Source organism: Microcebus murinus, chromosome 4 (genome assembly GCF_040939455.1).
Source record: "Microcebus murinus isolate Inina chromosome 4, M.murinus_Inina_mat1.0, whole genome shotgun sequence".
Lineage (NCBI taxonomy): Eukaryota > Metazoa > Chordata > Mammalia > Primates > Cheirogaleidae > Microcebus > Microcebus murinus.
The window spans coordinates 8,791,117-8,904,542 of record NC_134107.1 but is presented as its reverse complement, the minus strand read 5'-3'; the positions used below and the strand labels follow the sequence as shown (position 1 = coordinate 8,904,542).

At 51.0% G+C, this 113,426-nt stretch overlaps 3 protein-coding genes across 14 annotated transcripts in view; 1 reads left to right on the top strand and 2 right to left on the bottom strand.

Moving 5' to 3' along the window:
* The first annotated feature begins 1,481 nt into the window (after positions 1-1,481).
* On the top strand, positions 1,482-44,355 carry TESMIN (testis expressed metallothionein like protein). 2 transcript variants are annotated; one of them, XM_076001710.1, is made up of 10 exons: positions 1,482-1,552; positions 1,722-2,240; positions 4,936-5,094; positions 8,025-8,145; positions 10,460-10,536; positions 14,169-14,260; positions 34,448-34,550; positions 39,401-39,538; positions 41,546-41,721; positions 43,330-44,355. In XM_076001710.1, exons 2-10 carry the CDS (start codon positions 1,776-1,778, stop codon positions 43,520-43,522), a joined length of 1,524 nt encoding a protein of 507 aa, XP_075857825.1. In that variant the 5' UTR covers positions 1,482-1,552; positions 1,722-1,775; the 3' UTR covers positions 43,523-44,355. The 2 variants fall into 2 exon arrangements, with proteins under 2 accessions (XP_075857825.1, XP_075857826.1); XM_076001711.1 differs by lacking the exons at positions 34,448-34,550; positions 39,401-39,538; positions 41,546-41,721; positions 43,330-44,355 and adding exons at positions 18,669-18,740; positions 19,488-19,582.
* Positions 44,356-50,460: 6,105 nt separating this feature from the next.
* On the bottom strand, positions 50,461-54,102 carry GAL (galanin and GMAP prepropeptide). The gene is made up of 5 exons (XM_012757393.2): positions 54,022-54,102; positions 53,218-53,272; positions 51,579-51,665; positions 51,059-51,136; positions 50,461-50,663 (listed from the first exon to the last, which is right to left on the bottom strand). The coding sequence occupies exons 1-5, from the start codon at positions 54,100-54,102 to the stop codon at positions 50,587-50,589; spliced, it is 378 nt and encodes a 125-aa protein (XP_012612847.1). The 3' UTR covers positions 50,461-50,586.
* Positions 54,103-107,997: 53,895 nt separating this feature from the next.
* PPP6R3 (protein phosphatase 6 regulatory subunit 3) overlaps positions 107,998-113,426 on the bottom strand; it is a 147,789-nt gene continuing 142,360 nt past the window's right edge. For all 11 annotated transcript variants that reach the window (XM_012757457.3, XM_012757460.3, XM_012757468.3 and 8 more), the window contains one exon: positions 107,998-110,202. In XM_012757457.3, the coding sequence (XP_012612911.1) occupies positions 110,151-110,202 (52 nt within the window). In that variant the 3' untranslated portion in view covers positions 107,998-110,150. The remainder of the gene's footprint in view (positions 110,203-113,426) is intronic.

The window sequence follows — 113,426 nt, the reverse complement described above, 5'->3', positions numbered from 1 at the left end:
AGATTGACTCAAGCTCTACATGATTTTTTACTTGGAATCATCAATGTATTAGCTGCTTCCTAGATCCCTGTAATTTGGTCAGACCAAGATGGGTTCGCAGTCCTGCTCCTGAACTCCACTGAGTTTAATGTGATGTGGTTATTCCAGCCACAAAATGGGAGTAAGATCTTCTGTTACACATGGACTCTGGCACCCGGAGAGCGGGCTGAAGTGTTACACAGCACACTTAAGTGTGAGGCTCCAGCTTCACCTGTAATAGTTAGGTGTTTTAGTAGGAGAGCCTGTGCAATCCTATCTTCGCCCTGACGGGGCCAGTACACCTTGCGCTCTGGAATCCTGCCCCGCAGATGCGGACGCGGCACAGGCACGTAGGAAGCGGTGCTGCTCCGTTCTGCTTGTGACGGTGAAGACGTGAACTTCAAGGTGTGTTTGTAATTAGCTAGTTGCCTGGAATATATTTCAGGCCGTTCATATGGCAGGGACATCTCAACAGTCAGTTTGATTACATTACATTCTTTTTTTTTTTTTTTTTTTTTTTTTGGAGACAGAGTCTCTGTTGCCTGGGCTAGAGTGCCGTGGCGTCAGCCTAGCTCACAGCAACCTCAAACTCCTGGGCTTAAGCAATCCTCCTGCCTCAGCCTCCAGAGTAGCTGGGACTACAGGCATGCGCCACCATGCCCGGATAATTTTTTCCATATATTAGTTGGCCAATTAATATATTTCTATTTATAGTAGAGACGGGGTCTCGCTCTTGCTCAGGCTGGTTTCGAACTCCTGACCTTCAGCAATCCGCCAGCCTCGGCCTCCCGGAGTGCTAGGATTACAGGCGTGAGCCACCACGCCCGGCCTGTTACTTCTTTTTTGACCAAGTCCCCTCAGCCCCACACACCTGTGGGCTACACGTTCAAGCTCTGGCACCCAGGTTGGGAAGTGCCTACAAGGTTGGGAATGCACACGTGCAAGCCCTTGTCCCTGGCTCTGTCTTGAGAGCAGAAAAACTATTTTAAGGATTACAGGCCTGTCATCCTAGCACTCTCGGAGGCCGAGGCGGAAGGATCGCTTGAGGCCAGGAGTTCGAGGCCAGCCTGAGCAACAGCGAGACCCCCGTCTCCAGTAAAACAGAAGAACCAGGCAGGCGTGGTGGCGCGGGCCTGCGGTCCCAGCTCCTCGGGAGGCTGAGGCGGGAGGATCCCTTGAGCCCGGGAGTTCGAGGCTGCAGTGAGCTGTGACGACGCCACTGCACTCTAGCCGGGGCGGCAGAGCGAGACCCCGGTCTCAAGAACAAAAGACTAGGGAGTCCCACCTAGCACCGCCCCAGACTCGTTGGGGGCCTCAGTTTCCCCACCTGTGCCTGGAGCAGCTGATCCCGGAATGGAGCGCCCGCCCCGCCCCCCACAGTGGCCGGACTTCGGGTTCCGTCCCGCGCGAAGCGTGGCCCCGCCCCCAGCGCCCTGGCCCCGCCCCCAGCGCCCTGGCCCCGCCCCCGCCCCAACCGTTAACGGTCGCCCGCACACAAGCCCCGCTTTCCGCCCGCGGCAGCCGAGCGGCCTAGGTGCGTACGGACCTCTGAGGCGGCCTGACGAGGCGCCCCGCCGGGTCTCCCCGCAGCCCCCGGCCGGGCCTCGGGTTGCGGGCGGGGAGGGGAAGGCGGGCCCAGCCAGCTCGCGGGGCGGCGGGGCGGCGGGGCGGCGGGGCGCCTCCTCACCTGGCCCGCCCTGCAGGTGCGCGGCCCGGCCGATCCCGCTGCGCAGCGCGCGGGCGATGCGGCCGCGGCCATGGAGGAGGCCCCTCTGCTCGGCGGGATGCCCGGCCCCGAGGACGAGATGGTGACGGAGCTCTTCAGCCCCGACAGCCCGTTCGCGCCCGAAGGCCTGGCGCTGAAGCCGCCGGCGGCGGTGAAGCAGGAGGAGGACGAGTTCCACGTGCTGAAGGACGCGTACCTGAGCGCGGCCGAGCCGCGGGAGCCGCTGCTGCGCGCGTTCAGCCCCGCGCTGGGCGCGGACTGCAAGGGCAAGGTCAAGGTGGAGCTGCTGGCGGACGCGGACGACGAGGAGCCGCTGCTCGGCGAGTACCCCGGGCTGCCCGAGCTCAACCCGCTGGACGACGCCGCGCTGCCCGCCGCGCCCGCCTACAACGTCCACTTCCTGTCCTCGCTGCTGCCGCCCCGCGGCCCCGCCGTCGTGCCCCTGGGCGCCTGGGCCAGGGAAGGAGCCGCCCACCCCGGCGTCCGCGTGATTCCAGTAAGAGCGCCCGGGAAGTAGGCCCAGGCCCCCGGCGCCCCTTTGCCGGAGACCTGGGACCCGCCGCGCTCTCCCAAGATTTCCCCCTGCGAGCGTGTCCCCTGGGCCAGCAGCAGCCCCGGTGACACAGCACACACACCCCCGGGCCAAGCCCTTCCACCTGCAGGGGAGTGGGCCCCGGTGACACAGTACCCCCCCCCCCCCCCCGGGCCAAGCCCTTCCACCTGCAGGGGAGTGGGCCCCCGCGCTGGTGGTGCACACCTGGCCTGACCGTGCAGACAGCATCCAGCAAAGGACGGGGGGGAAAGTCAGAGAGTTGGTCGCCTCCGGCTCTGTTGCTGCCCTGGGCTTTGGCAAAGAAGCCCTACACAATGTTAAGAGTAGCTAGTGTCAGTGAGAACAAGTGCAGTGCGATTGAGAGTTGGTCTGTGTGCATCTTGCGGCTTTTCCTTTCCGTTTATCAGGCTGGTGATTCATAGCAAGGACTCAGAGTTAATGCTTGTGTTTGCTGAACCCTGAAACCAAGATGTTAGTTAGATCTTCCCTTTGCTAACTAGTGATTGTTCTTCAAGCATATGTTATATAAATCAGAGGCTAAATAAATTCTTGCTGACTCTCAGCTAACGGCCCTCTTTAGCTATGTATAACCACTGGTAATTTCTACCGTGTTCTTGCTGAAACTAAACGGTTTTCAGAGGAAACAAAGGATCCCAAGAAAATATGTGCTGTACTCCCAAAAAGGATCCAGTTTGGGAAACTAGATTACTCATCCATTAAATCACTTTAGTAAGTGGGTTAAGCCTTTGTGGAACCTTTTTGAGTCAGCATTGAGATGGGGGAGCCTGACTTCATATAAGCCACTCCAGCAGGCGCTTGGATTCCTGCTTTTCTTGTGTCATAACCATGCTCCTTAGTGTAAAGGAACATGTGGGGCAGGGCTGGGCCTCCACCCACCTCTCAGTTTCCCCTTAGCTCAGGAGCAGTACAGGGCATCTGGTCCCTGCAGCCTTCTCCCTGCAGAGGTCTTCCTCAGTACCTTTTTCGGGTGGCTTGGGATGTTAGGGACTCCACTTTGCTACCAAGCCCAACATGTTAGTGAACATTAATCAGAACAGGGAAGGGAATTAGCTAATGTTAAAGGCAGTAAAATTCTCTTAATGTAACCCAGTTTTAACAGATTGGTGGTTTGACAAAAGAGAAGGTTGGCTTTGTGAATTTTTATGGACTATTTTCTGATTAATAACATGAGAAAGTCGCAGTATGGACATGTTCACCATTTAAACAGAATGGTTAATATCAAGGGTAATTGCTAATTTCCTTTTTCTGGAAATTCGTTCCCCCACATTGACTTTCATTTAAATGCATTCTGTAAAAATGGAATTTTACTGTAGTGCGTAAGTAGTTCAAATATTTAAAATTTTCTATATAACTATAAAATTTAAAATATCTAAATAAAGCTATAACTTGATATATAGCTACACTTTATCTCTTTTAAAATTTATACCTAGATGCTAGTGTGCTGTGCTAAGTAATTTGTCCATACATGGTAATTATTATTTGAGCCTCTCTGATTTTATTAGGTTAGACAATCGCCAACTTTGAGTCAATACCTACATTTTGAAAGATAGTTACCTGCTCTGTGATTTTATGTGAGCTCTTAAGAATGTTACCTTAGAATCACCATCTTTTTTAAAGGTAGGACTTTATGGCCTGCCCCTTGGCCTCTGCGGAGACTCACCTGTACTCTCCCAGGCAGCCTGGGAAGGTGGGGGGGAGGAGGACGAGAGGAGGACGGGAGGAATGATGCAAAGTGTGGGTTGTTCCCCAATCTTCCTTACGTTCTTATCAAATTTTAAAAAGAAGTGTCCTAATTTTGAAACACTCAATTCTGATAGTAATTTTTTTAAACTATCAGAATTTTTTAGTTTTTTAAATTCCATTGATGTTCAGTAGTATCGTATTTCTCCATATTTTTGGTAATTTTGCTAGTATGTCATTGGGTTAACAGTTTTTGCAGAAGATAGCTCAAAAACAAAACTGGCAGTTACTCCCTACTCTCACTGTTTCTTGTTGTCTTACTATTAAGTCAGGAAAGGGCTACTACTTAATTATAAATATTACTATAAATACATTATAAATGATAAATCACATTATATACACATTACTAAAACATCACCGAGAATTTTGAACTTCTTTTTTTTTTTTTTTAATTTTGAACTTCTTAAGGAAAAAACAAAACAATTAACTTGAACATTTACTATAAGCTAATGAATATCCTTGAAGAATGTGTGAAGGGGCAGCATTTCAGGTGACGTTGCAGGTTATTAGCTTAGGGGGCTGTGAAGCAGCAAGAGAGGCACGCTGCCAACTGGGGCTCTTCTCAGTTGCTTAGACCACATTTTTGAAACAGCACAAACACTGCATCAAACTCACATCTCCACACCTCATGGACAAATGGTTTGGTCCGCAGAGTCTTCCTCAGTCCCCAGGGGAGCTGGTCAGATGATTTGTCGCCCCAAAGGGAGAATATAGTTTTAGAAGCACCAGTGAGGAAAAAGAGGCATTAAGGATGAGGGTGCTCTTTCCTTTAAAATGTAACTTTTACACAGAACTCAGATTTAAATTTTGTGTATTATGCAACTGCAAGAGCCAATGTCTACCATGTGTGCCCTAAAATTATGATTGCTTTTTTTAGGTTGAAATAAAGGAAACAGGTGGTACTATTACAAGTAACAATCCGGAGGAAGCAACTCTTCAGAATGCTCTTGCTCAGGAGTCCTGTTGCAAGTTCCCATCATCTCAAGAACCAGAGGACGCCTCTGGTTGTTCTTATAAGAAAGACTTGAACCCAATGGTAATTATGCCAAAGAAAATGTGTATGATTAACATTAAATGTTGCACCTCTGTCATTACCAAGTCAATAGATTATTTCGGTCATTGTTTTTCATTGTTTACTTGTTGAAATCAGCATTTTTGGTTGTCTCATCTATCAAAAAAAAAGACATCAACTAGAGTCTTTCACATTTCACATCTAAGATTCTCATTTCTATCAGTCTTAGCAAACCGAACAAAGATTAGAGCATTGCTGTATTTGTTAAGTAAAGTAAGCACAAGTCCCATCAGTCAGTGCAGAGCTGGGGCCAGACCTGTGGTTTGGTGTATGAGCTCATCACAAGTTTTGGCTTAGTTGTGGCATGTATTAGTACTTGCCTCTCTGTCTGTGGTCCTTGTTGGGGCCACGGATTCTGAGAGGAGAGCTTTTATAGATCCCCCAAAGCAGGTCAGTAGGATTGCAAGTCTCTGGTTCCCCTAGGCTGCAGAGTGATGTTCACCTACTCTCCAGAAGGCAGGGCAGAGGCCCCTATGTGGGTGGGGCCCAGCAGTGTGCCACAGATAGAGATTCGGAGAGTCCACTCTGAGCCTCTCCCCCAGTTCTGGGTGTATGTGTGGCTGTAACTTTATCCATCACATTCAAATACAATTCCAGCTGAACACCAATACTAGCTTCTTATCACATGTCAGGGTGATGTGACGGTTTTGTTTGTTTGTTTTGAGACAGAGTCTCACTTTGTTGCCCAGGCTAGACTGAATGCTGTGGTGTCAGCCTAGCTCAGCAAACTCAATCTCCTGGACTCAAGCAATCCTCCTGCCTCAGGCTCCCAAGTAGCTGGGACTACAGGCATGTGCCACCATGCCCGGCTAATTTTTTTTTCTATATATATTAGTTGTCCAATTAATTTCTTTTTTTTTTTTTTTTTTTTTTTTTTTTTTTTTTGAGACAGAGTCTCACTTTGTTGCCTAGGCTAGAGTGAGTGCCGTGGCGTCAGCCTAGCTCACAGCAACCTCAGACTCCTGGGCTCAAGCGATCCTTCTGTCTCAGCCTCCCAAGTAGCTGGGACTACAGGCATGCGCCACCATGCCCGGCTAATTTTTTCTATATATATTAGTTGGCCAATTAGTTTCTTTCTATTTATAGTAGAGACGGGGTCTCGCTCTTGCTCAGGCTGGTTTTGAACTCCCGACCTCGAGCAATCCGCCCGCCTCGGCCTCCCAGAGAGCTAGGATTACAGGCGTGAGCCACCGCGCCCGGCCTTAATTTCTTTCTATTTATAGTAGAGACAGGGTCTCACTCTTGCTCAGGCTGGTTTCGAACTCCTGACCTTGAGCAATCCTCCTGCCTCAGCCTCCCAGAGTGCTAGGATTACAGGCGTGAGCCACTGCGCCCGGCCATGATGTGACGTTTTAACCCAGTGGTCTGAACCTTGCTATCATAGTAGGTTCTTTTTTTTTGTTTTTGAGACAAGAGCCTCGCTTTGTTGCCCAGGCTAGAGTGGGTGCCCGTGGCGTCAGCCTAGCTCACAGCAACCTCAAACTCCTGGGCTTAAGCAATCCTCCTGCCTCAGCCTCCCGAGTAGCTGGGACTATAGGCATGTGCCACCATGCTCGGCTGATTTTTTCTATATATATTAGTTGGCCAATTAATTTTTTTCTACTTGTAGTAGAGACGGGGATCTCGCTCTTGCTCAGGCTGGTTTCGAACTCCTGACCTTGAGCAATCTGCCCGCCTCGGCCTCCCAGAGTGCTAGGATTATAGGTGTGAGCCACCGTGCCCAGCCCATAGTAGGTTCTATGTGTGTTATTTTGATAACATTGGTTCTTTATGCTTATTTAGGTTTTCCCACCTAGATTATAAGCAACTTAAGTACAGAAACCACAGCTTTTGTGTAGTTGTGGTTCTGCCATTGGAATTCGAAGCTATATGCAGGCAGAAACCATAGCTTCTCTTGCCCTTGTATCCATGACATGGGCCTGGAACAGAGTTAGGCACACAGCCAGTTCCATCAATGCTTTTGCTTGACTGATGGACTCACCTGGCTCACTGAGGATTTATTTATGGTCAGAATCCAAATGGGGGGCCAGGTGCAGTGGCTCATGCCTGGAATCCAACACTTTGGGAGGCTAAGGTGGGAGGATCACTTAAGGCCAGGAGTTTGAGGCCAGCCTGGGCACCATAGTGAAACCCCATCTGCACAAAAAATTTAAAAATCAGCCAGGTTTGGTATGCGCCTGTAGTCCCAGCTACTCGGAGCTGAGGTGGGAGGATTGCTTGAGGCCATGAGTTTGAGGTGGCAGTGAGTTATGATTGTGCCACTATACTCCAGCCTGGGCAATGGAACGAGACCCTATCTCATACACACAAAAAAATTCTATATGGGGGATTTGACAGTGCTAGTCTGGCCCAGGAAGATTGACATGGCTTTAGAATTTTCCATTTCTTGGATTAACCTTTCTGAACTGTACTTATAGGAAATAAAATAAAAGGACATTTTAAAAGTCCCATGTATTAATAGTGTGTGTAGACCGTTCTAGGTATGTGCCCAGTTACAGAAAGGGAATAGGGGCTACAGTCTTTCTTAGCGTTAACCAGGTCTGAATGGGCCAGGGTCAGCAGAGCAGCATGCTTGCCGTGTAGACCATGGAGTGAGGACAGTGCAGAGGAAGCTCTGGCCCACAGTCACCTGATTCCTAAGATACCTGTGGAGAAAGACATGTGCAGGAACTTCACATTGAACACATCTTGGGAAACATTTCTGGGAAATGTTTTGCTCTTTGATACCCTTAGCATATTACTGTAGAGTAAGAAAACAGATCTATATTTTTTCATCTTCCATTAAAACTTGAATTCTGGAGTAAAGCTGTTTTTATCAGATTTAAGTTTATTTAGATTTATATTATTGGAGTTATCTTTTAAAAATCAAATCTGATCATTATTTTTCATTTTAGGTGATATGTCAGTTGAAAGGGGGCACACAAATGCTGTGTATAGACAATTCTGGCACAAGAGAACTAAAAGCACTTCATTTGGTTCCTCAGTATCAAGACCAAAACAATTATCTACAGTCAGGTACAAAATAAATTAATAAAACAATTATGTCATATATCATGTAAGTTGGTAAGTAATGTTTGGCTTATATATAGAATAAAAGTGAAATAGGTTATTAAGTAAGCTATTTGGCAAACCTCTTAGCCCATATTAATGAGGTAAGAATAGAATAAAATATATCTTTATAGACTAATTTATATGCCTTATATTGACTGTCTCAAATTCTTAGATAGCTCTCCTTCACGTCAGCTGGCTGCAGAAAGCTTTGTGATCCTCACCAACACTGTTAATAATTCCACAAGTGGGCCGGTAGCGGTGGCTCACGCCTGTAATCCTAGCACTCTGGGAGGCCGAGGTGGGCAGATTGCTCAAGGTCAGGAGTTCGAAACCAGCCTGAGCAAGAGCAAGACCCCGTCTCTACTATAAATAGAAAAACATTAATTGGCCAACTAATATATATAGAAAAAAATTAGCTGGGCATGGTGGCGCATGCTTATAGTCCCAGCTACTTGGGAGGCTGAGCAGAAGGATTGCTTGAGCCCAGGAGTTTGAGGTTGCTGTGAGCTAGGCTGACACCACGGCACTCACTCTAGCCTGAGCAACAAAGTGAGACTCTGTCTAAAAAAAAAATAATAATTCCACAAGTGGATGTGCCTAGATGTGCCCAGGTTGAAACATTAGCCTTTCCCAGATTGGCTGGCGGGTTGACTGTTCAGGTGTGGTGTAAATGATCTACATGTTAATGTAATCAATCACTATTACTAGAGAACTGTCACTCTGCTTAAATCACCATGAGTTCTAAAATAACCATCAAATGCTTTATCCGACATTCATTCACTAAAAACTTCTTTAAACTGTCACAGTAATAATAAATTTTACCTATAAGTACTTGATTATTCTGAAATACTTTAGGAATGATTGAAGAAAGATTAAATGACATATTTTAGGATTGTGTTTAACAAAAGTTAGATACTGATTTTTGAAAACTGGGCATGTCTGTGTGGACTGTACATAATCACATTACTCTAGATCTTGAGTTAACCAGAATATTTCATTATCAGATGACTCGCTGACATTGCCAAAAATTTAAAACCAATATTAAATCCAGATGTAGTTTTATTGACCTTTGGAGTCCAGGGCCAAAAGACAACCTGTGACTCCTTATCTCGCCACTCCATCCTGATCGTCTCCTTATCCAGGGACAGAGAAAATATATTCAATTTACATTTACATTTGCTTTTCCGCTTTGAAGAAGCTGGAGTTGGGGCTTTGGCCTTTGCTACAGACCAGCCATGGATTTTATAGTTCCGTTCCCTGTAGGTCAGTGTTGCGTCTGTGATCTCTGTGGGCAGGGAGATGTTCTTCTCTACTTTGTTTCCTCCTGGCACATACCAAATCCTAGTGCCTTAAGATGCTCAGAAGGAGAGGGTTTATACAATGTTTTTCAATTCGGTTTCCTCGTCACGTAATCATACCCCTAGTCTCCTTTGTTATGCTCTGTACATACTAGACATCACCATACATAAATGTGTCTTGTTGCCTAAATCTAGGTTTCCTCACTCAAAGGTTGCATAAATGCAGAGAAGGACACATGGTCAGCTGGTGGGTGCTGTAGGAGAGTAAGACACATTTCTCTCTCTGCCTAGACTCATGAGCATGGAGGTTCACCAAGGAGCACCCTTGGTGTCTCAAGAATGGTTTTCATGACACTCACAGGCCAAAGAAATGCGTATCAGTTCCAGTATTAAGTAGTTTTGTTTGGATAGCTTAATAAGTATTTATATCCTAACAACTTAGTAACCATTCAAAAAAAAGAATACACATTAATTGAAAGAAGTTCATGTGGTATCCAACAGATGTCACTGAGTTTTCTTTGAAAATATAAAACAGCCAGGTACCCACTACAAGCCTGTAGTCACTGCTACTTGGGAGGCTGAGGTGGGAGAATGGCTTGAGCCCAGGAGTTCAAGGCCAGCCTGGTCAACATAGCAAGACCCATTTCTAAAAAAATTAGTTTGCTGTGGCACCACTGAGTACCTTGACACAGTTTGGGAACCTGGGCACTAACAGCAATTTTTAGCATAGTAGACTATCCCTGGAGGCTCAGGTCAAGTAGCTTTATGACAAAAAAAAAAAAAAAAAAAGTAAGTATTAATAAAATATACTGACCTGAAAGGTTTTATAGAATTAAAAACATAGCTAGGATCAAGATAAGTTTCAATAACTTTGCATGTGATAAATCCATAATACATTTTTAGTTTTGTACTTTCTTCCAGGTATAAGTGGGAAAGGAACAATATATGCTATCAATTAATTTTAATTATCTTCCTTACAGATGTCCCTAAACCAATGACTACTTTAGTAGGAAGATTTTTGCCAGTACCAGCAAAATTAAACCTCATAACACAACAAGTGAGTCATTGTTTTAATAAAAAAAATACAATTGGGCATTATTATCTCTTGAAATTTTAATTGTTGCAGTTGGAATTACTAATTTATCCTTCATTTGAAAACCAACAGTGAAACATTTAGCAAGTATGCAGTCCTTCACCGTGTTAGACACTGGAGGGATGGAGTCCGTCCTAGACATATTTCTTTGCCAACCGTGAGAAACCATTTTGCCTTTCCTGCAGCCTCCAGACCGGCATTCTGCCCATTTGCTGAGCTTGTCCTTTGCAGCCCTGCCGTCAGCGCATACCACCTACCTGGTCCAGAACGTCCCTCAACTTCCTCAGTGTTATGGAAACGCCGTTTGAAAGTTTGATTTTATGATTACACCATAACAGGCATATATCACATATAAGTAGAAGACAAATATGCTCTTTTTCCCAAGTCTTGCTATAAAGTGTCACCTCCCCAGAAGAACCTTCCCTAACTCCCCAGTGTAGACAGCCAGTCACTATCTCAGCACTTGTCTCCCTCTCTGCACAACACTATCACTGTCTTATGTTTATTGAGTGGTTGGTTTGTCTGCATCCACCCGTGGGAATGCAAGCTCCACAGGGACAGAGGCCAGGTGTGTCTGTAAAGAGAACTGGAACAAAGCTTGGCACGTGCAGGGCACTCAATCCCCCATCAACAGGGCAGGGGCTCTTCTGAGCACTTGGGTTACATCAGTGAGCTAAGTGAAGCCCGGAAAACAAAAGACACAACACTACCCTCCTGCAACTTATATTTTAGTGCAAGAGACAATTAGCAAGTCTAGTAAGTCAATTGTATCCTATGTTGGGAGAGCAGAGGAGGGGGATTGGGATGATGGGAGTTTGGTGGGGAAGAAAGCAGTTTTCATGTTGAAACAGGGTGGTCACAGCTTCATTGAGAAGGTGACATTTGAGCAAAATCTTGAAAGAGATGAGGGAATGAGCCATGTGATTATCATGTGGAAGAACATTCTAGGCAGAGGAAGTAGCACAGGCCTCAGTAGGGTCATGCCTGCTGTGGTGGCAGCGAGGAGGCCAGTGAGGCTGGGATGGAGTGAGCCAGGAGAGGGTAGTAAAGGAGGAAGTCAAAGACAGTGGTAGGATCCACTTGCAAAGGGACTGGTTGGTGGGGAGGTGGGGGCGAGGTGAAAGCAGGCAAGCCTGATACTGCAGTAATCTCACTGAGAACTGATGCTGCCTCAGACCAGGCGGTAGCAGTGCAGGTGGCAGCGAGCAGCTTCTCAGGGTACGCTGAAGGTTGAGCCAACAGGATTTGTTGATGGATTGGATGTGGGAAAGAGATGTCAAGGATGCCCCCAAGTTTTTCAGTAGGAATAAATGGAAAGGTGGAGTTTCCATCCACACAGATGAGACAGTGCAGGTTTTGTGAAGGGGTCCAGGAGTTCCATTTGGACATATTAAATCTGAGATGTCTTGGACATGCAGATGGAGATGTGTAGGAGTGCAGAAAGGGAAGATGTGGGCTGGAGAGGTGAGGCTAGGAGTCCCCAGTGCAGAGCTGGCTTAAAGCCAGGTGAATAGATGAGGACTCTGAGGGAGTAAGTGTAAATAGAATTAAATATTTGTTGAATGAGTAAATTAAAGATTTCTCAAATAATATATTGGCCAGGAGAAAAGAGTGGTAAGCAGTGTGGTAGATGAACGAGTCTGAGCTGTGATGTGAGCACCTGGCGTGGAACCAGTGTTGGGACTGAATGGAAACCTCTGCCCCTGCTCTTCCTCACCACTGGCATTCTTCACTGTTCCAGCCACCTGTCGGGAAGGCACACGTGGCACTTACTCCTCCACCTCTAGGACCTTGCACTAGAAACACCTGATTGACCACAACCTCTTGTCTTTCCACCACCTCCCCGTCTTTCCTTGACTATCACTCTCCCCATTTTGGCTCCCCCAACTTCTTATCCAGTGTGGACCTCAGGGACGATCCTTGCAGCACAGTATTTGCTGCATCCCTTGAGGCTCTGTTTCCTAGGCAGACCCCCAATTCTGTCTACTCATTAGCACCTCGCCACTCAAAGTGGGCGCACGCACTAGGAGCATCCACGTTATCGGGAGCTGGTAAGAAACACAGAACCTCGGGTCCCACCCCAGCCCTGAGATTCAGACCCACAGAATCAGAATCTGCCCACTTCAGAGTTTATTATTTCTTTACTTCTGGGTGGCCACGCTTTGCTAAAGAAAACTCACGGATTCTAGCATAAAGTTGCCCTAGATTTATGACCTATGCAGTACTCAAAAGGCATCTCTTTTTCTCTGCTTTAAATAAGGAAAGGCGGGGGCAGGGCAGTAATTTTACCTGGTTTATGCAAATAATTGCCTCAACCCTGAGAACTATGAGATCCCTTCTCCAAGAGAATGCAGAATTCTTCAGACTGCCGCTTGGAGACATAGGCCTAGCAATTAGATGCCTGGGGGACTGCGAAAAAGACACCAGTCTCCGTACCTTGTGAACATCCCGCCGCACTCATTGAGAGAGTGAGGGGGAGCACTTGGGAGTGGTCCTGGGTGAGAAACTCCGGGGACTCAGGACTCTGACTTGTTCATAAGTGAGTTGGACCCAGGTCGGTTTCTCAATGTCTTCCAGCCCTAACAGGTGGGGATTGCACACAAGTTAAACAGAGGGCAGAAGAGAGAAAGTGAGGACAATGAATAAAATGTGTGTGTTTTTTCTAAGACTATACTTCTTAAATAAAGCTTATTATTGAATTTCCAATTTTGGAGGGCGGAGAAGGCAAGGATAGGATGTTTAACTGTGATACCTGCAAATCTCAAAACTTAATTTTATCCAATACTTTTAACTTCTTCAAGCTAATGACAAAGGAAAAAACAAGAACTGAGAGAGCAAAGGACATGGCTAATGCAGAGATTATAACATTGCTTTTGAATTTGTTCAAAACTGATTACAAAATATTTTTTTGAATAGATGAAAAATAGTAGTTTCCAGTGAGACTTCAAGTGTCAAGATCTCTTATGTTAAACTAAGAATAATAAGAACATTTTTAGTTTATGGAAATTTGTAATTGAATTTGTTTCACAATTGGTAGTTCATTAAATGAAAGTGTTCCATTACAATATCCCCGGGCAGCTGACCGACAGCCGTGTGTACTGCTTGCTGGCTTGTGGCTAGGGGCCTTGCATCCCCCTCACGCTTCCGTCTTTGCCCCCATGGTCTGGGGCTTCGGCACGCCCAGGACATCCTGTGGCCAGGCAGGTCTGTAAGATGATCTGGATCTAGAGCCTGCTCAACTGTTAGTAGATTCATTGTTGTAACAAGCCTGGACATGGCTGTCAAGGAATTGTGATGTAAACCACTAGAAGAAAAAGAGTCATTTTTATGTGTACCTAGGGGCTGGTGGGCTGGAACTTTTAAAACACATGCTAGGCCAGGCACGGTGGCTCATGCCTGTAATCCTAACACTCTGGGAGGCCGAGGCGGGCGGATTGCTCGAGGTAAGGAGTTCGAAACCAGCCTGAGCAAGAATGAGACCCCGTCTCTACTAAAAAAAAAATAGAAATTAATTGACCAACTAAAAATATGTATATAAAAAAGAAAAACAAAAACACATGCTGATTCAAAATATTCTTGCTTTTGGCTTTGTACAGCTTGATAATGGAGCCTTACCATCGGTAGTCAACGGATCGGCTTTCCCCCCGGGATCAACTCTTCCAGGACCGCCGAAAATAACTTTGGCTGGGTAAGGATTAAAAGCAATAAATTGCTACTTACTTTAACATAAGAGTTTAAGAGGCTTTTGGATACAACTGTGATTTTCTTTTGTTATAATATTAGTTTTACCTGCAAACCTTCATGACTTTTGAAAAATTATTTTTTACCTTAAGCAATGCCACTAACACTTGCCATACGTGTCCGGTTTTATTGTTGCTGGAAAGGCTGATCTGTAGTCTCCATTCTACTACCTGCTGTCCTGTGTCAGTAGCAGAGGCTTGTTGCCATTTATAGCTCGGTCTTGGTTTCTCATTGATTCAAACTGTGCTGTCATCAATATAAGTAATGAAGTGGCAGCCACTTAACGTTGACGGAGGTCTGCAGAGGGCCCTGTGAGCTGCCCCTGCCTACTGCCTCCCGTGCTAAGTCAGCTCCTGCTGTATGGCAGGTGCTCGTGAGTGAGTGTAGACTCACAATCTCCAAGTGGACGTGGGCTGCACTGGGACTTTGTCTTGTGATTTTAAAGTTGTGTTTATAATTGTAACTAATTGTAAACTAACCAAGCTGGTTGAAACTCTGCCATGTTAACACTGGTATACTAATGGTGGTCTGGGCAACTCTGTTCATTGAGCCCTGGAGTTGATTATGGATATCAGTCTGTTCCTGTCTCCAAGGGTTTTTCGGCCCACAATCTCATGCCTGAAAGACAGCAGGTAAAGCACTTCAGAAAAGTGGACTGCGGCCTCTGTGCTTGGCAGCCTGCTGCAGTGCTCTGCTGTGGGACAGGGCTTCCTGGTGGCCTTGGTAAGGGACAGGAGAGTGGTTTGGGGCAGGAATGAAGGCTGTGAGGTGAACCACTGGGAAGGGCTGTGGAGACACACTAGGATTGGATCAGCACTTTCGCCTCGGCACTGTCGCTGGAGGGTGGTAGTTGCTCACGTGATTTGCTGCTTTGGTTTTAGCAGCTGCTCTTTGAGCTGGTTGTAATACTGTGCCAGGTCAGCCGGTGACTTTCAGTTAATTTGGTGGAAGAAGACTGGGAGGAGCCAGTTCCCTTGCCTCACTGTCCTTGGGGGATGGATCGGTGAGGATGCAGCTAGTGTGAGTGTAATTGGTCATCTCATCCAGGCTGCCCACATTTCTGGACAAAACAAAAATGACTTAAGTAACTTCCGACTCTGCTGATAGCATCGCATCTTTGGTTACACAGGATGATATAAAATGTTACGATCCTGAAGATACTCACTTTATCTTTCTTGTAATCTGGGGGCTTCTGGTCAACAGTTCTGCATTGCTGGGTGCTTTATCGTACCTAGGACATTCGAGGGGATTTGACTTTCCCAGTACTTCAGGGACGTGCTCTCACAGTTACATTGCCACGGGAGGCTCCGCGTGGTCCAGCTGATGGACATTGCCCCCCAGGAGCAGTAATGAGGGCGTCTGCACTGCGGCGTATTTTTTCTTTTCCTTCTTTCCCCCTCCTCCTCCCCTCTTCCTCACCTCCTCCTCCTTCCCAGTCCATACTAGATTTTTCTCAGTCACATAGTTTTCTTTATTTTGAAGTAATTATGCAGGTTAAAAAAGAGTTCTATTATAAATGATGTGCCAGAAACAACATGAGCTTTGTGCTTGTATTTTTTGATGCAATTAATTACTTGATTTGATTTTGCCCCACTGAAGTGGCCCCATAATTTTCATCTCAACATCCATAGGACTGATGGTATACTGGAATCTACCAGTTTAGTTTTGTAGTAAGGGAGCATTCAGAGAACTGTTTCTGGTGGTTTCACTCTGCATGAGTTCCCAACTGAGAGTGTTCCCTTTTCACCTCTTAGAAAAGAAACTCTGTCGGCCCAGCATGGTTCAAAATACCTAACCTAGCAGAGACACAGCAGCAGGCCACGTGGGCCTCAAGGCTGGCAGTCCGCACGCATGAATTGGCCCAGTCATCATTCTTTATGGAGTTGGGTGGTGAACTGGCTAACTTATTAACTAGCTCATCATATTAATAAAAACCCTTTTAATAAAAGCTCATGTCCTGTCACTCTGTATAGCTTTAATAATCCGATTATCAATCAGTTAATTAATTTGAATTCTGATACATTGTTGATACTATTGTTTTTGGTAACATAATGAACATCATAATTTAAGGCTGGGCGCAGTGGCCCACACCTTTAATCCCAGCACTCTGAGAGGCTGAGGTGGGAAGCTTGCTTGAGACTAGGAGTTCATAATAAAGAATATTGAAGATTCTGTTTCTCTGGAAAATTTTTTTCTTAAAGATGAGGTTTATCTCATTGTGGTATATAATTTATTTATAATGCTTTCCTGAGGCAGAGTGGTCCAGATCTCTTCTAAATCTTCTAACTCTTTAATTCTTAGATTGGCACCAAGAGAATAGTCAAATACATCTGTAGCCGGGGAAGCTTTTTTCCCATTTAGTTGTGCTGCAGTCAGCTGGTCCCTCTCTATCCTTCACGCACTCTGCTCATTCCTACTGCAGTGTCTTTGCTCATGCTGTTATTTCAACTAAACATCCTTTTGACCAATAACAAAGAAACTTTACAACCTTAAAAGTTGATGTCAAGTTCTACTTCCTTCGAAAGTATTTTGTTTTAACTTCTTTCATCTGTATTGAACTATCCTGTCTCTGAATTTTTGTAGCATTAACAATCAGTATAAAAGCAATTTGACCGTTGATTATATACTAATCTTATGTTCTCTAATTTTTCAATTGTATATGTTTCATGTCCCCAGTTAGTTGGTGGATTCCTCCAGGACAGGCAGCATAAATTAAAAAGATAGTGACTTTTGGTGTCCTCTGAAGCACTTATCACTCCTGGCCAGCTCCGGACAGGGTGTGTCAGGCCACCTTGGGCCCCAGTTCAGGGAAGGTTTGAGAGGGCAAGAGCAGTTAAGTAGGTGTCAGAGCCCCTCCCCTGGACAGGCCCAGGTCTGACCCACCGGTAGAGAGATCGGGGGTGGGATAGCTAGACCTGCCACCTCCAGACACCCATGAAGGCAGAAAGCTGCAACTTTCCTATCTATGACGGAGAAACCAAACTATATGAATACTAAATTAATACTGTACTCAGTGACATAGTTTGGGGACATTATCTTAAAAATGGGAGAAATCTCAGAAGAAGTAACAATTAGCAGCTTGTCCATGTGTCCAGGCACCATGAGCTGTTTTCATTGAGGGGTGGGGATGAGTCCCTGAGCAGAAGCACAGATGGTGAGAACAGTGGTGGAAGAGCAACCGCTCAAGCACAGTGGAGCCCACGCCAGAGCAGAGAGGAGGGCAGGCCGAGCTAAGATGATTTAGGACTGGCGTCACTCCAGACAGTTAGCTGAGACAGCCGAGCACATGGGGGCACAGAGCACAGGGCAAGAGGGCTTGCTTCTCTTCGGGATATTTGTATTCATCATAACCAGACAGCAAACAGCACGGAGCGATTCCTGTGCTCTGTGTGGTGACACGAGACTGTCAGTAAGCCTTAGTCTTGTGCCACGCATGTTCTAGTTTCTGTAGGAAACCCAAGAGCAAGATGCGTCCTTGCTCAGAGGTGGCCAGTGCCTTGCAGGCGAGAAGCCGGCATGCACAGTCTCAGGAGCACATTGCCGAATGGGACAGGCACACGCCACGCCAGTGCCAGGAGAGCCCTCATCACAGCTGGGGTTTCTGTACGTGTGCTCCTCCTTCACCACAGTAACTAGTAAACTTATTGCCTTGCAAATGTTCTCTGTTCCCTCAGTGAGCATCACTTCTGAGCAAGGCTTGGGACCTTCTCCCACTGTTTAACCTACAGCGCCCTCACATTTAGCAACATCCAGAGACACCTTAGAGAAGGAGTTTGTTTCTCCTCCTCTGATGCCCCTGAAGATGACTTCTGCGCTAATCCCCACATGTAGTTAGGAGGGAATGGTAATAATCTCCTCTAAAAATGAGGAAGGTCCCTAATGATCACATGATACACTGGAACCTGCTTTGATATTGTTGGTAACATTATAGTGCGGACAGCTGTAACATTGGTAAAATAAAATATGAATGATGGTTTATCTGTTGTTCTTTAACACATACTTCCCATTACTGTTCAGATTTTAGGGGAAAAAAATAGCTGTTTGGTGGTGGAAGGGGCACACAAAATAGAGGTTTAAACAGGTCAGGGAAGAAACTCCAGGGAGATTTTTTGAGAAGTGCAGTAGGGTCCCACTCCCCACCCACCACTGAAGCCCTGGGTCTACACTGGCCAGATTTGGTGAGGCTAGCTCCATCACATGTAAACCTCCCATTGCATGGTCAGGCACCTATAAATAATACCTATAACTGTCTGGCGTTGAGATTCTCAGTATTTGTTCAAAAACACCAGATGCTTAGCTGATTCTCTTTTTAAAGAGTAACCATCTGAATACATTTTCTTTTTTAATCTTTATAGAGTAACTCTTAGTTCATGGGACACAAAGTCTAAAAAGCCATGTAACTGTACCAAATCCCAGTGTCTGAAATTGTAAGTAATCACAAATCCTTCATTATTAAATATGAAATAAGGTTGTTTAGAAGTCAGTCAGTAAGCGGAGCACAGTCTAGACAAACCAGAATGGCTAGCACTGTACATGTCATAGTTAATTCTCAACAACCATGTCCTAATGCTCACTGTACACCAGAACAGCAAGAAAAAAAGCCACTTATGCATGAACCCGGTTCAGATTTTTTGGTATTATCTTGGCCAACTAAGTGATACTGCCCACACTGCAAGTAGTGTAATTTTCTTGGGTTTTGGTTTACGTTCTCTAGCCCTGCAGACTAGTGCCAAACATGCCATTATTGTTGAGCATTAACTGTAACATTTCCAAATCCTATATTGTTAAAATTTGATGAATTGGTTTACTCTATGTTGAAATTTTCTCAGGAAAATTCTCCCCCAGGAGTGCCAACTCCCAGGAGGCCCGGTTAGGGGGGCGGTGGGGCAGATTGTTAAGCGGAATCTTGGGCGGGAAGTAGACAGTGTGGCTGAAACAGGAGGGGCCTGATCACCGTGCTTAGCGGCACTCTGAGCTCGTTTCCTCGTCCACACTGCCAGAGTTGGCGTCCGTTACTCGTGTGGCCTGCCTTGCTCACAGCTCTTGCTGTGGGCGGCTCACTTTCTGCCCCCATGTCTGCTTTACCTTAAGTTACGTGTGGAAGGGGAGAATGTGCCCTAGACCTGATGTCTAACGACCCTAACCACAGTCTCCACGTGATTTTTCCATTGCAGAGCTCCTGCTGAAGTCACTGAGAGCTCCATTGATGGGACAGTGATGTGGGGGTGCAGACGTGGGTAAAAATCCAGGAGTCCGTGAAACTTGGTTTACAAAACAAAACTGAAAAAACAAATTGATTTTTAAAAAAGTAATGCCGAAGTCTAGGGTTGACTGTCTGACTTGAGCTGCCATTGGTTTAGTCTGTGAATGCAGGCCACATACCTCTCTGAATGTTGGAAACGCCACGGGACAGCTGATGGCAGGATGGCCATTAATAGCTTCCGGTTCCTTTACCTTTTTACTCCCCACAACTAAGTCATGTTCACAAGGCAATGGAATATAACTTTCTTTTTTTTTGAGACAGAGTCTCACTTTGTTGCTCAGGCTAGAGTGAGTGCCGTGGCGTCAGCCTAGCTCACAGCAACCTCAATCTCCTGGGCTCAAGCGATCCTACTGCCTCAGCCTCCCGAGTAGCTGGGACTACAGGCATGCACCACCATGCCTGGCTAATTTTTTGTGTATATATTTTTAGTTGGTCAATTAATTTCTTTCTATTTTAAGTAGAGACGGGGTCTCGCTCAGGCTGGTTTCGAACTCCTGACCTGGAGCAATCCACCCGTCTTGGCCTCCCAGAGTGCTAGGATTACAGGCATGAGCCACCACGCCCGGCCTAGAATATAACTTTCTTAGAGTGCATTAGTCCTCCTTTAAGGGTGTCCCTGCTGGATAGAAGTCAAGAGGGAATAGTATTAATTGGCTTTCAACAGAGTGAAAAACACATTATTGTATTTTTTAAAAATCAAAGTGATACATACCCATGGGTAAAAACCAATTTCCCTAGTTGGGGTTATTATAACCCTGAAAGTGATATTAACCTGCTCTACTTCTTCCCAAAAGCTCTTCCCCCCCCCCCCCCCCCCCCGCCCGAAGCTTCCACTTTCACCGCCCTCTGTTTTCAGCCTCTTTGAGGACTGCCTCCACACCTGTAGAGACTGTCTGCGGCCTCGCGCTGCGGTAGATGAGGGTTTCACACCGTGTCTTCCTCCTCCAAGTACAGCTGAAACTGCCCTCTTGGTCCCTTACCCTTGAAACCTTAAATAATATACTTTAGCCTTGGGTGGTAGTTGTTCCATTAGCCATAAAGAGTTGGAAATTATTTTTAAATGGTAAAATTAATCTGTATGATTAAAATGGTGTTGTTGTAAACTTAATAAAAAGGTAGTTAACTGTTTTGTGATTATTTTATTGAATATTGATTATTAAAAATGATTTTAAGATTTTTAAAGTAGTTCATTTCTACCTTTCCTTCACTGTTGAATATCCCTTTCTCAATCATTTTTATATATTTAAACATTGATTTGCTTCATAATTAGTTTTTTAAAGCATCAACTATAAAACTCCCTTTTGTAAAAGGACATTTTTTACATAGGCGCACCTTGGAGATAGCGCAGGTTCCAGAGCACTGCCACAGAGCACTGTCACAGGAAAGCAAGTCACACAGCGTTCTTGGTTTCCCAGTGTGTAGTCTATTAAGTATTGTTTTAGACATAACAGCATTTTTATGTATAAAAATGCAAGGTACATACCTTAATTTAAAAATACTTTATTTCTAGAAAATGCTAACAGTCACCTGAGCCTTCAGTAAGTCGTAATCCTTTTGCTAGTGGAGGGTCTCGCCTGGATGTGACAACTGCTGACTGGTCAGGGTGGTGGTTGCTGAAGGTTGGGGCGACTGTGGCAATTTCTGAAAATAAGACAACAGTGAAGTTTGCCACATTGACTGACTCTTCCTTCCATGAAAGATTTCTCTGTAGCATGTGATGCTGTTTGGTAACATTTTACCCCTAGTAGAAATTTTTTAAAAATTGGAGTCAATCCTCTCAGACCCTGCCACTGCGTTATCAACTAAGTTTATATGATATTCTAAATTGTCTGTTGTCATTGCAACAGTTTCATGGCATCTCACCAGAAGTCTTTCTTTCTTTCTCTTTCTCTTTCCTTTCCTTTCCTTTCCTTTTCTTCTATAGCGTCTCACTCTGTCACCCGGGCTGGATTGCAGTGGCACAGTCATAGCTCACTATAACCGTGAATTCCTGGGCTTAAGCCATCCACCTGTCTCAGCCTCCCAACTAACTAGGACTACAGGCACATGCCACCACACCTGTTTAACAATTTAAAAAAATTTTTGTACAAATGGGGGTCTCGCTGTGTTGCCCAGGCTGGTCTTGAACTCCTGGCCTCAAGCAATCCTCCTGCTTTAGCCTCCTAGTGCTAGGATTATAGGTATGAGCCACCACACCTGGCCTCAGGAGTTGATTTCATTTCAAGTAAACACTTTCTTTGCTCATCCATAAGAAACACCTCTTGATCCATTAAAGTTTTATCATGAGATTTCAACAATTCAGCCACATCTTCAGGCTTCCTTTCTAATTCAAGGTCTCTTGCTATTTCGACCTCATCTTCAGTTACTTCCTCCACTGAAGTTTTGAACCCCTTAGTCATCCATGAAGGTTGGAATAAATTTCTTCCAAACTCCTGTTAATGTTGATATTTTGACCTCCTCCCATGAATCATGAATGTTTTTAATGGCATCTAGAATGTGAATCCTTTCCAGAAGGTTTTCAATTTACATTGCCCAGATCCATCAGAGGAATTGCCAACTATGGCAGCTATAGCCTTGCAAAATGAATTTCTTAAATAATAAGACTTAGAAGTTGAAATTAATCCTTGATCCATGGGCTACAGGATGGTTGTGTGTTAGCAGGCATGAAAACAGCATTAATCTCCTTGTACATATCCATCAGAGCTCTTGGGTGATGAGGAGCATTGTCAGCAGCAATATTTTGAAAGGAATCTTTTTTTCTGAGCAGTAGGTCTCAGCAGTGGGCTTAAAATATTCAGTCATGCTGTTAGCAGATGTGCTATCACCCAGGCTTTGTTGTACCATTTATAGAGCACAGGCAGAGTCAATTTAGCGTAATTCTTAAGGACCTAGGATTTTCAGAATGGCAAATGAGCATTGGCTTCAACTTAAAGTCACCAGCTACACTGTCCTCTAACAAGAGAATCAGCCTATTTTTTGAAGATTTGAAACCAGACATTGACTTTCTCTCTAGCTGTGAAAGTCCTAGGTTGCAGTGTTTCCTAATATAAGGCTGTTTTGTCTACATGGAGGATCTGTTGTTAGTGCCGCCACCTTCATCAATGATCTCAGCTAGATCTTCTGGGTAACTTCTGCAGCTTCTACAGCACTTGCTGCTGCACCTTGCACCTCTGCGATGGCTTCTTAAATGTCATGGGCCCACCTCTGCTAGCTCCAGACTTCTATTCTGCAGCTTCCTCATCTTTATCAGCCTTCACAGAATCGAAGAGAGTTAGGGCCTTGCTCTGGATTTGGCTTTGGTTTAAGGGAACGTTGTGGCTCGTTTGATCTTTTATCAAGACCACTTAAACTTTCTCTGCCTTGGCAATAAGGGTGTTTTGCCTTTTTAAAATTTGTGTATTCACTGGATTAACACTTTTAATTTCCTTCAGGAACTTTTCCTTTGCATTCACAACTTGGCTAACTGTTTGGCTCAAGAGGCCCAGTTTTTGGCCTGTCTCAGCTTTTGCCATGCCTTCCTCACCAAGCTTGATCATTTCTAGCTTTTGATTTAAAATGAGAGACAAGGGACTCTTCCTTTCTCTTAAATACTTAGAGGCCATTATTGGGTTATTATTTGGCCTAATTTCAATATTGTTGATCTCAAAAATTTTCAAGAATATTAAGAACAGGGAGGCCTGAGGAGAGGGAGAGAAATGGGGGAATACAAGGTCAGATTTGGATGATCAGTTTTTGTAGTCTCTTGTTGCTTACTCATACTTTTGATTTCTTTTATATTTAAAAATATTAATTATATTCTACAGCTTATAATTCTAATATTTGAAGTCTCTGCTTGTCTGACTCTAGTGTTTATTTCTTCTCTGGAGTGTTTGCTCTTCATGGTTTGTTGTTGCATGTGTGTTGTGATTTTCGTATCGTGAATGATAATCACTGGGACTTTGCATGTGGGAATTCTCTGAGGCTTGTCTTGAAGACGCGTTCCTTCAGAGAAAGTTTATTTGCTTCTAACTGGAGCTTGGTTGCACTTTCAACTTGGACAACTTTAAGTTTTTGGCTAAAAAAATTTTTTAGGCCATGTAGTGTGAATTCAGATATCAGACTGAAGTGAGCCCCCGCCTCCCTCTGGCCAGCACCCATAGGCACATGTCCTTGCCATTTGTTTGTGGGGCACCTGTTCCTAGGTCACTCTCTCCTGGAGGGTAGCCCCTGCACTTTTGTAGATTTCTGTGTAGATCCTGGAGCAGACTTCCCCCCTGAGTGTGCCCTCAGCTTTGGGTTAAGATGTGTAAAGCATTTAAGCCATTCATTGCCTGGCCCTTTGTAAATGTTCTTAATAGTGCTTGCGATGGTTACAGATGTAGTTCTGCTTCTTCCTCTGGGTGGCACTTATAGCCAAAGGTTTCAGTTATTGGGATCAGCAGATGCCCTAAGGCAGCGGCAGGCTAGCTTGCCCCTCTGAATTTTTGCTTCTCTTTTATAATATTTTTTGGCCTCTGAGGGGTTTCCTTAATTTTTTACCAGCTAAAGTATGCATCAAAAATGTTTTAAATATTTAATTCAACGTTTTTAAGTGTTTTATAGCAGGATGTTATTGTTTAAGTGTTTTATTGTCAGGATGGCCAATGAAGTAAGAATGAGTTTAGAATATATGTCATCTTAGGTCTTTCAACCACCAAGATGCTAAAATTCCAGGATACAATGTGCCTGGAAGTGGAGGCACAGCATATCACCTGTCTTTCCTTTTTTTTTTTTTTTTTAGACAGAGTCTTGCTTTGTTGCCCAGGCTAGAGTGAGTGCCGTGGCGTCAGCCTAGCTCACAGCAACCTCAAACTCCTGGGCTCAAGCAATCCTCCTGCCTCAGACTCCCAAGTAGCTGGGACTACGGGCATGCGCCACCATGCCCGGCTAATTTTTTCTATATATTTTTAGTTGGCCAATTAATTTCTTTCTATTTTTAGTAGAGATGGAGTCTCACTCTTGGTCAGGCAGGTTTCGAACTCCTGATTTTGAGCAATCCTCCTGCTTCGGCCTCCCAGAGTGCTAGGATTACAGGCGCTAGGATTATAGGTGTGAGCTACCGCACCCAGCCTAATCCACCCTTACATGCCAGGGATTAAGCCCAATTTGACTATGATGTGCTAGTCTTATCTTTTGTTTGCACTGTAGGATTTAGTTTTCTAGGATTTTTGCATCTTTGTTTATGAGTGAGACAGACCTGTAATTTTCCTTTCTCATATTTTCTTTATTTCATTTTGGTATTGGTGTTGTGTTGTCTAATGAAAATGTGTTAGCTAGGCTTCCCATCCCTACCCCACTGGCATCTTTCTTTTTCTCTAGTCTCTGAAAAAATTTGGGTAAGGTAGACTGTATTTGTTCATTGAAGGTTAGGTAAAACTTGCCTGAAAAACTCCCTGGGTCTGCTGTCTTTGGGGTTGGAGTGGGAAGGTGATGGATTACTCATTCACTTTCCTTAGCAGTTATTGTTTTCTTTGAGTCCCATATTTCTTCTTCCTCTTCTTCTTCCTCTTCTTCCTCCTCTTCTTCTTCTTCCTCCTCTTCTGCCTCCTCCTCTTCCTCTTCCTCCTCCTCTTCCTCCTCCTCTTCTTCTTCCTCCTCCTCTTCTTCCTCCTCCTCTTCTTCTTCTTCCTCCTCCTCCTCCTCTTCTTCCTCTTTCTCTTTTTCTTCCTCTTTCTCTTCTTCCTCTTCCTTATCTTCTTCTTCCTCTTCCTCTTTTTCCTCTTCCTCCTCCTCCTCCTCTTCTTCCTCTTCCTCTTCTTTTTCTTCTTCTTCCTCTCCTCTTCCTCTTCTTCTTCTTCTTCCTCTTTGTCTTCTTTGTCCTCGTCCTCGTCTTCGTCTTCTTCTTCTTCTTCTTGCTTAAAACAGCAGAAATGTATTCTTGTGGAGCCCACAAGTTTGAAATCTGTGTCACTGAGCAGAAAAGAGTGCTCACACTCCCTGCCGAGTCTCAGAGTCTCCGGGAAACATCCAATCCTTGTCTCTTGCAGCTTCCGGTAGCCATGGGATCCCTGGCCACATCTGTCTTGCCCTTAGGCCCACATCTTCGAATCCCTCTCTGCTCTGTTCGCATCGTCTATTTCTTTTTGCCTATATTTCTTCTTGAGTCAATTTTGATATTTTATATTTTTTCTTGAAAATCATTGAATTCTCAAAATTTTCAAATCTACTCATATGTTCCTATTTATATATTCTTATATTATTTTTAAATTACCTCTGTAGCTATAGTTATAGTTCCCTTTAAAATTTTCTTTTTTTACATAGCCCAAGTCACAGAAGCCTAAACATTGTATAAGTTTCTAATTTTAATTTCTACTGTTACTTATTTGCACCTTTCCTCTCTCTTGATCAGTTTCACAAGAGGTTGTCTAATTCATAGGTCTTCTCAAAGCACCAGCTTTTGGTTGTACTGATTTTCTTGCTTGTATTAATGTTTCTGTTCCCTTTTCCATGCCCTACATTAATTTCACTCTTTTCTATTTTCTCCCTGCTATCTTTACTATTTCACTCTCTTGTTTTGCTAGCTTTTTGTTAATTGCTTACTTTATTTATTTTCGATCTTTTTTTAGTTTTTGAGGAAATGTATTTAAAGCTATAAATTACATCTATGTACTACTTTATTGCATCCTACAAGAGTTGATAGGAGGTCCTTTCATTGTCATTCGCTCAAAATATTTTGTAATTTTATTGTAATGTTCTCTTTACCTCATGAGTTATTTAGATGTACATTTCAAAGTATCCAAATCTGTATGTATGCATATATGTGTATGTGTATATATATATTCAATGATAATTTTATTGTTAACTTTTAAATTTAATTATACTGTGGTCAGATAATGTGGTCTAAATGACATTGATTTCTTAAAATTAATGAAGACTTCCTTTATGACCTAATGCAATCACTTTTAAGAATATTCTATATTATTAATAATGTGAAAAAGTGTATCTTCTCTATTCATTGGGTACAGTTATTTATCCACTAGCTTAAGTTTGTTAATTTTGTTTAAATATGCTAATTGCTTATTAAATTTTATGTGATTTATCTGTTTTTGATAAATGTGTATGAAGATCTCTCACTCAAGATTGTGAATTTGTCTGTTTTTTCCTTATAATTCCATTTTGTTTTATATATTTTGAATCTATTGTATGACCGGCATACAAATTCATGATTGTTACATCTTTTCTGGTGAATTTTTCCATTAACTGATAATTATCGTACGTCTGTATCTTGATGCTTTTTGCCTTAAATTCTTTTTTTGTCTTACATTAATGTTGCTGCACTGTATTTTCTTTGATTAGTAGCAAGTTACACTCTATAACACCCCTTTATTTTTACACTTTATGTGTGATAGTTTTGTTGTAGGTGTGGCTTCTGTAAACTAAATACAGCTGGATTTTTTAAAAAGCAAATCTAATGATCCATGTATTTTAATAGATTTTTAAAATCCATTTGCATTCTTTGTCTGATTATTGATATATGTGGACTTATTTGTACCATCTTATTTTTTTGAAGTTTTAAATGTTATTTATTTAAGTTCTGTTTTTTCCACTCAGATGGCACCATTCCATACCTTCTGCTCTGCACTTGGCTTTTTAAAATTGTGGTAAAATATGCATAACATAAAATTTACTGTTTTAACCCTTTTTAGGTGTACAATTCAGTGGCATTAAATATATTCACAATGTTATGCACCTACTACCACTATCCATTTCCAGAACTTTTTCATCATCCCAAACAGAAATTCTGCACCCATTAAATAACTCTCCCTCACCCCTTCTCCTCAACCTCTGGTAACCCCTGTTCTACTTTCTGTCTCTGAGCTTGACTGTTCTGGGTACCTGATATAAGTGGGATCATACAATATTTGTTCTTTTGCACCTGGCTGACTTCACTTAGCAAATGTTTTTAAAGTGCCATGCATGTTGTAGCATGTATCAGTACTTCATTCGCTTTTCAGGCTGAATATAATATTCCACATTTTGTTTGTCCATTCATCCATCAATGAATACTTGGGTTGGTTCCATATTTTAACTATTGTGAATAATGGTTCAGTGAACATTAGTGTACAAGTACCTGTCTGAGTCACTGATTTTACTTCTTTTGATTATATACCTAGAAATGGAATTGCTGGCTCACATGGTGATTTTTTAAGGAAACTCCATAGTCTTCCACGGTGGTTGTGCCGTTTTATACTCCACCAGGAATGCACAGTACCACCTTATTTTGTGTTTTCTCATTACTGGTATTTATTTGCCGATAAATAACCTTGAAAATTAGCACTAATGGCAATGTGGAGGAAGTTGAACGTGAGGTTAGTTAGGAGGCTATCACGAGAGCATAGAAATAGAGCATATCACAAGAGATGATGAAGACCTGAACTAAGGCAAGAATTGTAACAGTGAAGGAAAAAAGCACAGATTTAAGAGACATTTCAAACATATGCATTGTAGCATTTTTCACTCGTTTATTCATTCATTCCACAAATATTTTTGAATACCATGATCTCAGGAACAGGGAAGATGGCGATGAGCAAGATAGTGATGGTCCCTGCCCTCCCAGCACATGCAGTCTCAGGGGGAGGCATACATGAATAAAATAATCACACAAATAAAGGTTAGGAGGAAATGTGGAAAATGTGGCAAAAGAGCAGTAACGGGCTGAGGGGTGGTGTGTGCTGACCACGCACGGCAGTCAGGGGAGCGTCCCTGGGAGGTGCGTCTGGGGGAGGAGGAGTTGATCAGGTGGAGGTGAGTGGAAAGTGGATGGCTCAGACTGTCCTAGGCAGGGAAGCAGCACGTGCAAAGGGCCCTGTGTGGCAAGAGAGGGACAGCGGAGGGTCCTAGGAACAGAAAGGAGAACAGTGCTGCTAACGTAGTACTGTTTATATTTCCAAGATGTATAAAACAATCTAAATGTTCAGGATGAGGGGAATTATTAAATAAAGATGTTGCTACAGAATGGGTACATGTAGCCATTATAATGGTTTAAATCTATTTACATAGGAAATATTGATAATATATTGACAAGTAATAAAAGCACATTGAAACAGAGTGTAGAAAATGGTCTTAGTTTTGTTTACATATGATGTGTAACCAAATAATATACATATATTTCAGTATATAGAAAAATACATTAAATAAAAATATGTTACAGAAAAATCTGAACTATATTCGCCAAATGATCATCTCTAGGGAGTGAGATTCTGAGTGATTGTAATTTGTTTCTTTTTGCTTATTTGTATTTTAAAACATTTCTACAATAAATGTAATTTACTTGGGTCAAAATAAAATTAATAAAAGACATTTCTGAGCCAGAATTAGTAGACTTGGTAACCCCTTGGCTGTGGGGAAGAGAGCAAGGCAGTTGTCAGAGCTGATGCAGGAGCATGTTCCTGGGTGGCCAGTGACACCAGGAACGGAGGGAAGGCACAGGAGGAAAGAGCAACTTGAGCAGGGTGAGGGACACCGGAGGGTCGTGAGTGAAAGCGTGGCACGTTGAGCTGGAGGTGGAGACTTCTGATGGGAAGCTGGGAATATGGTTCTGGAAGGGAATAGTGTCCAAAGCTGCTGAGCACTCAAGCTCAGTGAAGAGATCCTCGGGTTTTCCAGTAAGGAGATGGTTGATTGAGAGTCCATGGAAGGGAGAAGAAAATCCGAAAGCTGTAGATTAAGGAATGAATGGGAGATGAGGAATGATAAGGCCAAATATGGACAACCCACCCTTTCATGATGTTTGGGGAGGAAGAAAATGAGCATTTTAGGGTCTGCAGCTGGGGGAAAGAGCAGGTTTGGTGAAAATGGGCTTAAAAATCTTCAACATAAAGTTAAAGGGGTAAGAGTGAATAAAATACCCAGCAAAAGTGAGTAAAGCAAGAAAAGAAATGTGCTTAGCCCAGACCTTGGTGAGTAAACATAGTTTCACTGGGTATAAAATTCTAGATTGAGTTTTTCAACTCAGTGCTTTGGAGATATTTTGCTGTTTTTCATTATTTCTACCAAGAAATCAGCTGTCAATCTAGCTTTCTCTCTGGTGCTCTTAAGATTTTCTTTTAGTCTTCGGTTTTTCTTTTTATTTATCTTTCTTAGGGTTCATTAGGTTTTTTCAATCTGAGCTTCCACCACTTTCATCAGTTCTGGAAAACTTGTGGACACCATCACTCCAAAGAGGCCTCTCCCCTGTTTTCTCTTTTCTCCCTTTTCTGTAACACTTACCAGACATGCATTAGCCCCTCTAACTACTGACGGTTCCTCTTACTCTCTCTTGTGTGTTTTAAATCTCTTTGCCTGCTTGTGCTGCATCTGGGACTAATTTCTTTATCTTTTAGTTTATTCTCTCTCACACATTCAGTTTAGTTATTTTTATCCAAATGGCACACACACATAGTTTATTTATTTTTTATTTATTTATTTTTTAGAGACAGGGTCTCCTCTGTCACCCAGGTTGGAGTGTAGTGGCATAATCATAGCTCACTGTAAACTTGAACTCCTGGACTCAAGCAATCCTCTCAAGTAGCTAGGACTCCAGGCACACGTCACATGCCTGGCTGTTTTTAAATTTTTTGTAGAGACGAAGTCTTGCTATGTTGCCCAGGCTGGTCTCAGACTCCTGGCCTCAAAGCAGTTGTCTTGCTTCAGCCTCCAAAAGTGCTGGAATTATAGGCATGAGACACCACACCCAGCCACACATAAAGTTTAAAGAGACAAATCATTATGCAAGACTTGTGACAAAAAATAGCAGTTCTTTGACAATTGTTCCTTATTTTCTGCTCTCCAGAAAATTTCAACTCTTTTAACTGAATCTTTTAATATTTGCCTCCATAAATCTAAATAAAAGAACTGAATGGCTACGTCTTGGCTTTTTAGTTGTGGCATGGTCCATTGGTTTTTACAGTGGAAGATATGGATTTAGCTCTATTTCTTCTTGCCACTCACACATAAACCCCTCCCAACACACCCATTCCCATACCCATACTTCAGCTGTACTTGGTTAGATTAGTACTAAGTATTTATATTTTTTGACTTTGAGCACTCTAATCCCTGCTGAGCCTTCATTAATTCTTCTTCCTTGTACTTCTTTTTTTTTTTTTCTGAGGCAGAGTCTCTCACTCTGTTGCCCCAGCTAGAGTGCCGTGGCGTCAGCCTAGCTCACAGCAACCTCTAACTCCTGGGCTCAAGCAATCCTCCTGCCTCAGCCTCCCGAGTAGCTGGGATTATAGGCATGCGCCACCATGCCCAGCTAATTTTTTCTATATATTTTTAGTTGGCCAATTAATTTCTTTCTATTTTTAGTAGAGACAGCGTCTGGCTCTTGCTCAGGCTGGTCTTGAACTCCTGACCTTGAGCGATTCTCACACCTTGGCCTCCCAGAGTGCTATGCTAGAATTATAGGCGTGAGCCACTGCGCCCGGCCTCTTGTACTTCTTTACCTTTTCCTTCAAGTTAGTATAATATTTAGTACTTAGTTTTCTATGTACGTAACACTATTGTAACCCTGAACTCTCCTCTGTCTTCTCAACATGCTCAGACTGGGTAGGCACTGTTGGGCTTGTCTTGAGGAAGGCTGGCCAGAGCCATCCAGCCTGTCCCACTCTGAATCGGTCAGTCCTCGGCCTGCTGCACAGTTCCCTCTCTTGGACTCTCCCTCTATCATCATGCCACGGCGTTCACACGCACCTCTCTCATGTCTGATTGCCGGGCTCCTGGATCCCATATCTTCCTGATGGGATTCACGGCCTTGTCTTGGTGGAGGACATTCTCCAGTAGCTTCCTGAGACACAGTGCGTGGGAGGTAATTTCTTTAGATCTTACATTTCTAAAAATGTCTTCGTCCATCCTCATGCTTAGATGATATAATCGGATTGGGAGTAGGACTTCAGGTTGGAAATGATTTTCCTTAAGCCTTTTGAAGGCTTTGTTGTATTTCTTCTAGTTTCCAGTGTTGCCACTGAAATTTTATTTTTTTATTTTTTATTATTATATGTTTTTTTTTTTTTTTTTTTTTTTTTTTTTTTTTTTTTTTTTTTTTTTTTTTTTTTTTTGAGACAGAGTCTCACTTTGTTGTCCAGGCTAGAGTGAGTGCCGTGGCATCAGCCTAGCTCACAGCAACCTCAAACTCCTGGGCTTGAGTGATCCTTCTGCCTCAGCCCCCCGAGTAGCTGGGACTACAGGCATGCGCCACCATGCCCGGCTAATTTTTTATATATATATCAGTTGGCCAATTAATTTCTTTCTATTTATAGTAGAGACGGGGTCTCGCTCTTGCTCAGGCTGGTTTTGAACTCCTGACCTCGAGCAATCCGCCCGCCTCGGCCTCCCAAGAGCTAGGATTACAGGCGTGAGCCACAGCGCCCGGCCTTATTATATGTTTTGAGACAGAGTCTCACTCTGTTGCCCAGGCTAGAGTGAGTGCCGTGGCGCCAGCCTAGCTCACAGCAACCTCAATCTCCTGGGCTCAAGCAATCCTCCTGCCTCAGCCTCCCGAGTAGCTGGGACCACAGGCATGTGCCACCATGCCTGGCTAATTTTTTCTCTATATATTAGTTGGCCAATTAATTTCTTTCTATTTAGAGTAGAGATGCTCTTGCTCAGGCATTTTTGAGTCTGCAAGTCAGTCAGTTCTCACCCTGTGCTTTCCAGCCTCCAAAGAAGGCTCGGGAGAGACCTTCGCATTTTCTCCTTTGCACCCAGAGAGAGACGTAGCTCTGCGCTCTCCTCTTCCGGAGTGGATTTGTTTCTACTTCACTCTCTGCGGAGGTCACCTTCCAGTGCATATGGGTTCTATGATCTAACTACCTTTTTTTTTTTTTGCTTTAGATATTTCTGTAGGGAATGGGATATCAGACTTCCACTTAACAAAGACATTTTTACAGCCCGGAGGTGTTTTTTTTTGTTTGTTTGTTTTTAATTCACAGGGAATAGGTTCCAGCGGCCCAGTGGCTCTCACAAAGTGAGCTTCTCTGGGTGGGACAGGCTGGTGCTCCCAGTGAACCCAGGTACCTGTCTCTTGGGCTTCCTTCTCTTTTGATCACTTCCTTCGTGCGTTTCAGGAGGCTGTCTTGGCTCTTAGAGTGCATAACGTGCCTCATAGTCACATTAAATCTCTACAGAAGAATCTTGCCTTAACGAGTTTGTTCACACAGTGCCAACAGCAGGCTGGGAAACGCTGTAGCCTCTTTCAGGTTTGCCACGGTAACACCTGTGGGACGTACCTTTTTGAACAGTGCCATTCCCTTGACATCTGCAATATCATCTTTCTTGTACATTGCATGTATGTTGCCAAAGGAAGAGCTTTCCACTTTCCCTGTGTTCGTCAATTTGATGACTTACTGGGAGATGGCAGTTCCATTGCCTCTCACCTTTCGTGGCCCAGACTTTCTCTCCTGTCTCCTGAGTGAGCGGCACACTGGAACCCAAGCTCTGGGTCACTGGGGACGCGCAGCCACCCCAGGGAAACACCCCGCAGCTGCAGAACTCACCTCTCCAGACCCACACTTTCCTATCCTTTTGGCCTCTGATGATCTTTACTCTCCTTTTGGCTTGACGTGCATTAAAAATATTTTTTAAAAATAGGAAAATAATAAGTATGAAAAGCATTGTGTTTGGGATTCTATCATAGGGAGGTTTCTACAGACGTCCGGTCCACTGTTTTGCCAGAGGCCCTCGCAGCCTCGTGCAGCACCCCTAGGAAGCACATCCACGTTCGTGATCTCAGGGTTTCCCTCTGCAACACTCCAAGGCTGGAAGGTTGAGCAGCAGGATTTCCACTTTACAGTGTGAAAAGCCAGCTGATGAATAACCCATGCCAGATGCCGTGGGGAGTCAGTGGAGAGCCGATGTGGAAACGGGTTGGAAGCTCTTTTCAATGAGTCATGCTCTCAGAAGAGAGCAATATGGGTCTTCTCTGGTCACAAACTGCCACTGACGGGGCAGCTGACGAGCTTCCCACAGCCTTTGTGGGGTGCAGGTGGTAGTTAGGATGCGAGGTGTCCTGGTCTTGAGACTAGATTTTCACATGAGCTAAGGCCAGCGCCATCCCTGCCCAGGCTGAGATGTGAGGCGTAGGCCTCCACGTGCCGCTGAGGCAGAGCGCAAGAGCAGGTGTCTCATAAGCGCACAGAAGCATTTCATGGCCACGAACACTGGCACTTCTCCCAGGGAAGCCCTGCGGGGCGGGGTGCCCAGCACTGCCATCTGCCTTTATGACCCCGGGAATCGCGGGGCTCGGTGTGTGCTCCAAGCACTGCCCCTTACAAGCGGTCCTGTAGACTCCAAATTCATGAGCAGCAAGCATGTGTGATAGCAGTCGTCTCATACATTTATTTCTTCTGCCGTTCGCCACTTCCTTTCCCCACGCATGGAATGACAGTAAGATCCAGCCTTAACCTCCAGGTCCTATTAGTTTTCACTCATAGTCAAGGTCTGGTCAGCCCTGTCAGGTGTGTGGGGACAACAGGTGGGGGAAATGGCTCTTCACTGCTTGCTGCTTCTACCTCCCAACTGATTGTGCTCCTGGGAAATGGCAGAGGGCAGCTGGGGGCCAGGGACAATTAATGGCCATAGATGTTTTCCGGGAAATTGTTCTGCTTTGCAAAATCCTATATTATGAAACTGACGGTTTTAACTAGTTTTTCTTTCTTTTGGGATGTTCTGTTTCTGTAATGTGACTGTTTCTCCAGTCACTGGAGAACACCATCCCAGCTGATCTAGTTTTCCTATAGAAAAGAGTCAGATTCATCTAAGCAAAAGGTTTGTGACTGCGGCAGGTTGGCTGGCTCTTTTCCTGCACGTGTGCTCTTGTTCTCACATAGCGAAGATGCTGGCTGTGCCTTGGACTCAACTATGTTGTTTTCTTCGCAGGTACTGTGATTGCTTTGCCAGTGGGGACTTTTGCAACAACTGCAATTGTAATAATTGTTGCAACAATTTGCGTCATGAAATAGAACGTTTTAAAGCCATTAAGGTAATAAATTTCCATTAAATACATGCATTTTAAAAAGCATTTAAAAGTGCTTGAGATGTTCATACAATGATCTCCAGAGATTCCTAATTTCAGTATTGGAAAACCCAGAGTCTTGAAAAATATGTATTGAATATGACTATTCCTGCAGGTAGGGGTGCTGGCCTGTGACGGGGTTGTTATGAGAGCAGTAGGCAGAGAAAGGGTTTTTCCCCCTACCAGTGTGGGAAGGCTTCAGAGGTGCAGCGGGGTCTAGGAAGGTTCTGATTCAAGAACACACAAATGTCCAAGTGGACATTTGTCTTGATTTGGGAATGTCAATGGAAAAGAACCCAAACCATAAAATAATTTTAAGAGGTTTATTCTAAGCTGCATATGTGTGACCAAGGTCCAGAGAAGCTTTGAGCAAGTGTCTTACTGTGGTTAGGTTACAGTCTGGTTTTATATATTGTAGGGAGACAGGAATTACACATAAAGTCATAAATCAATACGTGGAAGTCATATATTAGTTTGGCCTGAAAAGATAGGACATCTCGAAGCAGAGGATTATAGGTTATAGGTGGGTTTTAAGATTCTTTGATTTGTAATTTGTTAAAGAAATGAAGCTTTGTGTGCAGACTTGGAAGGAAGGAAGTTAAGGAAGTCTGTTGATCAGAGACAACCCACTGGACATATAGCAGGACTCAAGTGATCTGTTAATTAAATTGATGACTCGCAGGTATGGTTTGACCTTTGGCTTACATGGCCTTAGGCTTGCCTAGTGATTTTGTATCTTATTGTTACAAAGAAAAACTTTAAAAAGGACAGGGAGGCCGGGCGCAGTGGCTCATGCCTGTAATCCTAGCACTCTGAGAGGCCTAGGTGGGCAGATTGCTCGAGATCAGGAGTTCGAAACCAGCCTGAGCAAGAGCGAGACCCCGTCTCTACTATAAATAGAAAGAAATTAATTGGCCAACTAATATATATAGAAAAAATTAGCCAGGCATGGTGGCGCATGCCTGTAGTCTCAGCTACTCGGGAGGCTGAGGCAGCAGGATTGCTTGAGCCCAGGAGTTTGAGGTTGCTGTGAGCTGGGCTGACGCCACAGCACTCACTCTAGCCTGGGCAACAAATTGAGATTCTGTCTCAAAAATAAATAAATAAATAAATAAATAAATAAATAAATAAATAAATAAATAAAAGGGACAGGGCATAACAGCTCAAATGTCTGACCTCCCCTTTCCTCAAGGCTGGCAACCCAGCATGAAGGGTTTTTAAAATTTTTATGCTTGGCTGGGCGAGGTGGCTCACGCCTATAATCCTAGCACTCTGGGAGGCTGAGGCGGGAGGATTGCTCGAGGTCAGGAGTTCAAAACCAGCCTGAGCAAGAGCAAGACCATATCTCTACTCTAAATAGAAAGAAATTAATTGGCCAACTAATATATATAGAAAAAATTAGCCAGGCATGGTGGCGCATGCCTGTAGTCCCAGCTACTCGGGAGGCTGAGGCAAGAGGATTGCTTGAGCCCAGGAGTTTGAGGTTGCTGTGAGCTAGGCTGATGCCAAGGCACTCACTCTAGCCTGGGCAACAAAGTGAGACTCTGTCTCAAAAAAAAAAAAAAAAAAAGAAATTTTTTTTTTATACTCCTTTGCTTCCAGGTGAGTGGAAGAATATAGACTTTCCTAAAGGGGAACAAGGTTGCTACAGCCACTCTGCTGAAAGCTACATGCAGGAGCTTGCAGCTTTTATCCCTTTCTGCAGGCACAAAAGATAATCAGGGAGAAAGGAGGGACAGTTAGGCTTGGGGCTGTCAACCTGCTCCAGAGAGACATTCCCTGGTGCCCTCTAATTTAGGAAGAGAAATTGAGGGCTGATAACTGTAGAGCTGAGACTGTTGTGTACAAATAGAACAAAATTATATTGTACCATGGTTGTCTGTTCTATTATTTACTTATTTTGAGACAAGGTCTTGCTCTGTCTCCCAGGTACAGTGCAGTGCTGTCATCATGGCTCACTGCAGCCTCCAACTCCTGGGCTCAAGCGATCCTCCTGCCTGAGCTTCCCTAGGAGCTGGGACTACAGGCTTGTACCACCACACCTGGCTAATTTTTCTATTTTTTGTAGAGATGGGGCCTTGCTCTTTCTTGCTCAAGTTGATCTCGATCTCCTGGCCTCAAGCCTTGTCCTCCCAAAGTGCTGTGCTAGGATTATAGGCATGGGCCACTGCGCCCAACCTATTTTTTCTAAAATAATTTAATTCCCTTTTGAATTATGTTTAAATCAGTTTAAAATATCTTATGAATTTTGATATAGCCAGATTCATAGGACAGAAGAAAATTATGATGCATGTAAACTTCAAATAGTCACATTTTACCTAGGGGTAAAGGATATAATCTATAATTAAAAGTGTAAAAACAATTTAAAAGTGTTGGAATTCTCATACACTGCTGATAGGGATACAATTGGCACAACCACTTTGGGAAACTTTTTGGCAATAGCTATTAATGCTAAAACTTTCAACTATGACCAAACAATTTTATTCCTAAAAATATAGCCGATAGAATGAGTGTAAATGTCCACTAAAGACTTGTACAAAAATATTCATAGCTGCTTCATTCATGATAGCCAAAAACTGAAATAACTCAAATGTCCATCAATGGTAGCATGGATAAATCCATGGAAGTATATCTTATAATGGAACATAACACATGATGAAAAAGAAAGAGCTGCAGCTAAGTGCACCAGTGTGGATGCATCTCACAGACATGCTGAAGAAAGAAGCCAGACACGAGAGTATGAGCTCTCTGATTCCACCCACATGAAGTCCCAGGACAGGCAAACCTAAAGCTCTTGAAGTCGGAATAATGGTTCCCACTGGGGGTGCACTGATAAGGAGGAGTCACAACAGAGCCTGTGGGGCTGGACTGTCCTCTAAATTGCCCCAAGTGGCGGTTACACAGGGATGCACATGTGCACAAGTTTATCATGCGACAGCTGCAGATGTATGCACTCACTGCCTGTCATACTCCGTTAATGAGTAAAATCACATAGAAGTGTCCCCATCCAGACCAGTGCTTCCAAAGGGACTTTTTGCAACGATGGCAGTGTGCTATTGGCTGTGGCACTGGACAGCACAGATCCCCACTGTCAATCTCAGGAGGGGAAAGGAGGACAAGAGGTTGCACTGTGACTGCTGTTTTACAAAAAACATTGGCTCATTTGGTATTTAAAGATATGTATGCATTTGTATGTATACATAGATATTAAGATAAACAGATTAAAAAGTAAAAACAAACCAGGATACAAAGTTTTGCATGTTGGCCAGGCCCCATGGCTCATGCCTGTAATTCCAGCACTTTGGGATGCCAAGGTAGAAGGATCACTTGAGCCCAGGAGTTTGAAACCAGCCTGGGCAACATAGAAAGACCCTGTCTCTACAAAAAATTTAAAACTTATCTGGGTGTGGTGGCATGTATCTGTAGTCCTAGCTACTTGGGAGGCTGAGGTGGGAAGATCACTTAAACCCAGGAGGTGGGAGGATCACTTAAACCCAGGAGTTTGAGGCTGCCTTGAGCTATCATTGTGCCACTGCACTTCAGCATCAATGACAGAGTGACACAATGTCTCTAAAAAAAAAAAAAAGCTATGTGTATTGTATTAGAAAGTCACTGCCCAGTGGTTGGTTGAGCCCCTGGGCTCTGAAGTCAGCATGGGGACTTTGAATCTGGATCCTACTACTTACCATCTATTATTTAACCTCTCGGTGCTCAGTTTCTTCATCTGTAAGACAGCAATAAGAGTATATTTTTGTCTGTATGTATATTTGTTTGTTTGTTTTTGAGACAGAGTCTCGCTCTGTCACCTGGCCCAGAGTGCAGTGGTGTCAGCCTAGCTCACAGCAACCTCCAACTCCTGGGCTTAAGCAATCCTACTGCCTCAGCCTCACAAGTAGCTGGGACTACAGGAAGGCACCACCATGCCTGGCTAATTTTTCTATTTTTTGTAGAGACGGGGGTCTCGCTCTTGCTCAGGCTGAAACAGTAGTAGTTTTTACTTCCCTAGGTTGCTGAGAGGATTAAATAAGAGAATACATACATATAAGTCATATGGAAAGATGCCTGGGATATGGAATGTTCAATCATGTTCAGGCAGTGAGAGCTGTTAGTACAGGACCATGATCTCCACTCTCTTAGGAAATGGGGTAAAAAAGGCTGGAAGGGACATGTCCACACAGAGACAAGGATTTCCTTTGCATCTTACCATCCATTAACTTCCTACAGTAAACATGCATGACTTTGAAACTCAGAAAACAAGCAAAGCCTCAAGAAACTGTGGTTACAGTATACCTTTTTTTTTTTTTTTTGAGACAGAGTCTCGCTTTGTTGCCCAGGCTAGAGTGAGTGCCCTGGCGTCAGCCTAGCTCACAGCAACCTCAAAGTAACTCCTGGGCTCAAGCAATCCTCCTGCCTCAGCCTCCCGAGTAGCTGGGACTACAGGCATGCGCCACCATGCCCGGCTAATTTTTTCTATATATATTAGTTGGCCAATTAATTTCTTTCTATTTATAGTAGAGACGGGGGTCTCGCTCTTGCTCAGGCTGGTTTTGAACTCCTGACCTTGAGCAATCCGCCCGCCTCGGCCTCCCAGAGTGCTAGGATTACAGGCGCGAGCCACCGCGCCCGGCCCCTACAGTATACCTTTATGTGTGGAAATGAATTGAAATAAAACAAGAAGGGATATACCCTCTTAATTATGTAAGGAGACTCCCTGTGGCTCCCTCTCAAACAACTGAACTCACATGAGAAGCCTTTCATTGAACATTTTTTTTGAATAACAAATAAATCCTGATGGAGTATCCCATTTTCTATCTTAGGCATGTCTTGATAGAAACCCAGAAGCTTTCCAACCAAAGATTGGGAAAGGAAAACTGGGCGACGTGAAGCCCAGACATAACAAAGGATGCAACTGTAAGAGGTCAGGCTGCCTTAAGAATTACTGCGAATGCTATGAGGTTAGTGACCAAGCCTGGTGTTGGAAACAACAGAGCCAAAATAAGCCAGGTATAGGGGCACACAGCTGCAGTCCCGGCTACTGGGGAGGCCAAGGCAGAGGATTGATTGAGCCCAGGAATTCGAGTCCAGCCTGGGCAACATAGTGAAATCCTGTCTCAAAATAAAACAAAAACAACCCCACTCCCTGCCAAAAAAAACCCAGGTAAATATTTTGGCCTAAGTAACTTCTTTCGTGGTTAAAAAAAACTTTACTGTAACTTAGAAAGAAATGTAATTACTTTCTTTCTCTTAGGGTTTCTAAGAAGGCACTGATATTAATCTGAATTAATTTCTCAGATGTTAGCTCAGCTTTATGAACCCTCTTGGAGCAGGCTACGTTCCTAGAGCCCTCCCGAGCGGCCAGCAGAGGGTGCCCTGCGGTGGCTTTGCCCGCTGCGCTGCCAGCTATGGGGGAGCCCGCTCAGTGGCCTGGGTGTGGAGGCTCCTGGAGCTGTGCCTCTTCTTCCCTGAGCAGAGGCAAGACGCTGTGGGTGGCCGTGGAGGACAGTCAGTCCCCGCGACACTTGTCCGCAGGCGTCCCTTTGCCTAGGCGCTTTGACTGGGCAGGGGCCTCCCTGGCTTATAGCCGTGGCAGAGACCAGGGTGTGCAGTGGCCGGAGCTGACAGATGCTCACAAAACGAGGTGCAGATCAAGTCTTGGACGAAAGGTTTTTCTTTTTCTCAAAGATTTAATGACAGTAGAGGGACGCAATTTCCTCTTTGGTTTTGTACCTCTTTCCCCTCCCTCTTCTATCGCTACTTTTCTTTGTGTTGAAGGAAAGGAGAAAGGAAAGGGAGGGTACCCTCAGGCCCTATCAGTGAAGCAACTGAGAAAACTTCTGTGAAAGCCTCTCTCTTTCCTTGCTTGAGGTCTTTTGCGGGTATCTGTGAATTTTACTTTTCAAAGTTTGTCACAGAAGGTCAGGCTTCAGAAAAGTCCTCGTGATTCTGGGGACACACATTGAGAGATCTGAGTAAGTGGACTTAGCAACCCTCCAGCTAGGATTTTGAAAATACAGTAAAAATATTACAGAGAGGTAAAGAATTCAAAAAGTGCATGGCATCACCCGGGTGGCAGCCCGTTTAGAGGCGCTCACAGCACCCCTCTGCTCTGCAGGGTGCCCTCTCTGGCTGCCACTTTCCCAGGCCAAGCCTGGGCTGGGCACGGCCCCTGTGACGTGCAGGCCAAGAGGAGAGGGACAACACTGTCTTTTAGTCTCTGGCATTAGTGTAGACTAGAAATCCTAACAAACCTGCTTCACAACACCCAGAGGTGCAGATAAAACACAGCAGATACCTGCTCAGATGCATCTCTGAGTTGGAAAGAACAAAGGGAGATGCCTGGGGAATGAAGGAAAGAGGAAAGCGAAGAACACAGTGGTTGGCAGTGTCAGCCATCGGCTGCCCCTAGGGCTGCGTGAGCTGGGATTTGGGCCCAGGTGGGCTTGCCATGTACAGCTGGATGCCCAGCCCCGGAGCAGCGCCTGCCAGGAATGACTAGAAACAGAATCCACCCACAAGGAGGCAGGGAGAGTCCCTGAGAGCTCCCACCCCCAGCCTGCTCTCGGGTAGGTTTCAGATTCTTCCCACCTGTGCTCCCTGCACCTGTGGCACCAGCCCGGCACCCTCCCACGGTAACAGAGAACCGTCAAGCCCAGGGTCAAATGAAGTAGCTTGCTGGCTCCCGTGTGAAGAAGGGAGAGCTCCCCCTACGTCCCCGGTCCCTGCTCGGACTCGCACTCTGTTGCCAGCAGGACCGCTGTGTCCCCACAGCAGCAGCACCTTGCCCTTCACATCACTGTCATTCACTCCTCTCGGCAGCTGCTTTTCTTTTTAATGAAAATTGTAGATGGCATACACACATGAGCAAATATAAGCAAAGAATTATTAAAGGACCATGTAGGACTTGTCAGTTTTCAATGACTTGTAGGGCAACCTAATTTTATTGAAGCATTTTATATTACCAGGCCAAAATTATGTGTTCTTCTATTTGCAAATGCATTGGTTGCAAAAATTATGAAGAAAGTCCAGAACGAAAAACTCTAATAAACATGCCAAACTACATGGAGATCGGAGGTTTTGAAGGCAGCCATCATTTGTCACCAACTAAATTTTCAGGACTTCCAAAATTCAGAAAAGATAGGTAGGTACTCTGAACTAACCCCTCCTATTAGGGGAAGTAGAGGTTAATCTAAGAGGAGAGTTAAAGGCAATTTATACCCCGGAAGGAGAGAGAGTGAGTCTGCAGGGGTGAGTATGCGGGGTGGGAGGAAGGGAAGCCATTCTTCCCTCCGTGGGCTAACCCTGGACACACAGTGTTTCCTTGGAGGGACCCACTGCCCAGACCAGCTGCGTCCGGTTTGTCCTCTTAGCTCAGCCTTTGTGTCCTCGCTGTGTCACCCGGTTTTGTAGCAGACAGAAGGGCCCCACCACCAGGATCACCGGCAGGGCCAGCAGTGCTCTGGTGCTGTCTTTGAATTAACCCGCAGCCACCGGCCCTGCGCAGCAAGGAGCGGCCTTCAGACACGCACGCCGTGACCCTCCCCACAGGGACTGTGCACTCCAGAATAGTGCGATGTTTCCCCATGTAGCGATGTTGAACCGTATTATAATCCTAGTAGGTCTCAAAGGTTGAGTAATAATTTTACTACATATTAGATGCGATTCACCCATTTTAAAACATTTGAGTTTACTGTAATGGGTCATATCATGATAAAGTACCAGGTGTCATTAGTTAATAAATATCATTTTGTAAAGCCAAGTTCATGCCTATTTGGTTAGAGAGACACGAGAAACACTCATCATTGTGGCCTGCAGAGGGTTTTATCAGTAAAACTTTACCAAAACATGCTGTATTTTCTGTGAAATACGTGTGAAGTATCAGTGCCCAACGTGAGGGTATGCGTGTTCTGTGGGGCGTGGCGCAGGGTCCGCCGGGCGTCTGCCCTTGAGGGCTCACAGCTCTACTCCCCAGGCCACCCTGCCCTCTCGTCTTCAACGAAAGTTATCGTGCATTATATTTAGAGAGAGACATTAACAAATCCAACATTTAGCTCTATTTTCATAATGCAACACTTTCTAATGTTTTATGAAGTTTTCCTGAAAGTTTTTCAATTGTGCACTACTTAGGTGGCTGTCTGGCCAAGCCACAGCTATCCCTTTAGTTCGGTGGGGAGCATGACTGCTCCTGTACCACACAGAACAACTTTTGGAACCTCTTCAGGGCTTCAAGGGGCATCAGGGACAAGGCTATCTTGACCGTGTTACCCCCGAAGCATGACACGGTGAGTCTTCAGCCATTTAGTATTTTGTAGCTCCACATGCCGTTGTGGCTGTCACTCTGCCACTTTCCTTAGGGCTGACACCGCGCACAGAACTCAGACCAAAGCTGCAGAGCTTGTCTGCAGTGCTTTCTCTTATCTAAGATTCCTGCTTCATCAGCCCTGGCCCTGGCCCATGGGTTTGACACTGTAGCCCAGGAGCCTCTGGGTTTGTCAGTGGATCTGATGTTGAGAAAATTTTGAATCTGTCATGAGAAGGATGTCAAGAAAATGACAGATTTACTTGTCCTCTATGTTATTGGTCTAAAAGCAGTTAATAGTTGCTGGTATTAGGAAAACAATGTGAGATTGTTCCTGGTGACATGCTTTAAAATAGCGCGGACAAGCAACGTTCTGTTGAATAGCAAAGGTGCTGTACTTAGAAACAGCAAGGTGTCAAGCGTGGCCTTTTACCTGTCTGTTTCTGACAGGCGACCTTCCTCTTGCATCTCCTGGGAGGTGGTGGAGGCCACCTGCGCGTGCCTGCTGGCGCAGGGCGAGGCGGCGGAGAAAGAGCACTGCTCCGAGTGCCTGGCAGAGCAGATGATCCTGGAGGAATTCGGAAGGTGCTTATCACAGATTCTCCACATCGAGTTTAAATCCAAGGGGTTGAAAATTGAGTAGAGTACAGCGTAGCAAGATGTGAACGCACGCCCACTTTTTCTGAGTATTCTGAGGGAGGCTGAAGTTTTAGAAGGGTGTGGGGGGAACGCGAGGCCAGGCCTGCACGGCAGCCACACGGTTGAAACCAGGCTCTCCCTGCGGGTCCGCGGGCCTGCTGGGTCCGCAGGGAGCTGTCTGAAGGATGTGATGACAGAACTAGAACTCCCTTTTGTTGAGGAAAACTATGACGGGAGCATTGTCTGGCCGGGAGGAGAGAGCTTGGTTCCCGTAGTCTGGAGAGTCTGCGGGAGCGAGGGTCACGCGCTCGCTCGGAGCCGCCTGGGAGAGCTCGCTGCTGCTGACTCACCCCTCCGGGGAACTTCCCTCTGGGGGCTGCCGGCCTGAAACTCTAATGGTTTCTTGTTTGTTTGGTTGTTTTTCAAATTATTTAGAAATAAGTTCTTCAGATGGGCTGTTATGATGTCACTTAAAATCCCTAGAGAACTACTGAATGTCCGAAGAATTCTGTAGTGTAGACGTTTCCCCGAGTTGCACACGTTCAGTCCTTTCCTGAGGCCACCATGAAACCCCGGTGGCGGCCACGCCAGCCGGGCTTGCGGGAGTGTCCTGAGCTCCAGGACCTAGTTACCTAGTTTTTCACGCGTTTCTATCTGAATTGTGGAAAAGCTCTATTACCCAATTGACTGCTCCATAATTATTGTTATGATATTATTATTGTTTGTAAAATATTGTTAAAATAACTAGCTTGCAGAAACCAGCAGGTAGATTGTTTAGTTGACTCTTTTGGTTCTATTATAAAACAAAGACGAATAAAAATTTCTGATGTCTTCAATTGTTGTAATTAACTTAGTAAATGAAAATATATTCATCTTATGCACGCCCACCCTGACGTATGTTGCAATGCTGTTCTTTCGTGTTCCTGTGTTCAGTAGTAGCACTAGCTGCCCGGGAGGAAGTCTGGCTGCAGAGCTTGTCGCCCGCACAAGAGACACAAGTGGCAGTCGTAGAGCTGCGTTTGGAGTGGCCTCCTTCTGACAGGGAACCACGGGGGCGGGGAAAGAAAAACTCGATTCTTCTCCTGGGCAAGCCCCTTTTGACCCTGGAAGCCAAAGGCACAGACGAGTACTGTGGGAGGTGGCGCTTTCAGTCTGTCCACATCTAGCGCCCAGCAGGGAGGGGGCTGGCAGGTGACCCGGAAATGGGGGCTTTGTGAGCTGCTTCCTGGGGGCTGCTTTCCTCCTGGTGTCCTTCTCAGCAGCGCCCGCCAACGGCAATATCTGCAGCCACATGGGTTATTTTATTTTATTTATTATATATATTTTTTGAGACAGAGTCTCGCTTTGTTGCCCAGGCTAGAGTGAGTGCCGTGGCGTCAACCTAGCTCACAGCAACCTCCAACTCCTGGGCTCAAGGGATCCTGCTGCCTCAGCCTCCAGAGTAGCTGGGACTACAGGTGTGCGCCACCTTGCCTGGCTAATTTTTTCTATATATATTAGTTGGCCAATTAATTTCTTTCTATTTTTAGTAGAGACGGGGGTCTAGCTCTTGCTCATGCTGGTTTTGAACTCCTGACCTTGAGCAATCTGCCCGCCTCGGCCTCCCAGAGTGCTAGGATTACAGGTGTGAGCCACTGCGCCCAGCCACACATGGGTTATTTTAAATTATCTAGTAGCTACACTGAAAAAACTGAAAAGAAAAGCTGCCTTGAGCCCCTGCCGGCCTCCAGGGCCCGTGCTCACGTGTAGCCAGAGCTGCTGGCCCCACGCCCTTGCAGGTGGCCCTTTGAACCGCGAACCTGAGCAGTGCTGCGCCACAGGGCGGGGACCCAGGGTGGGCAGTTCTCCAGGGGCTTTGCGTGGACTTAGGCCTCAACTCCCACACCTGGACTGCAGTGTCCTGACGGCATCCGGCTGCACAGTGAGTGCCCGGTGCAGCCACCCGCTCCTGTGCCCTGCCCAGGCTGCGAGGGCTTGCTCTGCTCTCCTGCAGGTCCCAGGCTGGCGTCCCTGTGCGGTCAGTGAGAGACGAGCAGGTTCAGTTAAAGGCAGCAGGGGACGGCAACTTGCCAGAGTGAACTTGAACTTGACAGGAGCTGGTTTGGTCCGGAGCTGCATGAGTTTTAACTCCTGGCTCAAGTGTGATCACAACCTAGTTACAAGTACCACCATGCAAGTAACCTGCTTGTTTGGATATTGTGAAAAAGATAAACCAATGAAGGGAAATGGAACAGGGAGGTTAGTTTTAAATTTATCCCAGTAAATAAAAATGATTACAATATTTCACATTCTTTTGTATGTACCAAATCTTTGAAATCCAGTGTGTATCTTGAACTCAGCACATCTCAATTCACACCAGCCACATTTTAGGAGTTCAGGAGCCTGGGTGCAGCCCTGGGCACCACGTAGAGGGAAAGGAAGGGAACAATGTCCCCGGCACGATTCTGAGGCAAAGAGCTGCCTAGAAGACCCTGAAACTAGGTGTGGCCGGCCTGTGGGGCCCTGAGGACGCGAGAGCAGGAGCACCCGGGTGGGGCTGGGGACGCAGGTCCCCGTCGCGTGGGAGCCCGCCCGGAATCCTGGGCTCCTGCGGGGAAGGGGCCACCCCGACTGCAGCTGGGTGTGCTGAGCTAGTGACCAACCCCACAGGCTTTCTCGGCCCAGAACTTAGCAAGTCGGTACAGCTTGCAAAGGACTCACTATGAGAAGGAAAAGCTGAGATTCAGATGTGTATAAAACCACCGTAATGGCCAGAGATCACAGTTACCTAAGATGACTAAAAAGATAAAAAAAATCGCATCTCTTTTGTTTCTGGTAGAGAGCTGATGCTATTTTCAAACAATATGAAAATGGAACTATCGTGTCCTTATTTGAGGGTGTAGCTGTGCAATATTATCAACCTCATACCTTTCTACTCTGTACTTATTAAATAACACAGGCCACCATTATGATCTGTAAGATTAGGTTCTCTGTTGGTTTTGTTTATCCAGGAAAAAAAACCTGTCTTTTCACGGGCATAGAGAAGAAATCATAAAAACAAAATGGCGCATGCTTAAAATGATCTTCCTGTCAGTTAACTCAAGGTTGTATACAACACAGAAAACCAGGCAGCAAATGAGCCATCCTTAAGGGAGAACTTCCTATTGACAGCAAAATGTCAGCAGAAACCTATATTCTTCATCTTGGCTCTGATGCTCTTTGCTTACAAAATCTTAAACCAATACCTGAAGTTCTGCCAGCATCTAATTTCAGTGGGGGTGCAGTTTAGAACCATAATAAACAGGTTATCCTATGGAGTGCATTAAAGTACCAGTTTAGGGAATTGAAAGGTTGAATTTTCATCCAAGATAAAAATGTAAGAAGTCAGAGACTCAAGAGCACAGCGGTTTAGGGGCAGAAGGTAAAATCGGGGAAGCTGGCGCCCATCCTGCAGGGAGCTCTCTAGAAAGGCCATGGGCACAGGTGGCCCAGTGAAGGGGAGCGCACGGCCACCTGCTGGGTCTCCTGGCTTCTCTCTCCTGCGGGAGCATGGACTCTTAAACACCCTTGTAGGAGGGAGGAGGCGTGAGGAGGGCGGGCCTAGTGGCAGTTCCCTCCCACCCCTGCTCCTCTCCCTGACCCCAAGCAGAGGCCGGGGAGTTGGTGGGGGGGTATCATGGTAGCTGGGAGCTCAGCTCCCAGCCCGCCTGAGCAGCCACAGCAGAGAAGCTTGTCCTGCTTGGAGAAGGTGGTTCTTCCTGCTTGGAAGGTTTGAGGTTTTCCTCTGTCCTAGAGAAATCCCAAGCCTGTCCACCCTATCAGAGCTGTTGTGCCACTCAGCAGGTGCTTTTTAAGTTGAAGGGCTCCTTAACAGAACAAACTGTATACCGTTATTTAACACTTGGGAAACGCTAGATTCCTGGTTTCTGACTGGACTCTTCATTTCTTAATATGTTCATTGCTTTTATTAGATGCAATTAATGCATGAACCACATATGCACACACACTCTTACCTTTTAGACTCTGTGGTCAGTAGTCAAGGCCTGAAAACTCTTGATTAGAGTGGGGTTTCATGTCAGACCTAGGGTAATGGCTTTACTTTGACCCACATAATTGTATTTATCAAGAGAGAAAAAATTAGAGGTGACAGTATTTTGATTGAGCAAATAACAGTTGTGTTGTTGTTTCCTTAGAGGGTCTCATTCTGTCACCCAGGCTGGAGGGCAGTGGCATCTTCATAGCTTACTGCAGCCTCGAACTCCTGGGCTTAAGTAATCTTCCTGTGTCAGCCTCCTGAGTAGCTGGGATTATAGGCACGTGCCACCATGCCCAGCTAATTATTAAAAAATGTTTTGTAGAGAGTCTTGCTATGTTGCCCAGGCTGGTCTCAAACACCTGGGCTCAAGTGATCCTCCCACTTCACTCTCCCAATGTTCTGGGATTACAAGTGTGAGCCACTGCACCCAGCCAGAATATATACACATATTTTTAATGGACTATTTTTTAGAGTAGTTTTGGCTTCATGGCAAAAGCAAGCAGACAGTGTAGAGGTTTGCCATTTATTTCCTATCCCTCCACACAACCTCCCCACTGTGAGCATCCCTCCCGAGAGTGGCACGCTTGGTACAATTGATGGACCCACACTGACACACCATTATCATCCAAAGCCCATGGCTTACACCAGGGTTCATTCTCAGTGGTTTTAACAAATGTGTAATGACATGTACCTACCATTACAGTATCTTGCAGACACTGCGTGTTTTACTGCCCTAGAAATCCTCTCCTCTCCCGGCCCCGGGCAGTCACTGCTGTTTTACCCCAGAGCTTTGCTTCTCCAGAGCGCCACGCAGGTGGAATCATACATATGCAGACTTGCCACACTGGCTTCTTTTCCTTCATATTAAAATCATGTGCACTTGTTTCCTCCATGTGTTTTTCATGACTTGATAACTCATTTCTTTTTAGCACTGAATAATATTCCATTGTCTAGATGTACCAGTTTATCCATTCCCTACTGAAGGACATCGGCGCTGCTTCCAAGTTTGCAACCTTATGAATAAAGCCACCGTACACATCCATGTACAGGCTTTTTAACTTCTTTGTTACCAATGAGCAGGACTTCTGGGTTGTATGGTAAGAGCATGTTTAGTTTTGCAAAAGACCGCTAAACTGTCTTCCAAAGCAGCTGTGCCATTCTGTATTCCCGCCAGTAACAGATGAGAGTTCCTGCTGCTCCTCACCCCTCACCCCTTCCTGCCACTCCTCACCCCTCACCCCTTCCTGCCGCTCCTCACCCCTCACCCCTTCCTGCCACTCCTCACCCCTCACCCCTTCCTGCCGCTCCTCACCCCTCACTTAGTTGGGCAGCAAATGGCACCACAACGGCTCCTGGTCCCTCACTTCCTTTTGCTCACCTTCCAGCTGCCAACACCTGCCCACCCCAGCCCTGCCACCATTATTCCTGAACGGAAGGGAAGGTTTGGAGAAGGAGAGGATGGAGTTGGAGGAGGGCCCCAAGACAGCTGTAACTGCTGGCTCCGGCTCCGGCACTGCGCATCTGTGCAGAGGCCGGGCCCTGTGGCAGTCTGTGAACACCGCTCAGGGGACTCCTGCGTGCCAGGGGCCACTCTGGGAACCCAGAGCTCAACACAATGTCATTAATCTGTTTGGTCCTTCAAGAAGATTTTTTCTCAGGGGCTACAGTGTGGAGAGAGAAAGAAATCTGCAAACAGAATTAGAGTGAGGAGCATTCTTATTTTAATTTCTTTCTATTTATAGTAGAGACGGGGTCTCGCTCTTGCTCAGGCTGGTTTTGAACTCCTGACCTTGAGCAATCCGCCCGCCTCGGCCTCCCAGAGAGCTAGGATTACAGGCGTGAGCCACAGCGCCGGCCTGTGAGGAGCATTCTGATGAGGGTGGTGCCACACATGCTGGGGGCAGAGGGACAGGAAGGGCGCCCTCGACAAGGTGACTCCAGGGCAGGTCCCGGGGGACGTGAGGGGTTTCCAGGCATTAGAGGGGCACTCGGGAAGGCCTCAGGTGGGCGAGGCCAGGCGCAGCTGCAGCTGATGGGGTCTGCAGCGCTGAGTGCAGGAGACCGGGGACAGGAGGCGGCAAGGCCAGCTGGGCCAGGCAGGACGGGCTGGGCAGGCGCTGGGGCCAGTAGCCCAGGTGTGGCCCTCGTGCAGCAGCAGCAGCAGCAGCACTGGGGAGCTTGTTGGGAACAGTTCTGCCCCCTAGCCCTCCTGACTTGGCATTCTGGGCAGGGGCGTGGAGGCTTGTGTCCCGATGAGGCCTCGGGTCCTGATGCCCGCTCCAGTCGGAGAGAAAGAGAATTAAACATATGTGCAGGGCAAATGACGTGGTGAGGGGACAGAGAGTGATGGTGGGCCAGGTGTTTAGGCCAACAGGTGGCATCCTGTTGGTGGCGTCCCTGCACCCCACGCTGGGAGTGGGCACCAGGGTCTGCAGCACCGGGGACTCGAGGCCACAGGAGCGTGGTGGAGTGGGGCAGAGCCGGAGGGAGCCTGGGGAACGGCCATGGTGGGGGAGGCGTGTTGCTCTGTCACTCGGCACCAGATCACGCACTCGCCACCTGTCCGGGGCTGCGGCCGTCTGTCATTCCCGAGACAGCAGCTCCAGGAGGGCAGGGGTCTGTTTTGTGCGTTTGGTTGTCGCAGTAACAGACGTACCTTCATGATCATGTTGGACTAAGCTTAATATTGGAGTAACTCTGTGTTCCCCGGACACGCAACGGGCGGGTGTCTCAGACGTGCTCTCCCTGGTGGAATCCGGGCTTAAAACTGAGGCTAACACACATGATTACTGTCAAGCGTTAGCTTTCAAAACACTCTGGTGGCGTGGCGATGGGACAGCAGTGGGGAAGAGTAAGACAATCACAAGTAGTTGCTATTCTTTATTTTGCCACTCAAAATAATCACAAAAAAATCTTAAATTATAACAACACTGCGTCAAGGCAAAGAGGACGGGAAGGGCTTACTCTGCAGAAACTGGCGTGAGATTATCCAACATCTTAAAGTGTGACTCTAGATGACAGCGCACAGACGGGCGCCGGGGGACGGCGCCCCCTCAGGCGCGCTCGGGGTCCTCCGAGGAGACGGCGACTGCGGAGGGGAGGTCGGGCAGGCCGTCGAGGGCCCCGCTCTCTGCGGGGGGAAGAGCCACGGGTCAGCACGCGAGGCGCACACATCACAGTCTGAAACAGGCTCCCGGCATCCACTGTGCTCACGAAGAGCCTGGCTCGGTGCAGCAGCGTCGCCATGCCAACAGACACGGGTCCAGCGGCGGCAACTGCACCCCGAGGCCCACGTTGTTCTGAAGACCCTTCAGGCTCAGTGGCACGACCGTGCCGCACTCCCAGCCCTCTGCCGCCAGTCCAAGCGTCACGGGCCTCGTATGCCAGCCTACAGCAGTGCAGGACCCGGCATTTGGAGGGACAAGTGGCCACTTCCCAGTGAACCTTATGGAATCCTTTCCTGATAGGCTTTTTCTATGTCCGGTGTCCTAAGAGGGATTTTAAGTTAGTCATTATTTCACATACCTTTGAGATGCAAGAAAGTCAGAAAATCAATTATCGTGCGCACAACACTGTTCTCGGGCATTGATCTCTCGGAGCTTCCTAGAAAACAGAAGATGAATGTTCACAATTTTCATGTGCTTCTATGTTCCAGGTCATCACCACCCTATGGAGGAGCTGGGCACTGCGAGGTCATCGAAGTGACCCCGAGTGGCCCAGGGCATCACTGCGCTTCCCCAGGACCTTGCCCAGGGTGTGGGAGGGGCCTGGTTGAAGCCCCCGCTCTCCCGGAGGCCCCGGCGCCCGGGCAGCTTCCTAGACTAGCAGGACCCCCCTTGCTGTCCCTGCGGCCGTCCCCCAAGCTTCCTCTGGGGTTTCTCTGCTTCTGTTTCTCGCTGCCAACAGGGTTGGCCAGGCCAGGCTTGGGCCGCAGCTATAAATGGCGGGTGGCAGGTGCCCCAATACCCACTGCCACCCCCGGAATGCACCCGGGAGAGGGTGGGAAGTGAAGCGCCCAGAGCCCCCGGGTTTAGCGTCCTCTCACCTGGCTTCACTTCGTCTTCAGGCTGGAGCTCCCGCTTCCCCGCGAGGCCATGCTTGTCGTTAAATGATCTGTGGCTGTCAACAGCATCTGCTTGCAGATCAGAGAGGGAAGCATGTGAGTGCTGCTGCGCTCTGAGCACGCGGCTGCTTCTCACTGACGCACACACACAAGTCGGCCGCAAGCGTAAAGTCAGCGTGCGGAGACCACAGCGGGGAAGGCGGTTCTCCACGGACCCTGGGCCAGGAACACGGCACACACGCCAGGGCACCAGGGCGTGTGACCGTTTGCACAGCTCTTACGCTGGGCTGCAGATGGACAGAAGGGGCTGCCCAGTTAAGAAGGGGCTGGAAAACGGGGCACATGTGGCTCCAGCCGAGTGGGACGGCCCGGGAGCGTGCTCCGGTCCCGGACAGCCGGCGGCCGAGTTGGGCCTCTCCAGGCAGATGACGGGGAGGGGGGGTCCTTACGTCCCTGAAAACAAGGGGCCGCTGAAGAACTGTCATTTGCGATGGAATCAGATTTTTATTTTCAGAGACCACTCTGGCAGCTGTGTGGGAGGAGGGCTGGAGCTGGGCGGTGGGGAGGGGGGGTGAAAGAGGAGGGGAGGAAGGAGGAGGAAGAGGAGAGGGAGTGCGTGCATGTGTGCGTGTATGTGTGCACCTGTGTGTAGCGGTGTGAGAGTGGGGGCACTGTGGCTGCAAGCAGAGGAATCGCCTAAGAAACTGTCACAGGAGTCCAGGAGGGAGACGAGGAGGGCGCTGACCAGAGGCGTGGCTGGGGAGGAAGGGAACCGGTAAGGACCAGGCTGAGGACAGCTCGGGGGCCGTCCCTGGCTACTTAGCCTGGGTGGATTGTGCCATCTGTGAGCTACACTAAGCAAAATCAATTCCTTTTTCCAGAGAGAGTGTCCTTGGTCCTACATCCGCAGAGAAGTTATAAGCGGCCTGATCTCACCGTGCACCCTCAGCCACAGCCACACTCGCGTGCAGCCGCAGCTGTTGCACAGACCTCCCCTTGCCGCCGTTTCCTAGCCGACAGGAGACGCTAAGGCGTGCCAGCAAGTCGCACAGCATTCTGACAGCCAGTCTAGATGTACAGCTCCTGGTGGTGCAGCCCGACACGGAGCTACACTTAATAGCAAAGCGAGTTTGTTTTCTAATTCAGGATTCAAAATCTTGATAAACATATTTTCAATATTCCAAAGTAGCACGGAGAGCAGGTGTTGTTGAAGAGCTCCTCTCTTCTGGGCCAGGAGCTCACCGAGGTGAGGTGCCCTCCGCGTAAGGGATGGGGGCAGATGAGGTCAGAAGCCCCCAGGAAGGAGCACAGCTGCTGTGGTGAGGGGCGAGGAGGAGGAGGGGGCTGACCGGCGTCTGGGGCTGCCTCTCCGGGAATGGGGAATGGGAGAGGGTGCCGCCCAGGGGCCGCAAATACTGACGTCCACAGCTGGCTGCCTCCCTGGAACCACCCTGCCTGGCCTGCGGAGATGCCCCACTCCCCTTTATGGACTGACGCTGGATATTAGTGTGTCACACACAGTGATGTCTGGCCACAGGTATCTCAGAAAGAGCGGGATTAACAAACACGGCAGGACGGGCATCGGAAGGCCGGGGCAGAGGCCATGCACCAGGGCACTTACGCGGGCCGAGCAGGTAGCCAGCGCTGTTCAGGGTCCAGCCTCTCTTTTCCTTTACCTTGAATGGGAGAAAGGGTGGGACGGTCAGAGAGCAAGGACGGTGCCGGAGAGAACACTAAATGAAGGGTACCCAGGCGTCCAGGCACGACAGGGGAATTAGCATGCTGCATGTACGTTTGGAAGTCTCCAGAAATTCCAGATCCACCCCTAAATAAAGTACCTTTGACGTGAAAATAGGACTACTTGCTTTACCAAATAATTCACTTTAGAGCCGGAGATCACAAACTCGCAGCGCACGCACCCCACTTGCTCTTAAATGGTGCTAAGGACACATGTTGATGCCACCTTGTCCTCCGGGGTGGCTGATCCTCTACGGAACTGGATGGAACCAAGTGTGCTCCCGACTTGCCCGCATTTCCCGGCGGCGCCGGCTTAGAGCGCGGGCCTCTGTATGCCGGGAGCAGCGGGCGCCGAAGGATCCGAGACAAGAAGCCCCCGCCCGCCCCGCCGCCCGGACCCCAACCCGCCCTGCCAGCCCCCAACCCGCCCCGCCGCCAGGCCCCGCCCGGCCCCCCAACCCGCCCCGCCAGCCCCCAACCCGCCCCCGCCGCCCGGCCCCGCCCGGCCCCCCAACCCGCCCCGCCAGCCCCCAACCCGCCCCGCCGCCCGCGCGGGTCCTCCCCGGCGCCACCGCGAGCCCCAACCCGCGCCGGCGGGCAGAGCCGACGCTCCGTGCCCCGCGGCGCCCTCTCCCCTTCGCCCCCCGCAGGCCCGGCTTTGCAGGCGCCCGTCCCCGCCCGCACTTACCGGGGACCCGCACCCCGGCGTGGCACAGAGCGCGGCGGCGGCGAGGAGGGAGGCGAGCAGGAGGGCGCTGCCCGGGGCCATCTGGAAGGGAGGGCGGCGTCGGTCGCGGCCGGGCGCACGTCGGGCCTGGCGCGGGCGCGGCGCGGAGGGGCCGGGCCGGGGAGGCGGGCGGCAAAGGAGCGCGCAGGGGCCTCGGAGGGGCGCGGGCCGGCGCGGCGCGGGTACCTTGAGCGAGAGGCTGCGCTGGGGCGGCCGATTGGGGCGGCGGGGCGGTGGTCTGGGCGGCGGGTCGGGCGGCGGGTTGGCGGGCGGCGGGTCTGGGCGGCGGGCGGCGGGTCTGGGCGGCGGGCGGCGGGTCTGGGCGGCGGGCGGGCGCTCACCGCATGGCGCGGTCTAGCGGCGAGGCGGGAGGCGCGGGCGGGGCTCCCTCGACGTGTCCGCGGCCGGCCGGAGTCGCAGCTGCCGCCGCCGCCGCCGCTACTTATGCGGCTCCCGCACGCCCGGCCCCGCGTCACGGCTCGGTGCCGCCCCCGCCTCGCCGCCGCACGCGGGGGGAGTGCCCGGAACTCGAGTCTCCGCCGCTGCGATCCTTCAGTACGTGGGGGGCGGGGGGACAGCGGAGAGCCCCCATCACCCCGCGGGAGGGACTCCCCCAAATCTGCTAGAGCCCCCCAAACCCGGCAGGAGAGACCCCAAACCAGCGCCCTGGTCACCGCCGTGGCGGAGACGCCACCCCGTTACCCCACCCCATTACCCCACCTGGGGTCCCAGCCCGCGAGCGCCGCGGCGCCCCAGACCTGAGGGCGGCGCGGCCGGGACGACCCTCCGTCCAAGCAGCCAGGCCCGTCGGAGGTCCCGGGCACCGGGCGGCGGTGGGCGCCCCGCCTGCCCTCCCAGGGTGGATGGAGCGAGGCTTCAGGCCTGGGAGGGCAGGAGCCCCCCCGCCCCGCGCCCAGCGCCCCTCCCGTCGTGCCACAAGGGGCAGTCAGGGCTGGGCGGTCAGGCCCAGGGGCTGCTGGGCCATCCCAGCGTGGGGGCTGTGGCCTTGGCCACCCAGGCGCCGGGCTTAGCAGCTCGGGCTGTCGCTGCGCCTGTCCCGGCCCCGCGGTGCGCTTGCAAGAGCGAGTTTGGAGCAGGGCCGGGTCGCGGTTGAGTGCGTGGGTGCCGCCGCGTCCGGAGCTGAGACCGGCCCAGGCTCCCGCCGGGGCACGGGCAGGTGGGCACAGCGGCAGGCAGAGGCTGTGCTGCGGCAAGTGGCAAGGCCCTGGTGGCGTGTCCGGGACACCTGCCGAGCTGCACGGGCGAGGACAGTGCAGTGAAGGGCACAGGCCCACGGTCGTCCTTCACCCAGTTCCTGGACGTCGGGAGACGCGCAGGTGTGGCGCCTCTGGGCTCCTGCAGGCGGAGGAGCCGGCCACTGCAAGCCCGCCCGCCCCTCCCCCGCCGGGCGGGACACCACCGGAGTCCACACCCGTGGCCGTGGGACGCGGTCTCCCCCACACTGAGCCGAGTTTGGGATGGGTTCGATGTCATCTGGGACCCTGGGGCCAACGGGGTGCAGCACAAATGATCATAATGACAGTGGCATCTTACACGCCCCTGCATGTTAGTCTTCAGAACCCCTGTGCAGACACTGGGGGCTGCCCCACAGGAGAGCCCCCTGCCCCACATGGGCGAGGAAGGGCGCGGGCACCCGGCGGCCGGGCCAGCTGGCTGGCTAGGAGGGCGCAGGGCTCCGGCCCATGGGAGGAAGGGATGCGGGCAGGAGACCTGGCATGGGGAGGTGTCTTAGGAACAGACTCCTGGCGTGACAAGGTTGAGGGCTGGGGGTGTTCTCAAGGGCACAGTTTGACCCCCGGTCACTCCTATTTCTGGCAGCCAGGGGCGGGAGGACAGTGGGGGCAGGGGCCCTGACTCGGGCTCTCAGCCTGGTTTCCGAGGCCCGCGGTAAGCCCCGAAGCGCACTCCCACTGCGGAGGGGGGAGGGAGGGCGGGCTGTGCCCTTGGCAGCCTGGGCCCACGGTGGGCAGGGGCAGCCTGCTGTGGCTCAGCGGAGAAGTGAGGGGACGCCCTCTCAGGCCCCTGTCCTTGCAGGCAGATGGCGTGGGTGTGGGCATGGGCCCGGCCAGCTGAGAAACGCCACAACCTCTGCTGACCGGCGGCTTCCCGGGAGTCCTGCTGTCGTTCCAGAACTCTCGTTTTCCTTCCGAGGACGGCCCCGTCGCCTGCATGGGACATCTTCCTCGACTTCAGCATCTCCTCCTTCTGTTAGGCCCCTTCTCCCCGATGGCGCCGGAGCCGGCTTACAATTATTTTCTCCACTGGCTTTGTCACGGAGGCTCTTAGTCTGTTTGAAGGAGCAGAAACTCTCAACCCAAATCCTAGAGATGGATTCAAGAATAGTCTTAAAGCCCGTCCCTTAGTCCTGGGCGGGAAGATGAGGCATGTCCTGTTAAGGCTTCAACTGCCTCCACTGAGGTCTGTGTACTCTTTTTGTTTCCCTTTTTGCTTTAAAAGAAACTTCAGGGTAGTTTATCTGATAAGAACCTCCTTATTAAAAAAAAAAAAAAAGATTAGCCTTTAAGTCATCCTTTTTCTTGCAAATGTATAAAACCTACAGGTGCAGAGAGACGTGCCTCTCTGTAGCGTCCGTGACTCTCACGTGTTTTCCAAGATCCTAAAGAAAATTCGGTCACAGGCAGGCCAGGGGCTGACACCTGGCCGTAGGTAGAGCCGTGGTTCAGGTCTGAAAGTGGGGAGGCAGCCCCGCAGGCAGACGGCGCATGTCGCGCCCTTGTTAAGTAATGTGCCCAGGTGGGGTCACCGAGCTGTTCATCACGACAGCGCCCAGGCCTTCCTGGGGAGCCGAGCCCTGAGGCACCCATCCCGGTCGGGCCGTGTGGCCATGAGGGCTGGGGAGGGCGGATGGGCACAGACCCCGGGAGGTGTCAGCCCTGCAACTGACAGAGCAGGAACAGCAAAAAAAGGACCAAAACCACCTTGGCCTCCTTTTTCACATGTCTCATGGAAAAACTGTAAGCAAATCTCATAAGTATCATGAATCCATTTATAAAAGCTACATTGAATAATTAAACACACGTACTCAAAACAAATATGCCTGCGCCCTATTCCTCCAGGTCCCTAAGTTCTTTTGTCACTTGGGGTGACACCCACTGTCGTCACTTCTCCCTTGGTCTCTGTGCGAATCCTGGACCTCGGCCAGTGACCCCGGCAGGGAAGTGCGCAGAGCACGGGACGGCCACGGGCCCAGCAAGGCGGTGGCTCCCAGGCATGCCGCGGTCCCCTGGGAGGGCAGATTCGCTCAGACAAATGAGGACAGCACACCTGGGGCGACAGATGCCTGCTTCCCAGCACAGGCTGTGCTGGAACCACAGCCGTGCGATAATGGCTCTTCTCCCAGCAATGACCCAATGGGAGTCATTGTCAACTTGTCATCTTGAAGACGGCCCAGTGTGTGGCAGACAAAATGGATCGCCATTATGGTAATGGAATCGCACAGAGAGCATCATTTACTGCCCCTCCCCAGCTTGCGAGCGGGCTGTGCCCTCTTCCCTCGGCAGCTCTGCTCTGCGTCACGGAGGGGCACCGGCCTGCACCTGCCGGCCCAAACGAGAGAGAACACCTGGGCTGGCCGCTCAGCAGCTCGTCCAGGCGTGCCCCTGACGCTGGGTAGGTCCTGCCCTCCTGCAGGTTACAGTCTGGTGAGTCGTAAGCCAGATACAGCCGGCAGCCACGATCCAACCACAACCGCCTGTGGACCCTGCACTGTGCAGTCAGGATGCATGGTTGCATCGGTACTGACCGCTTCTGGACTTTTCCTTTTCTTCTTCCTTTTTTGCTTTTTTTTTGAGACAGACTCTCACTCTGTCATCCCTGCTAGAGTGCAGTGGCATCCTCATAGCTCACTGCAGCCTCAGACTCCTGGGCTCAAGGGATCCTCCTGCCTCAGCCTCCCGAGTAGCTGGGACTATAGGCGCTCAACACCACACCCGGCTAATTTTTTCTATTTTTATTTTTATTTTATTTTATTTATTTATTTTTGAGACAGAGTCTCGCTCTGTTGCCCAGGCTAGAGTGAGTGCTGTGGCGTCAACCTAGCTCACAGCAACCTCAAACTCTTGGACTCAAGCAATCCTTCTGCCTCAGCCTCTCGAGTGGCTGGGACTACAGGCATGTGCCACCACGCCCGGCTAATTTTTATTATGTATTTTTAGTTGGCCAATTAATTTCTTTCTATTTTTAGTAGAGACGGGGTCTCGCTCTTGCTCAGGCTGGTCTCAAACTCCTGACCTCAAGCAATCCGCCCGCCTCGGCCTCCCAGAGTGATAGGATTACAGGCGTGAGCCACTGCACCCACCCAGCCCAGACTTCTTTTCTTATTTCCTAAACAATACAGCATAACAGCTATTTACATGGTCATCTGGAGATGATGTAAAGTACACGGGAGTGTTCGGTCTTCTGTATCGTTTGGAGGAGGTGTGTAGACTGTATGTAAATATCAGGCCATTTTACATCAGAGACTTAAGCATCCTTGGGTTTTGATATCGTTGGGGTGGAGAGGTCCCGGAACCAGTCCACCATGGACAAAGAGGACCGACTGTGTGCAACAGCAATTATATAATACAAACAACCCCCTCATTGTCATTAGAAAGAGGTGTATGGATTCAGGGAGCCAGACCTGACAGGTGAGCAGGACTGGCCAGGTGAAGAGTGAGGCCCATCACATTCCAGGTGGTGGTGGGGATCACATGGGTAGGCCCCATTTTGATCCTTTTCCCTTCTTTCTTCCTGCTGCCTGCAATATGGACGTGATGGCTGGAGGTGAGCAACCACTTTGGACCACGAAGACCACAGTCATCTTAGGGTGGCTTCAGAGCATAGATAGTAGGACTGAAGGAGCCCAGGTCCTTGGGCTGCAGACTTCTAGGCTTGTTCCACAATAGAGACAAAGAAGCTTCTCTCTAATTTAAGCCAGTGTTATTTGGAGGTTTTCTGTCATACGCAGTTGGAATTACTCTTTTCAGTGTCTTGCACAAAACAGTCCACAGATGTTTGACGAAGGACGGAATCAGTGAGTACAGACCAACGAGAAGCTACACCACCTCCAAGGCGAGTAAGAAGCTAATGTCTGCGAGGTGGGCTCGCAGAAGAGGGAGGCTTGGAAGAGAGCATGATGGATGCCACCTGCCAGTTCCCGGTGATTGCATCGCTAGTGAAAAATACGAGCCGACGGCTGGATGATCTGCAGTTGGCTTTTACTCGACCCGCAAGCGTCTGTACCCCCGATCCTCCCATTCCGTGACTTCCAGCCGGCCACCCCACCTGGCCCCACTCCAGTGACGGAGTCGTGGAAAAAGTCCCCAGAATTGCTCCCATAAAAAATAGTAGCTTGCAAAGGATCCAGCTACAGCAAAAGTTATGTTCACTTATATCAATTATGCCATTCTGTGAATGAGTTTTTGAGTCTGTATTCAATTATTCTATATAACTTTGTTAAAAGGATTCATAATCCGAGTGAAGATTTGCGTACAGTTGGGTGCTTTCACTACGGGGTTAAGGCAGTAGGAATGAGAGCTTTGGGCGCAAGCTGAGAAGAAGGCAGAAAAGGAGGACGGGGGGAGTTTGGGAGGTTTAAGGACATTTAAGGAGCCTTTGGGGAGATCCCTCACCCCTTTCTTGCTGGCCAGAGTCACGCCCGGGCACAAAATGGGGTCTTTCGCTATGCATGGTGACGCGAGCAGCTAAAATCGGGGTTCGGGGCTAAAGAGGAAGGGCGGTTGGTTCCTAGGCTCTGCCCCAGGCGGGCCCTAGGGCCACGGGTCTTCATGGTTGTCAATTTTTGTGAAATTTGGAGGTGAGCTTGTAACCTGGATCAGTTAAGACCTGTCTCCTGGCACTGCGCCTTCCCCAAGCTTCCCCCCAGCAAAGTGGTGCTGGACAGGCTGCAGACGTGTCGGTCCTCTGAGGGGCGCTGGATGGAGGATGCGTTTCGTCTGGGCTCTGGGGCGTTTATCTGGTCCCTGGAGGGAACGCTTATTGGGGCACATTCAGCGCACTCACACGTGCAGTGGAGTTGCTGCTGGCGGGGGGTGGGGTGGGGTGGGGGTGGTTCCGGGAGTTCCCCACCGCCCGTGTGCCCGCTCCCCTGGCACTGAGACAGGTGACAGGAATTTGCCCTACAGAGTGGCTGTCACAGAGCCCCACCCGGGAAGGGAGATGGGATTGAAACAAGCCTAGAGTCACTAGGGGGATGCGGAGAGCTGCATCTTTTAAAGGTGTTTGGCTCTTTTTTTTTTTTTTTTTTTTTTGAGATAGAGTCTTGCTTTGCTGCCCAGCCTAGAGTGAGTGCCGTAGCATCAGCCCAGCTCACAGCAACCTCAAACTCCTAAGCTCAAGCGATCCTCCTGCCTCAGCTTCCCAAGTAGCTGGGACTACAGGCATGCGCCACCATGCCCGGCTAATTTTTTCTATATATATATTAGTTGGCCAATTAATTTCTTTCTATTTATAGTAGAGACGGGGTCTCGCTCTTGCTCAGGCTGGTTTCGAACTCCTGACCTCCAGCAATCCGCCCACCTCGGCCTCCCAGAGTGCTAGGATTACAGGCGTGAGCCACCACGCCCTGCCAGGTGTTTGGCTCTTGATTAGCAGGAGTCTTGGGGGCCAGCGGGCCTCTCCGGAAGCCCCCGCAACCACCCATCCCAGACGCACTGGGCGGCGAGTGGAGTGGGGGCACTGTTCTTGGTGGTCTTGCTTGGTCACGTCACAAGTCCTGGGCTCTTGGGTGGGGGCATCCTTGCCCTGCAGTGCGGCGCCCGCTCCCTAAGCGGCCTCCAGCCCAGGCCTGCGCGCCACGCCCCTCCCGCCGGCCCCGCCCACCGCTGCCCCGCCCACTCCGCCGGCCCCGCCCCCTGTCTCCCCCACCCCCAGGGCGAACCCATCTGGAACAGCGGCCCCCGGAGCTGGGGGCAGGGAAGCCAACTGCGCCCTGGGGTGACTCAGCCGGTCGGGTGTTTTCTGGGCAGCTCAGCCCGGGGGAGGGAAGCTGTGACTCAGCGGCAGGCCCCGCGCAGCGCACCTGTTTCCTGGCCCTGAGTCAGGCCCATCGGCCGCCCCCGGGGCCATGTGGAGCGGTCCGTCTGTCCGTCCATCCGGCCAACGGGATGCGGGTGCCAGGGAGGGGCGGGGGGCGGGGGAAGTGAGGCTGGCATGTCCACCTGGGCCAGGCTGTGCAGGAAGGTGGCACACACTTGCTCCTCCCTGCCTCTCAGGAACCCAAAATACTTTAAGGAACTTCAAAAACTATGCGCACGTTTAGAAAACTCCCGTTAATCCACATGCAGAAAGGGCACATGAGTGGAGGGCCGGCTGTACGTTCACAACGCACCTGTGTCTCCAGCCGCCACTGCCCCACCCCTCTGCTGCTGCGCGCCCCGCACCTCCCAGGCGCCCCGCACCTCCCGGGCGCCCCGCACCTCCCAGGCGCCCCGCACCTCCCGGCGCCCCGCGCCTCCCAGGCGCCCCGCACCTCCGGGCGCCCCGCACCTCCCAGGCGCCCCGCACCTCCGGGCGCCCCGCACCTCCGGGCGCCCCGCACCTCCCAGGCGCCCCGCACCTCCGGGCGCCCCGCACCTCCGGGCGCCCCGCACCTCCCAGGCGCCCCGCACCTCCGGGCGCCCCGCACCTCCCAGGCGCCCCGCACCTCCGGGCGCCCCACACCTCTGGGCGTCCCGCACCCGCTTCCCGCAGTGACCGTCTCTCCACTGGTGAACCGGGGCGGCCGGCCCGCGCTGTCTCTGGCCCGCCTCTGCGTCCTCTCCCCATTCTGACCGAGCTTCCTCTGTGTTGCCTCGCGTCTCGGCACCATCCCGCCCCAGGCCCGTCTGAGTCAGCCGTCACCCAGAGCTTCACCTGTCAGAGGGTGACGGCGTGTCCCCCACCAGCTCGCCCCGGCTGAGGCGGGCAGCAGTTGACCCACACCACTTAAGGGGCGCCGGGCATCGCTGCGGGTCAGTGTCACTGGGAGACAGGCGGTTCTGGGAAGAGCTAACCCGGGACCCGACTAGCTCACGTGCCACCATGGCACTGGGGGTGGCCCCTCGAAGGGCAGGCCCGGCTAGGGACAGCCGGCTGGCCACTCTGCCTGGAGCGGTCCAGCAGCCCTGCCCCGGGCAGGCTCAGGGTGGTGGCGCTTTGGGGTGTGAGTTGATAATCCAGCTGAGTCGGGGCTGGGACGTGACCACCAGCCTCTGCCCCATCCCTGGAGCCCACCAGGGAAACCAACACAGAGGCTGGGAAAGGCCCGGGTTCAAATCCCGCCTCGGCGGTCACGGCTGTGTGGCCTTGAACCTGGAGGCAGCCTCCACTTCCTCACCTGTAAACTCCCTGCCTGGAAGGGTCTCTAGAAATGAAATGGGGCGGGGAGGAAGGACTTCCAAGGTACTGACCGGTCACCTGGAGTTATCTGGATTCGAGCTGGTCAATTCTGCAGCTCCTCCGGGGATGCTGGGAGGGAAGGGGCCTCGTGGGACCCGTGTCTTGACTGCTACCTGTGTTGCCTTGGTGTTGACTTAGTTTATTTTAAATGCTTGTTGTTGGAGGAGTTCTTATTTGCAGAAGACAAGAAAATTGTAAAACAGAGTGAAAACCGTCCAGAATCGTATCACTTTCTTTAAAGTTTTTCTTTTTAAAATTTCGGTAGATTTAGGGGCACTGTGGGTTTGGTTACTTGGATGAATTGTATCGTGGTGACGTCTGGGTTTTTAGTGGACTCAGCTTTTCTTCCCTCCTCCTCCTCCCATCCTTCCGCTTCGGAATCGCCAGTCGTACCACCGTGTGCCCTGCCCACCCGCAGTCTGGCAAGGAGAACGCGTGGTATTTGGATTTCCATTCCTGCACTAACTCAGCATAACGGCCTCCTGTCCCATCCAAGTTGCTGCAGAAGACACAATGTCATTCTTTTTTATGGCTGAGTAGTATTCCGTCGTGCATATTAATATAGACCACATTTTCTTTACCCAGTCTCGGTTGATGGGCACGTAGGTTGATTCCACATCCTCGCTATTGTGACTTGTGCTGTGACGAACGTATGAGTGCAGGTGTCTTTTTGATATAATGACTTCCTTTCCTCTGGGCAGGTACCCAGTAGTGGGATTGCTGGATCGAATGGTAGATCTACTGTTAGCTCTTTGCTTAATCTCTGCACGGCTTTCCATAGAGGCTGCACGAGTTTGCATTCCCACCAAAGTGTACAAGCGGGCCCTTTCCACCGCCTCTGCACCGGCATCTATTGTTCTTTGACTTCTTATTAATGGCCTTTCTGAGCGGGTTAAGGTGGTATCTCATCGTGGTTTTAATTTGCATTTCCCTGATGATTAGTGATATTGAGCATTTTTTTCATGTTGGTTGGGCATTTGTGTCTCTTCTTTTGAATAAGGTCTGCTCGTGTCCTTTGCCCACTTCTTAATGGGGATTTTATTTTTCTTGCTGCCTTGCTTGAGTTCCTTATAGATTGTGGATATCGGCCCTTTGCCAGATGTACAGTTTGCAAATGTTTTCTCCCATTCTGTAGGATGTCTGTGAACTCTGCTGGTTGTTTCTTTTTGCTGTGCAGAAGCTTTTTAGTTTAATTAAGTCCCATTTATTTATTATTGTTCTTGTTGCATTTGCTTTGGGAGTCTTAGTCATGAATTCTTTGCCTAAGCCAATGTCCAGAAGAATTTTTCCTAGGTTTTCCTCTAGAATTTTTCTGGTTTCAGGTTTTACCTTTAAGCCTTCAGTCCATCCTGAGTGAATTTTTGTGCACGGTGAGAGGTGGGGACCCAGTTCCATTCTTCTGCACCTAGCTCTCCAGGTCTCCCAGCACATTTATTGACCAGGGAGTCCTTCCCATAGTGCATGCTTTTGTCTGCTTGTTGAAGATCAGTTGGTTGTAAGTCTCTGGCTTTATTTCTGGGTTCTCTATTTGTTTTCATCTACCTGTGTGTCTACTTTTACCCCAGTACCATGCTGTTTTGGTTACTGTCACCTTGTAGTACAATTTGAAGTCAGGAAATGTGATGCTTCCAGATTAGCTCTTTTTGCTCAGGATTCCTTTGGCTCTTTGGGCTCTTTTTTGGTTCCATATGATTAAAAAGTTTTAAAAGTACAATATGCAAGTTCTGCCATCCGTGCTTCTAGCAGAACTTCTACAAAAAAAGTGTGTCTTCTTCCATGTGTTTCTGAGTTTTCCCTGTATATGCAATTAAAAGAGAAAGGCAAAGTGGGATTTTGCTTTGCTTGTATTTTTGTAACTTGCCTCTTTCGTTTTGGCGTCTTAGTTTTCTTTCCGGGAGCCGGCACCACTCCATGGTGTGGATGATGGACCTCAGCTGCCCTTCCCCGGGCCGTGGACATCCGCATGGTTCCTGGTGTCTGAGATGTGACAAACGTCCTCAATGCAGAAACCTCCCAGAAGCAGGTGACAGCGTCTGAGCCTGGGGCCAGGGCCACAAGGTGTGCACATTTCAATCTTTGTTAGAAACTACCGGGTTACCTCCGGGAAAGACTGTGCTGGTCCCAAGCTCTCTTGGACAGTCTGAGTAGCCCTTGGCCCCAGAGCCCAGCTGGGTGCTGGCAAGCTTTTGACACTGTAGCTTGTTTTATTTTTTATTTTATTTTTTTTTCAGACAGAGTCTTGCTTTGTTGCCCAGGCTAGAGTGCCGTGGCGTCAGCCTCGCTCACAGCAACCCCAAACTCCTGGGCTCGAGCAATTCTGCTGCCTCAGCCTCCTGAGTAGCTGGGACTACAGGCATGCGCCACCATGCCTGGCTAATTTTTTCTAGATATATTAGTTGGCCAATTAATTTCTTTCTATTTATAGTAGAGACGGGGTCTCGCTCTTGCTCAGGTTGGCTTCGAACTCCTGACCTCGAGCAATCTGCCTGCCTCGGCCTCCCAGAGTGCAAGGATTACAGGCGTGAGCCACCGTGCCCGGCCTGTCGCTTGTTTTAGTCTGCTTGGGCCGCCGTAACAAGCTGCCACCGCCCAGGCAGCTCCAACAACAGAAGTGTGCTGTCTCAGCTCTGGAGGCCGAAGTCGCCCACCAAGGCGTCAGCAGGGCTGGCTCCTCCTGAGAGCTGTGAGGGAGACTGCCGTGTGCGCCTGCTCTGGGCATTTCGGATGGATGGCACCGTGCTCTGCCCTAGTGACTGGCCCCTTTCTCTTAGCATGTTTTGCGGTTCATGTAGAATATGCCGGCGCTTCGTTCCTGCATGGATAAGCCGCGCTTTTATCCCTTTGCCGGTTGACAGACTCTGGAGTTGTTTCCCCTTTGGCAATCACGGGTAACGCCGCTGTGAGCGTCCGTGTTTTGGAGCGCCTGTTTTCAGTTCTTCGGGGTGTATACCCAGGAGTCGGGGTGCTGGGTGACATAGTAATTCTATGCTTAACTTTTTGAGGAACTCTGAATTTTTGACAATTTGTTCACTGTGGATATTTATATTAATTTGACTTGTAAATATTGCATTGAAAGCTTATTTACCGTGATCGCTCCGTTTGGGGCACCCCTTAAGTTTTGCACCCGCGGCAGTTGCCTCGCCCGCCTTGCGCTGGCCCTGGCCCTGCACGGCAGGAGGGGATGGATTCCAGCTCTTTCCAGGGGGCAAACCCGCCTCGGTAACCTTGCACTTGTTAGTTCCTCTATCCACAGCACCCTTCCCTCTTAGGGCAACCAACCACCCCTGTTTCCTAGGACTGAGGGTTTCCCGGGACTCGGAGTTTCGGTGTGAAACTGGAGCAGCTGGTCACCCGGTTCCGGCCACCTTTGCTGGCCGGGGCTCTGCTCCCCGAGCTTCTGCCACAACCCGGGGTCCTTCCCGCCCACACAGCCCCACCTTTCCCTGAGTCCTTCCTGCTTTTGTGGTCAGTCCATTTCACCCCGAATGGCCCCCCGCGTGACTCAGGAGCGGTTGGGCAGATCAAAATACAGAACGCACAGACACATGTGAATTTCAGATAAACATCAAGTAATTTTTTATCGTAATTATGTCTCATGCAATGTTTGGACGTATTATACCAAAAAGTTCTTCGTTATTTATCTGACATTCAGACTGAGCCGGGTGCTGTGTGCTATTGTGCAACCCCAGGCGCGGGGTGAGGTGGAAGGCGGGGAGCCCCCGTCCCCCGGAACTGGGAGCCCGGTTAGTGAGGCGAGCCGGTCAAGAGTGACGGGGCCAAGGCCTCCCTGCTTCCACGGAGAAGCACCTGCGACCGGGCTCTGCTCCGAGGAGCAGTGAAAAGCCCTGTCGTGCTCTGTGTTTTTGTAAAAGAAGACATAGATCGGGCGGGATAATGGCCATAAACACTGATTAAGAGCAAATCAGGTTGACAGACCCTTAGTGGTAAGAGCTTTCTTCCCCTGGGACGCACCGACAGCAGAATGCATCGTGACCCTGGGGGGGAAATTAAATTCTCAAACCCTGTTATTATGTTTGAGGAGTCAGGCCTCCTTCCCAAAGGAAGGACACGGCCAATTACCGTGGCCAGGGACAGCCTTTTCCGGGGAGCACAGCTGTCCTGCCGGCTGCCCAGATGGCGGCCCCTGCCGGGCAGCTGCCCCCAAGCCCGGCTGCATCGCCAGGGAAACGGCCACTGTCTGCTGTGGGGTGGGGCCGGGAGGGGCCGCTGTGGTTTCGGCGGGAGACGGCCGGTGGGAACAGCCGCCAGACCCTCCAGGCTTCCCCCCCGCCACCGCTCCGGCCCCAGCTCAGGCTCCGCCATTAAGCCGCCCACGACCAGTGTTTCCGGTATTTAGTGCCACATTACAAATCGTCCCAACAATGAGTGGTTTAAAGCATTTACTTGCTCCCGATTCTGCAGGATGGGCAGGGACAGCTCACTTCTGCTCCATGGCAGCATGACTCGAGGTGGCCCCGCTGGGGCTGGCCCAGCCACTGCCAAGGAGGCTGACTCGTGGCTGGCAAGACGGTGCTGGGTGGGGCTTGGGGCACAGCTGGAGACGGTGGCCGGGCCCTTCGTCCTCCTCCACGCAGCCGCTCAGGCTTCCTCACAGGATGGCAGCTGAGTTCCATGCAGGAGGAAGGGAAGGTGGCCTGGAACCGGCATGTCACTTCTGCCTGGTTCCAGCAAAGAAATGGACCCCGCCTCTCAGAGGCACAGTCCCAAGGAATCTCGGCTGGTTTTAGCACGCCGCATCAGCCAGTGCGGTCTGCTCCTCCCTGGCCCGCTCCGTGGCAGCCGTCTTGAGCTTTGCAAAACACGGATCCGACCGTGACTCTCTCCCGCTGGGAAACCTCGGTGGCTCTGTCACCCTCTAAGGACCAAGGTCACGTGTTTTGTCGTGGCGGTCAAGGCTCTCCTACCCGTCTTCCCATCCCTCCAGCTGCCCCAGCCCTCGCCCCCAAAAAAACTCGGGCCACACGACTGAGCCGAACTCCTTGCAGGGATGCATGTTCCCTTGTTCTGGAAACATAATATTTTACACACACACACACACACACGCACACACACACACACACACGCAGTGCGCTTTCTTGCTGGGCTTAGCTCCTAAGGCGGCAGTGTTGGGTCATAAGAACTAACAGGTTTTTTTCAGGTCAGTTCAAAATACACGCCCCCCTCCCCCAGCCACATTTTATTATTCTGTGTGCATTTAGAAAACAAAACTATATTTTGGTGTTTGAAGTGGGTTTTTTCCCCTCTAGTTTTTTTTCTTTTTCTTTCTCAGTATTGAAAACAGAAACAGAATAGGACATTTTCAGGCATAATTGGGTCAAATCTCTCTCTTATTTAAACTAAAAAACCCGACTTTGTGGATAGAGAATATATTAAAAAATCAAAAGTGATCTGAAAGTCACTCACTGAGAAGCCTCCGTCTCACCCCACCCATCAAGCCCGTTTCTGCTCAGACCACACGGGCACAGCTTATGGGGAACTCATGCTTCCTTCCGGGGTTTTCGTTGCATATGTAAGCGAGGAGAGATATGCTCTTGCCCTCTCCTTGATTTTTTTTTTTTTTTTTTTTTGAGACAGAGTCTCACTCTGTTGCTGGGCTAGAGTGAGTGCCGTGGCGTAGCCTAGCTCACCCAACCTCAAACTCCTGGGTTCAAACAATCCTCCTGTCTCAGTCTCCCGAGTAGCTGGGACTACAGGCATGCGCCACCATGCCCGGCTAATTTTTTCTGTATATTTTTAGTTGTCCAATTCATTTCTTTCTATTTATAGTAGAGACGGGATCTCACTCTTGCTCAGGCTGGTTTCGAACTCCTGACTTCAAGTCATCTTCCCGCCTCAGCCTCCCAGAGTGCTAGGATTACAGGCGTGAGCCACCGCGCCCGGCCTCTCCTTGTGCTTAAACAGAAGGCGCATGCTAGCTGCCTGCTCTGCACTTGGCTCTCACTCACCCAGAGACCTGGAGAAGGTCCCGTGTCAGGGCATCCAGAGCTACGCAGTCACCCTGCAGCTGTGACGTCTTTCATTCTGCGACACACTGTGTTTAATTTGGCCTGCCCCCCGTTGATGGCATCTATCTTGTTTACATTCTTGTCCTGTGAGAAACAATGTCGCTTACACACCCTGGTGCATGTGTGCCTGGAAGTCCAGGGATTGTGGAGTTCATGTTGGGCTGAATCCAGGGGCTTAGGCAACAGCATGGGAACTCAGACTCCCTCCGTCCCTCCCCGCCCCTGCGGGCTGGCGGGTAGACTCCCCTGTGGAAGCAGCAGGGTGTCCGGGGCTCCAGGCTCTGCAAGTCCGGCCAACACGGCCCCAGCCTCAGAACTGATGTCGCCGTGCTGACCTAAGTGCTGGTTGGCGGGCCCAGGACGGGTACCCGTACCTGGATCTGAGGGCCAGCGGTGGGGTCAATCCTAACCAGACCACACGAGGATGCTCTTTCTTTTCTTTTTTTTTTTTTGAGACAGAGTCTCACTTTGTTGCCCAGGCTAGAGTGAGTGCTGTGGCGTCAGCCTAGCTTACAGCAACCTCAGACTCCTGGGCTCAAGCGATCCTCCTGCCTCAGCCTCCTGAGTAGCTGGGACTACAGGCATGCGCCACCATGCCCGGCTAACTTTTTCTATATATATTAATTGGCCGATTAATTTATTTCTATTTAGAGTAGAGACGGGGTCTCGCTCTTGCTCAGGCTGGTTTTGAACTCCTGACCTCGAGCAATCCTCCCGCCTCAGCCTCCCAGAGTGCTAGGATTACAGGCGTGAGCCACCGCGCCCGGCCATGAGGACGCTCTTTCTAGAAGAAGGTACAGGGATGTCAGGTGTCCACTCAGAGGGGTTCCAGGTGGTCAGAGGTGGCCTGGGCAGAGAGATCACGCCTCGGGGACCACGGAGCTCCGGCCCGCGGCTCTGGGCGGTGCCTGCGCTCCCTCCCTCCCCAAGGCCGCCGGGGCAGCACGGAGGCTTGTGAAGGCTCAGAGGGGTCCCTGGGGGCCCTCGAGAGGGGTTGACTCTTGCCTCAAGCGCCAAAACACAGCCCCCCGCAGCGGCACCTGCACCCGCCTGGCGCCCTGCCCGGCCCAGAGGACGGGGCTCAAAGGCAGGTCCTCCGGCCGCGGCGCCAGGCGGGGATTCAGCGCCACTCCGGGCCCCTGACGGCTGACTTTGCCAGGAGGAAAGAGAACCGAGGCCAGCCCGGCCTGCGCAGACGCAGGGAGAGCAGCTGCGGGTCCGCGTGAAGTGCCGCGCCTCCCAGGTGAAGGTGTCAAGCCTGGCACCTCCTCTTCACCTGGGGGAGCGAGAGTCGCAATGGGACATTTCGAGAGTCTGCGCCCACCTCCATCCGCAGTCGGGGAGGGTCTGGCTGCGCCGTCCCTCGTGCCGTTGATCCCTCCAGCGCCCCTTCCCAGGAGCTTCTAACTCTCTCGAGTGCCCTTTCACACGGCCCCCAACTTCGCTCCCTGTGCCCGGGAACCCTCCAGGAGGGCGCCCGCCTTCAGTGTGCAGAGTCTCAGGGCGGGCGCCCCCCGCCAACCCCGGCCTGGGCACCCTCCGCTCCCACCTGCAGGAAGGGACACCACCCAGTCACCCGGCCTCAGGCTTCCTGGGGACTGGGTGGGGCCGGGGCGCGGCCCTGCTGGGGACCGGGGTCAGACTGGGATCCTCGAGGGGGGAAGGGGCCCGCATCGGAGGGGGAGGGCAGGGTGGGGTGAGGACCCCGGGACACAGGCAGCAGGGTCCCTGGCCCAGCCCCGGCCCGGTGGCCTCTGCTGCCCACCAAAGGCAGGTCCGAGGCAAGGTCACTCTGAGGGGCAGGGGCCTGGGGCGAGGGAGAGGGGACTCCCAGCCGGGCGAGGACATCTGCCCGCAGAACCCAGCTCGGAGGAAGCGCTGGGCCGCGGGCATCTGGGGCGCTCTGGGCCGGCATCCCACGGGCCTGCGGGGCTCCCCGAGTTCTCCCGCTGCCCTGGCGAGAGAGCGCACTGGGGCACGGGTCCCCAACGCAGACGGAAACGGACACCATCCATCCCGGAGGGAGGCGTTCATTTGACGCCGCGCCAGCCCCGGGGAGAGGGTCGGGCCGGGAGGACACACGGCCGGCCGCCCCCTCCGGCCCGCTCTGCCCCCCCAGACGGCGGCCGAGAGACGGTCTCCTGTGTCTTTCCGCTCGTCAGCGTCCAGACGGGGGAGATTGATGTAATCTGGGGTATTTGTGCTCATTTTGCTGTTTCGGTTTTGACGAATGAAGGGACACCATCTCGTGAGAAGGGCGATTAGTTTTCATCTCCAGGCGACCTCCGGATAATTTAGTCTCACTTAAAATCCCATAACTGTGACAAGGCAGAAAGGGATAATATAGCGTTTATTTTCTCCTTCTGAAAATGGTTGGGCTGTGAAAATGACTGTTTGCGTTACAGCCTAATAACCGAGAATTAAAAATTATCTTAAAATGTTCCCTTTCCCAAGAACCAGTGCACAGCGATGCAGGCGCAGTTTCGCCGAGAATGACACGTCCAGAAAGCAGAGTTCTTAAAGGCGGGATGAGTGACAATGGGCACACCGTGAGACTTGGTCCCCCGGAAGGCGGCGGGGGCTGGGGGCCGTTAGGAGCCGCCCCACCCCCGCCCGCCCGCCCGTGCAGCCCCCTCGTCCCGGACACGCTGGGACAGATGAAAGCCCTCAGGCCTCAGAAGTCCCCGCGCTGACCCACTTTGCCCGTCCGCGCGCCGTGTGCCGAGTCCCATTACCGCTGACTTCTCTTTGCAACGCGTCTGAAACACGGTCATTTGGCTCCTTTACTTTTTGGTTTGATTTTCCTTTTTTCGCCTCTCCGTGGAGCATGACGCATCCATTACAGGGACTTTCATCTGCCCTTCCTTTCTGCATCCGAGCCCTGGCCCCGATGGCCTGGAGCCCGGGTGGGCCCTGGGGGGTAGGGTGCAGGGAGGGGGCGGGTACGCGTGGGGTTCCGCGTGGGGTTCCGCGTGGGGTTCCGCGGGGGACCGCGGTGTGGGGGACTTCCGTGCCGCGGTGGTTTGCCCAGTCTCGGGAAGAGTGTGTGCGCGTCGATTCAGACTTCAAAGGTGGGAAATGTTTTGCTCCGCTGCAAAAGACAAGTTGCCAATGTGGAGGTTTTTTTTGGGGGAAACCTTTCAGTTGACAAAGTGGGGAGGGCAGGGGACAAGGGTGACCCTCAGGGTGGGGGTGGGGAGCTGGGCCCAGGACAGCTCTGGGCTCGGGGCTTGGGGTGGGCGGTGGGGCGCGGGAGGGAGCAGTGTCTGGGGCGGTGGGGTCCCCGGACTTGCCTGGCAGAGGCTGGGCTGGTCCCTGCCGCGGTGGAGGCAGGGAGGTGGAGGAGCACACACAGGCCGAGGTCCCCTCTGCCCCCGCGCAGATGGCCCCTCCCCGAGAGGGGTCGTTTTTACCCAGTGCCTTCCTCCTGGGCAGCTGATGGAGGCGCGCTCACCTGCGTGTGTTCTAACTGGAACACGCATGTGTGACCGCAGATAACAGCGGGCACAAAGCTGACTCACGCCCCAACCTGGCCGTGCAGAGAAAGCGTTTTTCCTTTGTCGAGCCTATCCATGTCCCCGGCACCACAGCCCTTGGGATAGACGCCTTGAGCCACACCTCTGGGCGTGTCTCTCATTCGCTCAGTGTGCATTCCTGCCCGTGGAATCGTGGATCAAAGAGGACGAACACTTCGAACATTCTGGAATCCTGAATCCGTCCATCCAAGCCATCCTGCTGCCTCAGCCTCCGGAGTAGCTGGGACTACAGGCATGCGCCACCACGCCCACTAATTTTTTCTGTGTATTTTTAGTTGGCCAATTAATTTGTTTCCATTTTTAGTAGAGACGGGGTCTCGCTCTTGCTCAGGCTGGTCTCGAACTCGTTACCTCGAGCGATCTTCCCGCCTCGGCCTCCCAGGGTGCTGGGATGACAGGCGTGAGCCGCGGCGCCCGGCCAGGAAGGAGCTTCTGACACAGGCTGCCACAAGGAGGAGCCTTGGAGACATCGTGCTCAGTGAAATAGGCCGGTCGCGACGGGACAGGTCTTGGAGGATCCCACTTATGTGAGGCGTCTGGAGCAGGCGAGTGTATTTAATGCCAATGAATCGGGCTCTTAAAAACGTATGAAACAGGCCAGGCGCAGTGGCTCACTCCTGTAATCCTAGCACTCTGGGAGGCCAAGGCAGGAGGATCACTTGAGGTCAGGAGTTCGAGACCAGCCTGAGCAATGAGACCCCGTCTCTACCAAAATGGGAAAATGAGCCGGGCGTAGTGGCGCATGCCTGTAGTCCCAGCCACTCGGGAGGCTGAGGCAGGAGGATCGCTTGAGCCCAGGAGGAGTTTGAGGTTGCCGCGAGCTGTGATGACGCCACTGCACTCAGGCCTGAGCAACAAAAAACCGGAATAAAATAGTAACTTTTATGTCAGGTATGTTTTGCCACTATTTTTAAAAAGTGGAGAGAAAAAAAAAAATGACTGAAGGGAAGGATTCTCTACAAATTCGCCCCAAAAAAGTAATTTGGAAAAGTGTTTTTACAAACTGTGTCCCCAGCGGAGCCGCAGTGGCTGGCGGACGCGCGGGCTGGCGCGGGCGGGCGTGAGTCATGCCGCTGTCACCCAGTGGCCTCCTGGGGCTGCAGGGCCACTTTTAATGGCGAAAATGCTTTTTGATTATCATATGAATTCGTGCCTGTCAAGAGACAGGAGGGCGTCGCGACCCTTCTGATGGCATTATCCCAGCTCCCTCGAGCCTCATTTCTAGGTCGCAGCGCTGGAAGGCTCATAAATGGATGCTGCGGTCCAGGTCTGCGCGTCCCCGCCCCGCGCCCCGGCCCGTCGCGGCCGCGGATCTGCGTGTGCAGCTGTCCTGGGCGCAGACAGACCCGCCGCGTGGTGTCGGGCCTTTATTTCCTTGGGGTGGCTTGTCACAGGGCTGGTCGGGTGCCATTTCCCCAAGGGTCCCTCTCCTAAAGGATTTGGGGGGCACAGGCAGACGTCAACATGGGAGGGGTGCTCCCCAGACCCCCCCAAAGCTCCTCATCCCTCTTCCCTCGGCTCCTCCCCCTTTCCGGTGGGGGCTGAGCTATTCGAGCCGTGCAGCCCGGGCCCCGCCGGTGCCGGGCACTTGTCCACGCCCGCCAGCGTGTGCGGGTGGGGGGGGGGGAGAGGGGGCAGAGGGACCGTAGCAGGTGTCAGTGCGCCGGGCCCGGCCTCCTGCAGGTCTCTGTCCTGTCTCTGTCCCAACCCGCAGCTGGCCTGGTGCTCACGGCCCGGCTCACCCTTCCTGCAGATGTGCCCTCGGCCCCTGGAGCTGCCCTGCCCCAGGGTGCGGGGGTCGGGGGCTACACCTCCCTCCCCCAGCACAGCCCCTAACGGAGGGCTGGACGGCTCAGCTGCTCCCTCAAACTGGGACAGCCCTGTGACACACCAGAGCTCGCCGGGGGACCAGGCTGGGGCCCGGCTCCCCTGATCCACGGACACACGGACCCCTGTCTCGGGCTCTGCTGGAGGGAACCCAACCCAGGGCAGGAGTTAAAAGCTAAAGGTTCAGAGTTATTCAGACCTGGGCTCGAGTCCTGACTGGTACAGCTGTGTGAACCGTCCATCGGCTCACAGTGACTCCTGGAACCACCTCTCCTCATCTGCACGGGCCGGTGCCTGGTAGCTTTTTTGTGTCATGAGGCCCCTCATTCCCAACCCCACCCCACCATCAGAGGAGTAACTTCTGGATTAGGCTGGGCACCTGCCTCAGATGGGTTGGTCAGATGCCCCCCTCAGAACTGGGGATTGGGACTAAAATGGAGTTCCTTGGAATGAAAGCCTACTGCCAGGATGCCACCTCTTGCCCTCCAGGCTGCTGGGAAGAGAGAGGGGAAATGGAGCCATGGGGCAGAAAGTAAGAGACCAGGGACAGAGTAAGTACAGGTGGCTCTTCTGTCCTGGGTTCCAGGAGCTACCTGAGACCTGGCCACCTTCCTGTCCCCAAGGTCCCAGAAATACACCTTGAATAAATTCTCCTTTTTCACATGTTACCTCAAATAAATTTCTGTTACGTCAGTCAAAAATACCGAGGCAACTCAGAGCTGAAATCATTAAGCTCCTTTAATAATGGGGAAAGAGTGCTGGGTGTGGTGGCTCACATCTATAATCCAGCACTTTGGGAGGCTGAGGCAGGAGGATCACTTGTACCCAGGAGATCGAGACCAGCCTGGGCAACATGGTGAGACCCCATCTCTACAAAAAGTAATTGTAAAAAATTTAGCCAGGCGTGGTGGCACGTGCCTATAGTCCCAGCTACTTGGGAGGCTGAAGCAGGAGGATCACTTGGGCCCCAGAGTTTGAGGCTGCAGTGAGCTATGATCAGGCCACTACACACTACCCGTGCAACAGAGTGAGACCTTGTCTCTTAAAAAAAAAATAATATTATTAAAAATAATGAGGAAACAGAGGTGCAGAGAAATAACTTGCTTGGGGTAACCCAGCCCGAGGGGCAGAAGCTGGGGCTCTGAGACCCGCCCTGGAGCGGGGGTAGCCCCCCACTGCGGTGGACACACCCCAGTTACCCCACTCTGGGGGTGGGGGGCCAACACACCCGGGTCACTCCCCTCCCCCTCCCCGCCTCCCCTGGCACGTCCGTGGCCCTGGGGTCTGTCCCCCCAGGCCCGAGCTCCTGCAAGCCTCGGCACCCGCTCTGCTCGGTGGTCCCAGCCCGTCACCCAGCCGCCCGAGTGATCGCGCCCACCGCCGGCCTGGCTGCCACCTGGCGGGGAGCGCGGGGTCTCCGGAGACGTCGGCTCCGTCTGGGAGCAGTGCGGGTCACTGGGAGGGGACGTTGCCGGAACCACGGCAGACGCTTCACACAAGTGGCCCCAGCGTGGGAGTCACGCCCTGTCCAGCTCAGACCCGCCGGGTTGAAGGGCCCCCAGGAGGCAGCTTGTATAATTCATTACAGGTGGGGAAACTGAGGCCTGGGACACAGAGTTCGCATCAGGTCCTGGACGGGCGTCTTGGGACTCGGCCCAGCTCTTTCCCTCCCACACAACTCCCGCCCTCGGCAGGGGCCCAGGGGCCTCCGAGGCCTGAGTCCCATACCTGGAGCCCGCAGGTGGGCACAGGACGGCGGCTTCCGTGGTCTGAACGGACGTGCCGTGTCTGAAATGCCAACAGCCCCGCCGCGCAGCCGGGCCCAGGGCAGGGCGAGCCTGGACGATTCGTTCAGTTCACATGTCATCTGGGACATGTGACGGACAGGGAACGGACCCCTGCCAGGAATGACCCCAGCCTCCCCAGGAATGACCCGCCACAACTGCCAGCTCCCCTAATTTCTGTGTCTTTTCCCACCAGAGAAAGCCACCTCTGCTCCGCTCCCCAGTCTCTGGGATGTCGCTGCCAGGGGCCCTCCTGCCCGGGGCCGGCCTGCCTTTCCGCACTGAGTCTCCTCCTGCCCAGGGCGAGCTCTGAACCCTCGGCCGGGCTGCTCCGTGTCGGGGCCTTGCGGTCCTTCCACACGGCTCCAGGACCCGGAAGTCCAGCTGGATCGAGCCCGGGGAGGGTCCGGGCAGGGCGTGGCAGGGGCCAGGGGCAGCGTGTGCGCGTGCACGACTCCGGGTGGGGGCGTGCAGTGTGCACAGACAGACCCGGTACATACAGTGTGAGTGGGTGTGAGCACGCGTGTGTATCAGAGCCTGTGCTGTCACGCTGTGCACAGGCGTGTGCGCCGCAGTGCTGGTGCAGTGCACGTGCGTGTGCACATCTGCCTGGGTGGCTCCAGGTGTGAGTGGCCCTTGGATCCCGTGCCTCGGCCTGTCCAGAATCCCCTCTGCTTCTGGCCGATGTGGCCGACCTTCCTGCCCTCGGGCCCTGCGGCCTCTGCCAGGGGAGTTGGGGTTCAGCCCTGCAGGAGGAGGTGCACTGCGGGCCAGCGGTCAGGGGCCGATCTGTGTGGGACAGGGGTCTGGGCAGCCCCCTTCTGCCCCCCAGGCCCCTGCACCACCTGGCTCTGGGGGCTCCTGCATCCCAACAGTCCGGCTCCCCGACCTGCCGGGGCCTGGTCACACTCACGTGTCCCTCCAGCCTCCCTGATGTCAGCGCCTGGGCAGCTCAGCCACTCTGGAGGACGTACAGACTGCAGCTCGCCAAATCGAATTTGACTTATTAGGTTATTTCTGCCCTTTTGAAAAAGCACCACGATGCCTGGCAAGTTTCCTAATTGAATAATATATCACAAATGAACTTTTCATAAAACAAAACAGAACCAAAAAAATCAATCCCTGAAAACATGATGAAGTGGGAGCGGCTTCCGCCAGCCTCTGTCCCCGCTGGCAAGTCCCTGCCAGGAAGGGAAAGCTGCCTCCTCCCACCCACGGAGCGCAGAGTTGGGGGCGCGGGGCTGCATCCGTCCGTTGACACAGACGGGGGCGGGGGCCAGAGCAGGGATCGGCTCAGGACGGATGTGCGGGGAGCCGGGGCTTCCTGGCTTCCTGGCAGGAACGACCAGACCCGCCGGACTTGGGGCAGTTCTCGCTCCCAGCTCAAGCCCCCCCCCCCGGCCCCCGGGAGGACTGGGCCGCTGGTTGCCGAGCGTCCCCCAGCCTGTGAGGGGGCTGCTGCTGAGAACCTCCGCCTGCAGGACTCCCGCCTTGGGCACAGGGGTGCCGCTGACCCCGGGGCGGGCCAGGGTGCCAATGAGAACAGGAATCACCAGGCAGCCTCGCCAGGTGCCGGCCCCCCAGGGCCCAGGATGGTCTCCGGCTGTCACTGGCGTGCAGTGGGTAGAGGCGGGCTGGGGGGCTGATGGGCACCCTAACAGTGCACAGGGCAGCTCCCCCACAGCAAAACAGCGCAGTTGAGACACCTGCTCCAGGGGCCGTGGGGTCCCAGGACGTGGCCTGACCCGGACTCTGCGGAGCAGGGACCGTGCTCCGGAGAGGCAGGTGACAAGAACAAATACCGCTTCCTTAGAGTCCATTCCTTAAAGCACAATCTCTGCATTTTTCTTCCGAAAAATGACTTTCCGGGGCTCCCCACCGCCCACAGAACCAAGAGAAGTCAGAGCCTTTCTCCCGGCCTGGAGGCCTGAAATCCCCCCGGGCTCTTCCTGTGCCGCCCTGAGCCTTTGCTCCTTCTGTTCCCTCTCTGCAGTGCCCTTCCAGCTGCTGGCCTTTGGCCTGGGTGACCTCATCTGACCTAATCACCTCCCCAAGGCCCCACCTCCAGACACCGTCACGTGGGGGTAGGGCTTCCGCACAGGAGCCTTGGGGACACACTTTCAGTCCATAACACCCTGTGACGGGCCTCGCCCTGCAGGGGCCCCTCCCGGCGCTGTGCCGGTCACCCCTGCCCAGGGAACCCACGGAGGGCAGTGCCCGGCCACCACCGGCTCCATACATCTTGCAGGGTTGGACTCAGAGCCTCTCTCCTGCTCAGCGGTGGTCTCCAAGTCCTCCTGGAGCCATCCCCGGGGCCTGGGGGGCTGGGAGGTGCCAGTGTGAGCTCCAGTTCGCAGCCCCTGCCCGGGGTCGCCAGCCCTCCCCTCCAAAAGGAGAGGTGAAGGGGCGTGGGCGGGACTCCCTCCTCCCTGCCCGTCCCTGTGCCCGGAGAGGACAATCAGAGTCAACGCTTTTCATCCACAGGGGAAAGGACCCCAGCAGTGAGCACACAACGGCCTAATTTATGCTGGAATTATTAGTAATTTGGGCCACGGAACTGGGGGCTCACGACGGCTTTCCCTGAACACAGGGCCAAGTGGGCTCCTTGGAGCAGCTGTCTCTGCGGTGGTTTTGGGGTGTGGTTACAACCCCTTTCTCGGGCTGTTAGCCTGAGTGCGGGCACTCGAGTCCGGACAGAGGGCGGGGCGTGGAGCGCCCATGCTGGCGGGGGCCCAAGTCACGCCGGGTGAGAGGCTGAGTCCTTCCCATCCCGTTTGCATGCCTGTTTCTCCACTTGCCTCTCCATTGATAACTTTAATATTTGAAAATGTGGAAGGCAAATGGAGATTTATGTTCAAATTTGCTTTCGCGTCACCTAACAAGATTTGCGTTTCATTTGAAGCTATTAAAAACACATTTCAAGACTATTTGCCAGAAATAAGAGCTTGAGCTGAGAACATTCTAGATAATTGACCCTCCCAAGTAAGGGCCAGCTCTCAGTAGACAGCAGAGCCCTCTCTGAGCCCAGGGCGTTATCGACACGCAGAAGGGACTCAGGGTGCGGAGGTCTCAGGGCCACCCAGGCCAGCCACGAAGGGCGATGGGCAGCCGACCCCTTGCCCGGATCTAGCTAGGGGCAAAGCCTTCGATTCCCGATAAGGCCCGAGGGGTGGGCGATCCTGGAAGTAGGAATGACCTTGGTCTAAATCAAAAGTCAGTGAGGTTTCTGTAAAGGGCCACATCACTCAACTCTTCACTGTAGCATGAACGCAGCTGTGGACAGCACGTGAATTAATGAGTGTGCCAATAAAACTTTATTTATATTTATGACAAGCTGTGGGCCAGGTTCAGCCCACCGACCGTAGTTTGCCAACTGGGCTCTGAATCCAGCTCAGCTGTAGGGGCAAGTCCACCTCTGCCCTCCCCAGCCAGCAACCCTGCCACCCCTCCTAGTCCCCTCTGTGTCTTCTCAGGCCTCTTTCAGCCTCCACTTGTGTCCTGCCTTGGTTTCTCCTCTCACCACTTCCCCTGCAAGGCGGCTGCCTTCCTTCCGTCGGGGCAGCTCCTTCCTCCCCCCACCTCTGGCCCTCTTGCCCTGCTTTCCCTGCCGGCTTCCTCTCCAGCCTCTTCCTCTCATCACGGACTCAAGGGCACCGCAGGTGTCCGCAGTGTGCTCCTTGCTGTGTTTGTAGGACTTTATATGAAAACAACTTGAAGACCATCTTCCCTTTGGGCTTGGGGGGACACAGTTCCTGGGGGCTCCAGCCGGGAGGAGGTGAAGCCAGACTCGCGGTCAGGGTGGGACCAGGAAGAGCTTTACCGGCCTGCCAGCGGGAGCCACTGATTGTCGTGGGCATGTGGTAGGGCTGGGAAGCCTGAGCCCTTCGGGTGGTGGGGACACACCGGCCTCTAGAACCCACGGCCCACCCTGAGGCAGCTGCCCCCGGCCTCCCCTGGGGTGGGGGATCATTTTGCACCCACGTTCCCTGGACAGGGAGTCGGGCCTTTAGACGAGCCCCGGAGACCCTCCAGGAGCCCCCGTCCTGGGCTCACGGAGGAAGGGAGGGTTTATGTGCCAGGGGCTGCGGGTACCCCACTGTGACCACCCCCTGCACCCCAACCCTGTGCCCCAACCTGCACCCCAACCCAGTCCCGTAACTCGCTGACCCAACCACCCTGGCCGGTCCTGGCGCTGGGTCACCGGGGACCCCAGAGGAAGGGAGGGGTCCCAGGCTGGGGGCCAGGACCGTAGCCCCTGGGGAAGCTCCAAAGCTGAGCTCCAAACCCGGCAGTTCACCTCACGCCAAGGGAGCTCAAATCTTAGAGCCCCTCCCTTGCACGCCCCCTCACCTCCCGGGTGCTCAGCAGCGGGTCCACACGGTCATGTCAGGCCCCCCTGACGTCCACCCTCCCCGTGGCGGAGCTGGGGCTGCAGGCGTTTGGGGATCTGGCTAAGGGGAGCTGAGCTGGGGGTCCCTTCAGTTGGGGTTGGGTGTGTTTCCCGTGGCTGCCGCACAGATGGCCATAAACCAGGCGGCTGAAAACAGCGGCTGTTTGTTTCCCTGCAGTCTGGAGGCCAGAAGTTCATGGCCAGGTGTCAGCAGGGCCTTTCCCCGAAGGCTCCAGGGGAAGGTGCTCCCTGGCCCCGGCCAGGCCGGGTGGTGGTGGCCTTGTCCCTCCACTCTCCGCCCCTCTGCCTCGGGCCCCTTCCCTCTGTGTGTGTCCATGTTTTGTGGCCCTATGAGGACACCAGCCATCAGGTCAGGGCCACCCTCACTCACGCGACCTCCACAAGATTGCCCTGTGCCATAGGGCACTCACAGGTGTGGGTCAGGGTCTCGGCGTCCCCCGCCCTAGCACGTTAGGACAAGGCCCGTTTCCTGTCCCACAGGGCAGGAGCCAGGCTGGGGCTCAGCCATTCCCAGCAAGCCCCCCAGGGTGGGCACTGCTGTTGGGGGGCTGCACCCCTTTCTGTGGGCCCAGGTGGTGAATCTGCTTCCGGGTCCATGCAGGTCATTGGCCAAGTTCAGCTCCGTGGGTTTGAGCCATATCTTTTGGGGGACACAGTTGAACCCTCCACCCCCCCGCCCCATGGCGGGGTACGTTTACTCAGTTCAAGGTCTCTTCTGGAAACAGCTGGCCGCTGGCTGTCCCCAGGCGGGAATGGCCCTGTCCAGGGACCATGTGCCGGATGGGCTGGCTGCTGCAGAAAGGCACGGCCTGGTGACCCGGTCTGCAGCAGCCGACCTGGAGTGTGGGCAGGGACAGGGCGCGGGGACAGACGGGAAGCTGGCCGGTGGGAAGCAGAGGCCTCTTCTAATCTGACGAAGCCCTTTCCGCAGGGCTGACACTCACCAACGCGCACCTTCTTTTCTTTCTTGAAGGGAATGGGATAAAACAAAACTCGCCAGGAAGGCCTGCCTCGACCTCTCTCTGGCGAGGGGCTGTCCTGTGCCCTGGGGGATGTCAGCGCCCCTCCCCTTCCGCACTGTGTGCGTGATGGCCCAGGGCAGGGCCTTGCATCACACTGTCAGGAGCAGCCCCTGCCGCAGCCCCAGGGTCAGGTGTCGCACAGGTGAGCGCACCGTTTGGCCTCCTCCGTCACGCCTCCCGTACATGGGCGCAGGAGGGGTTGGGCTCGTCTCCCCCACCCTCATAGTGACAGAACATAGTGACAGCCTCAGGCCACCCTCACCTCCTTCCCTGGGGGGACAGGGCCCATCTCCCTGCAGGGCTCAGCCTCGGCCGCCCCTGCCAGGTCAGAGCGCAGAGTCGGGTGGGGACAGGCGCCTCTCTCCCGAGGATGCCGGCTGGCAGGGTTCTGTCCCTGGAGGGCCTGCCTGGCATGAGGGTCCCCCACCCCCAGGCACAGCCCCCCAGGGCAGCAGAGCGCTGGCCTGCAGGAACGCTCGACTGCCACCAGAAATCCCTCCAGCCCCGTGGCAGCCTTTGTTTTCCAGCAGACTGCGGAGAGAACACAGCAAGTTGTTCTGGGACTCTGTGTCCCCGGCAGGAACAGTGATGGGAGACCACAAAACTCCTGTCTGGCACGTTGACACTTGCTCGATAAAAATAATGTCTGGGCCTTAAAATGTCACCTTGCAGGATAAACGCGAGCGAGGAGTCAGTCTGCCCCAAGAACGCGCTCCCGGCGGCCCGGACGGGCGTCTGCCTCCCTCCCCCGTCCGGGGACCCACCTGCCAGGTCAGGCTCCGCTGGGGCTTCGTGTCTTCACGGACTCCGGGGCCAGTGTCAGAGCCGGGCTGGGCCGGGGGCTGGTTCAGGAGAGGTCCCCTGGGCTGGGACTGCGCCAGGGCAGGCAGCCCCTCGAGGAAGCCAGGTCCCCTGTGTATTTCTGCTCCATTCCTGAAAAGCAGCTGACACTTTTCCCACCCTCCATGGGCTCCAGAACTGTCGCTGCAGCCCCAACTCCTCCCAGTCTTGTTGGGGGCAGAATTCAGCAGGGCTGGAGAGACTCTCAGGCCTGGGGTCAAGGATGGAGCTCTTCAGCGGTGACGTGGCTCCTGCCTCTACTTCCCTCCCTCAGCCGGAACCTGGCAGCTGCCAGGAGCCACTGCAGCAGGCCACCACCGGGCAGTTTCAGCTACAAGCGGGCAGGGCTGGCAAACGCAGGCCCGAGGCCCCCGGAACCGCCAAAGCCCCAGGCTGCCCTTTGACCCCGCAGCCAGCCTGGGAGCTGCGCTGGGTGGCCGCCGGCCAGGAAGGAGTGAGGGCGGAGCCGGGGTGAGCGTGGGGCCGGCTGCCAGCTGTGACGTGGGGGCCCCGTCAGGGGAATGGGCACACCAGACCGGAGCACCCAGTAGCCGCCTAAATATGTCATTTAGATGAAAACTCTTTGTTTCTGCAGCTCAAATATCCATCAGTGGCAGGATGGGTCACTGCATCATAGAGTACCGCAGAGCAGCGAGGACAAGGGGACCCCGGCCACCTGCCACCCCACGGCGACTCTCACACCCCACGGCCCAGGGCGCTGCCTCCACTGTGTGGAGCCCAGAAGAGGCCCGAGCGGCAGCGTCCTCCAGTCAGGCTCGGGAGGGACGCGGCTGGGAGGGGAAGGTTCCGGATGGCTCCACAGGTGCCCCATGCCAAGACATTCTGGGAGGGGCCCTTATGAAATACAGCTTCATTGAATTTAAGTCGTGCTGCAATCCTGTTTTCATTTAATTTTTTGTAGAGATGAGGTCTCGCTATGTTGCCCAGGCTGGCCTCAAACTCCTGGCCTCAAGCGATCCTCCCACCTCAGCCTCTCAAAGTGCTGGGACTACCGGTGTGAGCCACCGCTCCGGGCTGCAAGCTCTCCAGTCTGGGGTTCCAGCTGGTGACACATGGTGCCCTGTCTCAATTCGCCTCAATTTGTGTGTCCAGTGTCCACTGGCTCCTCCAGGGCGTCAGCCCCATGGAGGCAGGGACCACGATGTCCCCAGAACCACAATGTCCCCAGGGCCCAGCGTGCAGTAGTCACCAATGAACAGAGAATGGACGTGAGGTCAAAGGTCACCCGGTCATGGCCACCCCTGATTATGGGTGAGGGGAGGAGAGGAGCTGGCAGGAAATGGGGAATTTGGATGGCGGGAACCTGCCACCGATGGCGGGCGTGACACAAGGGCCCTGTGATGGCCCATACTAGGCTGGACACAGGGGCATCAGCTGCCCCTGGGGTGTTCCCCACCAGCCCCTGTAGGGGCCCCTGGGTAAGGTGTGGGGGTGAGGGCGCTCAGGAGGGGCAGAGCTGCAGGGGCGGCAGGAAGCAGCCTCGGGGAAAGGTCCTCAGTCCTCGCGGGGCCTGGGCCGTCCTCTCCCCCACCCCCCAGTCCTCCCCGGCCCCTCCCCGGCCCCAGGGGTGAGTTGAATAAAAGCTCAGATTAGAGGCTCTTTTGCATCCCCTCTCTTAATGGGCTTAATGTCTCGGCTGAATCTAATGCCAGCAATTTTGCCTCCCACGCATAGATTTCAGAAAAGAAAGCTTACAATGGCTCCAGTCCACTTCAGCAGAGAAAATAAAATAGTAGAAAAATAATAGTAAAAATTACCGTGTAACTTTCATCACCTCTGCTTTTGTCTCTGCTCGCTTACGGCTTTTCCCGCCCCTTGTTTCCCCAAATTTCTAATAATGCAGGAGGTTGGTTATGACTAATTTCCAAACAGTGTGACCTTTTTGGAAATGCTCCCCTCTCTGCAAATGAACAAGCTGCTTGCGGTAATTAAAGCCATGTCATCTGTGCTCAAATTGCTCGTGCTAATGAGGCTAATTGACAGCGGCGAGCACTAAGCTCGATTAGTCATCCGCGGCTAACAGCATGGCCCCGCGTCATCTCTGCGCGGAGGGGACGTTGCATCTGTTTTCAGCTGCTGTCTGCTCTCGGGATCTAGCCCTGCGCTGTGCGTTTCTCTCCCAGGGATCCGCTTTTTCCTGGCATTCCGTGGTCGGGTTCTCTTTTCAAAGGTGAGAACAGGGCGCTGGTGTAGAACATTTCATGGCGGCTGGTTTTTAAAATAAAGAACATCGGCTCCGCTGCCGTCAGCGCAGTCAGACTTGGTGTTTATGGACGTGGAGGAGCCCCGATGTCGCAGAGGAGCCCGGGGTCAGAACTCAGAGGTAGGACCCACCCAAGAAACATCATGGTAGAAAAACAAAGACCCTTAAATCCAACGTGCTTTTTAAAAGAAGGAAAAACAATCAAATATATATATATACACACATATATATATTTAATGCCATCAGAAATTCTATGAAAATAAAATATTTAAAATTCCCATCAAGGCAACCTCTCACTTGAGTGTTTTCTCTCTGTGCACCCCGTTTGTTTCCACAGGCGGGAGGAGGAAGCCCTTGGGGACGGGGACAGGGGCAGGGGCCCGCTGGATTATGGGAAACAGAAACATAGTGTTTAACTTCATTCCTGAGAAAGGATATCAGTAAAAATTCACAGGACCGATGAGCCTGAGACGTCGGCTTCCCTGAAATAAAGCTGTCCATGGTGGTCCTTGAAGGCTCAGAGACCCAGAATCACGGGTAAGGGGTCTCCGAAAGAAAGCCCGAGCCTCCCTCTAGGTTTAGAAAGCACATTGAGGAGTTGAGCAGAGAGGAGGGTGACGGGTTGGGGTCATAGCAGAGGTTCTTTGCAAGAATCTAATTCCAGGGCAATTGGCCCCAACTGCCATCCAAGGCAGAGCTGGAACGGATCCTTTCTCGCCGCGTGGTAGATGCTATCGGTACCCGCCCAAATCTCCTTTACCGGCCTGGTGCCCAGCATTGGCTCTTGACCTCTCACCGCCCCCTCTGGAGAAGTGCCCTCGGCTGATGGAAGCCACAGGCAGAGAGGGGCAGACACGGGCGTGGAAGGCCAGCCGCTGCTCATTCTGCTCCCCAGCCCTGCAGCTATGGCAGCAGAAAGCCACCGTCTTCCAAGCTCAAGGCACCCGAGTGCAGAGTACAGGGCTGGCAGAGGAGCCAGAAATATAAGGCAGACGTCCAGACTGTATATTCAGACTCAAAATCTGAATATAAACGCTACCCAAACCCTGGATGACCACCAACCTCCAAACGCACATCAGAGACCTGGGAAGCTCAGTGAAAAACCAAACAGATGTGAGAGCAATCTACTTTGAAAGATGTAACCATAATGGGTGAAAAGAGTTTCCTGCTCTTCTGATTGCATGTATTCCCCAACCCATGCACAGCTTGAAGGGCAGAAAGCAGAATTCTTACTGGTTTGAGGTATCAAAGGACAGGGTATGGAGCTGGTAGAGGAGCTGGAAAATTAAGAGTGATCCTCCAAGGCAAGGGAACCACAGAGAGAGTGAGCTGCCAAGTCTTAATATAAACTCTGCTCAAATCCTTGGTTAGCTGTTAAGTATGCAGGTGCAGAGGGCAGGCTACAGAGGCAACAGCTGGAAGCAGAAAAACTATGCAGAGACACCAGCTCCTTCATACTGTGGAGGAGACAGACTTTACCCTTTCAGACCTGGCAAGTTAACTGCCTGCTAGACAGAAACCAACAATCTTCAGAAGAACATAACAGAATCTGAAGTTGCTACAAAATATTACCTACAATGTCCAGTCATGAACAAAAAATAACTAGACATACAAAGAAAAAAGAACTTGTGATCCATGTTCAGGAAAAAGGCAGTCAATAAAAACTGACTTTGAATGGACCCAGAGGTTAGATTTAGTAGACAAAGACTTCGAAGTTGCTATAAGAAATATGACCAAATACTTAAAGTAAAACATAGTCTTAATAAATAAACAGATGAGACTCTCGACAGAGAAACAGAAACTGCAAAAATAAAAAGAGAATCAGGCCGGGCGCGGTGGCTCACGCCTGTAATCCTAGCACTCTGGGAGGCCGAGGTGGGCGGATTTCTCGAGGTCAGGAGTTCGAAACCAGCCCGAGCAAGAGCAAGACCCCATCTCTACTATAAAATTAGAAAGAAATTAATTGGCCAACATATATATATATATATAAATTAGCTGGGCATGGTGGCGCATGTCTGTAGTCCCAGCTACTTGGGAGGCTGAGGCAGGAGGATTGCTTGAGCCCAGGAGTTTGAGGTTGCTGTGAGCTAGGCTGACACCACGGCACTCACTCTAGCCTGGGCAACAAAGCGAGACTCTGTCTCAAAAAAAAAAAAAAAAAAAAAAAGAGAATCAAATGGAAATTCTGGAGCTAATGTGGGGGCGCCTCGATGGCGCCTCGGCGGCGTCTCAGTGGTGTAAGGTTTTTCGGCGGTGGCGAAAAGAAAAGAGACACAGAAAGAGAAAGAGTGGGGGGCCAAACCACGTGGCTTTATTATACACTCGTGGACGAGGTTCTGGGGCCCCAAGAGCGGGGCCCCGGAAGTCGCCGCAGTTTGAAGGGGCTGAGGCCTTTTATATCCTTTGGGCCTGGCTAAGGACTTTTGGCGGGAAGAGCTGGGGATTTTAGGAGGGGCTGGAGGTGTTTGTGGAATCCAGGAGCCAAAACATTCTTATCTAGGTGGACATCTGGGTGTGGATCCTCTCAGCAGGGCCTGACAGCTTTGTCCTTGGCGGGTCTGGTCTCATGAGTCTTCTTTTTTTGATCCAGGGAAGGGAGGGGGCCTGCCACCAGCCTTACAAGTGGCACAACAAGAAAGGAATTTTCCCCCCCTTTGTGTGAAGTAGGGTGAGGCAATTAGCGAACAGCACACATCTGTTTATACCTCCGGTTATCTCTTGGGTTGTGAAGAAAGGCAAAAGGGAGGTGGGATGCGCAGGGATCGCGCAGGATACAAAGGAAATTAATCACTTCAAAGGTCAGCTCATGACCAGCGCGTGATTAGTTTGTGCGTTGCTAGGGCCCTTTGGGGGGGATAAAAGGCACCCCGCAATTCAGGTCGGGGTCCTTGCCTAAGGAGAGCGACCACTGCGTTGGGGCTCGAGGGCTCGGACCCTGGCTAGCCAGACAATAAAACTCCTCTTGTGATTTCACATCCTCAGTGTCTCTTTCCTTCTGTCCGGTGGGGTTGAGTGAGGCCGATCCCTAACATTTGGGGGCTCGTCCGGGATCGCCTTTCTCACAACCTGCCGGGCAGAACACGGAGTGGAGGGAGGAGTACGACTCTGCTCCCGGACTAGCCGAGAGCGGAGTCAGAGGCAAGAAACCCCGGATTGGAATACCGGCACAGGACCTAGGCGGACGCGCTGGTGGGTCGCCAGTTGGGACCAGGTGGAGACGTCCCCTGGTTTCGCTGGAACTCTGGTACTGACCTTGTAGCCTAGGGCTCGGTCGGAGGAAGCCGGAGCTGACCTCGCAGCCAAGGGCTCGGTCAGAAGGAAATCGGGGAGGAGGTCTGGACCAGGTTAGGTTTATTGTTAATTTGTTTTCCGTATGTTATCTGTCGTCTGTCTCGTTTGTCGCCGGCTTTTGTGTTCTGTCGGAATGAATGGGTTTTGTGAGTGAGGTTGTTGATTCCGCAGGCCCACGCTAAGACCCGTGAGGAGACATCGGAGTGCCGAGGACTGCAATTGACTAGATCAAAACCGGAGCCGGTACTTCCTTATAGTTGCTTGTCTTACGCCACCATGGGACAAGCCATGACAACACCCCTTTCCCTTGTACTGGGCCACTTTAGAGATGTAAAGGACAGGGCCCGTAATCTGTCCTTAGAGATTAAGAAGGGTAAATTGGTCACCTTATGCGAAGCCGAATGGCCCGTGTTCAATGTCGGGTGGCCTAAGGAAGGGTCCTTTGACAGGACCGTGGTTGAGAAGGTAAAAGAGAAAATCTTTGGGCATCCGGGGCACCCCGATCAGATCCCATATATCGTAGTCTGGCAGGACCTGGTCAGAGACCCCCCGCCTTGGATGCGAGCTTTCGTGCCCCCCCTTAGGGGACGTACAGAGATCCTCACAGTACAAGAGGCTGGGAAGATGGGGAAGCCAGGTTCGTCACCCGCCAAGGTTCTCCCAGACTCTAACCTCTACCCTGACCTGACCGGGCTTGAATGGAATGCCCCCACATTTAATGCCCCTCCCCCTTATAATCCCAGAGCGGCACTCGCGGCCCCAGCAGCCCCCGAGGTGCCTGCGCCCCAGCGGGATGCCACTGGAGGGGAGGGAGGACCGGCCTATGGCACTAGGCAACGCACAGGTCGGACCCCAGACCCGGAGCCCGTGAAGGCATTTCCCCTACGGGCAGGAGGGCCCCGGGGAGACGATGGGACGCAGACTTATCAATACTGGCCTTTCTCCACCAGTGACCTGTACAGCTGGAAATCTCAAAACTCAAACTTTTCCGGTAACCCCAGGGACCTTATTAACCTTTTAGACTCTGTTCTTTTTACACACCAGCCTGCCTGGGATGACTGCCAGCAGCTGCTCCAGGTGCTTTTCACCACAGAGGAAAGGGAAAGGATTCAGGGGGAAGCAAGGAAACTGGTTCCGGGAGAAGACGGCAGGCCTACTACAAACCCGAGAGCCACTGATCGAACCTTCCCCCTCGAACGACCACTGTGGGACTACAGTGAGGCTGCAGGTAGGGAGCGTCTCCGGGTCTACCGCCAGACTCTGATGGCCGGTCTCCGCATGGCGGCACGAAAGCCGACCAATTTGGCTAAGGTAGGAGACATCCGTCAGGGGCCCCAAGAGAGCCCGGCAGCATATTTAGAAAGGATTATGAGGCTTTTCGACAGTACACCCCCATAGATCCCACATTAGAAGAGAATAAGGCTGCAGTTATGATGGCGTTCGTCAATCAGGCGGCCCCTGACATTAGACGTAAGGTACAGAAGATTGATAGATTAGGGGAGAAGACGTCGCAGGACCTTTTAGAGGTGGCAGAGAAGGTGTACAATAATAGGGAGACACCGGAAGAAAGGGTGGAGAGGATGAGAAGGGAGGATAGGAAGTTCCAGGCCGGGGAGGCGCGGAAGGCAAATAAAGAAATGGCGAAAATTTTGCTAGCTGCAGCTGGCGGAGGGCGACAAGTGAGACCAGGAAACAGGGACAAACCTCTGCGAGAAAGGCTCGACAGGAACCAGTGTGCCAACTGCAAGGAGCCTGGGCACTGGGCACGGGAATGTCCCCGGAAGAAAGGGGGACGAGAGTTGGGAGGGTCCGAAAGGATCCTGATGGCGGGCCAAGCAGATGAGTAGGGGGGACGGGGTTCGGCTCCCCTCCCCGAACCCAGGGTAACCTTGCCAGTGGAGGGGAATCCAGTTAATTTCCTCATAGACACAGGGGCAGAACATTCCGTGCTAACCCAGGACAGGGGAAAACTTTCTAATAAAACCAGCTGGGTACAGGGGGCGACTGGAACCAAACCATATCAATGGACCACACGACGAAAGCTAGACTTGGGCTCAGGTCAGGTGAGCCATGCCTTTATGGTTATTCCTGAGTGTCCCACTCCGCTGCTAGGCAGAGATATCCTTACCAAGCTCAAGGCCCGAATCCATTTTGAAGAAGAAGGGGTGACAATAACTGATAGTGAAGGTAACCTCCTCTCCTGCCCCCGGGTCACCCAGGTTCTGACACTAGCTCAGGCAGACGAATACAGACTATACCAGCTCACTGAACATGGAGGAGAAGCCATGGATCAATGGCTCCGCGAGTTTCCCGTGGCCTGGGCCGAGACGGGGGAACGGGGTGGGCCAAGCACAGGCCGCCTCTTTACATTGAATTAAAGCCCGGAGCCGGCCAGAGTCAAGCAATATCCCATGTCCCAGGAGGCCAGAATGGGGATAACGCCCCACATTCGGAGACTTCTGGACAGTGGGGTTCTCCGGAAATGCCAGTCGGCGTGGAATACACCCCTATTGCCGGTAAAGAAACCGAGGGGAAAGGACTATAGGCCCGTGCAGGATCTTAGGGAGGTCAATGTGAGGACCTTGGACATCCACCCTACTGTTCCAAACCCCTACACCCTGTTGAGCTCTCTCTCCCCTACTTTGTCGTGGTACACTGTCCTAGACTTGAAAGATGCCTTCTTCAGTCTGGCGATAGTGACACGCTGCCAGGAGATCTTCGCCTTTGAGTGGCAGGATGAAGAGAGAGGGATCCACGGACAGTTGGCATGGACGAGACTGCCCCAGGGATTCAAGAACTCGCCTACACTGTTCAACGAGGCCCTCCAAGATGACCTGAGTGAGTACTGAGCCAACCATCCAAAGGTAACTCTGCTATAATACGTGGATGACTTGTTGTTAGCCGCCCCCGATCCCTGGACTTGCCTGGAAAGCACCAAGGACTAGCTTAGGGTACTAGGTGAACTGGGGTACCGGGCCAGTGCAAAGAAGGCCCAGATTTGTAAGGATGAAGTCACCTATTTGGGCTATAAGATCAAAGGGGGCCAAAGGTGGCTAACTGAGGCAATGAAGCAAACCGTGCTAAGAATACCTACCCCAACTTCTAGCCGGGAGCTAAGAGAATTCCTGGGGTCGGTAGGCTACTGCCGCCTCTGGATTCCGGGATTCGCAGAGAAGGCCCGACCTTTGTATGAAGGGTGTAGGGCGGGGCTGACATGGAAATGGACTGAGCAGATGGCGGATGCTTTTCAGGCCCTGAAGGCAGCCATGCTAGAGGCCCCTGCCTTAACGCTCCCAGATCCTACCAAAGAATTCCACCTTTATATAGATGAAAAATCGGGGATAGCTAAGGGGGTGCTTATGCAAACCCTAGGGCCCTGGAAAAGGCCTGTGGCATACCTATCAAAGAAACTGGATCCAGTGGCGGCAGGGTGGCCAGCATGCTTGCGAATGATCGCAGCCACAGCTCTGATAGTCAAAGACGCTGATAAGCTTACTTTAGGGCAGCGGCTGCTCATCACTACCCTGAACGCTACAGAAGGGGTTTTAAAGCAGCCTCCGGGACGATGGATTACGAATGCGAGGCTGACTCACTACCAAGGACTCCTGCTGGACGCTCCCCGCATCGAGTTCCGGGCCCCCACCGCCTTGAATCCAGCCACGCTCCTGCCCATCCCCGACTCGGCTGCACCTGAGCACGACTGCCTTGAGATCCTGGCCGAAACCCAGATGGCCCGAAAGGACTTAAAAGACCGCCCCCTTCCAAGCAGCGACCTGATCTGGTTCACGGATGGGAGCAGTTTCGTCCGGGACGGACACAGGTACACAGGGGCAGCCATAGTCGATGACCAGGGCAAACTAGTCTGGGCGGCACGCCTCCCACAGGGGACATCTGCTCAAAAGGCAGAGTTGATAGCGCTGGCAGAGGCTCTTTGCCGGGCCCAAGGGAAGAGACTGACGGTATACACTGACAGCCGTTATGCTTTTGGGACTGTGCACATACACAGAGCTCTCTACAGGGAGAGGGGGTTCATCACAGCAGAAGGGAAGGAGATCAAGCATAAGCCCGAAATCCTCCGCTTGCTAGAGGCTGTCCTGCTGCCAAAGGCAGTAGCGGTAGTCCACACCCCGGGACACCAGGGTGGAGACTCAGTGGAGGCTAGGGGCAACCGACGGGCAGACGCCGAGGCTAAGAAAGCGGCGGGGGGTGCTACGCCACCAAATATCCTACACATCGGCCTTCCGCCCCCGGGCATGGGACAGATACCTCCCCTGCCAGACTACTCCAGTGCAGACGAAGCCTGGGCTGCAAAACGACTAACTGCGGAAAAAGGTGAAGATGGCTGGCTGCGAGACGAAGAACGCCGCCTGATAGTGCCAGAGACTCTGGGACGTCACCTGTTGACACACCTACACCAGACCACACATTTAGGAAAGAAAAAAATGTCACATCTGTTACACACCGCCCAGCTCAGGTTCATGTCGCAGGGACGAGTGGCAGACGACATCGTCCGGGACTGCCTAGCCTGCCAAGTCATGCAGCCGGGGAGGGCCAAAGGGACCCATGCAGGTACGAGGGAAAGAGGGAGGCAGCCAGGACTGTTCTGGGAAATAGATTTTACAGAAGTCAAACCTGGAAAGTATGGGTACCGATATCTGCTAGTTATGGTGGATGCGTTCTCCGGGTGGGTAGAGGCTTTCCCCACTAAGAAAGAGACTGCTCTGACGGTAGCCAAGAAAATATTGGAGGAAATAGTCCCTAGATATGGACTGCCAGAGGGAATAGGATCAGACAATGGACCTGCTTTTGTCAGCCAAGTCAGTCAGGGACTGGCCCAGGCTCTGGGGACCAATTGGAAGCTACATTGTGCCTATAACCCCCAGAGCTCAGGGCAGGTAGAGAGAATGAACAGAACAATAAAGGAGACCCTGGCTAAATTGGCCCTGGAGACTGGCGGGGACTGGGTGACCCTCCTTCCCTTCGCCCTGTTCCGAGCCCGGAACACCCCCTATCATTTAGGCTTAACCCCCTTTGAAATCATGTATGGCACTCCTCCGCCCGTGGTCCCCAGGGTGAGCCCTGAGGCCCTCCCAAGACACCCCAAGGACGTGTTGCAAGCCGTTCGAGCTCTGCAGCGCGTTCACAGCCAGGTATGGCCTGCCCTTCAGGCCATACACCGCGCCGCAGAGCCCGAGGAGAGTGCCGGACATTCACATCATCCTCACCAACCAGGAGACTGGGTGTGGGTGAAGAGGCATAACAGTAAAACCCTAGAGCCTAGGTGGAAGGGGCCCTTTCAAATTATTCTTATTACCCCCACTGCTCTCAAGGTAGACGGCATATCAACTTGGATACACCACTCCCACGTGAGGCCAGCCAACGAGAACGACCTAGAACGGTGCGGGAGCCAGTGGAGAGCGACAGTGGACCCAGAGAACCCACTGAAAGTCAGGCTGACTCGAGTAGCAGCAGCGCCACGAGAAGCCAGCTGAGTCCTATTCCTCTTGGACTACTAGTTATACTGTCTAGACTCAGACTCGGGGCTGTGGCACCTGGAGATTGGACCTCACTACAAAAATGTATGCAGGGTTTGTTTTGTATCTCCTTGAGAGCATTTTGTTAATGGGTAGGGGTGTTGTAAGTGTGATGAACAATTTCAATCCCCACAAACCCCATAACCTGACATGGGAAATTGCCAATCAAGAAACCCACGAGGTCTGGAACGTGACCTCTGGGGTGGCCCCCTTAAACAGTTGGTGGCCGGACTTATATTTTAACTTAGAAAAAGTCAACCCCCTAGAAAAGCCAGCACAGACAATAGCGATATCCTCAGGAGGCCCTGCTGCTGCCCCAATCCCCAGTTCGTGGGTAACTGGACCATGGAGAGAAGACATAGAACGAACCTCCATGAGCCGGAATGGGTTTTATGCCTGTCCGGGATTCCGGCCCCCTCAGGAAAACCGTCAGTGTGGGGGTATTGGAAGTTATTATTGTGCCAAATGGTGGTGTGTGACCACCAATGATGGGGAATGGAAATGGCAGGCACAACCTCTTCTCATTAGCATGTCCTATGTCCAACCTTGTACTAAAAACAGGTATGCCAGAGACTGCAACCTAATAAGGGTAAAATTTACAGAAAAAGGAAAGAAAGATAGGCGGTGGATAACAGGACTCTCATGGGGAATATGCCTCTACCAAAGACCGCACGTTTGCTCACTAATATATATCAAACTTAAAATTACCCCGCTCCCAACAGCGGTAGGACCCAACCAGGTACTACATCCATGGCCAGCTACTGTCAGGCCCAGCCCGGCAGCACCCCAGACCACCTCCAGCAAAGGGACTCTCCACAAACTAGTGGCTAGCACAAGTAGTCCCCGAGGCCCATCGCCCGATGGAGAGCTCACAGATCCCTTATGGAAAATGCTGACAGCAGCATATAATGCACTGAACCGTACAAGTCCCAATGCCACACAGGCCTGTTGGTTGTGCTATGACATAAGGCCCCCCTTTTATGAGGCGGTGGGGCTGGCCACTTATTTTAACCTGTCTTCAGAAGACTCCCCTAAAACGTGCCAGTGGGATCGTAAGGGCCCCGGACTCACCCTCCAGTCAGTTCTTGGTAGAGGTACCTGTTTAGGAACAGTGCCTCCCAGCCATGCACAACTCTGTGCCAAGGGTAATAGGACGCTAAGCCTATCTAAAACAACAAAGTGGGTTATCCCCGGGCCAGGTGGGTGGTGGGTTTGCTCCAAGACCGGTCTGACTCCTTGCCTTAGTATGTCTATTTTCAATGAGTCTGAAGAATACTGTATAATGGTATTAGTGTTCCCAAAAATAATATACCACACTGAAGAGACAATGTATGAGGGTATGATAGGGCAAAGAGCTGCTAACCTAATTTTCCGTAGAAAAAGAGAGCCCATTACTGCCATCACTCTGGCTACCCTATTTGGTCTAGGGGCAATAGGGGCGGGAACTGGCATCTCCTCCCTAGCCATGCAGCATAGGGGACTTAACTCCCTCAGGGCGGCTATCGATGAGGATATCGCCAGGATTGAAGAGTCCATCTCCCACTTAGAAAAGTCTTTAACCTCCCTCTCGGAAGTAGTTTTGCAAAACCGGAGAGGGTTAGACTTGGTGTTCCTGCAACAGGGAGGGCTGTGTGTGGCCCTCCGGGAGGAATGCTGTTTCTATGCCGACCACACAGGGGTGGTGAGAGAGTCCATGGCCAAAGTAAGAGAAGGGCTTGCTCGTCGCAAACGAGAGTACGAAAAACAAACAGGTTGGTTTGAGTCCTGGTTCAATAGTTCCCCCTGGCTGACTACCCTGATTTCCGCGCTTGTGGGACCACTGGTGATCTTACTCTTAGCCCTGACATTTGGGCCCTGCATAGTAAACAAACTCATAAGATTTGTAAGAGACAGGGTCAGTGCTGTTCAGCTTCTGGTGCTGCAACAGCAATATCAAAGTATCGGGACAAATAATGCAGACCCAGAACTTATAAATTACCCAGAAGACGAGCAAGAGTGCTCGTCGGCGATGTAAAGGAAAGGGGGAAATGTGGGGGCGCCTCGATGGCGCGGCGGCGTCTCAGTGGCACAACAAGAAAAGAGTCCCCCCCCCCCTTCGTGTGAAGTAGGGTGAGGCAATTAGCGAACAGCACACATCTGTGTATACTCATACCTCCGGTTATCTCTTGGGTTGGGAAGAAAGGCGAAAGGGAGGTGGGATGCGCAGGGATCGCGCAGGATACAAAGGAAATTAATCACTTCAAAGGTCAGCTCATGGCCAGCGCGTGATTAGTTTGTGCGTTGCTAGGGCCCTTTGAGGGGGGATAAAAGGCACCCCGCAATTCAGGTCGGGGTCCTTGCCTAAGGAGAGCGACCACTGCATTGGGGCTCGAGGGCTCGGACCCTGGCTAGCCAGACAATAAAACTCCTCTTGTGATTTTACATCCTCAGTGTCTCTTTCCTTCTGTCCGGTGGGGTTGAGTGAGGCCGATCCCTAACACTAAAGGGTAAAATAACATAAACGAAAGATTCACTAGATAGGCTCAACAGCTATGGGAGACAGTAGGAGAAGGAATCAGTGAACTTGAAGACAGAGCAATAGAATTTATTTAATCCGAAGAGTATTTAATCCGAAGAAAGAAAGACTGAGTGAAAAAGAACATATCCTGGGGGAGCCCTGAGACTGTATCAAGCAATCTAACACACGTGTAACCGAAATCCCAGGAGAGAAAGGAGAGAAGAGAGAGAGAGAGAGGCAGAATAAAATTCTGAAGAAATAATGGCTGAAAATTTCCCAAATTTGATAAAAAAAAAAAACATGAACTTGCAGATTCAAGAAGCTCAATGAACCTCAAGTTGGATAAAGTAAGCAAACCGAAACCTTGGCACCCCGTAGGCAGACTGCTAAACCCCAAAGACAGAGCCTCGGAAGCTACAAGAGAACGGAAACAGCACGTCGCGCAAGGCAACGACAACGCGTGCGCAGAAGACAGGGGGACAGCACAAAGCGCTGGGAGAAAAGAAAAGCTGCCCCCATGATTCTATATCCACTGAAACTTTTCTACAAAAGCGAAAGCCAAAGACAGACCTTTTCAGGTAAGCAAAGCTGGGGAGAGTCGTTTGCTGGCTGAGCTTCACTGCAAGAGACGCTAAGGGAAGCTCTTCAGGCCGAAACTAAGCGGCCCCAGGTGGATCCACAGCACGGTATCCTTTATCCTGCTGAGGCTCCGAGCCCCAGCTTCAGCCTGAGGGGTCATGGCTTTCTCTAATTCTGCAAAGTTGCGAGCTGCCGTTTCTTCCAGTACTGCTGTCCACAGGCCCGAGTCTCTCCCCAGCCTGCGGTCCTCGGGCGAGGCGAGGTTTCCCCTACACAGAGGCCCGCTGCGGTGCTCCGCCCTGCCGCCCGGCCACGCCAGTCTAGCCTCTAGCCCCTCTGTCCAGTGCTTTTCCTCTTTAATTTCGATGACCATTTTTTTTTTTTTTTTTGAGACAGAGTCTCGCTTTGTTGCCCAGGCTAGAGTGAGTGCCGTGGCGTCAGCCTAGCTCACAGCAACCTCAAACTCCTGGGCTCAAGCAATCCTCCTGCCTCAGCCTCCCGAGTAGCTGGGACTACAGGCATGCGCCACCATGCCCGGCTAGTTTTTTCTATATATATTAGTTGGCCAATTAATTTCTTTCTATTTTATAGTAGAGACGGGGTCTCGCTCTTGCTCAGGCTGGTTTTGAACTCCTGACCTCGAGCAATCCGCCCGCCTCGGCCTCCCAGAGTGCTGGGATTACAGGCGTGAGCCACCGCGCCCGGCCTCGATGACCATTTTTTATTTGCAAGATTTCTAAGTGGTTCTCTTTTTTTTGGAGACAGAGTCTCACTTTGTTGCCCAGGCTAGAGTGAGTGCCGTGGCGTCAGCCTAGCTCACAGCAACCTCAAACTCCTGGGCTCAAGCGATCCTCCTGCCTCAGCCTCCCGAGTAGCTGGGACTACAGGCATGCGCCACCATGCCCGGCTAATTTTGTCTATATATTTTTAGTTGGCCGATTAATTTCTCTCTATTTTTTAGTGGAGATGGGGTCTCACTCTCACTCAGGCTGGTTTTGAACTCCTGACCTTGAGTGATCCTCCCACTTGGGCCTCCCAGAGAGCTAGGTATTTATTTTCATCTTTATCGGGCTGTCCTACACAATTACTCTCCTCTGAACTGAATCCTAACGATTGAGCCGGATAACTCTGTCAACGTTAGAACTCTGGGTGTGTTTTGGAATTTCCCTCACGCGGTGACCTTTCCTTCTCTTTCTCCCTCTGTGTTCTGTCTAATTGTTGGGGATTGTTACCCCAAACGATCTGCGGCTCCTTGTGGGAACCCTCTCCTCTCGTGGGGCTTGGTGCCCGTCCTGCGGAGACCCGAGGACATTCTGGACGTGGTCACCGAGCCCGGGGCCACAAGGTGCGTGTGTCCTCCTGCCTGGGCAGCCCCGAGCGGAGCCGGCACCTCCCTCTGCTTGTTGCAAGAGTGGGGGAGCCGGCCCAGGCTCCCGCCGCCCCCGCAGGGCCCGGGCTCCAGAGCGGCTCTCCAGTTCCGTCCACTCCGTGTCTGGTCCTGGGAGGCGTTTCCTTCCTTTTGGAGCTAGAAACGCCTTTTTAGTTTTCTCTTTTTCAACGCCGCGGGGGAGCCCTGCGGACTGTGCTGATGGCCTGGGCCCGCCTCATCTGCTGAGACCGTGGCCGCCGAGGGAGTGCACAACGTCCCCCGGCCCAGACGTGCGGATTGTTCTGTTTAACAGCCACATAAAGCTTTGTGGCATCCAATGGTCCCCAGGCGGTGGCACTTGTGTCATGGCTGGCTTGGCTGCAGCACGCACGGCCTTAAACGCCGGGATCAAGTTGCAAATCATTCTTCAATTGCTCACTCGACTCTTCCAGCATGTTCAGCTTTTAATCTTTCTTCTGAGTTTCTTTTGATATGTTTTATTGTTCTTTTTTAAATTTCTTAAAATGAAGACCTGATGCTTAAAAACGCTCCCTCCCTCCTTTCAGGTCTGTCAGCCTCTGCTCTGGGTCTCAGGACCGGGGTTCCGGGGTGTCTGGAGAGTCCCAAGAGTTCATCCGCCCGGCGGACCGAGCGCTTTATTGTCGCGAAACGTCCGTGTTTTGCGTCTGTGATGCTTCTTCCCCGAAAGTCGGCTTTGTCTGGCATTGACGTCGGCTGTCCTGGGCTGGTGCCGGCTCCATGTATCGTTTTCAGTCCTCCGTCGCCCTCCCGGGCCCCTGTGTTTGCCTGTCTCTTACAAGTGGCTCATGAGTGAATTGAGTATTTTTATTCGATCTCATAATACTTGATTTTGACCGGAGCGTTTAGTCCATTTATATTTTAATTAAATTAAACATGTTTGGATTTAAATCTACCATCTGCTGCTTGTCTCCTCCCCCCGCCTGGCCTTCCTTTCCTCTCCTGCCTTCTTCCGCGTGCCCTTTAAAGCCACCAAGAAGTGGGTGCCGAGGGGCGTCACCGGGCCGAGGCTCGCTGGGGGGTGAGGCCGCCACGGCCCCCACCTGGCCAGGAGCCAGGGCAAGGCCGCCCCACGGAGCAGCTCCCCGCCGGGCCGAGGTGCCGGGACGCTGTGCCGCCGAGCTGCTCACGCCCGGGGACGGGCACCTGCTAAGAGTGCGCCCTTGGGCCCCTGTGTGCCCAGTCCTGGCGCCGTGGCTGAGGGAGCTGCCACTGGAGGCTGTCACCTGACCACGTTTCCCACGGCTGCTCGCGGACGACCCTCTCTCGGGGGACCTGGCCCCACCGAGCCTGCCGTTGTCCCCGGCGCTACACAGAGCCGCTCCTCCACGCGCGTGGGCAGCCGCGCCCCCGGGGCCGCCCTGTGGGTTTAGAGGAGGGAAGTGGGCAGGAGATCACGGCCCGGCCGCAGTCTGCAGGAACACGGCAGCCCTCTCCCCTCCCCCGCCTCCGCTCCCACCCGGCCCACCCAGTCCTGAGGGTTGGGAGATCCCCGGGACTCCCAGGGATGGGTCGGGAGATCCCTGGCCGGGCCAGGGATGCTGCAGACCCAGCTCCAGCCGTCAGAAGAGGGGTGCCGGGAAGCACCCCCGTGGGGAGCCTGAGTCCTGAGCCGCAGCCCTACAGCCCCCTGCAGCGCGGGGCCTCAGCCCCACCGAGATGCTGGCCCCTCTCACGGCTGGCTGCTCCGGGTCCAAAGGGGCCCAGAGTGTCTAGCTGAGGCGACGGCTTGTGTTCCTGCCCCCAGCAAACACCCCGTGGAGACTGACCCGAACCCTGGGGAGCCACGCGTCGTGGGATGGGGAGCACATCCCCCTGCGGGGCGCTGGGAGTGCCGCTCGCTGGGCCACTGCTGCTCCCACCTCTTGGCTCCCAGACCGTCCTCTTCCTGCGGAGGACTCAGCCGCGCTGCGGTCGCTGATTCAGTGTGCACGCCCCACCCGGACGGCGGCCCGTCTTCCCGCGGCACTGCCTCCAAGCCTGGGCTCCAGGCGTCCGCCGGGAGGCCGTTCCCGTGCTCCGCCGGCTGGCAGCTGCAGGACGATGACGTGCGTCTCACGGCCACGGACCCCTCCCACGTCTCTGTCACCACAAAGAGGGTTCCCTGGGCAGAGGCCGCGGCGTGGGGAATTCTGTGCCTACGGGGCAGGTGTTCCTCCGGCCCTCGGAGACTGCCGCTGGCTGCAGCCCTGGAGCCAGGAAAGTCAGGCCCGCTCCTGGAGGAGACGCCCACCTGTGTGCAAACTGCTGGCCTTTCCCGGCGAGGCGCCCGATGCCGTCAGCTTGCACCAAGCAGCTGGTGGGGTCTCGCTCTGGCCGCTTGGTTCCTGTGCCTGTCGTTTTGGCGGTGACGTGGCCCCCAAGGCTGGCTCTCGTCCACTGACGCAGTTATTTTGTCTGCTTGGCTGCCTAGGGCCTCTGCCACGGAGGACGCCTGGGCGGGTCGCGCCCACTCCCATTGCCGACCCCGCTCCTCCGCTCCAAACCTTCCCCCTCGGATCTCTCCATTTTTCTCCTTCTAGGTCCTGGCCGAGACTGCCGTGCCATTTGGCACTGACCGCCAGTCTGCACATTAATACATTTTATTTTTTATTTTATTTTAGTTTTTAATTTACTTTTTTACTTATTTTTACCTTCATTTTTTTATGGCTGAGTAGTATTCCATAGTATACATTGATACATTTTAAGTCGGGCCGGTTCCTCGGCAAAGTAAATGCGCAGGTGCACACATGCGCTCCAGCCACGAGGAGGATTGCCGTGTCCCTGACCTTGCATAATCTCCCCCTTCGCTTGCGTGCAGGACTGGATGCCGGTGTCCCCCAAAATCATATGTTGAGACTCAGTCTTAGGCGAAGGGGGCGACAGCCCCGAGTGGGTCCGCGCGTGAGGACAGGCCGCGGGGAGCGCCCGCCCCGTCTGCCTCCTGAGGACGCAGCAGCAAGGCTCATCTCGGAGCGGAGACTGAGCCCTCCCCGGGCACCGCGCCTGCTGGCGCCCGGCACTTTGAGAAATAAATGTCAGTTGCTTATAATCCACCAGTCTACGGTATTTGGCCTTTACACCTTAGACCGTTACAGCAGCCCAAAGGAACTAGGACACGGAGATACGTCTAACCAGCAGAACACAGAAAATGTCGTGCGCTGTCGCTCTCTGGTTACCTTAAGTTGTGTGGGATTCAGGGTAGGAGAGAACACAGTTGCCTGATTGACGCCTACCCCACCCGGCGCGTCTCGGAGGCCACGGTAACCTGTTCTAGCGGAGACGGCGACGATCAGAGCTACGGTCTGGGTGAGTGAGCCGTGAACTGCAGTGACACCCCGGGATCCTCTGGTTTCAGCAGGGCCAGGCAGGAGAAGGAAATGGGGACACGATGGGAACCCCCTTTCCTCCACAAGTTTGCATATGGCCGTGAGCTTCTGTCCTCCTTCCTCCCATCTCCCCGCTTACCCCTCTCCCCTGTAATGTGATTGCTTTTCATTTTCTAAGAATCGTGGTAAAACGCACATAACAAAATTTACCATCTTCATCAATTTTTACGTTTACAGTCTTAAACACCACTAATAATCTTGTGAAACCATAACAATTATCCATCTGCATAGCTCTTCTCATCTTGTAAAACTGAAACCGTATACCCGTTAAACACTAACTCCCGCCCCTCCATCCTGCCCGCCCCCCTTCGGCTTTGTCTCTGGTGTTGGCCACTCCAAGCCTGGAACGAGGGGACCACGCAGAGTTCTCTCTGTGGCTGGCTGACTGCGCGTAATGTCCCCAAGGCTCAGCCAGGGCGCAGCGTGTTGCACAATTTGCTTCCTTTTCAAGACTGAATGATACTCCACGGTAGCACACGTGATATTCTGCTTACCCACTCACTGCCGGTGACGCTTAGGTTGTAAGCAGTGTAGCTGCTGTGTGAATAATGCTGCTATGAACACGGGGGTCCAAATATTTCTTCAAGAACTGCTCTTAATTCTTTAGGGTAAATACCCAGAAGTGGAATTGCTGTTTCTCGCTTTTTTTTTTTTTGAGACAGAGTCTTGCTTTGTCACCCAGGCTAGAGTGAGTGCCGTGGCGTCTGCCTAGCTCACAGCAACCTCAAACTCCTGGGCTCAAGCAGTCCTCCTGCCTCAGCCTCCCGAGTAGCTGGGACTACAGGCATGTGCCACCATGCCCGGCTAATTTTTTCTATATGTATTAGTTGGTCAATTAATTTCTTTCTATTTATAGTAGAGACGGGGTCCCGCTCTTGCTCAGGCTGGTTTCGAACTCCTGACCTCGAGCAATCCACCCGCCTCGGCCTCCCAGAGTGCTAGGATTACAGGCGTGAGCCACCACGCCCGGCCTGTTTCTCGCTTTTAAGGAACGACTGTGCTGTTTTCCATAGCAGCTGTGCGGTTTATGATCCCACTGAAAGTGCACAAGGGTTCCAACTTCCCCACATCCTCGCCAACACTTACTGTGTTTTTCATACTGGCCATCCTAAGGTGGTATATCCCTCCCACTGTAGTTTTGACGTGCATTTCTCTAATGATTAGTGATGTTGAGCATCTTTTTATGTGCTTATCGGTCATTTGTATATTTTCTTTAGAGAAATGTCTATTCAAGTCCTTTGTACATTTTTGAATTTTTTTTTTTTTTTTTTTTGAGACAAGGTCTAGCTCTGTTACCTGGGCTAGAGTGCCATGGTGTCATCATAGCTCGCTGCAACCTCAAACTCCTGGGCTCAAGTGATTCTCCTCCCTCAGCCTCTTGAGTAGCCGGGACTACAGGCACACACCGCTGCCCCTGGCTAACTTTTTCTATTTTTTTTTTTTTTTTTCTGTAGTAGAGACGGGGGTCTTTCTCTTGCTCAGGCCGGTCTCGAACTCCTGAGCTCAAACGACCCTCCCACCTTGGCCTCCCAGAGTGCTAGGATTACAGGTGTGACCCACTGCACCTGGCCAATTTCTCTTGTTTTTAAAACTACCTAGGGCTGGGCACAGTGGCTCACACCTGTAATCACAGCATTTTGGGAGGCCAGGGTGGGAAAACTGCTTGAGGCTAGGAGTTCAAGACCAGGCTGGGCAACATAGTGAGCAACATAGTGTCTCTATACAAAATTTTAAAAATTAGCCAGGTGTGGTGGTGCATACCTGTAGCTACTTGGGAGGCTGAGATGAGAGGAGCACTTGAGCCTAGAAGTTCAAGGCTGCAGTGAGCTACGATCAGGCCAGTGCACTCCAGCATGCACTGGGTGAGACCCTGTCTCTCTAAAACAAACAAACAAACATTATCCAGGCTCACGTGTTTTGTTTTAGTAACACAAAGATGATAAGCCAGACTTTAACCAAAACTTTGTTACCCTCATTCTGGGGGCCTGGATAATGCTTCAGCTGCTTTTAGGTTTTCTCCATGGGTTTTGGTAGCTTTACTATGATGCTGTAAGTGTAGTGCTCTTTTTATTTATTCTCCTCAGCATTCAGTTTCCTAATCCGTAGCTTAATGTCTTTGGATAGTTTGGCAATTTTTGTCAATGTCTCTTCTCCATTCTTCTCTCCTTTCGTTCTGGGACTCCAAATACATGTGTACTACATTTTTTACTGTGTTCCATATATCTCTTATGCTTCTTTATGTATTCTCCAACTTTTCCCTCTCCATGCTTCAGACTGTTTTCTACTGACCTACCTTAAGTTCCTAAGTCTTGTCTTCTGCTGTCGAAAATTTTAAACTAATTTGTTGGGTTCTTAAATCCAATTATTGCATGTTGTAGTTCTAGCATATCCATTTGATGTTTGTGTGTGTGCGTGCGTGTGTGTAAAAACAAATTCTCCGCCTGTAATCCTAGCACTCTGGGAGGCCAAGGCGGGCGGATTGCTCGAGGTCAGGAGTTCGAAACCAGCCTGAGCAAGAGCAAGACCCCGTCTCTACTATATATAGAAAGAAATTAATTGGCCAACGAATATATATAAAAAAAATTATCTGGGCATGGTGGCGCATGCCTGTAGTCCCAGCTACTCGGGAGGCTGAGGCAGAAGGATTGCTTGAGCCCAGGAGTTTGAGGTTGCTGTGAGCTAGGCTGACGCCACGGCACTCACTCTAGCCTAGGCAACAAAGCGAGACTCTGTCTCAAAAAAACAAACAAACAAAGAAAAACAACAAATTCTCCACTGGTCATCTATTATCTCGAATGTACTAATCACATTTCAAAGTCTGAAATTTCTAGTATTTGGATAAACTGTTTTCTTGCAGTTTCCATTCACTTGGTACTGTCTTCTGGCATGTCTGATGTTTTTATGCAATGCCCAAATTGCGTATAAAAATGGTAGAGGCTTTGCACGGTATTATTTTCCTTGAGAGATCTGTTTCTACAGGTTGGTAAGACAGACCCATTTCTGGTTTGCTCTTACTCCTCAGATGGATTCCTTCAGAAGTTTCAACTGAAACTCAGGAATGTTTATCAGAGTCCTTCCTCCTTGGAAGTTCCTAAACTCCAATTTCTGCTTCCCCAACACTGAGATGTCTACAAACTCTTCTTAGCCACCCAGCTGCTGTTTTCTGCTTGGCTGTTTGAGCTCTCCCTTTGCATAGTGTAGGCATCCTCAAAGGCCCAGAAGGCTACCTAGTGAACGCCAGGCTCCTCTCTCTCTCCTTCCTTCCTCCAGGCTCTGGGCCCTCCAGGCTTAGCTTCCAGTAGCCCTGAACTCCAGAGCTCGCCTCACCAGCCCTGTAAGGCTGAGCCTCTGCTTTCTGCTTGGCCTCCTGTCACTTAATGAGCAGGAGCCGTGAAGGGAAGTGGCACTGACTAGCAGGTTCCTCTGGTGCCTTTCCTTTCCTCCCGGGATCTTGGCCCTCCGAGTACTTGCAGGCTTGTTTGCTCTCCAGGGCTTCAGTACAGCTCGTGTCAAAAAGTTTAAAGGTGGCCGGGCTCGGTGGCTCACGCCTGTAATCCTAGCTCTCTGGGAGGCCGAGGCGGGAGGATCGCTCAAGGTCAGGAGTTCAAAACCAGCCTGAGCGAGAGCGAGACCCCGTCTCTACTATAAATAGAAAGAAATTAATTGGCCAACTAATATATATAGAAAAAATCAGCCGGGCATGGTGGCGCATGCCTGTAGTCTCAGCTACTTGGGAGGCTGAGGCAGAAGGATTGCTTGAGCCCAGGAGATTGAGGTTGCTCTGAGCTAGGCTGAAGCCACTGCACTCACTCTAGCCTGGGCAACAAAGCTAGACTCTGTCTGAAAAAAAAAAAAAAAAAAAAAGTTTAAAGGTGGTTTTAAAGAGTCCAACTTTCATTGTTGCTATTGTCGGCAGAATGTTTAGTCTGATGGTATTACTCTTATAGCTGGAAACACAAGTCCCTCTCCTTGTGTTTCTAATAGTTATGTTTAGCTGCTATATTTAGTTTGATGCATAGTCTCTTACCCATGCACAGTGCTTTTAACTTTAAATTGTACTTTGCCTGATATTAATATTCATTTTTGGGCCAGGCACAGTGGCTCACAATCCCAGGGAGGCCAAGGTGGGAGGGTTGCTTGAAGCCAGTTTGAGACCCAAAGCAAGATCCCACCTCTACAAATAAATCATGTGCCTGTAGTCCTGGCTGCTTGGGAGGCACCAGGATCGCATGAGCCCAGGAGTTCAAGGTTACAGGGATCAGGCCACTACACTCCAGTCTGGGTGACAAACAAAAACCACTTTTTTCTATCCACTTATCTGCAGCCTTGCCACTGCTATGACACTCACATAAACCGCATATTGCTAGGTTCTAGTTTCAACCTCAGTCTGACCACTTGTCTTTTAAAAAGAGAATCCAGATTTAGTGTAACAATTTATAGAATTTCTTTTGTTCGGGAAGCAGGAATTAGGGGAACCTACCTCCTTCTGACCCCAAAGTTCGGAAACAAGTGAGAATCAGTGTTGGGAGGCAAACTGGTGTGTCGGGGGGACTTACTGCAAAGCCTGGCTTTAGATGTGTCTAGCTGTTTCCTTGTGATGGAGACGGACTTGCGCACCTAAGCCAGGGGCAGGGCGGGACAACCGCAGGTCTGTCTGTGCCAGCGGACAGACAGCTGTACCCAGACGGACCACACTGCATCTCTTGGTGGGCAGCAGATCCAGGAGAGAAAGAGCACTTTTGACCGAACCAAACATGCAGATCCTGTCCAAAGCTTCTCGGCTAAATCACTCTGACCTCCCACAAGAGTGAAGACAGGGGGCCCAAGAGCATTGCCCGAGTGTCAAGATCCAGTGGAGACATGCAGCCAGGACTAGCAACAACCCCTAACAGGACTCCACGCTCGCTCCTTTGACCCATGAGACTGGCGCTGAGACGCGGCCAGCCGAGAGCGTGACTGTCCCCGCAAGAGAAAGGAAGCAGCGGCCCCTTTGGGTCAGTTCTGCGTCCACCTTCACGTTCCTGCCACACAGGCCCCTGCTGCTCCTCGACGCTGCTCCTGCGACAAGAGGTCAGAGTTCTAGTGGACAAAATGGAAAAGGCCCCCTCAACCCCCCTAACGGGTCCCTCTGGAAAATGAGACTCGGCAAATAAACAGATTCAAAATACAAGGTTTTGTTTTGGTTTTTAAATGAAACCTGCTTGCAGGAAATGGTTTGGATTTGTTTCCTAATACTTGATTCCTGGACTGGACAAATCTACCCGCCTGGTGGCAGACAGCATGGGACAAGCGCAGACCTCTCCCTTTTGAGGGTCCAAAGGCTGCCGCATGGGACAGAGCAATGCGGAATGTGCCCTCTCGATGGGTGGGCAGGCCAGGTGGGGTCCAGAAGACACTAGCCGAACCAACTCCTGTCCTCAGCAGCACCTGCTGTTCAGCCTCCCGCCAGCCGCTGGGGGCGGGGGGACCACGGCACTTGACGTGGGAGAAGTCCCCACCCCAGGAAGTGCCTTGTGCCCCTTTCTAGCCAATCCCTTGCTCGCCTCCCTCAAGAGAAAACACTATTCTCTCGTCTACCACCATATATTAGTTTGGCCAGGTCTAGAGCTTCCTTCTTTCACTTGACGTTTTTGAGATTTTCACACATTGTACATTCGCCATAGTTCAATCCTGTTCACTCCCGAGAACTCCACTGTACAAACATATCATAATCTGCCTACTTCCCTGTTTTGACTTGTTTATTATGAATAAAGTAAATAAACAAATCTTCTGCAGACACGTATGAAATAAACATGAAATGAATACCTAGAATTGCTGAGTCATAAGGCAAGAGTACGAAAAGAAAAAGATAAAAGCCAAAAATCGACCAAGTCGCCGAATGGTTTTCCAACTGGATGAACCATTTCAGACAGCAGTGTCAGTTCCAGTGGCTCTGCGTTCCCATCGATATTTGGTTACGTCTTTTTAATTTGAGCAATTCTAACAGAGGGGAAGTGGTATCCTTTTGTGATTTTAACTGGCATTCCCTAGGGCCTAATGATGCTGAACAACTTTTTATATTCTTATGGCCACTCATGTATACTCAGGTCCCCAACTTATATTGGTTTTGCAGTTTTTCCACTTTATGGTGGTGTAAAGGTGATACACATACAGTATATATATTTTTTTTCTTTTTCTGTTTCTTTTTTAACCTTTTTCAGTCTTTGATATACAGTATAAACTGTACTTTGGCAGGCCAGACTTGGCACATGGGATGGAGGTGAGCGCTGAAGCAGGATCATTAAACTCAACTGACTGCAGTGAAGACAGATGCCTGACTCTACTGGAGGTGAAGGCTTGCATTAAACGAGATCAAGGTACAGATTTAGAAAGGCTAGCAGCTGACATTATGGGGCTGAGAAGAGTTCACATTTATTAAACATTTACTAACTCAGAAACTACTCTGAGCAGCGCACCTGCAGTCCCAGCCACACAGGAGGCTGAGGCAGGGGACTGCTCGAGTCCCGGGGTTTGAGGACAGCCTGTCTACTTTAAGTCTGTGAACTTGTTACTATCATTTTCCCCATTTGACAGAAAAAGCTGAGACAAAGAGAAGTCAACCTGCTTGAGGTCACACCATATCGTGAGTAGCTGATGTGGGCTGCAAACACAAGCCGCCTGCTTCCCAAACTCATGCAGTGCAGAGGCCTGCTAGGGGATGACAACAAGGGGACAGGTTTTTCAGCAAACAGGTAGAGGGAGAGTGAAAAGTGAGGAGTGGTAACATAGCATCACATTTTTAAAATTATGGAACACCTGAGAAATTTTATAACTGAAGTGTTATCTGTAATGCTGAGAGCCAGAAATTCCAGGTTGGGGAGTGCCACACGTGAAGATGAGTAGAGGCGCGGAGTCAGCATCAGAACCGTCGAGAGAGGAGCTGGTGGCAGTTCCCTTGTCAACAAAAATCCCCTGAGCACCTGTGTCAGGCACTGCCTGGGGTACAGCAGTGGGCAAGACAAGCCCCTGTGACGTGCGCCACCCTGTCAGCGCAGTGCAGCCTAGAGCTCCCAGAGGATCTGGTACAGACAGGAGCTATGGCAGGAAGAACCGACCCATGAAAACCAGTGTGTTTCTCCCATTACAGCCCCCATACCTGTCGGGTTAAAGCCCAAGCAAGGTACAAGAGAAGATTTCTACAAAGAAAGAATCAGGCTTTATTTTTGTTATTTTTAATACAGGTATTGTATTGTAGACATCTGTTAGTCTTGCAATTCTGTATGGCCAATACACAGAAATTAAAATAGAAACTAAACGAGAGTATACTTTGCTCCGGCCCTCGAGCTGGCACCCTGCAACCCCTGCAGAATTATTATTCCTGTCCCTGCCACAAAAGACAAGCAAAACAAAATGTTATCCCAAAGAAAACCCCCAAGTGTTCTTTCCCCAGCAGTAGGTGGGACGACTAAAGACGCCGTGTCACTGTGGGTTAGGTGGAGAAGCCAACCAAATCCAAGCCACAGAGGTGGCGTGCCACCACCAGAGCCGAACCCTGGCTGCGGCCGGCCACGCAGGCCACCAGGAGAGACAAGAATGCGCTACCCACCAGCAATACCCGAGGTCCAGCCGCACAGCCAGGCAGCCCTGAGACTAGCAGGAGCCCTTTCTCTGGGGGGACTGAGTTCCAGAGGAGGGTGCACGAGGACAGTCTTCAGAGAGGAGCTCACAGCAAGAGCGTTCCTGAGGCGGCGTGCAAAGGTCATGGAAGCCACCCTTGCCATCTGTCCCAGGGCTTATTGCTGACTTCACTGTCCTCGGAGTGCCAGGCCTGTGCCGGTAAACCTCATGAAGAGTCTCTACACCATTTAAAATGAAAATGTAAATAAGAAATAAGGCATTAGACATTTGATTCTTTTATTTCCATATGCAATGTAATGTTTAGGCACGCTGCTTGGGATGCTATTTCTAAAAAAATCGTTGGCCATTTTTCAGAATATCCTTTTGGTTTTAAATACTGGTCAGGAAAAACAAATGATGTAAAAATACGTGAATAATTTTCTATTACAGAAATGAAAAACTGATTTGCATCTAAAAGTGCAAGAGGTGAAGTAATTTAACCCTTTCACCAGACAATATGGCAATATACAATATATTGCTTCAGCTGTTTGAGAAGGCTGTGATGTATTTTTATATTGACATAGAAAATTATAAATTACATTGAATTAGTATCCATAATCACTATATATATATACACAAACCAGTTCTAAAAAAAATACACTGGTTTAGAATTTATGAGTGAAAACCTCACAAGGTACAGTAAAACAATTAACATGCTTAGGTGCCAGATTTTGATTTCTACTTTTAAAATACTAGCCTGTAAAATGAACGCACTCTAATTCCATTAGCAGCACGAGCATTTTTCAACTGAATTGCCTAATATGATCTAGGTATGTTAAATATGCAGACTGCTCTGAAATGTTTGTTGGTGACGCTTGTTAACAAGGTAAATTTAGGTGAATGGGTTAAAGGCAGATGAACTACCAAAACAAAAAACAAAACAAAACCCAAAAAACCCAAACCACAAGCCATATACACTCCAAGTATTCTAGTGTTTCACCTGTAGGAAGAATCATTTCAAGCAAACAAGACTTTAACAGAACATATGGCTTTACAATAACATCAATTTATCAACTAAGCTGTAGCAATAAATACTTAATCTCTACCAATAGACTTACATTTTGATCCGTTTTAAACAATACAGAAAACAATTACCAATCAAAAACTGGTTATAAAAAGAACACCAAATATTTCTTACTCAAAATCACTTTTGTAAGTTAGAACAACCAAAATAACACTTAGAGGGCATTTCCATTCTACAACTCCTTGCCAACCTGGAAGAAAAATGAATTCAGAATTTTGTACAAGGTGAAAAATGTATGAAAACTGCCTAATACTTTGGTCACACTAATAATTGTCAAATAGTTATGTTTCAAATACAATAGATCTGTGTATTCACTTTTATAAAACTATTCTTACAGCCATTTTAACTATAGTATTACTACTATTATTACATGGGTGGCAAGATCTTATTTCACAGGCTACCCATTATTTAGAACAATACAATATAAACATACGCAAAAATTCTTGGTATTTGTCAATGTGCAATATTTTTACACTTCTGAGTTTCTCTGTACAATGTCTTAGAATCTAGAATATAAAGGTCGCTAGTCCTGATCCCTTGCAGAGTGAGTGCAGCAGTGACAGCTTGGTGGGCTCCAGCTGACCCCCCGAGCCTCTGGATGGTGGCAGTCTGTAGTCCTCAGTCGGCAGCAGCAGACATCACCCATCATACAGGGCCGTTAACCGACGTGCTGCCTGGCACGCTTGGCTGCTCAGTCCTAAGGGAGCAAGAGAGACATCTGAGGCACTTGGAACAGAAATGTGAAAAAACTAATTTTGTTTAGCTCCCAAAGGGCAGGGAACATTTATTTTAATAGTGTTTATCCCATGCCTAGCACAAGACCTGGACCTTAGCAGTTACTAACAGAATGCTTCATAAATGAATTTATCTAAAGCGCCAGCAGTATCTGAGCAGCATCTAAGCGTCACCATCGGTTAACCAGGCCTTTACCGAGGGCTGCAGAAGACCAGGTTGGTGGTTTTTAAACTGCTGCTCCCAGCGCCTTCAGAAGCTACTTCGTTATCCTTCCTTCACAAAAGCTTTTATCTGTCCCATAGATTGGGATCCACATAAAATTTCACTTGAAAAACAGGATTCTGCTACTGGGAAAGAGAAAAAAACAAGAACGAAAAAAAGTTTATAAACGAAATGAACCACTGAAATTGAATGTGTACACGTGAACAGCATGTCCCCACAAAGCAAACGGCAGCTAAAGATCAAGGGAGGAAGGAGTGGGACAGCGTACAAAGTGGTGACCAAATGGCAAAGTGTTGGCTTCGTGCCAAAATTACAACCTGGATGTACGACACATTCTCAAAGGCTTTACCAAAATTTTACAAAGTAGGCTCGGAAAAGGATGCATAGAGCCATAACTGGGAGTGTACAAATACTTTTTAACTGGCGCACAAAATTTGTAACTAGAATGCTTTTGATACTGGTCCCTGCTAGTTATGACAGAGAACCAAGTGTCAGCTCCACACACACACGCAACCCCCTCTGCTTCCACTGGGTACAGTCTCAGCATACCAGCGACACAGGAACCGAGAGTTCCAAAACCTGACATACCTGGTATAAATCCTGCCTTCACTACTTAACAAGCTGTGTGACCTTAGTACATTTTTAAACTCCTCTCAGTTCTGTTCTCTCCCTTATAAAAGGGGGGTAAGAATTCCCCCATCCCATAGGGCTTAATAAATCCATGTGTGCAGAGGGCCTAGCACACTGGCTGGCAGACAGAGAACAGCTCAACAAACAGCTGTGAGGAGTAAGAGCTTGAGGCACAGTGTGGCAGGAAACAGTGCGCCTGACAACCCAAAGCACCTTGGCATCTGGTGTGACAGGGATCACTTGGGGAAGACCGGTGGTCTTCAATCTTCCACAATGCCACAAATTGCTTTACAACACAAGTGACGCATAAGAACACACATCCTAAGCATCAACGTCACCTTCTCAGAGATGCCTTTCCCTCTGCCTCACCTAACGTGGACTCCTCTTCCTCCAATCCCCTCATCTAGCCTCACGGATTCTTTGTGAACACATCTTCTGTGTCCCTTGGTTACCGGGTGTCTGTTTGCTATTGTTTCATCACCAGGTCTAGACCCAGTGTGTGGAGGGTGGAGGAAGAAGGGGTGAACAAAGGCATGGACATGAGTGATGCCTTCTCTTCTTCCACTGCTCACTCCACTGTTTCCTCCGTTGTCTCAGCCCTGCAGGTTGGAGAGGCAGGGCTCTTCACACAAAATATTTCTGGCCAGAGAAAAGAGGAAGTGGCTTCCCCTTAGGCAAATAATTCTTCTCCATTTCAGAGAGCCAAGGAAATGATCCCATAACGTCCTGTATCATTTATGTCAGAGAAACCAAGAATAAAGCCCTGAAGCAACTACGCCAAATTGGGACAGATCTGGATTATCTTGCCTTCTAGATGGCCCTCAATATAAAGGAAATTTATAGGTAGAAATTAGAGAGTTGATATAACTGATTGGAAACCTATAAAGGACCATTAAAAAACACATTGAAAACTCCAGGAAAGGCTGGATGCGGTGGCTCACGCCTGTAATCCCAGTACTTCGAGAGGCTGAGGGGGAGGATCACTTGAGGCCAAGAGTTTGAGACCACCCTGGGTGACATAGTGAGATACTGCCTCTATAAAAAAATTTTCTGAAAATTAGCTGGGCATGGTAGCATGCACCTGTAGTCTGTTACTCGGGAGGCTGAGGCAAGAGGATCACTTGAGCCTAGGAGTTTGAGGCTTCAGTGAGCTGTGATTGCACCAGTGCACTCTAGCTTGGGTGACAGAGCAAGACTCTGTCTCTAAAAAAATAACTGAATGAATGGATGGAACTCCAAGGAAAAAGAGTGACTCATCCAACCCTTAGAAGCACAGTTAGGGCTGGACCCTCCAGTGCTCGAATGTCACCCTGCCTCTTCCTTCCAATCCATCACTAGAAGGCAAGATGCTCAAAGAGTTCTTACAATGGGCTTGTTTTATACACACACACAAATATTTTAACCACAAAAATGAAGCCTTCATTTTGGCTATGATTTCCACGAGAGGAACAAAAACAGGGTTTGCTATACTAGGAACACTTGTTTCCTGATCAGCAGACAGAGAGTGACCCCTGCTGGTTCCTGCTGGTTTTGTTCCCACAGAAAGCCTAGATGATTTTAGGGGACAGGATTCAGGCCAGGGGGAAAGTACAACTCTCTTGAAATAGCTTTAAAGGTCATTTTATTACTTACGGAACAAATATACAATCTTAGACATATTTAACCCAAAAGTTAACTTTGGGAAGTGCCAAAGTTCCTGCGGCCTGGGGCACATCCTCATGTGGCAGTCAGAAGCCAACCTCGCTTTACCTGCGACCTTGTACACATAGGCCTGGACACAGCCCTTGGTGGCTGAGGCTTGGGCTTGGCCTATCCCTTTAGACTATCAGCTCAGTCGAACCAAAAGGTAACCAGAAAAAACATCACACTCCATATCACATAGCTCTAGTAGTGAGATTTTCACACTTTATCAAGACAAGATTAAATATTTTGAAAAGCAAAACTCTGCACAAGGAATTGCTTAAGAGTTCAGAATATTTAGCTATATATATGAAGGGACCTCCTCTAGGCAAGTTCTCCCTGGGTGCCACGAGGCAAGGCTGTGGGAAAATAGGCCTCAGGATCCAGTTGTGCCTGGCAGCTGGGTGACTTTATAGGGGCCAATGAGGACCCCAATCCTGGAGGGCCCAATATCACTTTGAGCTCAGTGCCTCACCAACAGAGGGGAGGGGTGTCAGCTCAAGACCCCCTTCCATTCCCAGGCTCTCCTGAAAGAGCCCAGTGATGTTATAGTATCTAAAAATAAGCCAATTTCTGGTTTCTGGGGTAAGGAGATAAATCTGCTGCTCTGAGTTCTTACTCTGATCTCTGTAAGGACTGAGAAGATGCTATCGT

Coding starts and splice junctions, on each gene's coding strand:
- GAL (XM_012757393.2), bottom strand. CDS start 54,102: ATGGCCCCGGGCAGCGCCCTCCTGCTCGCCTCCCTCCTCGCCGCCGCC. Junction 53,273..54,021: donor CGCCGGGGTGCGGGTCCCCG/GTAAGTGCGGGC, acceptor CTCCCATTCAAG/GTAAAGGAAAAGAGAGGCTG. Junction 51,666..53,217: donor TGGCTACCTGCTCGGCCCGC/GTAAGTGCCCTG, acceptor ATCTGCAAGCAG/ATGCTGTTGACAGCCACAGA.
- TESMIN (XM_076001710.1), top strand. CDS start 1,776: ATGGAGGAGGCCCCTCTGCTCGGCGGGATGCCCGGCCCCGAGGACGAG. Junction 14,261..34,447: donor CCGAAAATAACTTTGGCTGG/GTAAGGATTAAA, acceptor TTTTCTTCGCAG/GTACTGTGATTGCTTTGCCA. Junction 41,722..43,329: donor CCAAAATTCAGAAAAGATAG/GTAGGTACTCTG, acceptor TGTTTCTGACAG/GCGACCTTCCTCTTGCATCT.